The following is a 144,179-nucleotide window of genomic DNA, read 5'->3' as shown; positions in this document are numbered from 1 at the left end:
TTAAAAGTAACCCTAACCCTAACACTCACCCTAACCTTAAACTTAGCCCTAACCTTAACCATCACCCAAACCCTAACCCTCAACCTCACCCTCAACCTCACCATCACCGTCACCCTACCCCTCACCCTCACACTCACTCTAACCCTAACCATAACCCTAAACCTAACCCTAAACCTAACCGTCAAGCTCACCATCACCTTCACCATCACCCTCAACCTAACCCTCACCCTCACCCTCAGCCTAACCCTAACCCTAACCCTAACCCTCACCCTAATCTTTTTTTTCATATTTAATTTAATTTTATTTGTGAACATACTGTACAGAGGGGTTACAATTACATGGGCAGGATAAGGCGTACATTTCGTACCAAGCATTGCAGCCTCCTCCTTTGGTTTACCCTTCTTACCAAACACCTAAGCCTAATCCTAAAACTAACCCTCATCTTCACCCTCACCCTAAACCTAAACCCTAACCCTAACCATAACCCTAACCCTCACATTCACCTTAACCCTCACCGTCACCCTAAAACTCAGCCAAATCCTAACTCTCACCCTTACCCTACCCCTAATCCTAACCCTAAAACACACCCAAAACATAATCCTAACCCTAACACTCACCATCACCCTCACCCTCACACTAACCCTCACCCTCACCCTCACCCTCAGCCTAAACCTAACCCTAACCCCAATCCTAACCCTAACCCTCACCCTCACCCTAACACTAACCCTAAACCTAACCCTCACCCTCACCGTCACCTTAAAACTAACTTTCAACCTCACCCTCACCCAAACCCTCACACTCACCCTAAGCAGTACTCTCACCCTAAGTCTCACCCTAACCCTAACCAAAACCCTCATCCTAACCCTAACCCTCACCTTAAACCTCACCCTAACCTAACCCAAAGCCCCACTATAACCCTCACACTAACCCTAATGCTAACCCTAACCCTAACCCTCACCATAAACTTCACCCTAACCCTTAAACTCACCAAAACCCTGACCCTAACCCTAATCCTAATATGCACTCTAACACTAACCCTCACACAAAACCTAACACTCAATTTCACCCGAATCATCAACTGAAGCCTTACAATCACCCTAACCCTAACACTAACCCTAATCCTATGCCTATCCCTCAACCTAACCTTATCCCTAACCCTAAACCTAACCATCACCCTCACCCTAAAGTTCACCCTCAACCTAAATAACAACTTAAACCTAACCATCACCCTAAGCCTAACCCTAACACTCACCCTAACTCTAACACTCATGGTAAACATCACCCTAACCCTAACACTAACCATAACCCTCACCCTCATCTTCACCCTAACCCTCACCCTCACCCTTTCCTAACACTAACCCTAACCATAACCATCACACTAACCCTAACCCTGACCCTAACCCTAAACCTAAACCTCACCCTAACACTAACCATAACCCTAACGCTCACCATCACCCTCACCCTCACCCTCAACCTCACTCTCACACGAAAAATCAACATGACCCTAACCTTCACACTAACCCCTATCCTAACCCTCACACTAACCCTAACCCTCACCCACACTCTAAACCTCACCCCAAACCTAACACTAACCCTCACCCTCAACGTCACCCTCAACCTAACACTAAACCTAACCCTAACCCTCACCCTAAACCTAACACTAACCCTCACCCTAAACCTAACCCTAATCCTAAACCTCAACCTACACCTAACCATAACCCTCACCGTAAACCTAATCCTTTCCCTAACCGTAACCCCAACACTCACCCTAACGCTAACCCTAACACTAACCCTCACCCTCACCCTCAACCTAACCCTAACCCTTAGCCTAACCCTAACCCTAATCCTAACCCTCACCCTCACAATCACCCTCACCCTCAACCTCACCCTGATCCTAACACTCACTCTCACCCTAACCCTAACCCTAAAGCTAAACCTCACCCTCACACTCACCCGAACCCTAACCCTAACCCTAACAATAACAATAACCCTAACCCTAACCCTTATCCTAACAATAACACTCACCCTAAACCTAACCCTAACACCCACCCTAACCCTAACCCTCCCCATAAACCTCACTCTAACCCTAATGCTAACCCTAAACTTCAGCCTCACCCTAACCTTTATCCTCACACTAACACTAACCCTATACATAACCCTGACCCTCACACTAACCCTAACCCTCACCTTAACCATAACACTAACCCTCCTCCTAACACTCACCCTAACCCTAACCCTAACGCTAACGCTCACTCTACCCATAATATTAACCCTAACACTCAAACTCACCCTAATCCTCACCGTCACCCTAAAACTCACCCGAACCCTAACCATCACCCACACCCTAACACTCATCCTCACCGAACCCGAACCCGAACCCGAACCCTAACCCTCAGCCTCAATCTAAATATCGCCCTAACCCTAACCCTCACCCTAATCCCCACGCTAACCCTCACCCTAACCCTAAACCTCAACCTTAACCTCACCCTCAGCTTACCCCTCACCCTAACCCTATCCCTCAACCTCACCCTAACCCTCACCCTAAGCCCAACCCTAACTCTAACCCTAATCCTAAACCAAACCTCACCCTCATCCTCACCCTAACCCTAAAACTAACCCTCACCCTCACCCTCAACCTAACCCTAAACCTAAACCTAACCCTCACCCTAACTCTAACCCTTACCGTAAACCTCACCCAACCCGTAAACCTAACACTCAGCCTAAACCTCATCCTAACCATCATATTAACCTAACCCTCACCCTAACCCTAACCTAACAGTTCAGGCTCACCCTCACCCTCAACCTCACCGTCATCCTAACCCTAAACCCTAAACCTAATCCTAACCCTAACCCTCACCCTCAACCTAACCCTCAACCTAACCTTTAACCTCACACTAACTCTAACCCTAACCCTAACCCTAACCCTCACACTAACCCTAACTTTCAGCCTAACACAAACCCTACCCCTCAACCTAACCCTAACCCTCACCCTAACACTCACCCTGACCCTAACGCCAACCCTCACCCTTACCCTAACCCTCACACTTTCCCTTACCCCAACCTAAACCTAACCCTAACCCACACCCTCACCCGAACCCTCACCCGAAAACTCAGACTCACCCTCAACCTCACCGTAAAACTCACCCTCACCCTAATCCTCAGCCTAAGCCTAACCCTCACCCTAACCCTAAACCTTACCCTAACCCTAACCCTAATTCTAACCCTAACCCTACCACTAACCCTCATCCTAAACATCGCCCTAATCCTAACGCTAACCCTAACCCTCATTTCACACTAACCCTAACCCTAACCCTAACCCTCACCTTAACCCTAAACCTTACCCTAAACCTAACACTAACCCTCACCCTAACCCTCAACCCAACCGTCACCCTATCCCTAACCCTAAACCTAACCCTAACCCACACCCTAACCCTCACCCTCACCCAAACCCTCATCCTCACCCAAAACCTCACCCTCAACATAAACCTCACCCTAACCTTTATACTCATTCTAACCCTAACTCTAACCCTAACCCTAACCCTCACCCTAACCCTAACCCTAACCCTCACCTTAAACCTAACCCTAACCCTCACCCATACCCTAACCCTCACCGTCACCTTAACCCTCACAATAAACCTAACACTAACCCACACCCTAACCCTCCCCCTCACCCGAACCCTCATCCTCACCCTCACCCTCACTCTCACCCTAACCCTCAGCCTCACCCTAAACATCACCCTAATCCTAACCCTCAAACTAACCCTCACCCCCAGCCTAATTGTCACCCTAACCCTAACCCTCACACTCACCCTAAACCTCACCCTAAATCTAAACATAATCCTAACCCTAAACTTCACCCTTACCCTCACCATCACCCTCACCCTAAGCCTAACCGTAACTCTAACACTAACACTAAACTTTACTCTCACCCTAACCCTAACAATAACCCTAAACCTAACCCTAACCCTAATCCTAACACTAACCCTCAACCTATTCTAAACCTAAGCCTAAAAGTCACCCTAACCCTAATCCTAACCCTATCACTCACCATCACCCTCACCCTCACCCTAACCCTCACCCTCACCCTCACCCTCACCCTCAGCCTAAAACTAACCCTAACCCTAATCCTAAACCTAACTCTCAACCTCACCCTAACCCTAACCCTAAACCTAACCCACAAGTCACTCTCACCCTCACCGTCACCTTAACACTCACCTTCAACCTCACCCTCACCCTAAAACTCACCCTCAACCTAAGCAGTACACTCACCCTAACCCTCACCCTAAACCTAACCATAACACTCATCTTAACACTAACCCTCACCTTAAACCTCACCCTAACCATAACCATTAACCTCACCCTCACCCTAAGCCACACCCTAACCTGCAACCTTACACTAACCCTAACTCTAACCCTAACCCTACCCCTCACCCTAACCCTTAGCCTAAACCTAATCCTAACCCTAAACCTCACCCTCACCCTAACCCTAACCCTCACCCTCACCCTACACCTAACCCTCAACCTCAACCTAACCCTGACCCTCACCCTCACCCTAACCCACACTCTCACCCTAAACCTCACCCTAACTCTAACCGTAACCCACAAACTAACCGTCACCCTCACCCAAAACCTCTCGCTCACCCGAAACCTCAATCTCACTCCAACCCTCAGCCTCACCCTAAACATAACCCTAACACTAACCCTCACTCTAACCCTAACCCTAACCCTCACCCTAAACCTAACCCTCAACCTAAAGCTCACCCTCACCCTAAACTTCACCAAAACCCTAACCCTAACCCTTACCTAACTGAAACCCTCCCCGTCCCCCTCCCCCTCCCCCTCCCCCTAACCCTCACCCTAACCCTAACCCTAACCCTCACCCTCACCCTCACCCTCACAGTAAACCTAACCCAAACCCTAACCCTAACCCTAACCCTAATGCTAAACTAACCCTCACCCTAACCCTGACCCTAACCCTCATCCTAACCCTAACCCTTACCCTTACCCTAAACCTAACCCTGAGACTCACCCTAACCCTCACCCTAAACCTAAACCTAATCCTAACCCTAAACTTCACCCTCACCCTCACTGGCACCCTCCGCCTAACCCTAACAATAATCCTAACCCTAACCCTAATCCTAACCCTAATCCTAACCCTAACCCTCAATCTAAAACTAAACCTAACGCTAAAATTCACTCTAACCCTAATCCTAACCCTAACACTCACCATAACCCACACCCTCACCCTAACCCTCATGCTCACCCTCACCATCACCCTCAGCCTAAACCTAATGCTAACCCTAATCCTAACCCTAACCCTCAATCTCACCCTAACCCTAACCCTAAACCTAAACCTCACTGTTACCGTCACCCACACCGTCACTTTAACACTTACCCTCAACCTCACCCTCATCCTAAGCCGTACTCTCACCCTAACCCTCACCCTAACCCTAACCATAACCCTCATCCTAAATCTAATCCTCACCCTAACCCTCACCCTAACCCTAAACATAACACTTACCCTCACCCTCACCCTAACCCCCAGCCTAACCTTCAACCTCAAACTAACCCTAACTCTAACCCTAACTCTAACCCTGACACTAACACTAACCCTCAACCTAACCCTAAACCTACCCCTCAACCTAACCCTCAGCCTAAACCTAACCCTAACCCTAAACCTCACCCTCACCCTAACTCTAACCCTCAACCTCACCCTAACCCTAACCCTTACCCTCAACCTAACCCTAACCCTCACCCTCATCCTAACCCTCACTTTCACACTAACCCTCACCCTAACCCTAACCCTAACGCACAAACTAACCGTCACCCTCACCCAAACTCTCACCCTCAACCGAACACTCAATCTCACCCCAACCCACAGCCTCACCCTAAACATCACCCTAACCCTAACCCTAACTCTAACCCTAACCCTAACCCTCAACCTAAACCTCAACCTCAACCTAATCCTCACCCTAAACTTAACCCTATACCTTACCTAAACGAAACCCTCACCCTCACCCTCACTATCACCCTAACCCTCACCCTAATCCTAACCCTAACCCTCACCCTCACCCTCACAGTTACCCTAACAATAACCCTAACCCTCACCCTGACCGTAACGCTAACCTAACCCTCACCCTAACCCTCTCCCTAACGCTAATGCTAACCCTAACCCTTACCCACCCCCTAACCCTCACCATAACCCTTTCCCTCAACCTAACCCTAACCCAAACCCTAACCCTCACAGTCACCCTAACCCTCACCGTCACCCTAACCCTCATCCTAACCCTAAACCTCAGCCACACCCAATCGCTCAACATCACCCGAACCCTAACACTCACCCTAAACCCCACCCATACTCTAAACCTCAGTCTAAACCTAACCCTCATCAAAACCGTAACGCTAACCCTCACCCTAACACTAACCCTCACACAAACCCTCACCCTCAACCTATTCCTCACCCTAAAAATATCCCTAACCCTTACCTAACCAAAACACTTACTCTCACCCTCACCCCAAACCTCACCCTCATACTAGCACTCACATTCAACCTCACCCTCACCCTCAGGCTAACCCTAAACCTAACCCTAAACCTAAACCTAAACCTCAAACTCACCCTCACCGTAACTCTAACCCTCACCCTATCCCTGACCCTCACCCTAACTCCAACCCTATCCCTAACCATCAACCTAATACTAACCCTCACCCTTACCCTAACCCTAACCCTCACCCTCACCCTAACCCTATCCCTAATGCTATCCCTAACCCTCACCCTCACCCTAACCCTAACACTAACAATAAACCTCACTCTAATCCTCACCCTAACCCTAAACCTAAACCTAACCCTCACCCTAACGCTCACCCTAACACTCAACTTAACCCTAACACTCACCCTAAACCTAACCCTTACCCTAAACCTTACCCTCACCTTAACACTAACCCTAACACTAACCCTAACCCTGACCCTTACCCTAAGCCTAACCTGAACTCTAACCCTCACCTAACTCTAACGCTATCTCTAAACCTCATACTCACCCTAAACCTCATCCTAACACCTACACTCACCATAACCATTACCCTAACCCTAATCCTAATCCTCAACGCAACCCTAACCCTCACCCTCACCCTAACAATCACCGTAACCTTAACGCTGACCCTAACCCTAACCCTCACCCACACCTTAAAACTCACCCTCACCTAAACCCTCACACTCACCCTAACCTTACCCTAAACCCAACCTAACCCTAACCCTCACCCTAAACCTTACTCTAACCCTCACCCTCAAACTAACCCTAACGCTCACCTAAAACCTTACCCTAACCATCACCCTAACCCTAAGGCTAACCCTAACCCTCACTCTCACCCTAAGCCTCACCCTAACCCTTATCCTCAAACTAAACTTAACCCTAACCCTAAACTGCACATTAACGCTAAAACTCACCCTAACCCTAAATCTACACCTCAACCTAACCCTCACCCTAACCCTCACACTAACCCTCACTCTAAACCTAACCCTAACCCTCACCTTCACCCTAACCCTCACCTACACCCTCACCCTCACCCTCAACATAACCCTAAACCTAACCCTAAACCTAAATCTCACCCTAACCCTATACCTCACCCTCACCCTGAACCTGACCCTCAGCCTAACCCTAATCCTAACCCTAACTCTCTCACTCACACTCACCCTAACTCTATCCCTAACCCTAAAGCAGATTTTCACACTAACCCCAACCATATCCCTAACCCTCAAACTTACCCCAACCCTCACCCTTAGCCTAACCCTAACCCTCACCCTAACCCTAATGCTATCCCTAACCCTCACCCTCACCCTAACCCTCACTCTAACCCTTACCCTCACCCTAACCCTCACCATAACCCTAACCCTAACACTAACACTAAACCTAACCCTAAACCTCACCCTCAACCTAACCGTCACCCTAAAACTTACCCTTACCCTAACGCTAATCCTAACCCTAACTCTAACCCTCAACTTCACCCTAAGTGTAACCTGAACCCTAAACCTCACCCTAACTCTAACGCTTTCCCTAAACCTCACCCTCACCCTCAACCTTATTCTAAACCTTGCCCTCACCATAACATTACCCCTAACCCTCACCCTAATCCTCACCACAAACCTAACCCTCAACCTCACCCTAACCTTCACTGTCACCTTAACCTTCAACCTAACCCTAACTGTCACACACACCACCCTAAAATTCCCCCTCAGCTTCAAGCTCACCCTCACCATAAGCTTACCCTAAACCTCACCCTAAACCTAACCCTCACCCTAAACCTAACTCTAACCCTCATCCTCATACTAACCCTAACCCTCACCTTAAACCTCTCCTTAACCCTCACCCTAAACCTAACGCTAACCCTAACTGTAGTGACCGTCTACTCGACCAGCGAGGAAAAACGACCACCACACCAGGAGTCTTCTCAGATCACGCTTTATTGGAGAGCCTTTTAGTTGTAGGAGAGCTTGCGCGCGAGAGAGCCTGCACCCGAAACACAGCCACTTATATAGGGGAATCGGAACGCGGGTCTTTCTATTGTTGGTCGCCTGCCTTTCACCGTCACCAGGTGTCATGGGATTGGCTGGGGACTCTACCTGGCTCGTGCACGTGCACAGCCCAGGCGTCCCGCCAAGCACCTTCTGGGGTGGTTACCTCATACCTGCAAGGGAGTGGGCGGAGTCTCGCCTCGGCTCCCTACAGTTCCCCCTTCTTTGTTTTATGGCAACAGGTAAGAGTAGAGGTTGGGCCTCTGTCTAAAACATTAGGACCTTGCACTGGCCTTCGCCTGAGGTGCGCGCCTTCCCCAGTGATGACCAGGCCCGTCCGATGCCTTTTTTGCAGAGGTGGAATCTTGAGCATCAACCCACTTGCAACCCAGCATGCTCTTCTTGAGGAGATGAGAACCATCTCCTCAAGTGCAGTGCACTTGCCTTGCACCCTGTCCCAAATTGCAAATTGCATACCTGTCCCGGTGCAATGGGATCCCCTGATCCCTCGGGGTGCTAAGGCTATGCAGAATGGTAAGGCTTAACTGCCTCTTCGGGCCGACAGCCAAATCTGGGGTGAGGATCCACTCTCCAAACCGGCTAATGCTTGCAAGATAACAACCTTGTCCCTTCTGGTTTGGGCTCGAAGGCGACAGACCAACCATAGGCAGACCACGCATCCTCCCAAGCAGCAGGCTAAAAACATTCCGACTCCCACCCGCTCTTTGGAAAAGGACACCGCAGAGGCAATCCAGTCAGTAAATTGTAACAGCCCACAGCATCATCGGTTTAGCTATCACAGGGATTGCTATTAGCACTGTTGCTAACAGCAGGAAGATCAGCTGTATCAGGAGACGAGTGGATGGCATCTTCAAGATGGGGTTCTTCTGCAGTCTCCACCGGCCTGGTCAGTCTCGTTGGCACCCAGTGAGGTACTTCTTGACTCTGTGGAAAAACACAAACAGCTCCCCTGGATCTCGTTATTACCGGATCCGGTCCATACCATTTATTATTAATAACATCCTTCCACATAACCATGTCTTTAGTATCCATGGAGTCTCTTGTCATATGCCGATCTGCGGCAGACTGATCGTTGTCATTTAGAATTAAAAAATTAAGGGTAAAGAGCACAAGAGAAAGTCTTTCCCTGGGGGACGCGGACTCAGCAATTCCCCCTTTTTGCTTTTGAAGCATTTCTTTTATGCTTCGATTAGCTCTTTCCACTATACCTTGTCCTTGAGGATTGTAGGGCAATCCGGTGGTGTGGGCAACCTGCATTTGTGCGCAAAAGGCGCGAAAACCATGGGAAGTATAAGCAGGGCCATTATCCGTCTTGAGTCTAAGGGGCTTTCCCCAAGCTGCCCAAGCTTCTAAGCAGTGTATTCTGACGTGAGACACCTTTTCTCCTGCCAGAGGTGTGGCATGAATGACACCAGAAAAGGTGTCCACAGACACATGTAAATATTTCAACTTACCAAATTCCGTCAGATGAGTAACATCCATTTGCCATAGGGCGTTTGGTCTCAACCCCCTGGGGTTTAGCCCCACATGGGGAGGATGAAGAAAGGTAACACAAGATTTACAGGCTTTAACAATATCTCATGCCACATGCCTGGACAAATTATATCTTTTCCTAAGAGTATTAGCAGGTATATGATACAATCTATGAAAGTCTTTTGCCAATTCTACAGGATCAGCAGCAACCAGAGCCATAGCCCGAGTTGCCTGGTCAACCAAATCATTACACTTTGCCATCGGGCCCGGCAACATAGAGTGGGCACGAATATGTCCAATATAAAAAGGATGTTTTCTGTTTAAGATAAGGGATTGAATCTGTAACAAAACATTAGAAATTGTACTGGCCTGCTTAACTGAAGCAGCAACTTCAAGAGAAGCAACGGCATTTACAACATATAATGAATCAGAAAATAAATTAAAAGGTTGATCAAATCTTTTAAAAACTTCAAGCACAATTAAACATTCAACAGCCTGTGGGCCATTCGGCCGAAAATTAAAGACTACCGGCTGTTTGTGTCCTTGAACAAAAAAGGCACCTTGTCCAGATTTTGATCCATCCGTAAAGATGGTCAGAGCATCAGCCAAGGGCTCCTTTGAAGTGACAACAGGAAAATACACTAAATTTTTGTTAACTATGGCAAGCAGAGGATGCTTAGGATAATGATTATCAATTACATTTGGAAATGAGCAAACAAGAATTGCCCACATATCCATTGTGGCTGCTAAAATTTCAACTTGTTCACGGGTGTATGGAATAATTAATTTATCTGGAATTTTTGCAAAGTGCATTAAACAACACTTTATACCCAAAATTGCCTCTTATTTAATTTTTTTATTTTTTTTATTTTTTTTTATTTTTATTTTTATTTTTTTTTCCTCAGATCAAAATTGCCTGTTTAGCCACTAATTCAGGAAAATATTGAACAGTTTTTGCTCCCACAGAATCATAGCATTAATAGTTAGCCTTTGAAGCAAGGCAGTGGTATAATTGGCCGTCACTCCATAAGTCCTGACTGCCTCAACTAAATCTTTTAACTGGGAGTAGGAAACCGGCTCAAAATTTCTTTCAGCAGTAATGGGATTCTCAAAGACTGGGAAAGCGGCTGCTAATCGCGACCAGGTTTTTTCTTTTATAAAGTGACTCTTCCCTGCCGGCGGGCACGGCGGGGGGGGGGGGGCCGACGGGTGAGGGGCAGCTCCGTTTCCTCTCCCTGGCTGGTGCGGTACTCCCACCCCTAGGGGGCGCCACCCTCCATATATGTCTGCCACGTGCTCCGCCGCAGCCTCTTCTAAGTCTTCACTATCAGCTGGATCGAGCTGTTCTCCCTCCTCCTCTAACATTTCTTCCTCTGAGTCACTCACAAGATTACTATATTCTTGGTCCCGCCCTTCCACATGTAGGGCTGAGAACCGGTTTGCTTTTAAAGAAGGGCACGGGGGTCTCCTTGAGACCCCCTCCTCTCTGAAACCCTTCTCCTTTTGTGAGGGCTACAGCCCCTCTTTCTTTAATTCTTTAGGATCCTTTTGTCTTTTTTCCCTTTTTCTTTTAGGCCTATTATCCTCCCCCTTACTGTATACTGACTCTGATAGACTATCCTGATGCTGCGTTAGTACTTTGCGTCCTTCCTGGATTAAATCAAACCCTCCCTCCTCGAGGCAAGTGCGCACCATCAAAAAGACAAGCCACAAGGGAAGAAGCAATGCAAGCAACCAATAAATATCTAAATCTACAGTGAACAGCATACCGGGGGATATTTACCGACGTCTCCTCTCCGCTTGTTGAGTTCTGGCTCCAATTCGGCCTCTCGCGCAGGTCCCGTCCCAGGTTCGTTCCCGGGTTTTGGCACCAGTTGTAGTGACCCTCTACTCGACCAGCGAGGAAAAACGACCACCACACCAGGAGTCCTCTCAGATCACTCTTTATTGGAGAGCCTTTTAGTTGTAGGAGAGCTTGCGCGCGAGAGAGCGTGCACCCGAAACACAGCCACTTATATAGGAGAATCGGAACGCGGGTCTTTCTATTGTTGGTTGCCTGCCTTTCACCGTCACCAGGTGTCATGGGATTGGCTGGGGACTCTACCTGGCTCGTGCACGTGCACAGCCCAAGCGTCCCGCAAAGCACCGTCTGGGGTGGTTACCTCAAAGCTGCAAGGGAGTGGGCGGAGTCTCGCCTCGGTTCCCTACACCTAACCCTCACTCTCAACCTAAACCTCACCTTAACCCTTATCCTAACACTAACCCGAAAACTAACCCAAACTCTCACATTAACCTTAACACTCACGCTAACCCTAACCTTACCCCTCAGCCTACCCCTCACCCTAACCCTAACCCTAACCCTCACCTTGACCCTAACCCTCACCCTAAAACATACCCTCACCATAACCCTAACCCTTAACCCAACCCTCAGCCCAACCCTCAGCCAAACCCTCTTCCTAACCCTAAACCTAACACTCAAACTAAACCTAACCGTAACCGTAAACTTAACCCTCACCCTAAACCTAACCCTCAGCCTAACCCTAACCTTAACCCTAATCTGAACCCTAACTCTCACCATCAACCTAACTCTAACACTAACACTAACCCTGACCCTCACCCTAAACCCAACCCTCAGCCTAACCCTAATCCTCACCCTCACCCTAACCCTAGCACTAACCTTAAACCTCACCCTTACTCTAACGCTAACCCTAACCCTCACCCTCACCATAAACCTTAACCCTAACCCTTACCTTCCCACGAACCCTAAACCTAGCCGTCAGCCTAAACCTCATCCTAAAACTAACCCTAACCCTAATCCTCACCCTAACCTTAACCATAACCATAACCCTATCCCTCAACCTCACCCTAAGCCTCACCCTCACCCTCAACCTAAACCTCAGCCTAACCCTAAACCTAACACTTATTCAAACCCTAACCCGCACCCGCACCCTAATTCTAATCCTAAGCCTAACCAAAATTCTCACCCTAACCCTAAACCTAACCCTGTGCCTAATCCTCACCCTAACCCTAACCCTATCCTAAACCTAACCCTCACCCTCACCCTAACACTTACCCTCACCCTAACCCTAAGCCTAACCCTCATCTTAACCCTAACCCTAACCCTAACCCTCACCCTAACTTTAACCCTAACCCTAACCATCACCCAAACCCTAACCTTCACCCTCACCCTCAACCTCACCATCACCCTCATCCTAAAACTCACGCTCACCCCCAACCTAACCCTAACCATAACCCTAATCCTCACCCTCACCCTCACCCTCAACCTATTCCTTACCCTCATGCTACCCCTAAGCCTAACCTGAACCCTAACCCTCACCCTAACTCTAACCATATCCGTAAACCTCACCCTCATCCTAAACCTCATCGTAACCCGTACTGTCACCGTAAACCTAAACATAACCCTAAACCTAATCCTAACCAAATCCCTAACACTCACCCTCACCCTAACCCTCACCATCACCTTAAAACTCTCTCTAACCCTAACCGCCACCCACACCCTAAAACTCACCCTAAGCCGAACCCTCACATTCACCCTAACCCTACCCTAAACCTCACCCTAACCCTAAACCTCACCCTAAACCTAACTCTAACCCTCACCCTCATACTAACTCTTGCCCTCACCTTAACCATCACCCTAACCCTAAAGCTCACCCTAATCCTCACTCTCACCCTATCCCTCACCCTAACCCTAACCCTAATGCTCACCCTAATGCTCACCCTCACCCTAACACTCACCCTCACCCTAAACATCACCCTAACCCTAACCCTCACCCTAACCCTAACCTTAATCCACACATAACCCTAACCTTCACATTAAATCTCACCCTCACCCTAATCCTCACCATAAACCTAACCCAAGCCTTTACTAACATAAAACCCTCACCCTCGCCCTGACCATCAACCTAACCCTCACCCTCACCCAAGCCCTCACCCTAAAACTAACCCTAACCCTAACACTCACCCTAAACCTCAACCCCAACTTCAGCCTAACCCTAACCCTAAACCTAATCCTAAACATAACCCTAACCCTCACACTCACCCTCACCCTAACCCTAATCCCAATACTAACACTAAAGCTAACACTAGCCCTCACCCCATCCGTAACACTAATCCTAACCATAACCCTCACCCTAAACCTAATGCTAACCCTAAACCTAAACCTCACCCTAACGCTCACCCTAACCCTTACCCTCACCCTCAACCTCAAACTAACACTAATCCTAACCCTAACCCTAACCCTCACCCTAACCCTCACCCTAACCCTAACACTACGCCTCAGCTTAAACTTCACCCGAAACCTAACCGTAACCCTAATCCTCACAGTATAGCTAAACCTAACACTCACCCTCCCCCAAAACCTCCCCCTCACCGTATCCCTAATGCTAACAAATAACCCTCAACCTCAACCTAAACCTCACCCTAACCGTTACCCTCATCTTAACCCTATCCCTCACCTTCACCCTAAGCTTAACCCTAACCCTAACACTAATCCTCACACTAACCCTAACCCTCACCCTAAACCTAACCATACATCTCACCCTAACGCTAACTTTAACCTAACCCTAAATCACAACCTAACCCTAACCCTAAACCTAACCTTAACCCTTACCCTCCCCTGAACCCTAATCCTAACCCTCAGCCTAAACCTCATCCTAACCCTAACCCTAACCCTAACCCTCAACCTAACCTTAACCCTAACCCTAAACCTCACACTAACCCTAACCCTAACCCTAAACCTAACTGTAAACATCACTCTAACCGTAACTTTAACCTAACCCTATCCCTAACCCTCACCCTAACCCTTACCCTAACCCTAAACCTCAAATTCACCCTAACCCTCACCGTCACCCTAAACCTCACTCTAACCCTAAACCTCAGCCACACCATAATCCTCACCGTAACCCTAACCCTAACCCTAATCCTAACCCTTACCCTCACCCTAACCCTAACCCTAACCCTAAATCTAAACCTCACCCTAAGCCTAAACCTAACCCTTTCCCTCACCCTAACCCTTACCCGCACTGTCACTCTAACCCTCACCCTAACCATAACCCTCATCCCATACCTAACCCTAACCCTAACCCTCACCCTAACACTAAGCCTAACCGTAACCCTAACCCTCACCCTAATCATTACCTTAACCCTAATGCTAACCTTACCCCTCACCCTCACCCTAAATCTCACTCTAATCCTTACCCTCACCCTCACTCTAACCCTAACCCTAAAACTAAACCTCAACCTAACCCTCAAATTAACCCAAAACATAACCTAACCCTCACCCTAACGCTCACCCTAACCCTCACCCTAACCCTAACACTCACCGTCACCCTAACCCTCAACCGAAAACTTTCTCTCACCCTAATCCTAACCCTAACCCGAAGCCTAACCCTCACAATAACCCTATCCCTCACACTAACCCTAACCCTAAACCTCAGCCAAACCCTTTTCCTAACCTTAACCCTAATCCTCAACCTAACCCTAAAACTAAACCTTATTCTCACCCTAACCCTAAACCTCACCTTCACCCTCACCCTCAGCCTAACCCTAACCCTAACCCTAATCCTAACCTTAACCTTCACACTCACCTTAACCGTAACCCTAACCCTGATGCTATTCCTAACCCTCACCCTCAGCCTAACCCTAAACCTAAACCTAACCCTCACCCTAAAGGTCACCCTATCCCTCAACCTAAACCTAACGCTAACGCTAAATCTCACTTTCACCCTAATCCTCACACTAACCCTTTTCCTCACAGCAACCCTAACCCAAACCCACACATTAACGCTTACCCTCACCCTAACAGTAATCCTAACCTTCACCCTACCCCTCACCCTAACCCTAAACCTAACCCTCACCTACACCCTCACACTCACCTACACCTTCACCCTCACCCTTAGCCTAACCCTAACCCAAACCCTAAACCTGACCCTCACCCTAAACCTAAACCTCACCCTCACCCACACCCTCACCCTAAGCCTAACCCTAACCCAAACCTAATCCTAACCCTAAACCTCACACTCCCCCTCACCCTATTTCTTACCCTAATCCTAACGCAGACTTTCACCCTAACACGAACCCTATCCCTAACCCTCAACCTAACCCTAACCCTCACACTACCCCTAATCCTAAACCTAACCTTAACCCTAACCCTAACCCTAATTCTAACCCTCAGCCTCAACCTAACCCTAACGTGAACCCCAACCCTCACCCTAACACTAACGCTGTCCCTAAACCGCACCCTCACCCTAGACCTCATACTAACCCTGACCCTCACCATAAACCTAACCCTAACCATAACCATAATCCTATCTCAACCCTAACCCTCAACCTCACCCTCACCCTCACCATCACCTTAACCCTATCCCTAAACCTAACTGTCACCCACACCCTAAAACTCACCCTCAACCGAACCCTCACCATCACCATAACCTTACCCTAAACCTCACCCTAATCCTAACCCTCATCCTAAACCTAAATCTAATGCTCACCCTCATACTAAACCTAACCCTCACCTTAACCATCACCCTAACCCTCACCCTAACCGTAAAGCTAACCCTAACAATCAATCTCACCCTAACCCTCACCCTAAACCTTATCCTCACACTAACCCTAACCCTAACCCTAACCCTCACATTAACCCTAACCCTCACCCTAACCCTAACCCTACCCCTCACCCTAGCACTCACCCTAACCATAACCTTAACCCTCACCTTCACCCTAACCCTCACCCTAACACTCATCCTCACCGTAAACATCACCCTAAACCTAACCCTCACCCTAACCCTAACCCTAATCCTCACCCTAACCCTAACCCTCACCTTAAATCTCACTCTCAACCTGATCCTCACCCTAACACTAACCCTAAGCCTTTCCTAACCACAAACCTCATCCTCACCCTAACCCTCACAGTAACCCTCAACCTCAACCTAGCCCTCACCCTAAAACTAACCCTAAACCTAACCCTCACCCTCAACCTCACCCCCACCCTCAACCTACCCCTACCCTTAACCCTAAACCTCACCCTAACCCTAACCCTAATGCTAACCCTAAACCATAAACTCACCCTAACCCTCACACTTACCCATACCCTCAACCTCAACCTCAACCTAATCGTAACACTAACCCTAACCCTAAACCTAACCCTCACCATAACCCTCACCCTAACACTCAGGCTAACCCTAACCCTCACTCTCACCCTAACCCTCACCCTCACTCTTACCCTCATCCTAACCCTAACCTTCACACTAACCCTCACACTAAACCTAACCCTCACCCTAATCCTAAACTTAACCCTAGACCTCAACCACACCCTAGTCCTCACCCTAAACCTAAACCTAAAACTAACCATAACCCTAAAACTAAACCTAACTCTCACCCTCACCCTCGCCCTCACCATCACCCTCACACTAACCCTCACACTCACCCTCACCCTAACCCTAACCATAACCCTAACCCTCACCCTAAACCTAACTCTGACCCTCACCCTCACCCTCACCCTCACCATGAGCCTAACCCAGAACCTAAGCCTAGTCCAAAACTTAACCCTCACCCTAACCCTCAACCTAAATCTATACCTCACCCTAACACTAACCCTAAACCTAGCCCTCAACCTAACCATTAACCTCACCTTCACTCTAACCCTCACCCTGATGCTAACCCTCACCCTAACCCTAACCCTTAGCCTCACCCTCACCCTCACCCTAACCCTAACCCTCACCCTAACCCTAAACCTAAACCTAACCCTACACCTCAACATAACCCTCAACCACACCCTAACCCTAACGGTAACCGTAACCCTCACCCTAAACCTAATATTATCCTTAACCTCACCCTCACCATAAATCTCACTCTAACCCTTATCCTCACCCTAACACTAACCCTAACTCTAAAACTAATCCTCAACCTAACCCTCACCTTAACCCTAAACCTAACCCTAACCCTCACCCTATGCTCACCCTAACCCTAACATTCACCATCACCCTAACCCTCAACCTAAATCTTTCCCTCACCCTAATCCTAACCATAACCCTAAGACTAACCCTCACACTAACCCTATCCCTCACCCTAACCCTAACCCTAACCTCAGCCAAACCCTCTTCCTAAACCTCACTCTAACCCTCACCCTAACCCTAACCATAAACCTAATTCTCACAATAACCATAAACCTCACCCTCACCCTCACCCTCACCCTTAGCCTAACCCTAACCCTAACACAAATCCTAACCCGAACCCTCACACTCACCCTCACCCTAACTGTAATCCTGACCCTCACCCTAACCCCAACCTTATATCTAACCCTCAACCTAACGCTAACCCTCACCCTAAACCTTACCGTAACCCTCACCCTAACCCTAACCCTAATGCTATCCCTAACCCTCACCCTCACCCTTACCCTCATTCTAACTCTTACCCTCACCCTAACCCTCAGCCTAACCCTAAACCTCAACCTAACCCTAACCCTAGCGCTCACCCTATCCCTCAACCTAACCCTAATGCTAACCCTAACCGTCACTCTCACCGTAATCCTCACACTAACACTTAACCTCACAGTAACCCTAACCCTAAACCAAACGCGCACATTAAGGATAACCCTCACCTTAAGCCTAACCCCACCCTTCACCCTACCCCTCACCCTAACCCTAACCCTAACCCTAACCTGCACTGTCTCCCTAACCCTCCCCTACACCCTCACCCTCACCGTCATCATAACCCTAACATTAACCCTAAACCTGACCCTCACCCTAACCATAAACCTCACCATCACACACACCCTCACCCTCAGCCTAAACCTAACCCTAACCCTAATCCTAACCCTAACCCTCACACTCCCGCTCAACCTAACTCTACCCCTAACCCTAACGCTGACTTTCACCCTAACACCAACCCTATCCCTAACCCTCATCCTAACCCTAACCCTCAACCTAAACCTAACCCTAAATCTCACCCTAACCCTAAACCTAACCCTAAGGCTAACCCTAACCCTCACCATCACCCTACCCCTCATCTAACCCTTACCCTCACCGTAACCCTCCCCCTAACCTCACACTAACACTAACACTAAACCTCACCCTAACCCTCACCCTAACCCTAAACCTAAAATTAACACTATACTTAACGCCCACCCTAACCCTCAACCTAACCCTCACCCTCACCCTCACCCTAAACCTCACCCTAAAACTTACCCTAACCCGAATCCTAACCCTAACCCTACCTCTATCCTTCACCCTCAACCTAACCCTAACCTGAACCCTAACCCTCACGCAAACTCTAAAGCGGTCCCTAAACCTCACTCTGACCCTAAACCTCATTATAACCCTTAACCTCACCATAACCCTAATGCTATCCCTAATCCTACCCCAACCCTAAACTTTACCCTCACCCTAACCGTCACCGTCACCTTTACCCTCACCCTAACCCTAACCGTCACCCAACCCTAAAACTCACCCTTACCCAAACCGTCACCCTCACCATAACCTTACCCTATACCTCACCCTAAACCTAACCCTCACCCTAAACCTAATTGTAACACTCACCCTCATACTAACCTTAACCCTCACCTTAACCCTCACCCTAACCCTGACCCTAACCCTAATGCTAACCCTAACCCTAAATCGCACCCTAACCCTCACCCTAACCCTTATCCTCACACTAACCCTAACCCTAAACCTAACCCTCACATTAAACCTAACCCTCACCCTAACCCTAACACTACTCCTCACACTCACCCTCACCCTAACCCTAACCATAAAACTAACCCACACACTAATCCTAACTATCACCCTCACCCTCACCATGACCCTCACCCTAACCCTCACCCTCACCCTCACCCTAACCATAACCATAACCCTAACCCTCACCCTAAACCTAACTCTGACCCTCACCCTCAACCTCACCCTAAGCCTAACCCTACACCTAAGCCTAAGCCTGAACATAACCCTCAACCTCACCCTCACCCAAACCTAAAACTCAGCCAAACCCTAAGCCTAACCCTAGCTCTCACCTAACCCTTGCCCTCACTGTCAATCTAAACCTAATCCTCAACCTAAACCTAACACCCACCCTAACCCTACCCCTCACCCTCACTTTCACCCTAACCCTAACCCTACCACTCACCCTAACACTCACCCTAACCTTAATCCTCACCCTAATCCTAAACTTAACCCTAGACCTCAGCCTCACCCTAGCCCTCACACTAACCCTAAGCCTAAAACAAAACATAACCCTAACCTTAAACCTAACTCTCAACCTCACCCTCATCCTCACCATCACCCTCACCCTAACCTTCACCCTCACCCTCACCCTAACCCTAACCATAACCCTAACCCTCACCCTAAACCTGACTCTGACCCTCAACCTCACCCTCATCCTAAGCCTAACCCTAAACCTAAGCCTAATCCTAAACCTAACCCTCACCCTCAACCTCACCCTAAACCTAAACCTCACCCTACACCTCAACATAACCCTCACCCTCAACCTAATTTAACGGTAACCCTAACCCTCACCCTAAGCCTATCCCTAACCCTCACCCTCACCTTAACCCTAACCCTAACCCTAACCCTCACCCTAACCCTATCCCTAACCGTAACACTAAACATCACCATAACCCTAACCCTAACACTAATGCTATCGTTAACCCTGACCCTCACCCTAAATCTCACTCTAACACTTACCCTCACCCGAACCCTAACCCTAACCATAAACTAATCCTCACCCTAACCCTCACCCTAATCCTAAACCTCTCTCTAATGCTCAGCTTAATCCTAACACTCACCGTCACCCTAATCCTCACCCTAAACCTTTCCTTCACCCTAATTCTAACCCTAACCCTAACACTCACACTAACCCTATCCCTCACCCTAACCCTAACCCTCAGCCAAACCCTCTTCCTAACCCTAACCCTAACCCTAACTCTAACCCTCACCCACACCCTAAGCCTAAACTGAACCCTAACCCTTACCCTCACACTCACTCTAACTCTAACGCTATCCCTAAACCTCACCATCACGCTAAACCCCATCCTAACCCTTACCCTGACCATAACCTTATCCATAACCCTAACCTAATCCTGACCGCAAACCTAACCCTCAACCTCACCCTAACCCTCACCGTCACCTTAATCCTCACCCTTATTCTAACAGTCACCCACACCCTAAAATTCACCCTCACCCGAACCCTCACACTCACCCGAAACTTACCCTAGTCCTCAACCTAACCCTTCCCCTCACCGTCACTCTAACCCTCACATTAACCCTAATTCTCAACCTAACCCTAACCCTCACCCTCAGCCATACCCTCACCCTAACCCTATAACTAACCCTCACCCTAACCCTCACCCTCACCCTAACCCTAAACCTCACCATACCCCTCATCCTAACCCTAACCCTAACCCTCACCCAAACCCTAACCTTCACCTTCACCCTAAACCTCACGTACACTCTCGCCCTCACCCTCAGCCTAACCCTAAAACTAACCCTAAATCTAACCCTCACCCTAACTCTAAACTTCACCCTCACCCTCATCCTAACCCTAACCCTAACCCTAACCCTCACCCTAACTCTCACACTAACCCTAAACCTAACCCTACCCCTCAGCCTAACCCTCACCCTAAACGTAACCCTAACCCTAATCCTCACCCTATCCCTAACCCTAACCCTAAACCTCACCCTAACCTTCACCCTCACCCTAACAATAATGCTAACCCTAACCCTCAACCTTACCCTAACCCTCGCCTTATCCCTTACCCTGACCATAACCCTATACCTCACCCTCACCCTAACCCTCATGCTAAACCTTACGCTCACCCTAATCCTCACCTAACCCTAACCTTAACCCTCACCCTAACCCCCACCCTAACCTTCACCCTAACCCTCAGGCTAACCCTAACCCTCGTTCTCACCCTAACCCTCACCCTAACCCTTATACTCACACTAACACTAATCCTAACCCTAACCCTAACCCTCACCTTAACCCTAAGTGTAAACCTCACCCTAAACCTAACCCTAACCCTAATCCTCACACTAACCATAACCCTAACACTATCCCCATCCTTCTCCCTAAACCTCACCCTAATTCAAACCCTATCCCTAACCCTCATGCTAATGCTACCCCTAACCAGAACCCACACCCTTACCCTAACACTCACAGACACCCTAACTCTCACCCTTAACATCATCCTCACCCGAACCCTCACCCTCACCCTAAACCTCACCCTCACCCTAACTTTAAAAATAATCCAAACCCTCACACTAACCCTAACCCTCACCTTCACCCTCACCCTCACACTCACCCTCAACCTAACCCTAACCCTAACACTAACAATAACCCTAACCCTCACCCTCACATTCACCCTTACCCTAACCCTAACACTAACACTAACCATAACCCTAAATCTAACCCTAACCCTCAACCTAACGCTCACCCTAACCCTCACCCTAATCCTAACACTCACTGTCACACTAACATTCACCCTAAAAATTTCCCTCACCCTAATCCTAACCCTAACCCTAAGCCTAACCCTCACACTAAACCTATCCCTCACCCTAAACCTAACCCTAACCCTTAGCCAAAGCTCTTCCTAACCCTAAATCTAAACCTAACTCTAACCCTCACCCTCACCCTTAGCCTAACCTGAATCATAACCCTTACCCTCACCCTCACCCTAACTCTAACGCTATCCCTAAACCTCACCCTCACACTAAACCTCATACTTACCCTTACCCTCACCATAACCCTAACACTAACCCTAACCCTAATCCTCACCACAAGCCTAAGCCTCACCCTCACCCTAACCCTCACTGTCACAATAACCCTCACCCTTACCCTAACTGTCACTCACACCCTAAAACTCACGCTCACCTGAACCCTTACCCTCACCCTAAACTTACCCTAAACCCCAGCCTAACCCTAACCCTCACACTAAACCTAAATCTAAAGCTCACCCTCATACTAACACTAACCCTCAACTTAACCCTCACCCTAAACCTCACACTAAACTTAACGCTAAACCTAACCCTCACACTCACCCTAACCCTCATCCTAAAACTTACCCTCAACATAACCGTAACCCTAACCTTTGCCCTCACTCTAAACCTAACCTTAACCAAACCCCTAATCCTAACCCTAACCCTAACCCTCAACATAACCCTCATCCTCATCCCCACGCTAAACTTAACCGTAAACTTAACCCTCCCTCTAACTCTATCCTAAACCCTAATGCTATCCCTAAATCTCACCCTCACCCTATCCCTCACTCTAACCCTCACCTCACCCTAACCCTAACCCTTAAACTAAACCTCATCCTAACCCTCACCCTAACCCTAAATCTAACCCGAACAATGACCCTAATGCTCACCCTAAACCTCACCCTAACCCTAACCCTCACAGTGACCCTAACACTGACCCTAAACCTTTCCCTCACCTAATCCTAACCCTAACCCTAATCCCAACCCTCACTCTAACCCTAACTGTAACCCTAAACCTAACCCTCACACTAACCCTAAACCTCACCCTCACTCTCACCCTCACTATCAGCCTAACCCTAACCCTAACCCTAATCCTAACCCTAACCCTCACAGACACCCTCACCCAAACTCTAACCCTAACCCTAACTCTGACCCTCACCCTAAATACAACCCTATCCCTAACCCTCAACCTAACACTAAACCTCATCCTTAATCTAACCCTAAACCTCACCCTAACTCTAACCCTAACCCTAATGCTATCCCTAACCCTCACCCTCACCCTAACGCTAACACTAACACTAAACCTCACCCTAACCCACACCCTAACCCTAAACCTAAACCTAACCCTCACCCTAATGCTCACCCTAACCCTCAACTTAACCCTAAACTTCACCCTAAAACTAACCTCAGTCTAAAACTTACCCACACCCTGACACTAACCCAACCCTCACCCTCACCCTAAGCCTAACCTGAACTCTAACCCTCACCCTAACTCTAACACTATCCCGAAACCTAACCCTCACCCTAAACCTCATCCTAACCCATACTCTCACCATAACCCTAACCCTCCCCCTAACCTTAAACCTAACCCTAACCCTCACCTTCACCCTAACCCTCACCATCACCCTAACACTCACCCCAACCCTAACCCTCACCTAAACGCTCACCCTCACCCTAACACTCACCCTCACCCTAAACATCACCCTAACCCTAACCCTCACCCTAAACCTAACCTTAATCCTCACATAAACCTAACCCTCACCTTAAACCTCACCCTCATCCTAATCCTCAGCCTAATCCTAACCCAAAGCCTTTCCTAACTGAAACCCTCACCCTCACCCTAACCCTCACCCTAACCCTCACCCTCAACCTAGCCCTCACCGTAAAACTCACCCTAAATCTAACCCTCAACCTCAACCTCAAGCCCACCTTCAGCCTAACCCTAACCATAAACCTAATCCTAAACCTAACCCGAAACCTCACCTCAATCTCACCCTCACACTAAACCTAACCCTAACCCTAACCCTAATGCTAACACTAGCCCTCACCCCCACCCTAACCCTAATCCTAACCCTAACCCTCACCCTAAATCTAATGATAACCCTGAACCTAAACCTCACACTAACGCTCACCCTAACCCTTACACTCACCCTCAACCTCTCCCTAACACTAACACTCACTCTAACCCTAACCCTAACTCTACCCTTCAACCTAACCTTCACACTAAATCTAAGACAAACCCTAATCCTCACCCTATAGCTAAACCTAACCCTAAGCTTCACCCTAACCCTCCCCTTCACCGTAACCCTAAGGCTAACATTTAACCCTCAACCTCACACTAAACCTCGCCCTAACCCTTACTCTCACCTTAACCCTATCCCTCACCTTCACCCTAAGCTTAACCCTAACCCTAACCCTAATCCTCACACTAACCCTAACCCTCACCCTAACTGCCTCGGACAGAGTTCTGTCGGGACGACGGAGGATACCTAGGGGAGGAACCTGGAATAGGACGGGGAGATGGCAAACAGACAACTCACACACATTAGGAGTGGATGCTGAGTGCTGAGTGCTGAGTGCGATTTAATGCAGAGGATAACAAACTTTTATAGCAAAAGTCTCCATAAGAAAGGGCAAAAGGTTACATAATCTTGCTGCAGGGCTTCATTCTTGGGCAGTCACCAGCTGGTCGCCTGAAAGGGCAAAAGGTTACACAACCTTGCTGCAGGGCTTCGTCCTTGGGTGGTCACCAACTGGTCGCCTGATAGGCACTTGTTTCCAGCTTTACCTCTATTTTTAAGAAATACAATGGGTTTCGATGATTGTCACCAATTAACCACTACTTTTTTCTATAGAGGCCTTAACTGTCTCATTAAGATCTTTCCTGTTCCTTCTTTAATAGTAAGCACCAAGGAGACTTAGATTTAGCAAGTCTCTTAGTAAATGAGGAAGTTCTTTCTCCTAAGTAGTTATCTCAGCAATTGCCATACATTCTTTCTGTTCTAGCCGCACCTACAACTTTTTGTAAATTTCTTACAATTCCTTCTGCTGGAGTGACTTTGTGAAACCCCCAATACTTTTATATTTACTTATAACTTGTCTACTAGCCTCCATAAGAGGGGTTTCAGGGTAGCACTTAACTCTGGTGAGTTAGTCATATTTTTAAGACACTCATCAGATATTGGAGTCGTCAACACTCTTAAGAAAGAGCTTTGAATAAGGGAACGTTGACAATGAGTAAGTACAGTGAGCAGTAGAAACAGTAAAAGATTAATAGGCACTCTTATGAGGAAAAGATAGACAGAAACACATCTTTTCCCAGGGGTTTTTCCGGCCTTTTCCCAGGAGTAGGCCTCTTAGAAGCCCTATTCTCCGAGGTAGACTTCGGTGAAGTCCCAAAACTTGGAGATAGGTTTCTGTAAAGCCCCATTCTCTGAGGTAGACTTCGGTGAAGTCCCAAAACTCAGAGATAGGTCTCGAGGCCCCTATCATGGTCTGATAGATGGTTTCCCATGCTAAGCAGACTTTACTGGGGTCGGCGTGGCATTTGCCCCTTTTTTTTTTTTTTTTGCTGAGTGCTGAGTGCTGAGTGCGATTTAATGCAGAGGATAACAAACTTTTATAGCAAAAAGTCTCCATAAGAAAGGGCAAAAGGTTACATGATCTTGCTGCAGGGCTTCATTCTTGGGCGGTCACCAGCTGGTTGCCTGAAAGGGCAAAAGGTTACACAACCTTGCTGCAGGGCTTCGTCCTTGGGTGGTCACCAACTGGTCGCCTGATAGGCACTTGTTTCCAGCTTTACCTCTATTTTTAAGAAATACAATGGGTTTCGATGATTGTCACCAATTAACCACTACTTTTTTCTATAGAGGCCTTAACTGTCTCATTAAGATCTTTCCTGTTCCTTCTTTAATAGTAAGCACCAAGGAGACTTAGATTTAGCAAGTCTAACCGTACATGTCACCATAATGCTAACTTTAACCTAACCCGAAACCTAACCCACACCCTAACCCTAACACTAACCCTCACCCTAATCCTCACCCTAAACCTAAGCCTAACCTTAACCCTCACATTACCCTCAACCTTACCCTTACCCTCCCCCGAACCCTAACCCTAACCCTCAGCCTCACCCTCATCCTAACCCTAACCCTAACCATAACCCTCACCCTAACCTTTACCTTAACCCTAACCCTAATCCTCACACTAACGCTAACCCTCACCCTAAACATAACCGTAAACGTCACCCTTACCCTAACTTTAACCTAAACCTAAGCCTAACTGTCACCCTAACCCTAACACTAACCCTAAACCTCAAACTCACCCTAATCCTCACCGTCACCCTAACCCTCACTCTAACTCTAACCCTCACCCACACCCTAAGACTCACCCTAGCCCTAAACCGAACACTCAACCTAACTGTCACCCTCAACCTAAACATCACCTTAACCCTAACACTCACCCTAACATTAACCATAATCCTCACCCTCATCCTAACCTTAACACTAACCCTAACCCTAAACCTAGCCATCACCGTAACCCTCACCCTAACACTCAGGCTAACCCTAACCCTCACTCTCACCATAACCCTCACCCTCACTCTTACCCTCACCCTAAACCTAAACTTAACCCTAACCCTCACACTAAACCTAACCCTCACCCTAATCCTAAACTTAACCCTAGACCTCAACCTCACCCTAGTCCTCACCCTAAACCTAAACCTAAAACTAACCATAACCCTAAAACTAAACCTAACCCTCACGTTCACCCTCGCCCTCACCATCACCCTCACCCTCACCCTCATCCTAACCCTAACCCTAACCCTCACCCTCAACATCACCCTAACCCTAACCCTTACCCTCACCCTCACTCTCACCCTAACCATAACCCTAAATGTAACACTCACCCTAACCCTAACATTTACCCTAATCTTAACCCTAACCTTCAAAATAACTCTCACCCTAACCCTAACCCTAAACCTAACCCTCATCCTCACCCACACCCTCACCCAAACCCTAATCCTAACCCTCAAAATAACCCTCTCCCTAACACTAACCCTAAACCTAACCTTCACCTTCACCCTCACTCTCACCCTAACCCTAACCCTCACCCTAACCCAAACCCTCACCCTAACCCAAACCCTCACCCTAACCCTAAACCTCACCCTCAGCCTAACCCTAAATCTATACCTCACTCTAAACCTAACCCTAACCCTAACCCTTACCCTCACCCTAACCCTAACCCTAAACCTAACCCTAATCCTTACCTAACTGTAAACCTCACCCTCACCCTCAGACTCACACTAACCCACACCCTCACCGTAGCCCTCACCCTAAACCTAAACCTCACCCTAACCCTAACCCTAAACCTCACCCTCACCCTAACCCTAAACGTAAACCTAACCCTAACCTTCACATTAACTCTCACCCTAACACTCACCCTAAACCTAACCCTCACACTAACCCTCACATTCAACCTATTCCTCACCCTAACATTAACCCTAACTCTTACCTAACCGAAACCCTCACGTTCACCCTCATTCTCAACCTAACACTCACACTCACGCTAGCCATCACCTTAACCCTAACCCTAACCCTAATCTTCACGCTCACCCTCACTGTCACCCTCAGCCTTACCAAAACCCTAACCCAATTCGTAATCCTTAACCTCATACTCACCCTCACACTCACCCTAAACCTCACACTCACCATAGCCCTCACCCTGAATCTAAACCTCACCCTAACCCTAAACTTAACCCTAACCCTCACCCTCACCCTCACACTCAGCCTAAGACTTAACCAAACCCTAAGCCTAACCCTAACCCTTACACTCACCCTAACCCTAATCCTAACAATAAACCTCACCCTCACCCTCAACCTAACCCTCACCCTCAACCTCAACCTCACCCTAACCCTCACCATCACCTTAAATTTCACCCCAACCCTAAACCTCACCCTAACCCTAAACCTAACCCTAACACTCAACCTCACCCTAACCGTAACTCTAAACCTCACTCTAAACCTAACCATAACCTTAACACTCACCCTAACCCAAAAATTAACCCTCACCCTAACCCTAACTATTAGCCTAACCCTAACCCTAACCCTCACCTTAACCCTAAATCTAACACTCAACCTAAACCTAATGCTTACCCTAACACTAAACCTAAAGTTTACCCTCACCCTTACTTAACTCTAACCCTTACCCTCAACCTCACCCTCACCCTAAACTTAACCCTAACTCTCACACTCACCCTAACCCTAATCCTAACCCTAACCCACACCCTCACTGTCACCTCACCCTAACACTCACCGTCAACCTCACCATCCCCCTAATCCTCAAACTAACCCTAATCCTCACCTCACCCTCACCCTAACCCTAACCCTAAAACTAACCCTCATCCTCACCCTAAACCTAAACCTCAAGGTCAACTTCACCCTCACCCTCACCCTCATCCTAAACCTCACCCTCAACTTCAACCTCAGCTTAAACCTCACCCTCACCGTAAACATCACCCAAACCCTAACCCTCACCCTAAACCTAACCCTAACCTTAACCCTCACCCTAACCCTAACGATAAACCTTACCCTCATGCTCAACCTAAAACTCACCATAAGCTTTATCCTCATACTAACCCTAACTCTAACCCTAATACTAACCATCACACTAACCCTAACACTCTCCCTAACCCTAATCCTACCCCTCAAACTAACCCTCATCGTAAACATAAACCTAACCCTAACTCTATCCCTAACACTAACCCTAATCCTCACCCTCACCCTAACACTCACCGTCACCCTAACCCTCACCATAAACGTAACACTAAACCACAGCCTAACCCTCACCCTCACCCTCAGCCGAACAGTCACGCTCACTGCAACCTTCAGCCTCACCCTAAACATCACCCTAACCATAACCATCAATCTAACCCTAACCCTAACCCTAATACTGAAACTAATTCTCACCATCAACCTAATCCTCACCCTAACCATAACCCTAACCCTTACCTAACTGAAAGAATCACCCTCACCCTCACACTCAACCTAACACTCACCATCATCGTAGCCCTCACCCTAAACCTAAACGTCACACTAACCCTCACCCTCACCTTCACCGTAAAGCTAACCCTAACCCTAACCCTCACTCTAATCCTCAACCTAACCCAAACCTTAACCATAATCATAACCCTCACCCTAACTCTAACCCTTATCCTAACCCTAATCCTAACCCTAAATCTCACCCTAACCCTAACTCTAATTCAAACCCTCACCCTCACCCTAACCCTCACCTTAACACTAACCCTAACACTAAACCTCAACCTAAACTTAAAACTAACCCTAAGCCTCACCCTCACACTAACCCTCACACTAACCGTTATCCTCACACTAACCCTAACCCAAAACCTCACCCTCACCCTCACCATCACACTAACCCTAACCCTTACCCTCACCCTCACCATCACCCTAAACCTAACCCTAAACCTAAACATCACCATAACCCTAATACTTACCCTAACCCTAACCCTAACCCTCACAATAACCCTCACCCTAACACTAACACTAAACCTAACCCTCACCCTCACCCTCACCCTCACCCTAACCCGAACCCTCACCCTAACCCAAACCCTCACCCTAACCCTAACCCTACCCCTCACCCTAAACCTCACCCTCAGCCTAACCCTAAACCTATACCTCACTCTAAACCTAAACCTAACCCTAACCATTACCCTCACCCTAACCCTAACCCTAAACCTAACCCTAATCCTTACCTAACTGAAAACCTCACCCTCACCCTCAGACTCACCCTAACCCACACACTCACCGTAGCCCTCACCCAAAACCTAAACTCACCCTAACCCTAACCCTAAACCTCCCACACTCCCTCACCCTAAACCTAACCCTAACCCTAACCTAACCGTCACCTTTACCCTCACTCTCACCCTAACCCTACCCTAAACCTAACCCTCACATTAATCCTCACCCTATCGATAACCCTAACCCTCACCCACACCCTAATCCTCAACCTAACACTTACCCTCAACCTGACCCTATACCCTAACCCTTTACCCTAACCCTCACACTAACCCTAACCCTCACACTAACACTAACCCTAGCTCTCACCATAACCCTCAACTTCACCATAACCCTAAAACTAACCCTAACCCTAACCCTCACACTAATCCTCACATTCAACCTAATCCTCACCCTAACAATAACCCTAACTCTTACCTAACCAAAACCCTCGCCTTCACCCTCATTCTCACTGTAACACTCACAGTCACGCTAGCCCTCACTTTAACCGTAACCCTAACCCTAACCCTAATCTTCACCCTCACCCTCACCGTCACCCTCAGCCTAACCCTAACACTTACCCTAATCCTCAACCTAACCCTCAACCTCACCCTCACCCTAACCCTAACCCTAAACCTAAACTTCACCCTCACTCTCACTGTCATCCTCAGCTTTACCATAACCCTAACCCAAATCATAACCCTTACCCTCACCGTCACCCTCACACTCACCCTAAACCACACCCTCACCATAGCATTCACCCTAAACCTAAACCTAACCCTAAATGTAACCCTAAACCTCACTCTTACCCTAACCCTAAACCTAACCCTAACAATAACCCAAATCCTAACCCTAATCCTAACCCTAACCCTCACCCTAACCCTAACGGTAACCATCACACTCACTCTAACCCTATCCCTTAACCTAACAATAACGCTCACCATCATCCTCACCCTAACCCTCACCCTAACCCTAACCCTAACCCTACCCCTCACCCTAAACTTCACCCTAAACCTAACCCACTCCCACACCCTAAACCTCATGCTAACCTGAAACTTTACCCTCACCCTAGCCCTCACCCTCACCTGAAACATCACCCTCACCCTCACCCTAATCCTAACCTTAATCCTAACCCTCAACCTAACTGTAACCCTCACCGTCAACCTAAAACTCACCCTAAACCTAAACCTAACCCACAACCTAACCCTCACCCGAATCCAAACCCCAACCCTCACCTGAACCCTCACCCTCAACCTAACACTCAGCCTCACACTAAACATCACCCTAACTCTAACCCTCACTCTAAATCTAACCCTAACCATAACCCAAACCCTAACCTAACCGAAAACCTCACCCTCACCCTCACACTCACCCCAACCCTCACCCTAACCGCAACCCTGTCCCTAAACCTAAACCTCAACATAACCCTAACCCTAACCCTCACCCTAACCCTAACCCTAACCCTCACCCTAAACCTCACCCTAACCCTAACTGTAACCGTAACCCTAACCCTCACCCTCACCCAAACCCTAACACTAACCCTCACCCTCACCCTCGCCCTCATACTCATCCTATCCGTTACCCTAACCGTAACCCTAACCCTAACCCTCACCTTCACCGTAACCCTAACCCTAACCCCAATATTCACCGTCACTGTAACCTTCACCGTCACCCTAACCCTAACACTCACCGTCACCCTAAACATCACCCTATCCCTAACCCTCACCCTAACCCTAACCTTTACCCTAATGCTAACAATAGCCCTCACCCTCACCCAAACCCTAACCCTAACACAAATCCTCACCGTAACCTAACCCTAACCCTAACCCTAAACCTCACCCTAAAACTCACAATAACCCTAACCCTAACTATATTAATATGCCTAACCCTCACCCTACACCTAACCCCAACACTAATCCTCACCCTATCCCTAACCCTAACTCTAACCGTCACCCTAACTTCACCCTCACAGTAACCCTGATGCTACAAATAAACCTCAACCTCACCCTAAACCTTGCCCTTACCCTTACCCTCACCTTAAACCTACAGTCACCCTCACCCTAGTCCTCACCCTAACCCTTACCCTCACACTAACCCTAACCCTCACCCTAACCCTAAACCTAACTCTCAACCTAACCCTCACCCTAACCCTAACCCTTTCCCTAACGCTAACCATAACATTAACCCTCACTCTCATACTAAACAACACTCTAACACTACCCCTCACCCTAACCCTAACCCTAACCCTCACCCTAACCTTACCCCTCAACCTAACCATCACCATCCCCTAATCCTCACCCTAAATCTAACCCTAACCCTTACCTAAACGAAAACCTCACCCTCACCTTCACCCTCAACTTAACCCTCACTATAACCTTTAACCTCACCCTAAACCTAACTCTAAACTTCAACCTAAACCTAACCCTCAACATAACCCTAAACCTACCCCTCACCCTAACTCTCACCCTAACCCTCACCGTCACCCTAACCCTCAGACTTACCCGAAAGCTAAACCTTACCCTAACCCTAAACCTCACCCTAAACATCACCCTAACCCTAACCTTCAACCTCACCCTCACCCTCACAATAAACATCACCCTAACACTACCCCTCAGCCTAACCCTAACACTCTACCTAACCCTAAACCTCACCCTGACCATCACCCTAACCCTTAGCCGAACCCTAATCCTCAACCGAAAACTAACCCTCACCCTAACCCTAACCCTCACACTAACCCTAACCCGAAACCAACCCTCACCCTCACCCTCACAATACCCCTAACCCTAACCCTAATCTTAACACTAACCCTCACCCTCACCCTCACCTTAACCCTAACCCTAAGCCTAAACCACAGCTTCACTCTCACACTTACCCTCACACTCAACCTAAACCTCACCCAACCCCTACCCCTAGCATTCTCCCTAACACTCATCCTAACCCTAACCCCAACCCTAACCCTACCCCTAACCCTCACCCTCACAGTATCCATAAACCTAACGTTAGCCTTCACCCTAACCCTAATCCTCACCCACACCCTAACACTCAACCTCATCTGAACCCTCACCCTCACCCAAAACCTCATCCTCACCCTAACCCTCACCCTAAACATCACCCAAACCCTAACCCTAACAATAACCCTAACCCTAAACCTTACCCTCACCCTCACCCTAACCCTCACAGTCACCCTAACACTCACCCTAACCCTAACCCTCAACCACACCCTATACTTAACTGGAACCTGAACCCGAAACCTCACGTGAACACTCACCCTCACCCTAAACCTCACCTCACAATAAACATCAACCTCACCCTAACTCTCACCCTAACACTAACCCTAAACCTCACCCTAACCCTTAACCTCAACCTAACCCTAACCCTCACCCTGACCCTCACCCTTCCCCTAACCCTAACCCTCACCCTAAAACTACCCTAACACTAAAGCTCACCTTAAACCTAACCCTCACACTAAACCTAACCCTAACACACAACCTCACCCTCAACCTCACCCTTACCCTAATCCTAACCCTAACCCTAATTCTAATGATAAACCTAAACCTCAACATCACACTAACACTAACCCTGACCCGAAATCGAATCCTAACCCTAACCCGAACCCGAACCCGTACCCTCACCCTAATACTCACCCTCACACTAACCCTAAACCTAACCCTCACCCTCACCCTCTCCCTCACCCTAACACTCACCCTAACCCTAACCCCCCACCATAAACCTAAACTTAACCCTCAACCTCACCCTAACCCTAACTCTAACCATAACCCTCACACTAACACTCACACAAATCCTAACCCTCTCTCTCACCCTAATCTTCACCCTAATATTTACCCTCAACTAACCTTAACACTAAACCTCACACTAAACCTAACCCTTTCCCTAACTCTAACCCTAAACCAAACCCTAATCCTAAACCTAACCCTCACACTTATCCTCACCCTAAGCCTCACCCTCACAGTGAACCTCACCCTAAACATAACCCTCAAACTAAACATCACCCTTACCCTAACCCTCAACCTAAACCTAAAACTAACACTCACCCAAAATCATAACCCTCATCCTAGCCCTAACCCTCACCCTCATCTTCACACTAGCCCTCATCCTAACCCTAATCCTAACAATAACCCTAAAGCTAACCCTAAGACTCACCCTAACCCTAAACAAAACTGTAAACCTCACCCTCTTCCTCACCCTCACCCTAACCTTCAACCTCAACCTACCCCTCACCCTAACCCTCACACTAAGCCTAACTCTCAACCTAAACCTAACCCTAACCCTCATACCTAAACCTAATAACCCTCACCCTCACCCAAACCCTCTACCTCAGAATAACCCTAAATTTAAACCTAATCCTAAACCTAACCCTAACCCTAACCCTAACCCTAAATTTAACCCTCACCCTCACCCTCAGCTTAACTCTAAACCTCATCGTCACATTAATCCTCACCCTAACCCTAACCCTTAACCTCATCCTAACCCTAACCCTAACCCTAACCCTAACGCTAACCCTCACTCTCAACCTAACCCTAACTCTAACAATAACCCTAACCCTCACCATATCCCTAACCCTCACCCTCACCCAAACCCTAACCATAACCATAACCCTCAACCTCAACCTCACCCTCAACCTTACCCTCAACCTAACCGTCACCCTAACCCTCACCCTCACCCTAAACATCACCCAAAACCTAATCCTCACCCTAACCCAAGCCCTATCCCTAACCCTAACTCTCACCCTAACCCTCACCCTAACCCCAACGATAGACCTAACACTCACACTCAAACTAACCCTCACCCTAACACTTATCCTAACACTAAACCTAACTCTAAACCTAACCCATAACCTCACACTAACCCTAACCCTCACCCTAACCCTAAAACTAGCGTTCACACTAACCCTCACGCTAACTCTAACCCAAAACCTTTACCTAACGGTAACCCTAATATTAGCCCTCAACCTTATACTAAACATCAAACTAACGCTAACTCTCACCCAAAACCTAAAGCTAACCCTCACCCTAACACTACCCCTCAACCTAACCCTCACCCTCCCCTAATCCTAACCCTAACTCTAACCATAACCCTTACCTATATGAAGCCCTCAATCTCACCCTCAACCTAACCATCACCCTCAACCCAGCCCTTACCCTAATCCTAACCCTACCCTTAACCCTCACCCTAAACCTAACCCTAACACTCACCCTCACCCCAAACCTCACCGTCACCCTAACACTCAACCTAATCCAAACTCTCACCCACACCCTAACCCTCACACTCACCCGAAGCATAAAACTTACCCTAACCCTAAACATCACCCTAACCCTAACCCTCACCCAAAACCTCACCTTCACTCTAACACTCACCCTCACCCTAAACTTCACCCTCAAAATAAACATCACCCTAACCCTACCCCTCAGCCTAACCCTAACCCTCTACCTAAACCTAACCCTCACCCTGACCCTCACCCTATCCCTAACCCTAACCCTACCTCTCACACTCACCCTAACCCTTACCCTAACCCTAACCCTCAACCTAAACCTAACCTAACCCTTACCCTCACCATAACCCTAAAACTAAACCTAACACTAACGCGAACCCCAACCCTCACCTTCACCCTAATCCTCACACTAACCCTTACCCTCAACATAACCCTAACCCTAACCCAACCCTAATCCTCACCGTAAACCTAACCCTCGCCCAAACCTAACTCTCACCATCACCCAAACCCTCATCCTCACCCTAACAATCACACTAACTGTAACCCTAAATCTTATCATAAACTTAACCCTCACCCTCACCGTCATCCTAAGCCTAAACCTAACCCTCAGCCTCACCCTAAACCTAACCCTCACTCTAACGCTCACCCTATCCCTATCGCTAAACCAACAGCTCACCCTCACCCTAACCCTCACCCTATCCCTTATCTTCACCCTAAGCCTCACCCTAACACTAACACTAACCCTCATATTAACCCTAATCCTCACTCTATACCTCACCCTAACCCTAACCTAACCCAAAACTTAACCCTCACCCTCACCCTCAGCCCAACACTCACCCTCACCATAAACATCACCCTAACCCTAACCCTCATCCTAAACCGAACCCGAACCATTACCCTAAAACTAACCTTAACGTCACCCTATCACTAAAACTAACCCTAAACCTCACCCTCACGCTAACCCTCACCATAACCCTTATCCTCACACTAAACCTAACCATAACCCTAACCCTAACCATCACACTAACACTAATCCTCACCCTATTCTTAACCCTAACCCTAACCCTCACCCTATCCCTCACCCTCACCCTAACTATAATGCTAACCCTTACTCTCAAACTCACCCTAACCCTCACCCTAAACCTTACCCTCAACTTCACTCTAAATCTCACCCTAACACTCACACTCACTCTAACCCACAAACTAACCCTAACCCTAAGCCTAATGTTCACCCTAACCCTCACCCTCACCATAACCCTAAACCTAACCCTAACCCTTACCCTAACCGTAACCCTCACCCTCACCCTAACCATCACAATAACCATTACCCTCACACTAACCCTAGCCATAACCCTAACCCTAACCCTAACCCTCACCCTAACTCTCACCCTCACACTAAACATCACCCTAAACCTAAACCTCACACTAAACCTAACCCTAACCTTCACCCTAAACCTAACCCTCACCGTAACCCTAACATTCACACTAACACTAACCTTAAACCTCACCCTCAACCTTACCCTAACTCTAACCCTCATCCTAACACTCACCCTCACCCTCACATTCACCCTCACCCTAAGCCTAACCCTAACCCTCATCCTAACACTCACCCTCACTCTCACCCTCACCATAACCCTAACACTAACCCTAACCCAGACCCTCACCCTAATCCTCAACCTAATCCTAACCCTAAAGCTTACCTATCCAAAAACTTCACCCTCACCCTCTCCCTCACCCTAACCCTTACCCTCACCCTATCCCACACCTAACAATAAACCTCAAACTAACCCTAACACTAAACCTCACCCTCAACCTAATCCTAACCCTAAACTTAACCCTAACACTCATCCTAACCCTAACCCTAAACCTAATTCTAACCCTAAACCTAACCCTCACTCTAACCCTTACAGTCAGCCTAACCCTAACCTTATCCCTCACACTAAACCTAAGGCTCACCCTAACCCTAACATACCCCTCAGCCTAACCCTCACCCTAAACCCAACCCTAAACCAAATCCTCATCCTATCCTTAACCTCAACCCAAACCCTCACAGTAACCTTCAACCTCATCCTAACCCTCACTCATATCCTTACTCTCACCCGAACCCTAAAGCTCACCCTCAGCCTAACCATCATCCTAACAATTACCCACACCCTAACACTCACCTTAAACCGAACCATAAATCTAACCTTCAACATAACCCTCAACCTAACCCCAAACTTCACCGTCACCCTAATATTCACCCTAAACTTTACCCTGCCCTAGCACTTACCCTAACCCTCACACTAATCCTAACACTAAATCTCAGCCTAACCCTTATCCTAACACTAAACCTAACCTTAACACTCAACCTAAACCTAAACCTAACCCTAACCCTAACACTAACCCTCATCCTAACCCTAACCCTTACCCTCACCATCCACATCACCCTCAGCCTAACACTAATCCTAACCCTAATCCTAACACATACCCTCACCCTCACCCTAACTCTAAACCTAAACCTAACCCTAACACTCACCATCACCCTCACCCTAAACCTGACCATATCCCTAACCCTCACCCTAACCCCAAGCCTGACCCTATACCTCACCCTAACCCTAACCCTAACCCTCACCCTAACACTCACCGTAACCCTGACCCTATCCCTAAAACTAACCCTCACCATCATACTCACACTAAACCTCAGCCTAATCCTTAGGTTCACCAGAACCCTAACCCTAATCCTAACCCTAATCCTCACCATAACCCTAACCCTCATGCACACCCTAACCCTCAATCGAACCTGTACCCGAACCCTCACCCTAACACTCACCCTAACTCTAACCTTAACCCTAATCTGAAAACTAACCCTCACCTTCAAACTCACCCTAACTCTAACCCTAACCCTAAACCTAACCCTCACTCTCACCCTCACCTTAATCCTCACACTCACCCTAAAACTCACCCTACCCTAACCCTACCCCTCTCCATTACTCTCAACCTAACCCTAAACCTAACCCTAATCTTCACCCTCACCCTGACCCTCAAACTCAGCCTAACTTAACCCTAACAATATTCCTATTCCTAACACTTACCCTCACATTCAACCTAAAACTCACCCTAACCCTAACACTCACCCACACCCTAAACTTACCCAAACCTCACCCTAACTTTACCCTTACTCTCACCCTAAATGTAACCTCAGCTTAACCCTCACTCTCAGCCTAATCCTCACCCTAACCCTAACCCTTACCTAAATGAAAAACTCATCCTCACCCTCACCCTAACACTAACCCTAACAATAACCCTAACTCTAACCCTAACCCTAACCCTAAAACTCACCCTAAAACTAACCCTAAACCTCACCCTCACCCTTACCCTCATCTAACCCTCACACTAATCATAACCTTAACACTCAGCCTAAACCTCATCCTAACCCTAACCCTAAACCTCACCCTAACCCTAACTCTCACCTTCACTTTCACCCTCACCCTCATACTAACCCTAATTCTAACCCTAACCCTCACTCTCACCCTAACCCTCACCCTAAAAGTTACCCACATCTTAAACCTCACCCTAACCCTAACCCTAAACCTAACCCTCACCCTAACCCTCACCTAACCCTAACCATAACCCTAAACCTAACACTCACACTAACCCTAACCCTCACACTCTCCCTAAACCTCACCCTAAACATTACCTTCTATCTAACCCAAACCCTAACCCTAAACCTAACACTCACACTAACCTTAACCCTAACCCTCAGCCTAACGCTTTTCCTAACCCCAAACCTAACCCTAACCCTCACACTCACCCTAAACCTAACCCAAACCCTCACGGTAACCCTAACCATCAACCTCATCCCAACCCTCATCCTAACACTTACCCTCAACCTAACCCTATTGCTAACCCTCACCCTAACCCTAAACCTCAACCTAAACCTAAACCTGACCCTGACTCTCATCCTAGGCCTAACCCTAAACCAAACCCTTACCCTAACCCTAACCCTCACCCTAAACCTAAACCTCACCATAACAGTAACCGTCACACTAACCCTAACACTAACCCTCACCATCAACCTTACCCTAACAATATCCCTCATCCTAACTCTAACGGTAAAACTAATGCTAACCCAAAGCCTCACCCTAAACCTATCCCGACACCTCACCCTAACGCTCACCCTAACCCTAAGACTCAACCAAACCCTAACACTCACACTCACCCTCACCCTCACCCTCACCCGAACACTCACCCTTAACCTAACCCTCACCCTCACAATAAACATGACCCTAACCCTAATAATCACCCTAGCACTAACCCTAACCCTCAAACAAAACATAAGCCTAACACACATCCTCACGCTCTACCTCACCCTTACCCTAACCCTAACACTCACCCTAACCCTAACTCTAAACCTAAGGTTAACAATAAAACTCAACCTCAGGCTAACCCTCACCCTAACCCTTACCCTCAACCTAAACCTAACCCTAACCCTCATAGTAAACAAAACCCTCAATTTAACCCTAACCCTAAACCTCACAGTAAACCTAACCCTCACCGTAAACCTAACCCTACCACTCAGCCTAACCCTCAACCTAAACCTAACCCTAACCCTAATCCTCACCCTATCCATAAACTTAACCCTAACCCTAACCCTCACCCACACCCTAAACCTAATGCTCACCCTAACCCTTACCCTCACCCTCACCCTAATATTAACCCTAACCCTCACCCTAACACTTACCCACACCCTAATCCTCACCCTAACCCTAACCCTAAACCTAAACCTCACCCTAAGCCTAACCATAACCGTAAACCTAACCCTCATCCTAACCCTCATCCTAACCCTCACCCTAACCCTCACCCTAACACTAACACTAACCCTAAACTTTACCCTCAATCTAACCCAAACCCTAACCCTAAATGTAACACTCATACTAACCCTAAGCCTAACCCTCAGCCTAATCCTTATCCTAACCCTAAAACTAACCCTAACCCTAACCCTCACACTCACCCTAACCCTAACCATAACCCTAAACCTCACCCTAACCCTCACCCTAACCGTCAGCATAACCCTCGTCCTATCCCTAACCCTAACCCTAACTCTCACCCTCACCCTAAGCCTAAAACTTAACCTCACCCTAACCCTAACCCTAACCCTCACCCTAAACCTAACCCTCACCCTCACCCTAACCCTCATCTAAAAACTTACCCTCAACCTAACCCTATCCCTTACACTAAACCTAACCCTAACTCTCACCCGAACACTCACCCTCACCCTAACCCTCACCCTCACACTAAATATCACCCTAACCCCTCAACCTAACACTAACCCCAACCCTCACCCTAACCCTAACCTCACCGTAATCCTAACCCTCACACTAAACCTAACCCTAAACCTCACACTCACCCTAACCCTAACCCTAACACTAATCCACACCCTCACCTTATCCTCACTCTAACCCTAACCATAACCCATACCTAAACGAAAACCTCACCCTCACCCTCTCCCTCACCCTAACCCTCACGCTCACCCTAGTCCTCAACCTAACTCTAACCCTCACCCTAACCCTAATCCTAACCCTCATGGTCACCCTCACCCTAACAGGAAACCTAACACTAACCCTCATCCTAAAACTAACCATAACCCTAATTCTAACCCTAAAACTTACACTCACCCTAACCCTAACCTTAACCCTTATGGTCACCCTAACCCTAACCCTAATCCTCACACTAAACCTAACACTCAATCTACCCTATACCTACCCCTCACCCTAATCCTCACCCTAACACTAAACCTCACACTAAACCTAACCCTCACCCTAACCCTAACCCTCAAACTAACCCTAAACATAACACTCATCCTCACCCTCACCCTAACAATACCCCGAACCTTAACCCTAATCCTAACACTGACTCTCAACCTCACCCTCACCCTCAGGCTAACCCCAACCATAAGCCTAACCCTCACCCTCACTCTCACCCTAACCCTCACACTCACCCTAAATGGCACCCTAACCCTAACCCTGCCCCTCTCCCTAACCCTCACCCTCACCCTCACCTTAACCATAACACCAATCCTAACCCACACCCTCAACCTAATCCTCAACCTAACCCTAACCCTGAACCTTACCTAACCAAAACCTCACCCTCACCCTCAACCTCACCCTTATCCTCACCCTATCCCACACTTAACACTAAACCTCAAACTAACCCTAACCCTAAACCTCACCCTCACCCTAATCCTAACCTTAAACTTAACCCTAACACTCATCCTAACCCTACCCTAAACCTAATGCTAACCCTAAACCTCACACTCACCCTAACCCTCACTCTAACCCTTAATGTCACCCTAACCCTTACTTTAACCCTCACACTAAGCCTAAGCCTCACCCTAACCCTAAACCTACCCCTCACCTTAACACTCACCCTAAACCTAAACCTAACCCAAATCCTCATCCTATCCTTAACCTTAACCCAAACCCTCACCCTAAACCTCACCCTCATCCTAACCTCATCCTTACCCTCACCCGAACCCTAAAGCTCACCCTCAACCTAAACATTACCCTAACACTTACCCACACCCTAACACTCACCTTAACCCGAACCATATACCTAACCTTCAACCTAAACCTCAACCTAACCCTAACCTCACCGTCACCCTAATATTCATCCTAAACTTTACCCTCACCCTAACACTTACCCTAACCCTAAACCTAACCCTCACACTAACCCTAACCCTAAACCTCAGCCAAACCCTTGTCCTAACCCTAAACCTAACCCTAACACTCAACCTAAACCTAAACCTAACCCTAACCCTAACACTAACCCTCATCCTAACCCTAACCCTTACCCTCACCCTCCACATCACCATCAGCCTAACCCTAATCCTAACACTCACCCTCAACCTCACCCTAACTCTAAACCTAAACCTAACCCTAACACTCACCATCACCCTCACCCTAAATCTAACTGTATCCCTAACCCTCACCCTAACACCAAGCCTCACCCTATACCTCACCCTCACCCTAACCCTAACCCTAAAACTCACCGTAACCTTCACATTATCCCTAAAACTATCCCTCACCATCATCCTCACACTAAACCTCAGCCTAATCCTTAAGTTCACCAGAACCTTGACCTTAAACCAAACCCTAATCCTCACCATAACCCTAACCCTCATGCACACCCAAATCCTCACCCTCACCCTCACCCGAAACCTCACCCTAACACCCACCCTAACTCTAACCTTAACCCTAATCCTAAAACTAACCCTCACCTTAAAACTCACCCTAACTCTAACCCTAACCCTAAAGCTAACCCTCACTCTCACCCTCACCTTAATCCTCACACTCACCCTAAAACTAAACCTAACCCTAACCCTACCGCTCTCCATAACTCTCAACCTAACCCTAACCTTAACCCTAACCTTCACCCTCACCCTGAACTCCACCTCAGCCTAACCTTTATTCTAATCCTATTCCTATTCCTAACACTTACCCTCACATTCAACCTAAAACTCACCCTAACCCTAACCCTCACCCACACCCTAATCCTCAACCTCACACTAAACATCACCCTAACCCTAACCCTCACCCAAACCCTATCCCCAACCCTCACCCTAACCCTAACCTCACCGTAATCCTAACCCTCACACTATCCCTAACCCTAACCCTCACACTCACCCTAACCCTAACCCTAACACTAATCCACACCCTCACCTTATCCTCACTCTAACCCTAACCATAACCCTTACCTAAACGAAAACCTCACCCTCACCCTCTCCCTCACCCTAACCCTCACGCTCACCCTAGCCCTCAACCTAATGCTAACCCTCACCCTAACCCTAATCCTAACCCTCATGGTCACCCTCACCCTAACAGAAAACCTAACCCTAACCCTCATCCTAAAACTAACCATTACCCTAATTCTAACCCTAAAACTTACACTCACCTTAACCCTCACCCTAACCCTTACCGTCACCCTAACCCTAACCCTAATCCTCACACTAAACCTAACACTCAACCTACCCTATACCTACCCCTCAGCCTAACCCTCACCCTAAACCTAACCCTAAACATAATCCTCACCCTATCCCTAAACTTAACCCTAACCCTCGCACTCACCCTAAACCTACCCCTGACCCTAAACCTCACCCTAATCCTCACGCTAACCCTAAACCTCACATTAAACCTAACCCTAACCCTCAAACTAACCCTAACCCTAACATTCACTCTAACCCTCACCCTCACAATACCCCTTACCTTAACCCTAATCCTAACATTGACCCTCACACTCACTCTCAGGCTAACCCTAACCATAAGCCTCACCCTCACCCTCACTCTAACCCTAACCCTCACACTCACCCTAAACCGCACCCTACCCCTACCCCTCTCCCTAGCCTTCACCCTAACCCAAAACCTAACCCTAACACCAACCCTAACCCTACCCCTAACCCTCACCCTCACACTAACCCTAAACCTAAAGTTAACCCTCACCCTAACCCTAATCCTCACCCACACCTTAAACCTCAACCTCACCTGAACCCTCACCCTCACCCGAAATCTCATCCTCACCCTAATCCTCAACCTAAACATCACCCAAAAAGTAACCATCACCCTAACCCTAACCCTAATCCTAACCCTCACCCTAACCCTCACCCTAACCGTTATCCTCACCCTACCCCTAACCCTAACACTAACCATAACTGTCACACTAGCCGTAAATCTTACACTATCCCTAACCCAAAATATAACCTTCACCCTCACCCTAAACTTCACCCTCACCCTAAATATTACCCTAACTCTAAACCTCACCCTAACCCTATAGGTGAACCTAAACCTCACCCTCCCCTAACCCTCACACTAACCCTGATCCTCACACTAACCCTAACCCTCACCATCACTTTCACCCTCACCGTCAGCCTAACAATAACACTAAACCTAATCCTATCCCTAACCTTAAATCTCACCCTAAACCTAACCCTATCCATCACCCTCAACCTCACCCTCACCCCCACCCTCAACCTAACACTCACCCTAACACCCTCACACTAACCCACAACCTCACCTTAAAAATCACCCTAACACTAACCCTCACCCTAACCTTAACCCTAACCATCACCCTCAACCTCAACCTCACCCCCACCCTCAACCTAACCCTCACCCTCACCCTCACCCACACACTATCCCACAAACTCACCTTAAACATCACCCTAACACTAACCCTCACCCTAACCCTAACCCTAAGCCTCATCCTCACACTAACCCTAACCCTAACCCTAATCTTCACTCTAACCCTATCACGACACCTCAACCTAACTCTCACCCGAATCCTAACACTAACCCTAACCCTAACCCTAAACCTAACCCTCACCCTCACCGTAACCCTCACCATCACCCTAACGCTCACCCTAACCCTAAGCCTCAACCACACCCTAACCTTCACACTCACCCGAAACCTCACCCTCACGTGAACACTCACCCTCAACCTAAACCTCACCCTCACAATAAACATCAACCTAACCCTAACTGTCACCCTAACCCTAACCCTAACCCTCACCCTAACCCTAACCCTCAACCTAACCCTAACCCTCACCCTGACCCTCACCCTACGCCTAAACCTAACCCTCACCGTAAACCTACCCTAACACTAAACCTCAACTTAAATCGAACCCTCACCCTAACACTAACCCCCACACTAAACCTAACCCTAACACTCACACTCACTCTCAACCTCACCTTTCCCCTAACCCTAACTCTAACCCTAATCTTAATGCTAAAGCTAAACCTCCAGATCACTCTAATCCTAACGCTGACCCTCACCCTAACCCTAACCCTCACCCGAACCCGAACCCGAAACCGAACCCAAATCCTAACCCGAACCCTCACACTAACACTAAACCTAACCCTCACCCTCACCCTCTCCCTCACCCTAACCCTCACCCTAAACCTAACCCCCCACCATAACCCTAACCCTAACCCTCAACCTCACCCTAACCCTAACTCTAACCCTAACCCTAACCTTAAAACTAACACTAACACTCAAGCAAATCCTAACCCTCTCTCTCATCCTAAACTTCACCCTAATATTTACCCTCACCCAAACCTTAATCCTAATCCTCACACTAAACCTAACCCTCACCCTAATTCTAACCCTAAACCTAACCCTAATCCTAAAACTAACCCTCACACTCACCCTCACCCTAAGCCTAACCCTCACCCTCAACATCACCCTAACACTCACCCTCAAACTAAACATCACACTAACCCTAACCCTCACCCTAAACCTAACCCTAACCCTCATCCAAATCCCTAACCCTCATGCTACCCATAACCCTAAACCTCATCTTCACCCTAGCCCTCATCCTAACCCTAATCCTAACAATAACCCTAACCCTAACCCAAAAACTCGCCCTAACCCTAATCAAAACGCTAACACTCACCCTCTTCCTCACCCTCACCCTAACCTTCACCCTCACCCTAACACTCACTCTAACCCTCAGCCTCAACCTAACCCTAACCCTCACCCCTAAACCTAACCCTAACCCTCACCCTCAAACTCACTCTCACCCTAACCCTCACCCTCACCATAAACATCACCCAAACCCTAACCCTCACCTTAACCCAAACCGTAACCCTAACCCTAACCATCACCCTAATCCTCACGCTAACCCCAACGATAAACCTAACACTCACACGCAACCTAACCCTCACCCTAACACTTATCCTCACACTAACCCTAACTCTAACCCTAACCCTTACCCTCAAACTAACCCTAACCCTCACCCTAACCCTAATCTAACCCTTTCCATAACGCGAAACCAAATAGTAATCCTCACCCTCTTACTAAACATCAAACTAACCCTAACCCTCACCCTAAACCTAACGCTAACCGTCACCCAAACCCTATCCCTCAACCTAACCCTCACCCTCCACTAATCCTCACCCTCACTCTAACCCTAACCCTTACCTAAACGAAGCCTCACCCTCAACCTCACCCTCAAACTAACCCTCACACTCACCCTAGCCCTCACCCTAATCCTAACCCTACCCCTCACCCTACCCCTCACCGTAACCCTAATCCTCACCCTAAACCTAACCCTAACCCTCACCGTCACCCCAAACCTCATCGTCACCCTAACACTCAACCTAATCCAAACCCTCACCCACACCCGAACCATCACATTCATCCGAAGCCTAAAACTTACCCTAACCCTATACCTCACACTAAACATCACCCTAACCCTAACCCTCACCCGAACCCTCACACTCACCCTAACTCTCACCCTCACCCTAACCTTCACGCTCACAATAACCATCACCCAAACCCTACCCCTGAGCCTAATCCTAACCCTCTACCTAAACCTAACCCTCACCCCGACCCTCACCCTAACCCTAAAACTTACCCTCACCCTTACCCTAACCCTTACCCTAACCCTAACCTTCACCCTAAACCTAACCCTATCACTTACCAACACCATAACCCTAAACCTAACCCTAACCCTAACGCTAACCCTAACCCTAATCCTCACCATAAACATAACCCTCGCCCACACCCTAACACTCACCATCAACCGAACCCTCATCCTCACCCTAACACTCACAGGAAAGCTAACCCTAACCCTTATCATAAACTGAACCCTCACCTTCACCCTCACCCTAAGCCTAACCCTAACCCTAACCCTAAACCTCACCCTCAGCCTAAACCTAACCCTCACCCTAACGCTCACCCTATCGCTAACGCTAAACCTACACCTCACACTAACCCTCACCCTAACACTAACACTAACCCTCACATTAACCCTAATCCTCACACTATACCTCACCCTAACCCTAACCCTAACAGAAAACCTAACCCTCACACTCACCCTCACCCCAACACTCACCCTCACCATAAACATCACACTAACCTTAACCCTCATCCTAAACCAAACCCTGACCCTAACCCTAAACCTAACCCTAAACCTCACCCTAATGTCACCCTATCACTATCTCTGACCCTACACCTCATCCTCACCCTAACCCTCACAATAACCCTTATCCTCACACTAACCCTAACCATAACCATAAACCTAACCCTCACACTAAACCTAACCCTCACCCAAACCCTAACCCTACCCTTCAGCCTAACCCTCACCCTAAACCTAACCCTAACCCAAATCCTCATCCTATCCTTAACCTTAACCCAAACCCTCACCCTATCTCTCACCTTCACCCTAATCCTCACCCTTATCCTTACCCTCAGCTGAACCCTAACCCTCACCCTCAACCTAACCCTCACCCTAACACTTACCCACACGCTAACACTCACCCTAAAACGAACCATAACCCTAAACTTCACACTAAACCTCAACCTCAACCTAACCCTAAACTTCACCGTCTCACTAATATTCACCCTAAACTTTACCCTCACCCTAACACTTACCCTAACCCTAAACCTAACCCTCACACTAACCCTAACCCTAATCCTCAGCCTAACCCTTATCCTAAACCTAAACCTAACCCTAACACTCAATCTAAACTTAAACCTAACCCTAACCCTAACACTAACCCTCATCCTAACCCTAAACCTCACCCTCACCGTCCACATCACCCTCAGCCTAAACTTAATCGTAACCCTAATCCTAACACTCACCTTCACCCTCACCCTAACTCTAACCCTAAACCTAACCCTAACAGTCACAATCACCCTCACCCTAACCCTAACCGTATCCTTAACCCTAACACTTACCCTAACCCTAACACTTACCGTAACCCTCACCCTACCCCTAACACTAACCCGACCCCTCATCCTCACACTAAACCTCAATCTAGTCCTTAAGCTCACCAGAACCCCAACCCTAATCCTAACCCTAATCCTCACCATAGCCATAACCCTCATGCACACCCTAACCCTCACCTGAACCCTCACCCTCACCCTCACCCTAACACTCACCCTAACCCTAACCTTCAACCTAACCCTAACTCTCCCCCTCACACACACCATCAGCCTAAACCTCACCATAAACCTAACCTTAACCCACACCCTATAACCCTCACCCTCAACCTCACCCTCGCCCTAACATTTATCCTCCCCCTTTCCTATTAACCCTAATCCTAATGCTCACACTAACCCTAGCCCTCACCCTAAAACTAACCCTCAACCTAACAGTAACCCTCACTCTTACCCTCACACTAACCCTAACCCTAACTCTAACCCTCGCCATCAAACTCACCCTAAGCCTAACACTAACCCTCACCCCAAATCTCACACTCACCCTACCCCTACCCCTCTCCCTAACCCTCACCCTAACCCTACGCTAACATTCACCCTAACACTTATCCTCACCCTAACACTAACCCTAACCTTCAAACTCACCCTGACCCTCACCCTCAAACTAACCCTAACCCTAACCCTATTCCGAATCCTAATCCTCACCCTCACCCTCACCCTAACACTAACCTTAACACTGACCATTACCCTCACAATAGGGATAACCCTTACCCTAATCCTAACCATAACCATAACGTTAACCGTCACCCTGACCCTCACCTGCAACCCAACACTAACGCTAACCCTATTCCTAATCCTAACCCTCACCCTCACCCTCACCCTAAAATTATCCCTAACCCTAACCCTCAACCTCACCCTCACCCTAACCATCACCCTCACCCTAAACATCAACCTAACCATAACACTCACCCTATCCGTAACCCTAACGCTCGCCCTAAACCTAACCTCAGTGTAACCATCACCCTCAACCTAATCCTCACCCTAAACATAACCCTAAACCTCACCCTCAACCTCCCCTTCCCCCTCAGCTTTACCCTAACCCTAATCCCAATCCTAACCCTAACACTCAACCCCACCCTCACCCTAATCCTAACCCTAACCCTAACGCTAACCCTCACCCACACCCTCCCACTCACCCTAACGCTAACCCTAACAATAATCCTAACCCTGACCCTTAAATAAATATTAAAACTCAAACAAACCGTAATCCTACCCCTAAACATCTCCCTCACCCTCACCCTCATTCTAACCCTCACCCTCACCATCACAATTACCATCACACTAACCCTCACACTAACCCTAACACTCACCATAACCCTAACCCTCTCCTTCACTTTCACCCTCACCCTCAGCCTAACCCTAACCCTAACTGTAATCCTAACCCTAATCCTCACCCTCAAACTAATCCTCACCCTAACACTTATCCTCACACTAACCCTAACTCTAACCCTAACCCTTACCCTCACAAAAACCTTAACCCTCACCCTAACCCTAAACTTACCCGTCACCCTAACCCTAACCCTAACCCTAAACCTTTCCCACACGCTAACCCTAACAGCAACACTGACCCTCATACTAAACATCACTCTAATGCTAACACCCTAATCATAACCCTAACCCTCACCCAAAACCTACCCCTCAACCTAACCCTCACCTTCCCCTAACCCTCACACTAAGCCTAACCCTCAACTTATCCCTAATCCTCACCCTCAATTTCACCCTCACCCTCAGCCTAAACCTAACCCTAAACCTAATCCTAAACCTAACCCTCACCCTCAACCTAACCCTCACACGCACCCTCAGCCTAACCCTCAGCCTCACACTCACCCTCACACTAACCCTCAACCTCACCTTAAACATCACCCTAACCCTAACCCTAACCCTAAACCTAACGCTAACACTAACCCTCACCCTCACCCTAACCCTCAACCTAACCCTTATACTCACACTAACCCTAAGCCTAACCCTAATCCTAACCCTAACCCTATCCCGACACCTCAACCTAACTCTCACCCTAACCCTAACCCTAACACTAACCCTCACTGTCATCCTAACCCTCACCCTCACCCTAACCCTCACCGTCACCCTAACTCTCACTGTAACCCTAATTCTCAACCACAACCTAACTTTCACCCTCACCCTCACCTTCACCTTCACCCGAACACTCACCCTCACCCTAACCCTCACCCTCACAATAAACATCACGCAACAATATCCCTACACCTCACCGTAACTCTCACCCTAACCCTAACCCTAAGCCCAACCCTAAATCTCACCATAACCCTAACCTTAAATCTAAACCTCATTCTCACCCTAACCCTCACCCTCACCTCACCCTCACCCTAACCCTAACCCTAAACCTAACCCTCACCCTAACCCACATTCTAACCCTCACCCTCACCCTAACTCTAATGCAAAACCTACCTCTCACCCTCAACCTAACCCTCACCCTAAACCTCACCAGAACCCTTAACCTCACCATAACCCTAACCCTAAATCTAAACCTAATCCTCAACTTAACCCTAACCCTCGCCCACACCCAAATCCTCATCATCACCCGAAACCTCATCCTCACCCTACCACTCACACTAACCCTAAACCTAATCCTAATCCTAAACCTATCCCTCACCTTCACCCTCACCCTCAACCTAACCCTAACCCTAAACCTAAACCTAACAATCATCCTCACCCTCAACCTAACACTCACCCTCACCATAAACATCACCCTAACCCTAACCCTCACCCTCACCCTAATACGTATCCTCACCCTAACACTAACCCTAACCTTCACCCTCACCTTGACCCTCACCCTCAACCTAACCCTAACCCTAACCCTATTCCTAATCCTAACCTTCACCCTCACCCTAACCTTAAATCTACCCTAAGCCTAACCCTCACGCTCACCCTCACACTAATCCTAACCCTAACCCTAACACTAACCCTCACCCTTAACCTCCCCTTCCCCCTCAACCTTACCCTAACCCTAATCCTAACCCTAACACTCAACCCCACCCTCACCCTAACCCTAACCGTAACCCTAATGCTAACCCTTGTCCACACCCTCTTCGTAACCATAACTGTAACCCTAACAATAACCTTAACTCTAACCCTAACCCTAACCCTAAAACTCACCCTAAACCTAATCCTAACCCTAACCCTCACCCTCACGCTCACCCTTGTTCTAAACCTCACCCACACATGACCTAACACTCACACTAAACCTAACCCTCACCCTAAGCCTAACCCTAACCCTAAACCTTACACTCACTTTCACCCTCTCCCTCAGCCTAACCCTAACCCTAACCCTACTCCTAACCCTAACCATCCCCTTCCCCCCAAAACTAACCCTAACCCTCACCCTAACCCTAACCCTAACCCTCACCCTCAACCTCACCATCACCCTCACACTAACCCTCAACCACACCCTAAACATGACCCTAAACCTAACTCTCACCCTAAACCTAACCCTAACCGAAACCCTAAACCTAACCCTCAACCTAACCCTAACGCTAACCCTAACCCTCACCCTCACCCTTACCTTCACCATAACCCATATCCTCACACTAACTCTAACCCTAACCCTATCCCTAACCCTCAACCTAACACTAAACCGCACCCTAACCCTATCCTGACACCTCACCCTAACTCTCACCCTAACCCAAACCCTAAACCCAACCCTCACCCTAACCCTAACCCTGCACCTAACCCTCACACTCACCCTAACACTAAACCTCACCCTCAAACTCCCCTTCCCCCTCAGCCTTACCCTAACCCTAACCCCAATCCTAACCCTAACCCTCTGCACCACCCTCACCCTAACCCTCACCATCACCCTAACAATAAGCCTAACCCTAACCCTAACCCTAACCCTAAAACTCAACCTAACCCTCATCCTAACCCTAAACATCACCCTCAACCTCACACTCATTCTAACCCTCACCCTCACCCTGACCCTCATCATTACACTAAACCTAACACTAACCCTAACCCTCACACTAACCCTAATTCTCACCCTCAATTTCACCATCACCATCAGCCTAAACCTAACCATAAACCTAATCCTAACCCTAAAACTAACCATCAACCTAATCCTCAACCTAACACTTATCCTCACACTAATCATAACTCTAACCCTAACCCTTACACTCACACTAACCTTTACGCTCACCCTAACCCTAAACCTACCCGTCACCCTAAACCTCACCCTAATCCTAACCCTAACCTTATCCCTAACGCTAACCCTAACAGTAACCCTCATCCTCATACTAAACATCATTCTAACGCTAACACTCACCCTAAACATAACCCTAACCCTCACCCTAACCCTTCCCCTCAACCCAACCCTCACCCTCCCCTAACCCTCATACTAACCCTAACCCTCACCCTAACCCTAACCATAACCCTAATCCTAAACCTAACCCTAAACCTCATCCTAACCCTAAACCTAACCCTCACTCTCAACCTCACCCTCACCCGCACCCTCAACCTAAGCCTCACTCTCACACTCACACTCACACTAACCCTCAACCTCACTTTAAAAATCACCCTAACCCTCACCCTCACCCTAAACCTCACACCCTTTATCCTCACACTAACCCTAACCCTAACCCTAACAATCACCCTAACCCTACCCCAACACCTCAACCTAACTCTCACCCTAATCCTAAACCTAACCCTAACCCTCACCCTAACCTTACCCCTAAACCTAACCCTCACCCTCCCCTAACCCTCACTGTCACCCTAACACTCACTCTAAAGTTAAGTGACAACCACACCCTAAACTTCAGCATCACCGAAAGCCTCACCCTCACCCGAACACTCACCCTCACCCTAACACTCACCCTCACAATAAACATCAGCCTAACCCTAAGTCTCACACTAACACTAACTCTAACCCTCAACCTAACCCTAACCCTCAGCCTAACCCTAAGCCTCACCCTGACCCTCACCCTACCCCTAAATCTAACCCTCAACCTAACCCTTATCCTAACCCTAAACCTCACCCTAAACCTAACCCTCACCATAACACTAACCTTCAGAATAAACCTAACCCTAACACTCACCCTAACCCTCAACCTCACCCTCAATCTAAACCTATCTCTCATCTTAACCCTCACACTAACACTCAGGCTAATCCTAACAGTCACTCTCACTCTAACCCTCACCCTAATATTTACACTCACCCTAACTTTAACCCTAACACCTCAGGCTTACCCTAAACCTCACCCTCAAACTAAACACCACCCTAACCCTAACCCTCACCCTAAACCTAACCCTAACCCTCACCCAAAACCCTAATCCTCATCCTATCCCTAACCCTAACCCTCATCTTCACCCTAGCCCTCATCCTAAACCTAATGCTAACAATCACCCTAACCCTGAGCCTAAAACTCACCCTAACTTTAATCCTAACGCTAACCCTCAACCTCTTCCTCACCCTCACCCTAAACTTCAACCTCAACCTCACCCTCACCCTAACACACACCCTAAACCTAACAATCAACCTAAACATAAACCTAACTCTCACCCCTAAACCTAACCATAACCCTCACCCTCACCCAAACCCTCAAGCTCAACCTAACCCTAACTACTAACCCTAATCCTAAACCTAACCCTAAAACTCACCCTCACCCTAACCCTAACCTTAACCCTCAACCCCACCCTCAGCCTAACGCTAAACCTTATCCTCACCCTAACCCTCACCCTAACACTTACCCTCATCCTTTCCCTAACCCTAACCCTCACCCTCACCCTAACAATAACCCTAATAACCCTAACCATCACCCTAACCTAACCCTCACCCTCAACCAAACACTAACCCTCACCCAAAACCCTAATCCTCATCCTATCCCTAACCCTAACCCTCATCTTCACCCTAGCCCTCATCCTAAACCTAATCCTAACAATCACCCTAACCCTGAGCCTAAAACTCACCCTAAATTTAATCCTAACGCTAACCCTCAACCTCTTCCTCACCCTCACCCTAAACTTCAACCTCAACCTCACCCTCACCCTAACACACACCCTATCCCTAACAATCAACCTAAACATAAACCTAACTTTCACCCCTAAACCTAACCATAACCCTCACCCTCACACAAACCCTCAAGCTCAACCTAACCCTAACAACTAACCCTAATCCTAATCCTAACCCTAAAACTCACCCTCACCCTAACCCTAACCTTAACCCTCAACCCCACCCTCAGCCTAACGCTAAAACTTATCCTCACCCTCACCCTCACCCTCAACCTAACCCTCAATCTCACCCTCACCCTAACTCTCATCCTAACCCTCACACTAACACTCACGCTAATCCTAACACTCACTACAACTCTAAATCTCACCCTAATATTTACCCTCACACTAACCCTGACACTAAACCTAACCCTCACCCTAACTCTAACCCTTAACTTCACCCTAATCCTACACCTAACCCTAACACTCACCCTCATCCTAAGCCTAACCCTCACCTTCACCCTCACCCTAACACTCACCCTCAAATTAAACATCACCCTAACCCTTACCGTCACCCTAAACCTAACCCTAACCCTCACCCAAAACCCTAATCCTCATCCTATCCCTAACCCTAAACCTCATCTTCACCCTAGACCTCATCCTAACCCTAATCCTAACAATAAACCTAACCGTAACCCTAAAACTCACCATAACCCAAATCCTAACGCTAGCCCTCACCCTCTTCCTCACCCTCACCATAAATTTCAACCTCAACCTCACCCTCACACTAACAATCACACTAACCCTAAAACTCAACCTAAACCTAACCCTAACCCTCACACCTAAACCTAACCCTAAACCTCACCCTCAACCAAACCCTCAACCTCAGCCTAACCCTAACCCTAACCCTAATCCAAAACCTAACCCTAAAACAAAGCCTCACCCCCACCCTCAGCTTTAACCCTAAACCTTATCCTCACCTTAACCTTCACCCTAACCCTCACCCTCATCCTTTCCCTAACCCTAACCCTCACCCTCACCCTAACCCTAACCCTAACATTAACCCTAACCATCACCCTAACATTAACCCTCACCCTCACCCAAACCCTAACACTAATCGTAACCCTCACCCTCACCCTCAACATATCCCTCAACCTCACCCTCACCCTAACCCTCACCCTCACCCTAAACATCACCCTAACCCTAACACTCACCCTAACCCAAACCCTAACCCTATCTCTAACCCGCACCCTAACACTCACCCTAATATTTATGCTTACACTAACCCTAACTCTAACCCTAACCCTTACCCTCACACTAACCCTAACCCTCACCCTAACCCTAAACCTACATCTCACCCTAACCCTCACCCTAACTCTAACCCTTTTTCCCTAACGCTAACCCTAACATTAACTCTCATCCACATACTAAACATCATCCTAACTCTAACCCTAACCCAAACCCTAACCCTAACCCTAACCCTAACATCACCCTAACCCTACAACTCTACCTAAACCTCACCCTCCCCTAATCTTCACCATAACTCTAACCCTAACCCTTACCTAAATGAAACCCTCACCCTCAACTTCACCCTCAACCTAACCCTCACCATAACCCTTACCGTACCCTAAACATAACAGTAACCCTCACCCTAAACCTAACCCTCAACCTAAACCTAAATCTACCCCTCACCCTAACCCTCACCCTAACACTAACACTCACCCTAAACCTAACCCTAAACCTGAACGTCACCCTAACCCTCACCGTCAACCTAACAATCAACGTAACCCAAAAGCTCACCCACACCCTAACCCTCAGACTCACCCAAAACCTAAATATTACCTTAAAAATAAACCTCACCCTAAACATCACCATAACCCTAACCCTCACCGCACCTGAACCCTCACAATAAACATCACCCTAAACCTACCCCTCAGCCTAACCCTAACCCTCTACCTAAAACTAAGCCTCACCCTGACCCTCACCCTAACTCTTAACGTAACCCTAACCCTAACCCTCACACTAACCCTAACCCTAACCCTAACCCTCACCCTCACAATACCCCTAACACTACTCCTAACACTGACCCTCACCCTCACATTCACCCTCAACTTAACCCTAACCCTCACCCTAACCCTCATGCTAAACCTAACGCTAACCCTAACCCTCAACTTCACCGTAAACCTCACCCTAACCCTTTTCTTCACCATAACCCTAACCGTAACCCTAATCCTCACACTAACCCTAACCCTCGCCCACACCCTAACCCTCAAGATCAGACGAATCCTCATCCTCACCCGAACACTCACACTAACTCTAACCCTAACCCTTATCCTAAACATAACCCTCATCCTCAGACTCACCCTAAGCCTAACCCTAACCCTAACCCTAAACCTAACCCTCATCCTCATCCTAACCCTTACCCTAACCCTATCCCTAACCCTAACCCTAACGCTAACTCTGACCTGAACACTCACGGTCACCCTAACCATCACACTAAACATCACCCTATCCCTAACCCTCACCCTAACCCTTACCCTAATCCTAACCCTCACCCTAACCCTAACCCTCACCGAAACACTAACTCTTATATTAACCCTAACCCTAAGCCTCACCATCACCCTCACCCTCAGCCTAACCCTAACCCTCATCCTAACACTAACCTTCACCCTCACCCTCAACCTCAACCTAACACTAACCCTAACCCTAACCCTAACCCTAACCCACACCCTCAACCTAATATTCACCCTAAACCTAGCCCTAAACCTTATCTAAGCAAAAACTTCACCCTCACCCTTACACTCACCCTAAATTTCACCCTGACCCTAGCACTCACCCTAACACTAACCCTCACCCTAATCCTAACCCTAACCCTCACCCTAACTCTAACCATAAACCTAACCCCAACACTCATCGTAACCCTAACCATAAACCTAATTCTAACCCTAAACCTCACACTCACCCTAACCGACACCCTAACACTTACCGTCACCCTAACCCTAAATCTAACCCTCACACGAAACCTAAGCCTCACCCTTAACCTAAACCTACCCTCAGCCTAACCCTCACCCAAAACCTAACCCTAATCCAAATCCTCACCCTATCCTTAACCTTAACAAAAACCCTCACCCTATCCCTCACTCTCACCCTAACCCTCACCCCTACCCTTCACCTCAGCGGAACCCTAACACTCACCCTCACCCTAACACTTACCCACAACCTAACACTCACCCTAAATCTAACCATAAACCTAAACTTCACCCTAAACCTCATTCTAACTCTAAGCCTCACCCTCACCCTAACCCTCACCCTAACCTTTACCCTCACCCTAACACTTACCCTAACCCTAACCCTAACCCTCACACTAACCCTAACTCTAACCCTCAGCCTACCCCTTATCATAAACTTAAACCTAACCCTAAACCTCACTCTAACCCTAACCCTAATGCTAACCCTAAGTCTCACAATAAACCTAAACCCTAAACCTCAGTCTAAACCTCATCCTAACCCTAACCAGAACCCTAACCCTAACCCTAAACCTAACCCTCATCCTAACACTAAACCTCACCCTCAACTTCCCCATCACCCTCAGCATAACCTTAATCGTAACCCTAATCCTAAAGCTCACCCTCACCCTCACACTAACTCTAAACCTAAACCTAACGCTAACACTCACCCTCACCCTCACCCTAACCCTAAACGTATCCCTAAACCTCACCCTGATTGTAACCCTCATGCGATACCTCACCCTCACCTTCACCCTAACCCTAACCCTCAGCCTCACCTCACCTTCACTCTAAACCTCACACTCACCCTTAAACTCACCCAAACCCTAACCCTACCCCTCTCCCTAACCCTCACCCTAACCCTAACCCTCACCCTAACCCTAACAGTTCCCCTAAACCTCACCCTCACACTAACCCTAAACCTAACGTGAACCCTCACCCTAACCCTAATCCTCACCCAGACCCTAACACTCACCCTCATCTGAACCCTCACACTCACCTGAAACCTCATACTCACCATAACCCTCACCCTCACCCTAAATATCACCCAAAAGCTAACCCTCACCCAAAACCTAACCATAACCCTAAACCTCACCCTCACCCAAACCCTCACCCTAACCCTAACCCTAAGCCTAACCCTCAACCTAACCCTAACACTTCCCCTAAGCCTCACCCTCACACTCACCCTAAACCTAACGCTAACCCTCACACCAATCCAAATCCTCACCCACACCCTAACACTCACCCTCACTCGAACACTAACCCTCACCCGTACCCTAATCCTCACCCTAACCCTAACCCTTATGTAAACATAATCCTCACCCTCAAACTCACACTATCCCTAACCCTCACCCTAAACCTAACCCTCAACCTCACCCTCACCCTAATCCGAACCCTAACACTAACCATAACCTTCAAACTCACTGTAACCCTTACCCTAACCCTTACCCTCATCCTCACCCTAACCCTCACCCTAACCCTCACCCCAACCCTAACCCTAACCCTCACACTAAGCCTAACACTCACCCTAACCCTAATCCTCACCCTCACCATCACTCTAACCTTTACCCTAAAACTTGCACTTTTCCTAACCCTAACCGTAACCCTAACCCTAAACCAAACCCTCACACTAAGCCTAACCCTCACCCTAACCCCAACCCTACTCCAGAGCCTAAACCTCACCCTAACCCTAACCCTAATCCTGACCCTATCCCTAACCTTAACTCTAACCCTCACACTAAACCTAACCCTCACCCTAACCCTAACCCTACCCCTCAGCCTAACCCTCAACCTAACACTAACCCTAAACCTAATCTTCACCGTATCCATAACCTTAACCCTAAGACTCGCACTCACCATAGCCCTCACCTTAACTAAACTCTATCCCTATCCCTCACCCTGAATCTCACACTCAACTTAACCCTCACCCTAACCCTTACCTAATCCTAACCCCAACCCTTACCCTAACCCTAAAACTCACACTACACTAACCCTCACACTAACCCTAAACCTAATCCACAGCCTAACCCTCATCCTAACCCTAACCCTAACCCTAACCCTCACCCTCAACCTAACCCTAACCCTCACCCTCACCCTAACCCTAACCCTCACCCTCACCTTCACACTCACCCTTAGCGAAACCCGAAACCTAACCCTAATCCTAAACCTAACCCTCACCCACAGCCTCACCCTAACTCTAACATTAACCCTAACCCTAAACTTCACACTCCCCCTGACCCTCACCCGAAACCTCATCATCACCCTAACGCTCACACTCACCCTAACCCTAACCCTAACCCTAACCCTCACCCTAACCCTAACCCTCACCCTCACCATCACACTCACCCTAACCTTCACCCTCACCCTCACCCTAACCCTAAACCTAAAGTAACCCTCACACTAACCCTAACCATAACCTTCCACCTCACTCGAAACTTCACCCTCACCAAAAACATCACCCTAACCCACACCCTCAGCCTAATACTCATTCTAACCTAACGCTAACCCTTACTTAAACTAAACCCTCATCCTCACCCTAAACCTCACCCTCACCCTAGACCTTACCCTAACCCTAACCCTAATCGTAACTCTCACCCTCACCCTAACCCTAACCCTAACCCTCACCCTAACCCTAAGCTTCACCCTCACCCTCAACCTAATCCTAACCTTAACACTAACCCTAACCCTCACCCTCACCCTACCCCTCACTCTAACCCTAACCCTAACACTAACCCTCACCCTAATCCTAACCCTCATCCTAAACCTAAACTTCACCATCACCCTCACCCGAAAGCTAACCCTAACACTAACCTAAATCCTCACCCTCACCCTAACCCTCTCCTACCTTTATCCTCACCGTATCCCTAACCGTAACCCTAATGCTAACTCTCACACGAACCCTAACCTTCACCCTAACCCTAACCCTAACCGAAACCCTCAGCCTAGCCTCACTCTAACCCTAACCCTTACCCTCACTGTAACCCTAACCATAAACCTAACCCTCACACTAACCCTAACACTCACCCAACCCCTAACCCACATCCTCACACAAACCTTCACCCTATCAATAACCCTACTCCACAGCCTAAACCTCACCCTAACCCTAACCCTAATCCTTACCTTTCCCTAACCCTAACACTAACCCTCACACTAAAACTCAGCCTAAACCTCAACCTAACCCTCACCCTCACCCTAAACTTCAGCAATCCCTTACCGTCACCATAACCCTATAACTCACTCTCACCCTAACCCTCACCCTAACCCTTACACTCACCCTAACCCTCACCCTAACCCAAACCCTAACACTAACCGTAAATTTGAACATAACCCTCACCCTAACCTTATCCTTATCACACTCTAACCCTAACCCTAACCCTCATGCTAACCCTCACACAAACCATAACCTTAAAGTGAAGACTCTCCCTGAAACTAAACCTCACCTTAACCCTAACGCTAACCCTAACCCTAACCCTCACCCTATCCCTAACCCTAACCTTAACCCTCACCCTAACTCTAACTCTAACCCTCACCCTCACCATAACTCTAACCCTATCCCTCAGCCTAACCCTCACCCTAATGCTCACCCTCACCCTAAACATCACCTTAACCCGAACCCTCCGACTAACCCTAACCCTAACCCTCTCCCTAACCCTCAACCTTACACTTATCCTCACCCTACACCTAACCCTATCCCTTACCTAAACGAAACCCTCACCCTCACCCTTATCCTCACCCTAACCTTCACCCTAACACTAATCCTCACCCTATCCCTAACCCAAACCAGAATCCTCACCCTAACCCTCACCCTCACCCAAACCATAATGCTAACCGAAACCCTCAACCTCACCCTAACCTTCACCCAGCCCTTAGCTTCAACATAATCGTATCCCTCACCCTAACCCTAACCTTCACCCTAACTCTCATGCTCACCCTAATAGTAACCCTAATTCTAACCCTCACCCTAACCCTAAACCTAACCCTAACCCTCACCCTAAGCCTAACCGTCAACCACACCATAATCCTAAACCTCAACTTAACGCTGACCCTCACCCTCAAACTAAACATCACTCTAACCCGAACAATCACCCTAACCCTAACCCTCACCCTCAGGGTAACCCTAACCCTCACCCTCACTCTAAGACTAAACATAACCCCAACCCTAATTCGAATCTTAAACCTCACCCTCAGCCTCAACCTAAACCTAAACCTAACCCGAACCGTCATCCTCACTGTCACCCTCACCCTCACCCTAACCCTAACCATAACCCTCCTCCTAATCCTAAAACTTACCCTAATCCTAATCCTAACCCTCACCCTAATCCTAATCCTAACCCTAAGCCTCACCCTAAACCTCACCCTCACCCTAACCCTCACCCTAACACTTATCCTAACCCTAACCCTAATCTTAACCCTAACCCTCACACTAACCCTAACCGTCACCATATCCTTAACATTACCACTCACCCTACCCTCACCCTAACCCTAACTCTAACCCTCAACCTATACCAAACCCTAACACTCACCCTCACCCTAACCCTCACCCACACCCTAACCCTCAACCTCACCCGAAACCTAACCCTCACCCTAACACTCACCCTCACCCTAAACGTCATCCTAAACCTAACCCTCACCCTAACTCTAACACTAACCTCCACTTTAACCCTAAGCCTCACATTAACACTCACCCTCAACCTAATCTACATCCTAACAATAACCCTAAACCTTCCTTAACCGAAACCCTCACCCTCAAACTCACCCTAATCCTAACCCTCACACTAGCACTGACCCTAAACCTAAACCTAACCCTCACCCTCACCCTCACCCTCACCCTAAGCCTAACCCTATACCTAACCCTAATCCTAAACCTAACCCTCACCCTCACCCTAACCCTAACCATAACCCTAATTCTAACCCTCACCCTCACCTTCACCCTAACCCTAATCCTAACCCTAACAATTACCCTAAACCTAACCCTAACACTAATCCTAACCCTAACCCACACCCTAATCCTAATCCTAACCCTAAAATTCACCATAATCCTAATCCTAATCCTAACACTCACCCTTAACTTCACCTTCACCATAACTGTCACCCTCCCCCTCCCCCTACCCCTAAACCTCACACTAACCCTAAGCCTCACCATAACCCTGACCCTAACCCTGACCCTAACCCTAACAGTCACCATCACCCTCAACCTCACCCTAAACCTAAAGCTCACTCTAATTCTAAACATAACCTTAACCCTCACCCTAAACCTCACCCTCACCCTAACCATCACCCAAATCTTTATCCTCACAATTACCCTAACCCTAATCCTAAACCTAAGCCTCACACTAAACCCAACCCTCACCCTCACACTCACCATCACCCTCACACTCACTAAACTTAACTCTTACCCACACCCTATAAGCCCCACGCTCCCCCGACCCCTCACCCTCATGTGAACCCTCACCCTATCCCTAACCCTCACTCTAAACCTAACCCTAAGCCTAACCCTAACCCTTACCTAACTGAAACCCTCACCATCACCCTCACACTCACTGTAACTTGCACCCTCACCGTAGCCCTCACCCTAAACCTAAACCTCACACTAACCCTAAAACTAACCCTCACCCTAACCCTAAGCCTAACCCTAACCCTCACCCTTAACCTCACCCTAACCCTAAGCCTAAGCCTAACCCTAACCCTTACCTAACCCTCACCCTCACCCTAACCCTAACACTTACCCTAAACCTCAACCTCACCCTAACCCTTACCCTCAACGTCACCGTAACATCAACCCTAACCCTAACCCTCACTCTAATCCTAACCCTAACCCTAAACCTAAACTTCATCCTCAACCTAACCCTCACCCTAACCCTTACCCTCACCATAACGCTAACCCTAACACTAACCCTCAAACTAACCCTCACCATCACCCTCACCCTAACCCTCAACATCACACAAACCCTCACTCTAACCCTCACTCTAACCCTAACCCTCAAACACACCCTAACTCTCACCCTCACCTGAACCCTCACCCTCACCCTAACCCTCACACTTACACTAACCCTAACCCTAATCCTAAACCTAAACCTCACCCTCATCCTCACCATAACAGTAACCCTAACACTAACTCTCACCCTCACCTTAACCCTCACCATAAACATAAACCTAACCTTCAACCTCACCTTCACCCTAACCCTATCACTAACCCTAACACTCACCCTAACCCTAAACCTTACCCCAACCCTAACCCACACCTTAAAACTAACGGGAAACCTAACCCTCTCCCTCACGTTCACCCTCACTTTAACCCTCACCCTAACCCTTATCTTCACACTAACCCAAACCCTAACACTAATCCTAACCCTCACAGTAACCCTAAACCTCAGCCTAACCGTAATCTTAACCTCACCCTAACTCTCAACCTAATTCTTACCTTCACACTAACGCTAACCCTAACCCTAAACCTCCCCTCAATCTAACCATCACCATCGCTGTAAACCTCACCCTAAGCCTAACCCTCACTCACAAGCTAACCCTAATCGTCATCCTCACCCTGAACATCACCCTAACTATAACCCTCACCCTAAACCTAAGCCTAATCCTCATCTGAAACCTAACACTCACCCTCACACTAACCCTAAGCCTAACCCTAACAATACCCTAATCCTAAACCTATCCCTCACCCTCACTCTCAACCTAAGCCTAACGTTAACCCTAACCCTAATCTTAACACTAACCCTCACCCTAACCCTGAACCTAACCATAAAACTCAACCTCACCCTCATCCTAAACCTTATCCTAAACCAAAACCTAACCCTAACCCACACCCACACCCTAAACCTCACCCAAACCCTTATCCTCACATTAAGTCTAATCCTAACCCTCACACTTACTCTCAACCTAATATTAACCCTAAATTTTACCCTCACTCTATAGCTAATTCTTACCGTAACCCTAACCCTCACACTAACCCGCACCCTAAGCCTTACCCTAACAGTAACCCTAACCCTAACCCTCAACCTCAGCCTCACCCTACCCCTCACCCTAACCCTAAACCTCACCCTAACCCTAAACTTAACCCTCAGCCTAAACCTAACCCTCACCCTCACCCTAATCTGCACCCTAACCCTAACACTTACCTGACAGAAACCCTCACCCTCACCCTCAACATCACCCTAACCCTAACCCTCACCCTAACCCTGACCTCACCCTAACCCTAACCCTAATCCTAACCCTAACAGTAAACCTAACCCTCACAATAATCCTAACACTACACTTCAGCCTAAACCTCACCCTAAACCTAACCATAAGCCTAATCCTCAACCTATCCCTAACCCTAAGCCGAAACCTCACCCTAACCTTACCCTCACCATAAACCTAATGCTAAACCTAACCCTCACCTTAACCCGAAACCTCACCCTCACCCTAACCCTCAATCTAAGCCTTACCCTTACCCTAACCCTAACCCTAACCCTCACCCTAATCCTAACCCCAACCCTAACCCTAAACTTCAACCTCACCCTAAACCTCACCCTAACCCTTACCCTCACCCTAACGCTAACCCTAACACAAACCCTCACCCTAACCCTCTCCATCACCCTAACCCTCACCCTAAGTATAAACCTCATCGACACCCTAATTCTAACACTCACGCGAACCCTCACTGTCAACCTAATCCTCACCCTCACCCTAAACATCACCATAACCCTCTTCCTCACCTTCACCCTAACCCTCACCCTAACCCATAACCTCATCCTAATCCTCACCCTAACACTAACCCTAACCCTTACCTAACCGAAACCCTCTTCCTCAGCCTCACCATAACTCTAAACCTAACCCTAACTCCCATCCTCACCCTCACCCTAACCCTAACCCTATCCCTAACCCTCACCCTAAGCCTAATCCTCACCCAAAACCCTAACCCTAACACTCACCCTCACCCTAACCCTTAACCTAAACCTAACACTCAACCTAACCCTTATTCTAAACCTAACACTAACCCTAACCCTCACCCTGACCCTAAAGCTCACCCTAACCCTTACCTTCACCATATCCCTAACTCTAACCCTAACCTAACCCTCACACTAACCCAAACCCTAACCCTAACCCTAACCCTAACCCTCACCATAACTCTAAACCTATCCCTAAACCTAACCCTCACCCTAACCATTATCCTCACACTAACCCAAACCCTAACACTAACTTAACCCTCACAGTAACCCTAACCCTCAGCCTAACCCTAAACCTAACCTCACCCTAACCCTCACCCTAACCCTTACCCTTACCCTCACCCTAACGCTAACCCTAACCCTAAACATCCCCTCTCCCTAACCCTCACCATCGCCCTAACTCTCACCATAAGCCTAACCCTCAGCCACAACCTAATCCAAATGCTCACCCTCAACCTGAACATCACCCTAAACCTAACCCTCACCCTAAACCTAAGCCTAATCCTCACCCTAAACCTAACCCTCACCCTCACCCTCACACTAATCCTAACCCTAACCCTAACCCTAATCGTAAACCTATCCCTCACCCTCACTCTCACCCTAAGCCTAACATTAACCCTAACTCTAATCCTATACCTAACACTCACCCTCACACTCACCATAAGCCTAACCCTAACCCTAACCCTAAACCTAAACCTAACAATAACCTGCACCCTCACCCTCACGCTAACCCTAAACCTAACAATAACCCTCACCCCAAACCTCACCATAACCCTAACCCTAACCCTCACCGTAAACCTAACGCTAACCCTAAACCTCACACTCACACTAACCCTCACCCTAACCCTTATTCTCATACTAACCCTAACCCTAACCCTCACCCTCACCCTCACCCTAACCCTAACACTAAACTTACCCCTCACCCTAAACCACACCCTAAACCTAACCCTCTCCGACACCCTAAATCTCACCCTAACCTAAACCCAAACCCTCACCCTAGCCCTCTCCATCACCCTCAACCTCACCCTAACCCTAAACCTCACCCTAACTCTAACCCTAACACTCCCTAAGCCTAACCCTCACATTAACCCTCACCCTCAACCTAATCCTCACCCTAACAATAACCCTAACCCTTACCTAAGCTAAATCCTCACCCTCACCCTCACCTCAACTCTAAACCGCACCCTCAAACTAGCCCTCACCCTAACCCTAAACCTAACCCTCACACTCACCCTCACCCTCAGCTTTACCATAAACCTAAATCTAATCCTAACACTAACCTTCACCCTCACCCTCACCCTTACCCTAAACCTAACCCTAAAGCTAACCCTCACCCTCACCCTAACCCTCACCGTAACCCTAACACTATCCCTAACCCTCACCCTCACCCTCACCCTAACCCTAAACCCAAGCCTTACCGTCAAACTAACCCTAACCCTCAAACTCACACTCACTGTCAGCCTAAACCTCACCGAAAACCTAACCCTAACCCACACCCTAACCCTCACACTCACCATAACCCTCCCCTTCACCATAGCCGTCACCCTAAACCTAAACCTCACCCTAACCCTAACCCTAACCGTAACCCTCACCTAAACTTCACCCTAACCCTAACCATAACCGTAACCCTAACCCTCACACTAATCCTCACCCTCACCATAACCCTAAAGCTAACCCTAAAAGTAACCCTCAACATAAACCTCAACCTAACCCTTACCCTCAACATGAAACTAAGCCTAACCCTAACCCTAACACTCACTTTAACACTTACCCTAACCCTAACCCCCCCCCAACTCTAACCCCAACTCTCATCCTCACCCAAATCCTCACACTAACCCTCACCCTCAACCTCAATGTCACCCTAAACCTTACCCTCAACCTAGTCATCACCCTAAAACTAACCCTAACCCTAATCATAATTTTCAATCTCACCCTCACCTGACCCTAACCCTAACCCTAATCCTAACCCTAAACCTCACCCTTACCCTCACCATAATTGTAATCCTAAACCTAACCCTCACACTAAACCTAACCCCCATTCTTATGCTAACCCTAAACCTAACCCTAACAATAACCCTTAACCTAACCCTAACCCTAATCCTAACACTAACCCTCACCATAACCCTAAACCTAACCCTAAACCTCACCCTAATCCTAGTCCTAACCCTAATCCTCACTGTCACTGTCATCCTCACCCTAAACCTGACCCTCAACCTCACCCTAACCCTAACACTCACACTAAACCTAACCCTCACCCTAACCCTCACCCTCACCCTCACCCTCATCCTAAACCTTACCCTAAACCCAATCCTAACTCTAAACCACAACCTCACCCTAAACCTCACCCGAACCCTTATCCTCACACTAAGTCTAATCCTAACCCTCACCGTCACCCTCAACCTAAACCTAACCCTAAACTTAATCCTCAATCTAACCCTAATTCTTACCCTAACCCTAACCCTCACACTAACACTCACCCTAACCCTGATCCTAACAATAACCCTAACCCTAACACTCAACCTCAGCCTCACCCTCACCCTACCCCTCACCCTAACCCTAAACCTCACCCTAACCCTAAACTTAACCCTCAGCCTAAACCTAACCCTCACCCTCACCCTAATCTGCACCCTAACCCTAACACTTACCTAACCGAAACCCTCACCCTCACCTCAACATCACCCTAAACCTAACCCTCACCCTAACCCTGACCTCACCCTAACCCTAACCCTAATCCTAACCCTAACAGTAAACCTAAACCTCACACTAACCCTAACACTACCCTTCAGCCTAAACCTCACCCTAAACCTAACCATAACCCTAATCCTCACCCTATCTCTAACCCTAAGCCGAAACCTCACCTTAACCTTACCCTCACCCTAACCCTAATGCTAAACCTAACCCTCACCTTAAACCTAAACCTCACCCTCATCCTAACCCTCAATCTAAGCCTTACCCTTACCCTAACCCTAACTCTAACCCTGACCATAATCCTAAACGTAACCCTAACCCTAAACTTCACCCTCACCCTAACCCTCACACTAACTCGTACCCTCACCCTAACGCTAACCCTAACACTAACCCTCACCCTAAAACTCACCATCACCCTAACCCTCACCCTAAGCCTAAACCTCACCCATACCCTAACCCTAAGCCTCACGTAAAACCTCACCGTCACCCTAATCCTCACCCTCACCCTAAACATCACCCTAACCCTAAGCCTCACCCTAACCCTCACCCTAGCTCTCAACCTCACACTAATCCTCACCCTAACACTAACCCTAACTCTTACCTAACCGAAACCCTCTTCCTCACCCTTACCCTAACCCTCACACTCACCCTAGCCCTGACCATAACCCTAACCCTAACCCTAATCCTCACCCTCACCCTAACGTTCACCCTCACCCTCAGCCTAAACCTAACCCTTAACCTAACCCCAACCCTCACCCTCACCTTCACCCTCACCCTCAGCCTAAACCTAACCCTTAACCTAACCCCAACCCTCACCCTCACCCTCACTCTCACCCTCAGTGTAACTCTAACCCTAACATTACCTCTCACCCTCACCGTAACCCTATCCCTAACCCTCACCGTAACCCTATCCCTCACCCAAACCCTAACCCTAAACCTCACCCTCACCCTATCCCAAACCCTAATCCTAACCCTCACCCTAATCCTTACCCTAAACCTAACACTAACCCTAACCCTCACCCTCACCCGAAAGCTCACCTTAACCCTTACCTTCACCATATCCGTAACCCTAAACCTAACCCTAAACCAAACCATAACCCTAAACCTAACCCTCACCCAAACGCTCCCCCTAACCCTCACCCTCCCCCTAACCCTCAACATCACCCTAATCCTCACCCTAACACTAACACTCAGCCACACCCTAAACCTCACCCTCACCTGAACCCTCACCCTCACCCTAACCCTCACCCTTAACCTAACCATAACCCTAATCCTAAACCTAACCCTCACCCTCATCTTCACTGTAACATTAACGCTAATACTAACCCTCAACCTCACCCTAACCCTCACCCTCACCCTAAACCTAACCCTCAGCTACACCCTAACTCTCACCCTTAGCTCAACCCTCACGCTCAACCAAACCCTCACCGTTACCCTAACTCTAACCCTAATCCTAAACCTAACCCTGACCCTCATCCTCACCCTAACACTAAAACTAACACTAACCCTCACCCTCACCCTAAGCCTCAACCTAAACCTAAACCTAACCCTTACCCTCGCCCTCACCATAACCCTTATCCTCACACTAACCCAAACCCTACAACTAACCCTAACCCTCACACTAACCCTAACCCTCAGCCTAACCCTAAACCTAACCTCACCCTAACCCTCACCATAACCCTTACCCTCTCCCTAACGCTAACCCTAACCATAAACCTTCCCTCACCCTAACACTCACCATCTCCCTAACACTCACCCTAAGCCTAAACCTCACCCACAACCTAACCCAAAATTCACCCTCACCCTGAACATCACCCTCACCCTAACCCTCACCCTAAACCTAAGCCTGACCTCACCCTAAACCTAACCCTCACCCTCACCATCAGCCAACCCTAAACCTAATCCTAAACCTAACCCTCACCCTCACTCTCACCCTAAGCGTAACCCTACACCTAAACCTAATCCTAAACCTAAGCCTCACCCTCACACTCACCCTAAGCCTAACCCTAACCATAACCCTAAACCTAAACCTAACCCTCACCCTCACCATCAACCTAAACGGAACCATAACCCTAACCTTCACCTTCACCCTCACCCTTACCCTAACCCTAACAATAACCCTCACCTTAACCCTCACCCTAACCCTTATTCTCATACTAACCCTAACCTGAACCCTCACCCTCACCCTCAACCTAACTCTAACCCTAACCCTACCCCTCACCCTAAACCTCACAAGAACCCTAACCCTATCCCACACCCTAAACCTCACCCTAACATGAAACCTAACTCTCACCCTAGCCCTCAGCCTCACCCTAAACATCATAAACACCCTAACCCTCACCATAATGCTAACCCTAACCCTAACCCTAAACCTAACCCTAACCCTAACCCTAACCCTAAACCTCAACTTAACCCTAACCCTAACCCTAACCCTAACCCTAAACCTCAACTTAACCCTAACCCTAACCCTAATCCTCACCCTCACCCTAACCCTAACCCTCATCCTAACCCTCACCCTCACCCTAACCCTAAAGCTAACACTAAACGTCACCCTGACCCTAACCCTCAACCTAACCCTAAACCTCAACATGACCCTACCACTAACCCTAACCCTAACCCTCACTCTAACCCTTACCCTAACCCTAACCCTCACCCTAACTCTAATCTCAACTCTCACTCTAGCCCTAACCCTCACATTAAACATCAACCTCATCCTCAATATCACCCTAAACTTTACCCTCAAACTAGTGATCACCCTAAACCTAACCCTAACCCTAATCCTAATTTTCAACCTCACCCTCACCTGACCCTAACCCTAACCCTATCCTAACCCTAAACCTCACCCTCACCCTCACCCTAATGGTAACCCTAACCCTAACCTTCACGCTAAACCTAACCCTCAATCTTATGCTAACCCTAACCCTAACCCTAACCCTAACAATAACCCTAAACCTAACCCTAACCCTAATCCTAACACTAACCCTCACCCTAACCCAAAACCTAACCCTAACTAACCATAATCCTAACCCTAACCCTCACTCTCACCGTCACCCTCACCGTAAACCTGACCCTCATCCTCACTATATCCCTACCCTCACACAAACCCTAACCCTCAACCTAACCCTAAACTTAACCCTCAATCTAACCCTAAATCTTACCCTAACCCTAACCCTCACACTAACCCTCACCCTAACCCTTATCCTAACACTAACCCTAACACTAACCCTCAACCTCACACTCACCCTACCCCTCACTCTAACCCTAAACCTCACCCTAACCCTAAACATAACCCTCAGCCAAAACCTAACCCTCACCCTCACCCTAATCTGCACCCTAAACCTAACACTTCCCTAACCGAAACCCTCACCCTCACCCTCAACATCACTCTAACCGAAACCTTCACCGTTACCCTCAACATCACCCTAATGCTAATCCTCACCCTAACCCTGACCTCACCCTAACCCTAACGCTAATCCTAACCCTAACAGTAAACATAACCCTCACACTAACCCTAACACTACTCCTCAGCCTAAACCTCACCCTAAACCTAACCATAAACTTAATCCTCACCCTATCCCTAACTCTAACTCGAAACCTCACCCTAACCTTACTGTCACCCTAACCCTAAGGCTTAACCTAACCCTCACCTTAACCCTAAACCTCACCCTCACCCTAACCCTCAATCTAAACCTTACCCTTACCCTAATCCTTACCTTAACCCTCACCCTAATCCTAACCCTAACCCGAAACTTCACCCTCAACCTAACCTTCACCCTAATCCTTACCCTCACCCTAAGGCTAACCCTAACACTAACCTTCACCCTAACCCTCACCATCACCCTAACCCTCACCCTAAGCCTAAACCTCACCCACACCCTAACCCTAAACCTCATGTGAACCCTCACCGTCACCCTAATCTTCACCCTCACCATAAACATCATCCTAACCCGAAACTTCACCCTAACACTAACCCTCACCCTAACCCTCAACCTCACCCTAATCCTCACCCTAACACTAACCCTAACCCTTACCTAAATGAAAACCTCTTCCTCACCCTCACCCTAAACGTCACCCTCACCCTAGCCCTGACCATAACCCTATCCCTAACCCTAACACTCATCCTCACCCTCACCCTCAGCCTAAACCTAACCCTTAACCTAACCCTAACCCTCACCCTCACCCTAACTCTCACCCTAACCCTAAGCCTAACCCTCACACTAACCCTCACCCTCAACCTCAATATCACCCTAAAACTTACCCTCACCCTAGTCATCACCCTAAACCTAACCCTAACTCTAATCATAATTTTCAACCTCACCCTCACCTGACCTTAACCCTAACCCTAATCCTAACACTAAACCTCACCCTCACCATCACCCTAACCTTAACCCTAACCCTAACCCTCACGCTAAACCTAACCCTCACTCTTAGGCTAACCCTAACCCTAACCCTAACCCTAAACCTAACAATAAACATAAACCTAACGCTCACCCTAATCGTAACACTAACCCTCACCCTAACCCTCAACCTCACCCTAATCCTCACCCTAACTCTAACCCTAACCCTTACCGAACCGAAACCCTCTTCCTCACCCTCACCCTAACCCTCATCCTCATCATAGCCCTGACCATAACCCTAAATCTAACCCTAACGATCACACTCATCCTCAACCTCACCCTCAGCCTAAACCGAACCCTTAACCTAATCCTAACCCTCACCCTCACCATCACTCTCACCCTCACTGTAACTCTAACCCTAACCCTAACTCTCATCCTCACCCTCACCCTATCCCTAACACTACCCCTAACCCTCACCCTAACCCTAACCCTAACCCTTACCCAATCTCTAACCCTAACCCTCTCCCTCACCCTAAAACTAACCCTAACCCTTACCTTCACCATATCTCTAATACTAACCCTAACCCTAATCCTCACACTAACCCAAACCGTAACCATAACCCTAACAGTCAGGCACACCCTAAACCTCACCCTCATCTGAACCCTCACCCTCAACCTAACCCTCAAACTTACCCTAAACTTAACACTAATCCTAAACATAACCCTCACATTTATCCTCACCCTAACACTAACGCTAATACTAACCCTCACCCTCACCCTAACCCTAACTCTCAGCTACACCCTAACTCTTAACCTCACCTGTACCCTCACCCTCACCCTAACCCTCACCTTTACCCTAACCCTAAACGTAATCCTAAACTTAACCCTGACCCTCATCCTCACCCTAACCCTAACACTAACCCTATCCCTAAACCTAACCCTCACCCTAACCCTCACCTTAAACCTAACTGTAACCCTAACCCTCTCCCTCACCCTAAACCTCACCCTAACCCTTATCCTCACACTAACCCAAACCCTAACATCAACCCTAAGCCTCAAAGTAACCCTAACCCTCAGCCTAACTCTAAACATAACCTCACATTAACCCTTACCCTAACCCTTATCCTCACCCTAACGCTAACCCTAACCCTAAACCTCCCCTCACACTAACCCTCACCATCACCCTAAACCTCACCCTAAGCCTAAACCTCACCCACAACCTAAACCTAATCCTCACCCTCACTCTAAACATCGCCCTAACCCTAACCCTCACCCTAAACCTAAGCCTAATCCTCACCTTAAACCTAATCCTCACCCTCTCCCTAAGCCTAACCCTAACCCTAAACCTAATCCTAAACCTAACCCTCACTCTCACTCTAACCCTAAGTCTAACCCTACCCCAAACCTAATCCTAAACCTAACCCTCACCCTCACACTCACCCTAAGCCTAACCCTAACCCTAATCCTAAATCTTACCCTCACCCTCACCCTCACCCTAAACCTAACCCTAACACTAACCTTCACCGTCACCCTCACCCTAACCGTAACCCTAACAATAACCCTCACCAAAACCCTCACCGTAACCCTAAACCAAACCCTCACCATAAACCTAAAGCTAACCCTAAAAATCACTCTGACCCTAACCCTCACCCTAACCCTTATTCTCATACTAACCCTAACCCTAAACTTCACCCTGACCCTCACCCTAAACCTAACCCTAACCCTATCCCTCACCCTAAATCTCACCCTAAACCTAATCCTCTCCCACACCCTAAACCTCACCCTAACCTGAAGCTTAACCTCACCCTAGCCCTCACCCTCACCCTAAACAACACCCTAATCCTAACCCTCACCCTAACTCTAACCCTAACACTACCTAATCCTAACCCTCACATTTACCCTCACCCTGAACCTAATCCTCACCCTAACAATAACCCTAAGCCTTACCTAAGCAAAACCCTCACCCTCACCCTCACCCCCACTCTAAACCTCACCCTCACACTAGCCCTCACCCTAACCCTCACACTAACCCTAACCTTCACACTAACCCTAACTGTACCTCTCACCCTAACCCTCATCCTCACCCTCAGCCTATCCCTCACCCTAACCCTAATCCCAACCCTAACTCTCAACCTCACCCTCACCCTAACCATAACCCTAACCCTAATCTTCACACTCACCCTCACCATAATCCTAAGCCTTACCATAACCCTAACCCAAATCGTTACCCTTACCCTCACCCTCACCTTCACACTCACCCTACACCTCACCCTCACCGTAGCCCTCACCCTAAACCTAAAACTCCCCCTAACCCTAACCCTAAACCTCACTCTTACACTAACCCTAACCCTAACTCTAACAATAACCTAACCCTAACCCTAATCCTAACCCTAACCCTCACCCTAAACCTAACCCTAACCCTAAAACTCACCCTAAAACTAATCCTAACCCTAACCCTCACCCTCACTGTCACAGTCACCCTAACCCTGACCCTCAACCTCACCCTCACCCTAACCCTCACACTAAACCTAACCCTCACTTTAACTCTAACCCTAACCCTCACACTCACACTCACACGCAGCCTAACCCTTAACCAAACCCTAATCCTAATCCTAAACCTCACCCTCACCATAACCCTAACCCTAAGAATAATGCTCAACATCACCCTCACCCTCACACTTACCATAATCCTCACCCTCAACCTCACCCTCACTCTAACCCTCACCATCACCCTAAACTTCACCCTAACCCTATCCCTCATCCTAACCCCAAACTTAACCCTAAACCTAACCCTCACACTAACCCTCACCCTAACCCTAACCCTAATCCTCAACCTAACCCTAACCCTCACCCTCACCCTCAGCCTGAGCTAAATCCTAACCCTAACCCTAATCCTAAACCTAATCCTCACACCCTCACTCACAGTAACACTAACCATAACCCTAATGCTAACCATCACCCAAACCTCAAACTAACAATAACCCTAAACCTATCAATAACTGAAACACTAACCCTACCCCTAATCCTAACCCTAACCCTCACACTAATCCTAAACCTAACCCTATAACTCACCCTAACCCTAACCGTAACCCTCACCCTAACACTAACCCTCACCCTAAGCCTAACCCTAACCCTCACCCTAAACTTCACCCTAACCCTAACCCTCACCCTAACCCTCACCCTAACCCTAAACCTACCCTCAACCTAACCCTCATCCTAACCGTAACCCTAGCCCTCACCGTAGCCCTATCCCTCACCCTCACCCTCATCTTCACCCTCAGCCTAACCCAAACCCTAAACCTAATCTTAAACCTAAACCTCACCCCCTCTCTCACCCTAATCCTAACCATAACCCTAATGCTAAACCTCACAGTCACACTTAACTTAAACCTAACCCTAACCCTAATAATAACTGTAACGTCAACCCTAACCCTAATCCTAACCCTAACCCTCACCCTCAGCCTCAACAAAACTCTAACCATCACCCAAATCGCAACCTAACAATAACCCTAAACCTAACAATAACTGAAACACTAACCCTAACCCTAATCCTAAACTTAAACCTCACCCTCACTCTACCCAAAAACCTAAACCTTATCCCAATCCTCAACCTAACCCTATTGCTAACCCTCACCCTAACCCTAACCCTAATCCTCAACCTAACCCTAACCCTCACCCTCACCCTCAGCCTGAGCTAAACCCTAACCCTAACCCTAATCCTAAACCTAATCCTCACACCCTCACTCACAGTAACACTAACCATAACCCTAATGCTAACCATCACCCAAACCTCAAACTAACAATAACCCTAAACCTATCAATAACTGAAACACTAACCCTACCCCTAATCCTAACCCTAACCCTCACACTAATCCTAAACCTAACCCTATAACTCACCCTAACCCTAACCGTAACCCTCACCCTAACACTAACCCTCACCCTAAGCCTAACCCTAACCCTCACCCTAAACTTCACCCTAACCCTAACCCTCACCCTAACCCTCACCCTAACCCTAAACCTACCCTCAACCTAACCCTCATCCTAACTGTAACCCTAGCCCTCACCGTAGCCCTATCCCTCACCCTCACCCTCATCCTCACCCTCAGCCTAACCCAAACCCTAAACCTAATCTTAAACCTAAACCTCACCCCCTCTCTCACCCTAATCCTAACCATAACCCTAATGCTAAACCTCACAGTCACACTTAACTTAAACCTAACCCTAACCCTAATAATAACTGTAACGTCAACCCTAACCCTAATCCTAACCCTAACCCTCACCCTCAGCCTCAACAAAACTCTAACCATCACCCAAATCGCAACCTAACAATAACCCTAAACCTAACAATAACTGAAACACTAACCCTAACCCTAATCCTAAACTTAAACCTCACCCTCACTCTACCCAAAAACCTAAACCTTATCCCAATCCTCAACCTAACCCTATTGCTAACCCTAAACCTCACCCTCACCCTAAAGCTCATTCTAACTCTAAAGCTCACTATAACACTAAAGCAAACCCTAACCCTAATCCTCACCCTAACCCTAAGCCTCAATGACACCCTAACACTCAACCTCACCCGAACCCGAACCCTCATGTTCACACTCACTCTAACACTAACCCTAAACCTAACCCTACACCTAACCCTCACCCTCAACCTCACCATCACCCTAACCCTAACCCTAACCCTCACCTTCACTCTCACCCTAAATATCACCATAAACCTAACCCTAATCCTCATCCTAACCCTAAGGCTAAACCTAACACTCTCCCTCACCCTAACCTTCATCCTCACACTAACCTTAAGCCTATACCTAACCCTAACCCTCACACTAAACCTAACCCTCACCCTAACCCTAACCTTACCCCTCACCCTAAACATCACGCTAACACTAACCCTAAAGCTAACCCTAACCCTAATTCTAACCCTAACCCTAACCCTCACCCTCACCCTAACACTCACCATCACCCTAAAACTCGCCCGAAACCTAACCCTCACCCAGACACAAACCCTCAACCCCACCCTCACCCTCATCCTCACCCGAACCGTCACCCGAACCCTAACCCTCACCCTCAACCTAAATATCACCCTAAACCTAACCCTCACCCTAACTCCAACCCTAACCCTCACCCTAACACTAACCCTCACCCTCAATCTAACCATCATCCTCACCCTAATCCTCACCCTAACACTATCCCTTACCAAACTGAAACCCTCAACCTGACCCTCACCCTCACACTAACCCTAACCCTAATGCTAACCCTAAAACTGACCCTCACTCTAACCATCACCGTAACCCTTACCCTTACCCTAACCCTAACCCTCACCATCACCTTACCCTCACCCTAACCCGTATCTTCGCACTAACATTAACCCTATACATAACCCTAACCCTCACACTATCCCTAACCCTCAAACTAACTCTAACCCTAGCCTCACCCTAAACCTCACCCTAACCCTAACCTTAACCCTAACCCTCACCCTAATCATAAACTGAGCACTAACCCTACCCCTCACCCTTACCCTCACCCTAACCCTAACCCTAACGCTAACCCTCACCCTAATCATAAACTGAACCCTAACCCTCACCCACACCATAACCCTCATCCTCACCCTCACCCTCACCCTCACCCTCTCTCTCACCCTAAACCTAACCCTAACCCTAACCCACACGCTAACCCTCACCCTTACCCGAACCCTCATCCTCACCCAAAACCTCACCCTCAACATAAACATCACCCTATCCTTTATACTCATACTAACCCTAATTCTAACCCTAACCCTAACCCTCACACTAACCCTAACCTTTCCCTAACCCTAATCCTACCCCTCACCCTAAACCTCACCCTAAACCTAACCCTAAACCTAACCCTCACCCTCACCCGAACCCTCATCCTCACCCAAACCCTCACCCTCACCTTAACCCTAAGCCTCACCCTAAACATCACCCTAACCCTAACCCTCAAACTAACCCTCACACCCACCCTAATCTTCACCCTAACCCTAAACCTACTCCTTGCCTAACCGAAAATCTAACCCTCACACTCAACGTAAACCTTACCCTCACCATGGCCCTCAACCTAAATCTAAAGCTCACCCTAACCCTAACTCTAAACCTCACCCTCACCCTCACACTAAACCTAAACTTTACTCTCACCCTAACCCTAAAAATAACCCTAAACCTAACCCTAACCCTAATCCTAACCCTAACCCTCAACCTTATCCTAAACCTAACCCTAAAAGTTACCCTAACCCTAATCCTAACCCTATCACTCACCATCACCCTCTCCCTCACCCTAAACCTCACTTTCACCCTCACCCTCACCCTCAGCCTAAACCTAACCCTAACCCTAACCCTAACCCTAACCCTCAACCTCACCCTAATCCTATACCTAAACCTAACCCTCACCATCACCGTCACCCACACCGTCACCTTAACACTCACCTTCAACCTCACCCTCACCCTAAACCTCACCCTCACTTTAAGCAATACTCTCAACATAACCCTCACCCTAAACCTAACCATAACCCTCATCCTAACCCTAACCCTCAACCTAAACCCCACCCTAACCATAACCATAACACTTAACCTCAGCCTAAGGCCCACCCGAACCTGAAAACTCAAACTAACCATAACTATAACCCTAAACCTAACCCTCACAATAACCCAAACCCTCAACTTAACCCTAACAGTACCCCTCACCCTAACCCTAAGCCTAAACCTAAACCTAACCCTAAACCTCACCCTCACCCTAACCATTACCCTCACCCTCACCCGAACCCTAACTCACCCTCAACCTAACCTTAACCCTAATCCACAAACTAACCGTCACACTCAGCCGAACCCTCACCCGAACTCGAACTCTCAATCTAACTTCAACCCTCAGCCTCACCCTAAACAGCACCCTAAACCTAACCCTCCCTCAAACCCTAACCCTAACCCTCACCCTAACCCTAACACTCAACCTAAACCTCACCCTCACCCTAATCTTCACCCTAACCCTAACCCTAAAGCTTACCTAACCAAAACCTTCACCCTCACCCTCACCCTCAGTCTCAACCTAACCCTCAACATAATCCTAACCCTAACCCTCACCCTCACCCTCACCCTGACAGTAACCATATCCCTAACCCTAAACCTCACCATAACCCTCACCCTAACCCTAACATTAAACTAACTCTAACCTAACCCTAACCTTCACACTAACCCTAACCCTCAGCCTAACCCTAAGCCTTACCCTTACCCTAACCCTAACCCTCACACTCACCCTAACCCTCACCCTAAACCTAAACCTAATCCTAACTCTAAACTTCACCCTCACCCTCACTCTCACCCTCCCCCTAACCCTTAACCTAACCTAATCCTAACCCTAACCCTCACCCTCACCCTAACCCTAAACCTAACCCTAACCCTAAACTTTACTCTCAACCTAAACATAACAATAACCCTAACCCTAACCCTAACTCTAATTCTAAACCCAACCCTCAAACTAACGCTAAACCTAATTCTAAAATTCAAGCTAACCCTAATCCTAACCCTAATACTCACCACCACCCACAACCTCACCCTAAGCCTCACCCTCACCCTCACCCTCACCCTCAACCTAAACCTAACCCTAACCCTAATCCTAACCCTAACCCTCAACCTCACCCTAACCCTAACCCTAAACCTAAACCACACCGTCATTGTCACCCTCACCATCACCTTAACACTCACCCTCAACCTCACCCTCACCCTAAGCAGTACTCTCACCCTAACCCTCACCCTAACCCTAACCATAACCCTCATCCTAAACCTAACCCTCTCCCTAATCCTCACCCTAACCCTAACCATAACACTTACCCTCACCCTAACCGTAACCCCCACCCTAACCTTCAACCTCAAACTAACCCTAACTCTAAATCTAACCCTAACCCTCACACAAACACGAACCCTCAACCTAAACCTAACCCTACCCCTCAGCCTAAACCTAAACCTAACCCTAAACCTCACCCTCACCCTAACCCTAACCCACACCCTCAGCCTAACCCTTACCCTCACCCTCACCCTAACCCTCACTTTCACCCTAACCCTCACCCTAACCCTAACCCTAACCCACAAACTAACTGGAAGCCTCAACCGAGCTCTCTCCATCACCCTAACGCTCAATCTCACCCCAACCCTCAGAATCACCCTAAACATCACCGTAACCATAACCCTCACTCTAACCCTAATCCTAACCCTTACCCTAACCCTAACCCTCAACCTCACACTAATCCTCACCCTAACCCTAACCCTAACCCTTACTTAAACGAAACCCTCACCCTCACTATCACCCTAAACCTCACCCTAAACCTAACCCTAACCCTCACCCTCACCCTCACCCTCACCCTCACAGTAATCCTAACCCTAACCCTAACCCTCACCCTATCCCTCACCCTAACCATAACGCTAACCTAACCCTCACCCTAACCCTCTCCCTAACCCTAATGCTAACCCTAACCTTTACTCTCCCCCTAACCCTCACAGTAACACTTACCCTCAACCTAACCCTAACCCGAACCCTAACCCTCACCATCACCCTAACCCTCATCCTTACCCTAAACCTCAGCCATACCCGATCACTCAACATCACCCAAACACGAACACTCACCCTAAACCTCACCCATACTCTAAACCTCAATCTAACCCTAACACTCACCAAAACCGTAACGCTAACACTAACCCTCACACAAACCCTCACCCTCAACCTAATCCTCACTCTAAAAATATCCCTAACAATTACCTAACCTAAACACTTACCCTCACCCTCACCCTCACCCAAAACCTCACCCTCATCCTAGCAATCACACTAACCCTAAATCTAACCCTAACCCTAAACCTCACCCACACTCTCCCCCTCCCCCTCAGCCTAACCCTAACCCTGACCCTAACTCTCACGCTAACCCTCACCCTCACCCCAACGCTAACCCTAAACCTTACCCTAACACTAAAGGTAACCCTAAACCTAAACATAATCCTATCCCTAACCTTCACGCTATACCTAAACCTAATGCTAAAACTCACCCTAACACCAATTCTAAACCTAACCCTCACCCTAAACCTAACACTCAACCTAACACTAACCCTAACACTCACCCTAACCCTAAACCTCACCCTAACCATAACGGTAACCCTAACCCTCACCCTCAACATAACCCTCATCCTAACCCTTATCCTCACACTAACCCTAATCCTAACCGTAACCCTCACACTAACCCTAACCCTCACCCGAACCCTAACCCTACCCCTCAAATAAACCCTTACCCTAACTCTGACCCAAATACTAACCCTCACCATAACCCAAACCTAACATTAAACCTCACACCCACCCTCCCCCGAACCCTCACCCTAACCTGAAACCTCACCCTAAACATCACCCTAAAGCTAACACTCACCCTAACCCTAACCCTAACCCTCACCCTAGCCCTAACCCTCAACCTAATGCTCACCCTAATCTTCACCCTAATCTTCACCATAACCCTAACCCTAACTCTTACATAACCGAAACCCTCACCCTCAACCTCACCCTCACCCTAACCCTCATCCTCACCCTACCCCTCACCCTAACCTTAACTCTCACCCTAAACATAACACTTACTCTCACCTTAACTATAACCCTAACCCTAACCCTCACTCTCACCCACAACCTAAACCTAAACCTAACCCTAACCCTAAAGCTCACACTAACCCTAATCCTCAACCTTTACCTAACTCTAAGCTTAACCTTCACCCTAAACCTCACCCTTAACCTAACCCTAATGATAACCCTAACCCGCACCCTTTCTCTAACCATCACCCTTATCCTTACCCTCACCCTAATCCCAACCCTCATCCTCACCCTAACCCTCACCCTAACCCTTACCCTCACCCTAACAACCACCCAAAACCTAACCCTAAACCTAACCCTAACCCTCACCCTAACCCTCATCCTAACCCTAACCCTAACCCTAACCCTAAACCTCACCCTATCCCTAACCCTCAAACTCACCCTAAACCTCACCGTAACCATTACCGTCACGCTAACCCTAACACTAACCCTAAGCTTAACACTCACACTAAACCAAACCTCACCCTCAGCCTAACCCTCATCCAAACCCCAACCCTAAACCTAAACCTAAATTGCACCCTAACCCTAAACCTCACCCTAAGCCTCAGCTTCAGCCTAACCTTATCCCTAACCCTAATCCTAACCCTAACCCACAACCTCAGATTCACCCTAACTCTAACCATAACATTAATCTTAAACCTCACCTTCACCCTCACACTAACCCTAACCCAAACTCTCACCCTAACCCTCAGCCTAACCCTAACGCTAACCCTAACCCTCACCCTCACCCTAAACCTCAGCATAACAGTTAAACTAACTAAAATCCTGACCCTAACCTTAAATTTAATATGTACCCTAACGCGAACCCTCACCCAAAACCTAACACTCAATGTGACCGAATCATCAACCGAACCCTTACACTCACGCTAACCCTAACCCTAACACTAATCCTATACCTATCCCTCACCTAACTTTAACCCTAACCCTAACCCTAACCATCACCCTCACCCTAACATTCAGCCTCACCCTAAATATCACCCTAAACCTAACCCTCAACGTATCCTAACCCTAAAAATCACCCTAACCCACACTCTAACCCTCAAACTTACTCTCACCCTAACCCTCATCCTCACCCTCAACCTAACCCTAAACCTAACTCTAATTCTCACCCTAACCCTAACCCTTAACCTAACCCTAAACCTCCCCCTCACCCTAACCCTCACGCTTACCCTAACCCTAACCGTAATGCTCAACCTAAACCTAACCCTAACGCTAAACCTCAACCTAAACCTAAACCTAACCTTCACCATAATCCTAACCCTAACCCTAATCCTCACCCTCACCCAAACCCTAACCCTCACCCTAACACTCACTCTCACCCTAAACATCACCCTCACCTTAACCTTCACCCTAAACCTAACCCTAACACACACCCTAATCCTCACCATAACCCTAACCCTAACCCTAACCCTCAACCTAATTGTAACCATATCCCTAACGCTAACCCTAACCCTCACCCTCACCCTAAACCTCATCCTAACACTTATCCTCACACTAAACCTAACTATAACCCTAACCCTAACGCTCACAATCACCCGAACCCTCACCCTCACCCTAAACCAACCCCTCACCCTAAACCTCACCCTCACCCTCACCCTAACCCTAACCCTCACCCGAAACCTAACCTTAACTCGCACACTCACCCTAACGCTCACAGTCCCACTAAACCTCACCCTAATCCTAACTCTCACCCACACCCTAACCCTCACTCTCAACTGAACCCTAACACTCACCCTAACAATAAACCTCATTCTCACCCTAAAAAACACCCTAACCCTCACAATAAGCCCTAACCTGACCCACCCCCTAACCCTAACCATCAACCTAACCCTCACCCTCAACCTAATCTTCACCCTAATCCTAAACCTAACCCTTACCTAACCGAAAACCTCACCCTCACCCTCTCCGTAACCCTCACCCTCAGCCTAGCATTCATCATTACCTAGCCCTCACCCAAACCCTAACCCTAACCCTCAACCTCACCCTCACCCTAACCCTCACCCTCACCTTAAACAGTTTCCTAACCCTAACCCTTACCCTAACCATAAACCTAAACCTCACTCCAAACCTAACCCTCACCCTAACCCTAAGGATAACCCTACCCAAACCCTCACCCTAACAATCACCCTAACCTTTAACCATACACTAAACTTAACTCTATTCCTAAACTTAACCCTAACACTAAACCTAACCCTCATCCTAACCCAAACCCTAACCCTCACCCTAATCCTCACCCTAACCCTAAACCTTACCCTGACCCTCACCCTAACCCTAACCCTAATCCTCAACCTCACCCTAACCCTTATCTACACCCTAACCCTCACCATAAACCTAAACATCACCCTAACCCTAACCCGAACCCTATCCCTCAGCCTCACCCTAAACATCACCCTAACCCTAACCTTCACTCTAACAATAACCCTAACCCTCACCCTAACCCTTACCCTAAACCTAACCCTCGCCCTCACCCTAATCCTCACCCTCACCCTAACACTAACCCTTACCTAACTGAAAGCCTCATCCTCACCCTCACTCTCACCCTAACACTCACCCTAACCCTAACCCTAAACCTCAGACTCACTCTCAGCCTAACCCTAACACTAACCCTCACCCTAACCCTCACCCTAAACCTAACCATAAACCTAACACTCACCCTAAACTTCACCCTAACACTCACCCTAACCCTAACCCTGACCCTCACCCTAAAGCTCATCCTAACCGTTATCCTCAACCTAACCCTAATGCTAACACTCACACTAACCCTAACACTCACCATAACCGTAACCCTACCCGTCACCCTAACCCTCACCATAACCCTAACCTTAACCCTGACCCTAAACCTAACCCTAAACCTCACAGTCACCCTAACCCTCGCCATCACCCTAAAGCTCACACTAACCCTAACCCTCACCCACAGCCTAACCCTCAATTTCACCCTCATCCTAACTCTCACCATAAAACTCACCCTCACCCTAAACCTCACCCTCACCATAAATCTCAACCTAACCCTAACCCTCACCAAAATCCTAACCCTAACACTCACCCTTACCCTAACCCTCACACTAACCCTCACCCTCAACCTAATCCTCACCCTAACAACAACCCTAACCCTTAACTAAACGAAACCCTCAACCTCACCCTTAACATAAACCACACACTCTCCCTCACCCTAAACCTAAACCTAACCCTAACCCTAAACCTCACCCTCAACCTCTGACTCCCCGGCAGCCTAACCCTAACCCTAACACTAATCCTAAACCAAACCCTCTCCCCCACCCTCACCCTAAACCTAACCCTAACCTTAACGCTAACACTCACCCTCACCCTCACCCTCACCCTAACCCTAAACCTACCAATAACCCTAATCCTAACCCTAATCCTAAATCTAACCCTGACCCTAACCCTAACTCTCACTCTAACACTAACACTAACACTCACCCTAAACCTCATCCTCACCCTAAACCTCACCCTAACCCTAGGGCTAACCCTAACCCTCATCCTAAACATAACCCTCACCCTATCCCTTATCCTCACACTAACCCTAACCCTAACCCTAAACTTAACCCTCACACTAACCCTCACCCTCACAATCACCCTAACCCTAACCCTAACCCTCACACGAACTCTCACCCTAACCCTAAACCTAATACTAACCTTCACCCTAAACTTAACAATAAGCCTAATCCTCAACCTCAACCTCAAACTCACCCTAACTCTCACCCTCACCCTAAACATCACCGAAACCCTAACTCTCACCCTAAACCTAACCCTAACACTCACCCTCACCCTAACCCTCAAACTAAACCAAAACCTCATCCTAATCGTCATCATAAAACTAACCTTAACCCTTATCTAACAGAAACCCTCAAACTCACTCTCACGCTCACCATAAATCTCACCCTCACCCAAGCCCTCACCCTAACCTGAACCCTCACCGTAACCCTAACACGAACCGTCACTCTCACCCTAACCCCAACCGTAACCCTAACCCACACCCTAACACTCACCCTAACCCTAAACCTCACCCTAAACCTAAGCCTCACCCTAACGCTAACCCTAACCCTCAGCATAACCCTAACCCTAAAACTATCCCTCAAAATCACCCTACCACTCACCCTCACCTTCACCCTCATCATAACACTCAACTTAACACTTATCCTCACAATAACCCTAAAACTAACCCTAACTCTAACATTCACCCTCACACTCACCCTAACTCTAACACTAACCCTAATCGTAACAATAACCCTCACCCTCACCCTAACTCTAACACTAACCATAACCCTCACCCTCAACCTCACCCTAACTCTAACCCTAAACTTAAGCCTATTTCTAATCCTCACCCTCACCCTATATCTAACCCTAACCCTAAACCTATACCTCAACCTCACCCTCACTCTAACCATAACCTTAACCATAACCCTCAACCTAACACTCACCCTCACCCTAATCCTCTCCCTAACCCTAACCCTTACCTAAACGAATCCCTCACCCTCACCCTCACTCTCACCCTAACCCTTACCCTAAACCTAACCCTAACCCTCACCCTCACCCTCAGCCTAACCGTAACCCTAAACCTAACCCTAACCCTCACCCTAACCCTCATAATAACCCTAAATCTAACCCAAACCCTAACTCTCAATGTAACCCTCACCCTAAACCTAACGCTAATCCTAACCCTTACCCTCACCCTAATTCTCAACCTAACCCTTACCCTCATCTTAACCCTCATGCTGACCCTTACACTAACCCTAATTCTCACGCTAAATCTAACCCTAAACCTCACAGTCACCCTATCCCTCACGGACACCCTAACACTCACCCTAAACTTAACCCTCACCCACACCCTAACGCTCAACCTCACCCGAACCCTAACGCTCACCCTAAAACTCACACTCTCCCTTAACCTCACCCTAAGCCTAACCCTCACCAAACCGGTAACCCTAACACTCACCCTAACCCGAACCCTCACACTAACCCTCACACTCAACCTAATCCTCACCCTGACAATAAACATAACCCTTACCTAATAGAAACCCTCAACCTCACCCTCACCCTTAACCTCACTTTAGCCCTCAGCCTAACCCTAACACTAATCCTAAACCTACCCCTCACCCCCACCCTCACACTAACCCTAACGCTAACCCTACCCTCACCCTCACCCTAACCCTAACCTTAACCCATACAATAACCCTAACCCTAACCCTAAAACTCACACTAAACCACACCCTCACCCTAAACACCACCCTAACAACAACGCTCACCCTGAACCTCACCCTAACCCTCAACCTCAACCTAACCCTCAACCTAAACCTCACCCTCACCTAATCCTCATCATAACCCTAACCCTAAACCTTAACTAACCGAAACACTCACATTCACACTCACCCTCACCCTAACCAACACCCTCACTCTAGCCTTCATCCTAACCTTATCTCTCACCCTAACTCTAACACTAACCCTCACCCTCACCCTAATTCTAAACCTAACCCTAACCCTCACACTAACCCTCACTGTAACCCTAACCCCAAACATAACACTCACCCTAAGCCTCATCCTAACCCTAACCCTCACCTTAACCCTTATACTAACAGTAACCCTAACCCTAACCCTAACCCTCAACCTCTCCCTAAACCTCACCTTAACCCTTATACTCACAGTAAACTTAACCCTAACCCTAACCCTAACATTCACCCGTATCCTCACCCTAACCCTAACCCTAACCCTAATGCTAACACTTAACCTCACCCACACTCTCACCCTAACTCTAATCCTAACCCTCACCCTCACCCTAATTCTAACCCTAACCCTAATCCAAATTCTAACCCTCAGTCTCACCCTCACATTAACTCTAACCCTAACCCTAATCCTTACCCTCACTGTCACACTAAACCTAAACCTCACCTTAACCCGCACCCTAACCCTAACCCTCACCTCAACCCTAACGCCAACCATAAACCTCACCCTCACCTTAAATCTCACCCTAACCCTTAAAATTACCCTAAACCTAACCCTAAACCTAAACCTAATCCTCGCCCTAACCCTAACTCTCACCCCAAACACAAAACTCAACCTTACCCAAAACCTCACCCTCACCCTTACACTCACCCTAACCCTAATCCTAAACCTAATCCTAAACCTAACCCACACCCTAACCATCACCCTCACACTAACCATCACCATCACCCTAAATATCACCCTAAACCTAACCCTGAACTAACCCTAACACTCAACCTAACACTAACCCTCACCATAACCCTCACCGTAACCGGAACGCTAAATCTAACCCTAATACTCACCATCATCCTAACACTCAGCCGAAACCTAACCCTCACCCACACTCTAACCCTCACCCTCACACGAACACTCACACTCACCCGAACCCTCAACCTCACCCTAACCCTAACACTAACACTTACCCTAACCCTAAACCTAACCCTAAACCTAACCTTAACACTCACCCTCACCCTAACCCTAACCCTAATTTGAACACTGAACCTCACCCTCACTCTCACCCTAACTCTAATCTTAACCCTAACCCTCACCCTCACCCTAACTCTAACCATAACCCTAATCAAAATTCTAACCCTTCTCTCACCCTCACCCTAACTCTAAACCTAACACTCACCCTAACTTTCACCCTCACCCTCACCCTAACCCTAACTGTCACCCTAACCTACACCCTAACCTTAACCCTCACCCTAACCCTAACACCAACCATAACCCTCAACTTCACAATAAACCTCACCCTATCCCTTAAACTCACAATAACCCTAACCCTAACCCTAACCATAATCCTCACCCTAACACTAACTCTCACCCACAACCTAAAACTCAATCTCAACTTAAAAATCACCATAACCCTAACACTCACCCTAACCCTAACCCTCAACGTAAACCTCACCCTAACCCTAATGCTAACCCTAACCCTAACCCTCACCATCCCCCTAACACTCAGCCGAAACCTAACCCTCACCCACATTCTAACCCTCACCCTCACATGAAAACTCACACTCACCCGAACCCTCAACCTCACCTTAACCCTAACCCTAACACTGACCCAAACTCTAAACCTAACCCTAACCTTAACACTCACCCTAACCCTAACCCTAACCCTCACACTCAACTCAACTTAACACTCAACTTAACTTAACACTTAACCGTAACCTATTCCTCACCCACACCCTGACCTTCACCCTCTCACGAACACTCACACTCACCCAAACCCTCACCTTCACCCTAACCCTCATCCTCACCCTAAACATCACCCTAACCTTAACACTCACCCTAACCCCAACCCTAACAATAACCCTAACCCTGACCCTCAACCTAACCCTGACCCTCACCTTAATTCTCTACCTAACCTTAAGCCTAACACTTACCTTATCAAAACCCTCACCCTCACCCTCACACTAACCCTCACCCTCACCCTAGCCCTTACCCTAACCCTCACCCTATACCTAACCCTAACCCTAACCCTGAACCTAAACCTAACCCTAACGCTCAACCTCAACCTAAACTTCACCCTAACCCTAACACTCACCCTAACACTCACCCTAATCCTAATGCAAACCCCAACCCTAACGCTAACCCTAACCTTCACCATCATCCTAACCCTCACCCTAACCCTTATCCTCACACTAACCCTAATCCTAAACCTAACCCTAATCCTCACACTAACCCTAAACCTCACCCTAACCCTAACCCTACCCCTCACACTAACCCTAACCCTAACACTCAACCTAATCCTAACCCTCACCCTAACCCTCACCCTAACCCTAAACCTAATCCAAAACCTCAACCGAACCCGAACCCTCACCTTAACCCTCAACCTCACCCTAAACATCACCTTAACACTAACCCTCGCCGTAATACGAACCCTCAACCTCACCCTTAACCTAACCCTCAACCTAATACTCACCCTCACACTAATCCTCACCATAACACAAACCCTAAACTTTACCTAACCGAAACACTCAGCCTCATCCTCACGTTCATCCTAGCCCTCACCTTAACCTTAACCCTAACCCTAACCCTAACACTAACTCTCACCCTCACTCTAAACATAATCCTAACCCTAACGCTCAAACTAACCCTCACCATAACCATAAATCTAACCCTAACCCTCACCCTAACCCTCACCCTAACCCTAACCCTCAACCTAAACCTAAACCTAACCCTCATCCTCAACCAAACCCTCACCCAAACCCTAAACTTCACCCTAACCCTAATGCTAACCATTAACCTAACGGTAAACCTAACCATCAACCTCAACATAACCCTCACCCTAACCCTTGTCCTCACACTAACCTAAACCTAACCCTAACCCTAACCCTCACAATAAACCCTAACCCTCAACCTAACCCTAAACTTAACCGTCAAACTAACCCTCACTCTAAACCTAAACCTCAAGCTAACCCTCACTCTTACCCTAATCCTCACCATAACTATAACCCTAACCCTTACCTAACTGAAACCCTCATCCTCACCCTAGCCCTCACCTTCACCCTAGCCCTCACCTTAACTTTAACTGTCACCCTAAACTTAACCCTCACCCCAACCCTAACACTAACCCTCACCCTCACCCTAATCCTCACCATAACCTTAAACCTAACACTTACCTAACTGAAATCCTCACACTCACCCTCACCCTAAACCTCACCCTCATTCTAGCCCTCACCCTAAACTTAACCCTCAGCCTAAACTTAACCCTCAGCCTAACCCTATCACTAACCCTCACCCTCTTCCTAACCCTAACCCTAACCCAAACCATCACCCTAATCCTAACACTACCCCTCAGCCTAATCCTAACCCTAACCCTAACCCTCACCCTAATCCTAACCCTAACACTCACCCTAACCCTCACCCTCACCCTAACTCTCCACCTAACACTTATCCTCACAATAAACCTAAACCTAACCCTCACACTAACCCTAATCCTCACCCTATCCCAAACCCTAACCCTAACCCTCACCCTAACCCTCACACTCACCCTAACCTTAATGCTAACTCTAACACACAAACTCACCCTAACCCTCACCCTGACCATTACCATCACCCTAACCCTAAACCTAAGCCTCCCCCATCCCTAACTCTAAACCTCACCCTCACCCTAAACCTAACGCTAACCCAAAACCTCAACCACACCAAAAACCTCACCCTAATACTTACCCTCACCATAACCCTAACCCTATCCCTAATCCTCACCCTAAACCTAACCGTCACCCACACCCTAAAATTCATCCTCACCCGAATCCTTACCCTCACCCTACCAATCAACTTACTCTAAACCTAATCCTAAACCTAACCCTCAACATCAAACTCACCCGCCCCCAAACCCTAACCCTAAGCCTAACCCTCACCCTCATCCTCACTGTAACACTCAACTCACCCTAAACATCACTCTAAACCTAACCCTAACACTCACCCTCACACTAAACAGTACCCTAACCCTAACTCTCACCCTCAACCTAAACCTAATCCTCTCCCTAAACCTAACCCTAACCCTCACCATCACCCTAAACTTCACCCTAAATTTTAACCTCACACTAACCCTAACTCTAACCCAAACTATCACACTAACCCTAACCCTCACCCTAAACCTAAATCTACCCCTCACCCTAAGCCTCACCCTAACCCTAACTCTAAACCTAACCCTCACCCTAAACCTCATCCTAATCCTCACCCTCAAACTAGCCATCAACCTAACCCTAACCCTCAACCTAACCCTAACCCTAACCCTCACCCTCATCTTCAACCTAACCCTAACCCTAACAGTAAACCTCATCCTAACCCTGACCCTAACCCTAACACTAAGCCACACCCTAAACCTCACCCTCACCCTCACACTCACCCTCACACGAAAACTCACCCGAACCCTAACACTCAGCCTTACCCTAAACTTCAACCTAACCCTCACACTCACCCTAACTCTAAATCTAAACCTAACCCTAAACCTCACCCTCCCGCTCTGCCTCCGCCTCAGCCTAACCATAACCCAAATCCTAACCTACCCAAATCCTAAACCTACCCCTCACCCCCACCATCACCCTAAACCTAACCCTAACCCTAACGCAAACCCTCACCCTAACCCTAACAATAACCCTACTCTAAATCTAACCTTAATCCTAACCCTAACACTTACCCTAACCATAAGCCTAAACCTAAAACTCACTGTAACCCTAATCCTAACCCTAACCCTCGCCCTAACACTAACCCTCACTCTAACCCTCACCCTAAACCTCACCTTAAACCTAACCCTAACCCTAACCATCAACTTAAACATAACCCTAACGCTCACCCTCAACCTAAACTCACCGTAACCCTAACACTCACCCTATCCTTCACCCTAACCCTAACGCTAACCGCAACCCTAACGCTAACCCTAACATTCACCCTCAACCTAACCCTCACCCTAACCCTTATCCTCACACTAACCCTAATCCTAAACCTAACCCTAACCCTAAACCTAATCCTAACCCTCACCCTAACCCTAACCCTAACCCTAAACCTAATCCTCACCTGAACCCTCACCCTCACCCTCACCTTAAACTTCAACCTCATGCTAAACATCAACCTAACACTAACCCTCACCCTAAACCTAACCCTCACCCTCACCCGTAACCTAAACCTCAACCTAACCCTCACCCTCACCCTAATCCTCACCATAACCATAACCCTAAACCTTACCTAACAGAAACACTCACCCTCACACTCACCTTAAACCTCATGCTCACCCTATCCTACACCGTAAACTTAACCCTCAACCTAACCCTAACCCTAACCCTCACCCTCACCCTAAACGTAACCCTAACCCTAACCCTCACACTAACCCTCACCCTAACCCTAACCCTAACCCTATCCCTAAGCCTCACACTATCCCTCACCCTAAAACTCACAGATATCCTAGCCCTCACTCTAACCCCAAAAATAACCCTAAACCTCACCCTCAGCCTCACCCGCACCCTCTCCCTCAGCCTAACCCTAACCCTAATCCTAATCCTAACACAAACTCTCAACCTCACCCTCACACTAACCATAACCCTAAACCTAACCCTAACCCTCATCCTTACCAACACCCTCACCCCAAAACTAACACTAAACCTCACCCTAACCCTCACCCACACCCTAACCCTAAAATTAACCCTCACCCTCACCCTCACCCTTAAACTCACCCTAACTCTAACCCTCAACCTAACCCTCAACCTAAACCTAACACTTACCCTAACCCTATACCTAACCCTGACACTCACCCTAAACCAAACACTAACCCTCATCCTAACACTGAACCTTACCCTAACCCTAACCCTAAACTTAAACATCACCCTAACCCTAACCCTAACCTTCACCCTCACAGTCAGCCTATCCCTAACCCTTACCCTAACCCTCACCCTAAACCTAAACCTTACACTAACACTAACCTTAACCCTTACCCTCACCCTAACAATAACCCTAATCCTAACACTCACCCTAATGCTCACGGTCAACCTAACCCTCACCCTAACCCTAACCCTCACACTGACCCTAACCCAACCCTCACCCTCACCCTAACCCTAACCCTAACCCTAATCCTAAACCTCACCATAAACCTAACACTCACCCTCACACTCACTCTCACCCTAACCCTCACCCTCAACCTAGCCCTCACCATAACCCTAATCCTAACCCTAACCCTAAAGCTCACCCTCACCCTCACCCTCACCCTCAGCCTAAACCTAACCCTAATCCTAAACCTAACCCTAACTCTACCCCTCACCCTAACTCTCACCCTAACCATAACTCTAAACCTAACCCTCACCCTAACCCTCACCCTCACCCTAGCCCTCAACCTAAACCTAACCCTCAAACTAACCCTTATCCTAACCCACACAATAGCCTTCAACCTAACCCTAAACATCACCGTAACCATCACCCTAACCCTAACCCTAAGCCACACCATAAACCTCACGCGAACCCGAACCCGAACCCTCACCCAAACCCTCATCTGATCCCTAACACTCAGCCTCACAATAAACCTCAACCTAACCATAACCCTCACTCTAACCCTAACCCTAACCCTCACCCTAACCCTAACACTCAACCTAACCCTCACCCTCAACCTAGCCCTCAACGTAAATCTAAACCTAACCCTGACCCTAAACCTCACCCTCACCCTCTGCCTGCCCCTCAGCCTAACCATAACCCTAATTCTAAACCTAACCATTACCCCCACCATGACCCTAAACCTAACCCTAAACCTAACGCCAACCCTTACCCTCACCCTCACCCAAACCCTAACCCTAACAATAACCCTAACTCTATATCTAACCTTAATACTAACCCTAACCCTTACCCTAAACATAACCCTAACCCTAAAACTCACCATAACCCTAATCTTAAAACGAACCCTCACCCTAACACTAACACTCACCCCAACTCTCAACGTAACCCTAACCGTAATCCTAAAGATCAACCTACACCTAACCCTAAAGCTCACCCTCAACCTAAACCTCACCCTAACCCTAACACTCAGCCTAATACTCACCCTAACCCTAATGCTAACCCTAAACTTCACCCTCAACCTAACCCTCACTGTAACTCTTATCCTCACACTAACCCTAATCCTAAATCTAACCCTAACCCTAACCCTCACCCTAACCCTCATCCTATCCCTGATGCTAACCTTCACCCTCACCATAACCCTAACCTTAACCCTGACCCTCACCCTAACCCTTACCCTCACCTTCACCAGAACATACACCCTCATCCTCACCCTCACCCTCACCCTAAATTTCACCCTAACCCTAACTCTAAACCTAATATTAACCCTCACCCTAACCCTAACCCTTACCCTCAACCTAACCCTCAACCGAAACCTGACCCTAAACCTCACCCTCAACCTAACCTTCACCCTAACCCTAACCCTCAACCTAACCCTAATGCTAACAGTAAACCTAACGCTAAACGTAACCATCACCCTCAACCTAACCCTCAACCTAACCCTTATCCTCACACTAACCCTAAACCTAACCCTAACCTAACCCTCACACTAATCCTAACTCTCACCCTAACCCTAACCCTACCCCTCACACTAATCCTCACGCTAACCCTAACCCTCAAGCTAACCCTCACTCTCACCCTAATCCTCACCATAACCCTAACCCTAATCCTTACCTAAACAAAACCCTCACCCTCACCCTAACCCTCACCCTCACCCAAAACCTAACACTCAACCTCAACCTAGCCCTCAACCTAGCCCTCGCCCTAACCCTAACAGTCACCCTAACCCTAACTCTAACCCTCACCCACACCCTAACCCTATCCCTCACCCTAACTCTAACCCTCAACCTAACCCTAACCCTCATCCTAGTCCTCACCATAACCCTAAATCTAATCCTTACCTAACAGGAACCCTCACCGTCACCCTCAAACTCACCCTAACACTAACCCTCACCCTCACCCTCACCCTCACCCTCAGCCTAAATATAACCCTAAGACTAATCCAAATCCTAAAACTCACCCTCACCCTCAACCTAACTCTAAACCTAACATTAAACAAAACCCTCGCCCTAAATGTAAACCTATCCCTCACCCTCACCCTAACCCTTACCCTCACCCTAACCTTAACCCAAACCCTCAGCCTAACCCTCATCCTAACCCTAAGCCTAACCCTAACCCTCAGCCTAACCTTAATCCTAACCCTAACCCTAACCCTCACCCAAACACTAAACATCACCCTCCCCCTCAACCTCACCATCACCCTCACCCCAACCCTCCCCCTCACCCTCACCCTAAACGTAACCCTCACCCTCACCCTCACCATCACCCTCAACTTAACCCTCACCCTCAAATCACCCTAATCCTAACCCTAACCCTAAACCTCTCCTGAAACCATACTCTGACCATCAACTTCACCCTCACCCTAAGACTAAACCTACACCTTAGGGTAATCCTAAACCTAACCATCACCCTCACCCTCACCCTAAACCTAAACCTCACCCTAAGCCTAACCATAACCCTAACACTCACCTTCACACTAACCCTCATCATCACCCTAACACTCACCCTAACCCTTACCCTCAACCTAACCCTAACCCTAACCTTCACACTAATCCTAAACCTCACCCTAACCTTAATCGTAACGCTCACACTAATCCTCACCATAAGCCTAACACTAACAATCACCCTAAACTTAACGCTAACCCTCACAGTCACCCTAAACCTCACCGTCACCCTAAACCTCACCCTAAACCTAACCCTCTCCTACAGCCTAACGCTGAATATCACCCTCACCCTAACCCTCACCCTAAACCTCACTCTCACCCTAAACCTCAACCTAAACCTAACCCTCACCAAAACCCTAAGCCTAACACTCAACCTAACCCTAACCTTCACCCTCAACCTAATACTCACCCTAATATTATCCCTAACCCTTACCTAACCGAAACTCTCACCCCCACCCTAAACCTTAATCTCACCCTCACACTCACCCTAACCCTAACCCTAACCCTAAACCTCACCCTCAACGTCACCCACCACCTCAGCCTAACCCTAAACCTAACACCAATCCTAAACCTACCCCTCAACCCAACCCTCACCCTAAACATAACCATAACCTTAACGCTAACCCTCACCCTCACCCTCACCCTAACCCTAAGCCTAACCCTAACAGTAACCCTAAACCTAACCCGAACCTTAAGCCTTACCCTAACCCTCACCCTAACCCTAACCCTCAGCTTAAAGCTAAAACTAACCCCCACTCTAAACCTCACCCTAACGCTAATGGTAATCCTAAACCTCACCCTCAACCTAAACTTCACCCTAACCCTTATCCTCACACTAACCCTGACGGTAACGGTAACTCTGACCCTCACACTAACCCTAACCCTCAAACTAACTCTAACCATAACCCACACACTAACCCTCACCCTAAACCTAAACCTAATCCTAACCCTCATCCTAACCCTAACCCTAACTCTAACACTCACCCTCACACTCACCCATACCCTAACCCCCACCCTCACCCTAAACATCACCCAAACCCCAACCCTCACCCTAAACCTAAATCTGACCCTCACCCTAACCCTTAAGCTCACCCTGACACTAACCCTTTCCCTCACCCTAACACTAACCCTAACCCTCACACTCACCCTAAACCTCATCCTAACACTTATCCTCACACTAAACCTAACCCTAACTCTCAAACTAACCCTAACCCCCAACCTAACCCTAAACCTACCCCTCAACTTAAGCCTCACCCTAAACCTAACCATAACTCTAACCCTCACCGTAAAACTAAGCCTAACCCCAAACCTCACCCTCACCCCAGCCCTCACCGTCACCCTAACAATCACCCGAACCCGAAGCCAAACGAACACCCTAACCCTAACCCTATCCTGAACCTCACCCTCACCCTCAGCCTAGCCCTAACCTACCCCTAACCCTCACCCTAACCCTAACCCTAACCCACGCCCTCACCCTCATCCTCACCCTAACACTAACCCTATCCCTTAAACTCACACTAACCCTAACCCTAACGCTAATTCTAAACCTAACCCTCACTCCAGCCTAACCATCAACCTAAAGCAAACCCTCACCCTAATCCTTAACTTAACACTAACTCACATTAAACCTAACCCTCACCCTAACCCTAACCCTCCCCCTCAGCCTAAACCTCATCCTAACACTAACCCTAAACCTAATCCTCACCCTAACCCTAACGCTAACACTAACCCTCACCCTAACCCTCACCTTAACCCTTACCCAAACCCTAATAATCACCCTATCACTCATCCTAACCCTAACCCTAACCCTAACCCTCAACATCACCCTAACCCTCAAACTAACCCTCACCCTAACCCTAACCCTAGAGGGAGGGTTACCTCACCCTAATCCTAACCCTCATCCTCACTCTCACACTACGCCTAACCCTAACCTTAAACCTAATCCTAAATCTAAACCCAACACTCACCCTAACACTCACCCTAACACCCTCACAATAACACTAATGCTAACCTTCACACTAACCCTCACCCTCACCCTACCCCTCACCGTCACCCTAACTCTCACCGTAACCCTAACCCTCAGGCACACGCTAAACCTCACCCGAACCCGAACCCTAAACCTCACCCTAAGCCTCACCCTAATCCTAACTATAACCCTTAACTTCAACCTTACTCTATCCCTCACTCTAACCCTTATCCTCACACTAACCCTAACCCTCACACGGACCCTAACTCTCACCCTTACCCAACCCTACCCCTCACCCTAACCCTCACCCTAACACTAACCCTAAAACTCACACTAACCCTACCCTTCACCCTAACCTTAAACCTGACCCTAAACCTCACCCTAACCCTAACGACAACCCTAACCCTCGCCCTAAACCTAACCCTCACCCTAACCCTTATCCTCACACTAACCCTAACCACACACTAACCCTAACACTCACCCTAAACCTAACCCTTACCCTCAACCTCAACATAAACATAACCATAACCTTAAACCTCACACTAAACGCCACCCTCACCCTCACCCTAACCGTTATCCTCACACTAACACTAAGCCACAACTTAACCCTAACCCTCACCATAACCCTAACCCTAACCCTAAACCTAACCCTCACCCTCACACTAACCCTAACTCTCACCCTATCCCAAACGCTAAACCTATCCCGCACCCTCACCCTAAACCTCACCCTAACCCTTACCCTCACCATAACCCTAAACCTAATCCTAATCCTCACACTAACCCTAGCAATAACCCTCACCCTAACACTCACCATAAACCCACCGCTCACCCCAAACCTATCCCTCATTGTCACCTTAAACCTCACCCTAACCCTAACCTTAACGCACACCCTAACCCTAAACATAGTCCTAACCATAACCCTCAGCCTCACCCTAAACCTCACCCTAACCCTTATTTTCACACTAACCCTAAACCTTACCCTAAACCTCACATTAACCCTAACCCTCACCCTAACCCTAACCCTACCCCTCAACCTAACCCTAAACCTAACCCTAACACTCACCCTAAAGCAAACCCTCAAAATAACCCTCAACCTCAACCTAATCCTAACCCTAACACTAACCCTAACACTTACCTAGCTGAAAACCTCACCCTCACACTTAACCTCAACCTAAACCTCACCCTCATCCTAGCCCTCACCCTAAACCTTACCCTCACCCTAATCCTAACCCTGACACTCACCCTCACCCTCTCACTAACCCTAACCCTAACACTCAAGCTAACCCTACCCTAACCCTAATGCTACACCTAACCCTCACCCTCAAATAACCATCACCCTAACCCTTGCCCTCACCCTAACCCTTAACCAAACCCTAGCACCCATACTAAACCTAAACTCACCCTAAACCTAAAACTACACCTCAGCCTTAACCTCACTCTAATCCTAACCCTAAAGCTAATCCTCCCCCTATCCCTAACCCTAATACTAACACTCACACAAACCCTCACCTTATCCCTTACCCAAAACCTGATCCTCAACCTATCACTAATCCTAACCTTAACCCTAACACTCAACCTCTCCCAAACCCTAAACCTCACCCTAACCCTTATCCTAAACCTCAACCTAAACCTAACCCTTACCGTAACCCTCACCCTAACCCTAATGCTAACCCTAACCCTCACCCTAAACTTCACCCTAACCCTTATCCTCACACTAACACTAACCCTAACCCTCACACTAACCCTAATGCAGACCCTAACCCTAACCCTACCCCTCAAACTAACCCACACACTAACCCTAAGCCTAACCCTCACCCTAAACCTAACCCTAACCCTCAACCTCACCTTCAACCTCACCGTTACCCTAACACTCAACCGAAACTGAACGCTCACCCACACCCTAACCCTCACCCTAAACCGAACCCTTATTCTCACCCGAAACCTCAGCCTCACCCTAACCCTAACTGTAACCCTAACCATAACCCTAACCCTAACCCTAACCCTAACCCTCAAACTAACCCTCAAACTCACCCTAATCCTCCACCTAAACCAAACCCTAACCCTTACCAAACTGAAACCCTCACCTTCACCCTCACCCTCACCTTCAACCTAACCCTCACCATTACCCTAGCTTTCACCCTAACCCTAACCCTCACCCTCACCCTAACCCTAACCCTCACCCTGACCCACACCGTAACATTAACCCTAACCCTAACACCCTAACACTCACCCTAAGCCTAACACTAACCCTAATGTTACACCTAAACCTCACTCTCACCCTAACCATCATCCTAACCCTCACCCTCACCCTAAAACTTACCCTGACCCTAACAATCACACTAAGCCTAACCCTCACCCTAATCCTAACCCTACACCAAAACCTAACCCACACACTAACCCTAAACCTAAACCTTAACCTAAGCCTAAACCTAACCCTCCCCTTCACCTTAACCCTCGCCGTCACCCTAACACTCAACCGACCCTGAACGCTCATCCACACCCTAACCCTCACCCTCACCCTCAACCTTATCCTCACCCTCACCCTAAACCTAACACTCACCCTCACCCCCAACATTATACCAACCCTAACCCTAACCCTAATGCTAACCCTAATATTAACCCTAATCTTCACCCTCACCCTAAACATCACCCTAACACTTACCCTCTCCCTAAACCTTACCCTATCCCTAACCCTCACACTACACCTAAGCCTCACCCTTACCGTCACATTCACCCTAAGACTAATCCCAACCCTAATCCTAAATCTAATCCTCACCGTCACCCTAACACTAACCCTAACCCTAACCCTCACCCTCACCCTAACCCTAACCCTAAACTTCACCCTAACCCTCACCCCAACCCTAACACTAACCCTAACACTCACCATCACACTACCCATCACCCTAACCCTTACCATCACACTAAACCTAACCCTATCGCTAACCGTAACCCTCACACTATCCCTAACGCTCACCCTAAACCTAACATTACCCCTCACCCTAACACTCACCCTAACACTCACACTAACCCTCACCCTAAACCTAACACTAAACCTCACCCTCGCCTGAACCCTAAAACTCACGTTAAAATTCACCTTCACCATAAAGATCACCTTAACCCTAACAATCAGACTAAATCTAACACTAAACCTCACCCTAACTCTAACCCTAACCATAACCCTCACCCTCACTCTAACCCTCACCATAACCCTCACCCTAACACTAATGCTATCCCTACCCGTCACCCTAAACCGCATCCTAACCATTACCATCACCATATCCCTAACAGTAACCATAACCCTAATCCTCAACCTAACCCTAACCCTCACCCTCACCCTAAAACTCACCCTCACCATAACCCTAACCGTAACCCTAATCCTAAACCTAACCCTCATGTTCACCCTCACCCTAACCCTAACCCTAAACCTCACCCTAACCCTCACTCTCACCCTAACGCTCACCCACACCCTAAATATCACCCTAAACCTAACCCTCACCCTAACCCAAACCATAACCCTCATCCTAACTCTAAACCTGACCCTATCCCTTACCCTAACCCTAAGCCTTAACCGTAACCTTAACCTTCACCCTACCCCTCACCTAAACACTTACCCAAACCCTAATACTCAACATATCACTAATCCTAACCCAAATCTTAACCCTAACCTTCACCCTCACCCTAACCCTCTCCCTAACCCTTACCCTCACACTAATGCTAACCCTCACGCTAACCCTCACCATAATCCTAACCCTCACCCTCACCCTAAGCCTAACCTTAACCCTAACCCTAATCCTAAATCTAGCCCTCACTGTCACCCTAACCTTAAACCTAAGCCTAAGCCTCACCTGCACCCTAACCCTCACCCTAACCCTAAACCTAAACCTCACCCTAACCCTAACCTTAACTCTCATCCCAACCCTATCCCTAACCTTCACCCTAAACCTAACCCTCAAACTAACGCTCACCCTCACATTAATCCTCAACCTAACCCTAACCCTAAACCTTACCTAAGTGAAAACCTCACCCTTACCCTCACCCTCATCTAACCCTCACCCTCACCCAAGCCCTCACCCTAATCCTAACCCTCACCCTAACACTAAACCTAACCCTCACCCTCACCATCACCCTCACCGTCACCCTAAACCTAACCCTAAACCTAAACCTAACCCTCACCCTCACCTTACCCTCACAGTTATACTAAACATCACCCTAAACCTTACCCTCACCCTAACTCTTACACTGACCCTAACACTCACATTAACCTAACCCTCACCCTAACCCTAAACCTACCCCTCAGCCTAAACCTCACCCTAATCCTAACCCTACACCTCACCCTACCCCTCACCTTAACCCTTACCCAAACCCTAATACTCAACCTATCACTAACCCTAACCCTAATCTTAACCCTAATCCTCACCCTCACCCTAACCCTCATCCTAACCCTTACACTCACTCTAATGCTAACCCTAAACCTAACACCCAGCCTAATCCTAACCCTCACCCTAAGAGTAACCTTAACCCTAACCCTAATCCTAAATCTAACCCTCATATTCACCCTAACACTAACCCTAACCCTAACCCTCACCCTCAACATAACTCTAAACCTAACCCTCACCCTGACACTCACCCTAACCCTAATACTAACCCTAACCCTCACCCTCACCCTAACCCTCACCCTAACCCTTACCCTCACCCTGATGCTAATCCTAACCCTAACCCTCACCCTAATCCTAACCCTCCCATTACCCTAAGCCTAACCCTAACACCAATCCTAAATCTAACCCTCACCGACACACTAACTCTAACCCTAAAACTAACCCTCACCCTCAATCTAACGCTAACCCTAACCCTCACCCTAAACCTCACCCTAACCCTCACCCTAACCCTAACGCTAACCCTAACCCTTACCATCACACTAACCCTCACCCTAACCCTTATATCACACTGAACCTAAACCTATTCCTAACCCTAACCCTCACACTAACACTAATGCTCACCCTAACCCTAACCATACCCCTCACCCTAACCCTTACCCTAACACTCACACTAGCCCTCACCCTAAACCTAAACCTGAACCTCACCAGAACCCGAACCCTAAACTACACCCTAAACTCACCCTCACCATAAACATCACGCTAACACTAACACTCACCCTTACTCTAACCCTAAGCCTCACCCTAAATATAACCCTAACCAGAACCCTCACACTCACTCTCACCCTCAACCTAAACCTCACCCTCACCCTTACACTCACCCTCACCCTAAACATCACCCTAACCCTAACCCTCACTGTAACCCTAACCCTAAACCTAATCCTAACCCTAACACTCACCCTAACCCTCAACTTAACCCGAACGATAACTCTAAACGTCTCCCTCACCCAAACCCACACCCTAACCTTTATCCTCACACTAACCCTAACACTCACACTAACCCTAAACCTCACCCTATCCCTAACCCTAACCCTATGCCACACCTTAAACCTCACCCTTACCCTAAAACTAATGATAACCCTAACCCTCACCTTCATCCTAAACCTCACCATAACACTTACCCTCATCCTAACCCTAAGACTCAACCTCAAAATAAACCTCACCCTAACCCTTACCCTCACGTTAACCAGCACTCTAAGCCTAACCCTAACCCTCACCCTTACCCTCACCCTAACCCTAACCCTAACCCTCATCCTCACCCTAACCCTAAACTCACCCTCACCCTCATCCTCAACCTCAGCCTAAGCCTAAGTCTAACCCTAACCATAATCCTAAACCTAACCCTCGCCCTCAGGCTCACCCTAACCATAACCCTAACCAACACCCTCACCCTCACCCTAAGCCTAACTCTATCCCTAACACTCACCCTAAATCTAACCATAAGTCTAACCCTAAATCTAACCCTCAACCTCACCCTAAGCCTAACCTGAACCCTAATCCTCATCCTAACCCTAACCCTAACTCTAACACTATCCCTAACCCTCACCCTCCACATAAACCTCATCCTAACCCTTACCCTCACCATAACTATAACACTAAACCTAAACCTAATCATCACCCTAACATTAACCCTCACCCACACCCTAACACTCACCCTCACACTCACCCTAACACACAGCCAAACCCTAACCCTAACCCTAATCCTAAACCTAATCCTCACGCTGACACTCACCCTAAACCTAACCCTAAACCTAACCCTAACACTCACCCTCTCCCTAAACCTCACCCTCGCCCTAAACATCACCCTAAACCTAACGCTCACCATAACCTTAACCGTAACCTTCGCCCTAACCCTAAGACTCAGCCTAACCCTAAACATCACCCTAGCCCTAACCCTCAACCTAACACTAACCCTAAACCTCACCAAAAATCAAACACTCAAACTATGCCTCACCCTCAGCCTAATCCTCAACCTAACCCTAACCCTAACCCTTACCTAACTAAAACCCTAACCCTCAACCTCATCATCACTCTGAGCGTAACTCTCACCCTCACCCTAGCTCTCACCGTAAACCTAACCCTCACCCTCACCATCACCGTAACCCTAAACCTAAACCTCACCCTAACTCTAGCCCTAACCCTAATGCTTACCCTCACCCTCACTCTAACCCTAACCCTCACCCAAACCCTTACCCTCACCTAACACTTACCCTCAACCTAACCCTCACCCTAAACCTCACCTTAACCATTACACAAGCACTAGTACTTACCATATCACTAATCCTAACCCTAGAACTAACTCTAATCCTAACCCTCACCCTAAACCTTACCCTCACCATAATGCTAACCCTCACCCTAGCTCTCACTGTAAACCTAACCCTCACCCTCACCATCACCGTAACCCTAACCCTAAACCTAAACCTCACCCTAACCCTAGCCCTAACCCTAATGCTTACCCTCACCCTCACCCTAACCTTAACACTCACCCAAACCCTTACCCTCACCCTAACACTTACCCTCACCCTAACCCTCACCCTAAACCTCACCTTAACCATTACACAAGCACTAATACTTACCATATCACTAATCCTAACCCTAGAACTAACTCTAATCCTAACTCCCACCCTAAACCTTACTCTCACCATAATGCTAACCCTAAGCCTAACCCGCACCTTAATCCTAACCCTCACCCTCACCTGCACCGTCACCCTAAGCCTAACCATAACATAAATCGAAACCTCACCCTCACCATAACCCTAACCCTAACCCTCACCCAAAAATTAACCCCAACTCTAACGCTAACCCTAACCCACACCCTCACCCTAACCATAACGCTAACCCTAACCCTCACCCTCACACTAACCCTCAACCTCACCCTCACCATAACTCTAACCGAACCCTAATACTAACCCTCACCCTCACCCTCATCATCACCCTAACACTAAACATTATACAAACCCTCACCCTCAACCTCACCCCAAACCTAACCCTCACCTTGACACTCAGCGTAAACCTAATGCTAACCCTAACCCTCACCCTCACACTAAACCTCACCCTAACCCTTATCCTCCCACTAACCCTAACCCTCACACTAACCCTAACCCTCATTCTAACCCTAACCCTAAGCCTCACCCTAACTCTAAACCTAAACCTTATACTAATCCTCACCCTCCACCTAACCCTAAACCTCACCCTCACCCTAGCTCTCACCCTAACACTGACCCTAAACCTAACCCTAAACCTAAACCTTATCCTAATCCTCACCCTAACCCTAAACTTCACCCTCACCCTCACCCTCACCCTGAGTGTAACGCTAAACCTAACCCTAATCCTAACACTCACTGTCACCCTCACCCTAAACGTAACCTTACCCAAACTCTAAAACTCACACTCACCCTCACCATAACACTAACACTAAACCTCACCCTAAGTCTAACCCTGACCCTAACCCTAACCCTCACCCTCACCCTAATCCTAACCATAACACTAACCCTAACCCTAAACCTTACCTTACCCACATCCTAACCCTTACCCTCACACTAAAGCTAACCCTAACCCTAACCTTTACCCTCACCCTAACCCTCATTGTCACCCTAACCCTCACCCTAAGCCTAACCCTCAACCAAACCCTAACCCTCACCCTAAGCCTAACCCTAACCCTATCCCTAATCCTAAACCTAACACTCACCCTAACCCCAAACCTCACCCTAACCCTAACCCTCACCCTAACCCTAACCCTCACCGTCACAATAACACTCACCCGAACGCGAACCCTCACCCAGACCCTAACCCTCACCCTCCCCCAAACCCTCACCATCACCCTAAACATCACCCTACCCCTAACGCTCACCATAAACCTAAACCTAACCCTCACCCTTAACCTAATCCTCACCGTCATCCTAAAACTCACACGAATCCGAACCCTCACCCACACCCTTACCCTCACCCTCATCCTAACCCTCAAAATAAACCTCAACCTAACCCTAACCCTAACCCTAACCCTTACCTAACTGAAAACCTAACCCTCACCCTCACCCTCAATCTAACCCTCAACCTCACCATAGCCCTCACCCTGACCCTAAAACTCACCCTAACCCCAAACCTCACCCTCACACTCAACCTCACCCTTACCCTAAACCTAACCCTAATGCTAAAGCTAATCCTCACCCTCACCCTAATCATCACCCTAAACTTTACCCTCACCCTAAACATTACCCTAACCCTAACAATCACTGTAAACCTAACCCTAAACCTAAACCTACCCCTCAGCCTAAACCTCAACCTAACCCTAATCCTAACCCTAATCCTCAACCTATCCCTAACCCTAACACTAACCCTCACCCTAACACTCACCTTAACACTTACCCAAACCCTAACCCTCACCCTATCCCTAACCCTAACTTTATCCCTCACCCTAACCCTCACGCTCACCCTAACACTATTGATAACCCTAACCCTCACCCTCACCATAACCCTTACCTCATCCTAACCCTAAGCCTCACCCTCAACCTGAACCTCACCCTAACCCTTAACCTCATCCTAACACTAACCCTAACCCTCACCCTAACCCTAACCTCACCCTCAGCCTCAGGCTCAGCCTCAGCCTAAGCATAACCCTAATCCTAACCATAATCCTAAACCTAACCCTCACCCTCAGCCTCACCCTAACTCTAACCCTCACTCTAAACTTACCAACAACCTCACCCTCACCCTAAAACTAAACCTATCCCTAACACTCACCCTAAATCTAACCCTCAGCCTAATACTAACTGTAACCCTCAGCCTAACCCTAAGCCTAACACGAATCCTAAACCTCACCCTAACCCTCATCCTAACTTTAACGCAATCCCTAACCCTCACCCTCACCCTAAAACTCATCCTAGCCCTTACCCTCACCATAACCCTAACACTAAACCTAACTCTAATCCTCACCCTAACCCTAACCCGAACCCACACCCTAACACTCACACTCACCCTCACCCTGACCCTAACACTCACCCAAACCCTAACCCTAACCCTAATCCTAAGCCTAACCCTCAAGCTCACCCTCATCCTAAACCTAACCCTAACCCTCACCCTCACCCTAACCCTCACCCTCACCCTAAAGATCACCCTAACCCTAACCCTAACCATAACCCTAACCGAAACTCTCACTGTAGCCCTAACCCTCACCCTAACCCTCAACCTAACACTAATGCTAACCCTAACCCAACCCTCACCCTAAACCTCACCCTATCACTTATCCTCACACTAACCCTAACACTAACCCTAACCCTCACACATTCCCTAACCCTCATCCTAACCCTAACCCTACCCCTCAACCTAAACCTCACCCTAAACCTAACAGTAACCATAACCATCACCTTAACCCTAACCATAACCCTAACCGACACCTTCACCCTAACCCTCACCGTCACCCTAACACTCACCCGAACCGGAACCCTCACCCACAAACTAACCCTCACCCTCTCCTGAACCTCACCCTCATCCGAAACCACACAGTCACCCTAACCCTCACCCTCACCCCAAACTTCACCCTAACCCTACCCCTCAACTTAACCCTAACCATCAAAGTAAGACTTACCCTCACCCTAATCCTCACCCTAACCCTAACCCTTACCTAACTGCAACCCTCACCCTCAACCTCATCATCACCCTCATTCTAATTCTCACCCTCACCCTAGCCCTCACTGTAAACCTAACCAATACCATAACCCTAACGCTAACCCTCAACCTCACCCTCACCCACACCATCACCCTCATTCTAATTCTCACCCTCACCCTAGCCCTCACTGTAAACCTAACCAATACCATAACTCTAACGCTAACCCTAACCCACACCATCACCCTAACAATAACGCTAACCCTAACCCTCACACTAACATTACCCCTCACATTAACTCTCACACTAACCCTCACCCTAACACTAACCCTCACAATCACCCTCACACTAACTCTAACCCTAACCCTAATCCTCAGATTAACCCTCACTCTCAACCTCACCCTAACCCTAAGAATAACCCTAAAACTCACCCTAAAACTCACCCTCACCCAAACATTAATGCTAACCCAAACCGGAAACCTCACACTCACCCTTACCTTCACCATAATGCTAACCCTATCCCTAAACCTCACCATAATCCAAAACCTCATCCTCACCCTAAGCATAACCTTAACCCTAACCCTAATCCTAACTCTACCCCTCACCATCACCTTAACCCTAACCCTAACACTAACCCTCACCCTCAACCTAATCCTAAACCTAACCCTCAACCTGACCCTCACCCTAACCCTAACGCTAACCCTAATACTCACCCTCACACTAGCCTTATCCTAACCCTTATCCTCACAATAACCCTAACCCTAACCCTAAACCTACACCTAACCCTAACCCTCACAGTAACCCTAAACCTCACCCTAACCCTAACCCTACCCCTCACCTTAATCCTCACCCTAATCCTAACTCTAACCCTCACCCTAATCCTCAATCTATCCCTAACATTTACCTAACCGAAAATCTCACTCTCACCCGCACCCTAGCTCTCACCCTAACACTAACCCTAACCCTAACAATCACCCTCAACCTCATCCTCACCATCAGTCTAAACCTAAACCACACCCTAATCCTAAACCCAACCCTCACCGTCACCCTCACCTAACCGTAACCCTAACCCAAACCCTAAACCTCATCCTCACCCTCAACCTCACCCTAACACTAACCCTAACCCTAACCCTCACCCTAACCCTAAACCTGACCCTAACCCTAACCCTCACACTCACCCTAATCCTAAACCTAACACTAACCCTAACGCTCACCCTCACCTTACCCTCATCCTAACCCTTACCCTCACACGAACTCTAAACCCAACCCTAAACTTCACCCTAACACTTACTCTCGTCGTCTCCATAACCCTCATCCTAAGCCTAACCCTCACAAACATACTAATCCTCACCCTAACTCTAACTTTAACCATCACCCAAACCCTAACCGTAACTCTCACCCTAACCCTGACTCTAACCCTCACCCTTACCGTAAGCCTAATCCGAATCCTAACCATCACCATAACCCTCACCCTAACTCTATCGCTATCCCTAACCCTCACCCTAAGCCTCATCCTAACCTTTACCCTCACCATAACCCAAACACTAAACCTAATCCTCACCCTATCTCTAAACCTCACCCATCACCTAACACTCACTCTCATCCTCACCCTCACCCTAACACTCACCCTAACTCTAACCCTAACCCTAATCCTAAAGCTAATCCTCACGCTCACCCTCAACCTAACCATAACCCTAAACCTAAACCTAACCCTCACCCTAAACCTCACCCTCACCCTAAACATCACCCTAATCCTAACCTCACCCTAACCCTAACCCTCACCCTAACCCTAACGCTAACCCTAAACCTTACCCTCACCCTAAACCTCACCCTAACACTTGTCCTCACATTAACCCTAACCCTAACCCTAATACTAACCCTACCCCTCAAACTAAGCCTCACCTTAAAACTAACACCAACCCTAACCCTCACTGTAACCCTAAACCAAACCTTAAACCTCAAACTCAACCTAAACCTCACCATCACCCTAACACTCACCATAACCCGAACCCTCACACACACGCTAACCCTCACCCTCTCCCGAACCCTCACCCTCACCAGAAACCTCATATTCACCCTAACCCTGACCATCACTATAACATCACCCTAACCCTAACCCTTACCCTAACACTAACCCTCACCTGAACCCTAATCCTAAATCTCAGCTTCACCCTCAACCTAATCCTCATCCTAACCCTAACCCTTACCCTTACCTAATTGAAACCCTCACACTCAACCTCACCATCACCCTCAGGCTTACTCTCACCCTCACCCTAGCCCTGACCCAAAACCTAACCCTCACACTAACCCTAACCCTACCCCTCACCCTCACCATCACCCTAACTCTCACCCTCACCCTAAGCCTCACAGTAACCCTTACCCTCACCCGAACCCCTTCCTTAACCCTTACGCTCACATTAATTCTAAACCTAACCCTAATCCTCACCCTAATCCTAACCCTCAACATAACCCTCACCCTCACCCTCACCCTAACCCTAATCCTAAAAATAACCCTCACCATTACCCTAACCCTAACCCTAACCCTAGCCTTCACCCTCACCCTCACACTAACCCTAAACCTAACTTTCACCCTAACCCTCACCCTAACCCTAATGCTAACCCTAAACCTCACCATCACACTAACCCTCACCCTAACACCTTTCATCACACTAATCCTACCTCTATCCCTAACCCTAAACTTCACACTAAACCTAATGCTCACCATAACCATAACCCTACCCCTCAGACTAACCCTCACTAACACTCACAAAAACCTTCACCCTCACCCTAAACATCACCCTAATTCTAAACCGCACCCTATCCCTGACTGTAACCCTCACCCTAACCTTATCCGTAAGCCTTACCCTAACCCTAACACTCACCCTAACCCTCACCATAACCCTAATGCTAATCCTAACCCTCACCCTCACCCTAAACCTCACCCTAACACTTATCCTCACACTAACCCTAACCCTAACCCTAACACTCAAACTAATCCTCACGCTAAACCCAACACTATCCCTAACTCTCACTGTAACCCTAACCCTAACCTTAACACTAACCCTCACCCTAACTCTCACCGTCAACCTAACACTCACCCGATCCCGAACCCTCCCACACACCCTAACCCTCACCCTCTCCAGAACCCTCACCCTCACCCGATACCTAACCTTCACCCTAACCCTCACACTCACCCTAAGCCTAAACCTAAACCTTACCCTCTCTCTAAACCTTAAACTAACCCTTACCCTCACACTAATGCTAACCCTAACCCTAACCCTCACCCTAATCCTAACCCTAACCCTCACCATCACCCTCACCCTAAGACTAACCATAACACTAATCCTACATCTAACCCTCACCATCACCCTAAACGTAACCCTAAACCTAACCCTCACCCTCACCCTAAACCTAACACTAACCCTCACTCTAACCCTCACCCTAACCCTAACGCTAACCCTAACCCTCACCATCACACTAACCCTCACCTTAACACTTATCATCACACTAACCCTACCCCTATCCCTAACCCTAAACCTCACACTAAACCTAATGCTCATCCTAACCCTCACCCTAACACTCACCCTAGCCCTCATCCTTACCCTAAACATCACCCTAAACCTAACCCTCACCCTAACCTTAACCGGAACCCTCACCCTAACCCTAACCCTCACCCTAACACTCACGCTAACCCTAAACCTCACCCTCACCCTAAACCTCACCCTAACACTTAGCCTCACAGTAACCCTAACCCTAACCCTAACCCTACCCCTCAAACTAAGCCTTACTCTAAACCTAACAGTAACCCTGAACCTCACTGTAACCCTAAACCTAACCTTAACCCTCACACTCATCCTAACCCTCACCATCACCCTAACACTCACTCGAACCCGAACCCTCACCCACACCTAAATATCACCCTCTCCCGAACCCTCACCCTCACCCGAAACCTCACCTTCACCCTAACCCTGACCCTAACCCTAAACATCACCCTAACCCTAACCCTTACCCTAATACTAACCCTCACTCAAACACTATCCCTGCAACTAAGCCTCACCCTCAACCTAATCCTCATCCTAACCCTAACCCTAACTCTTACCTTACTGAAACCCTCACTCTCAACATCACCATCACCCTCAGCCTAACTCTCACCCTCACCCTAGCCTTGATCCTAAACCTAACCCTCACCCTAATACTAATCCTAACCCTCAACCTAAGCCTCAGCCTAATCCTTTCCCTCACCTTAACCCTTACCCTAATCCTTACCCTCACACTAATGCTAAACCTAATCCTAACCCTTAACCTTACCCTCATTCTAAGCCTAACCCTAACCCTAATCCTAAATCTATCCCTCACGATCACCTAATCCTAACCCTAACTCTCACCGTCACACTAAACTAAACCCTAACCCACACCCTAACCCTCACCCTAACCCTAACGCTAACCCTAACTCTCACCATCACACTAACCCTCAACCTAACACTTATCATCACACTAACACTACCCCTATCCCTAACCCTAACCCTCACACTAAACCTAATGCTCAACCGAATCCTAACACTACCCCTCAGCTTACCCCTCACCCTAACACTCACCCTAACATTCACACTAAACCTTACCCTCACCCGAAACCTAAACCTCACCCAAAACCTCACCCGCACCATAAACATCACCCTAACCTTAACACTCACCCTAATTCTAACCTTAAACCTCACCTTAACCCTAACCCTAACCGTAACCCTCACCCTCACTCTCACCCTCACCCTAAACCTCACCCTCACCCTAACCCTAACGCTAACCCTAACCCTCACCCTCACCCGACATCTCATGGTAACACTTATCCTCACACTAACCCTAATCCTAAACCTAAACCTAAACCTAACCCTACCCTTCAAACTAAGCCTCATCCTAAACCAAACACTAACCCTAACCCTCACTGTAACCCTAACCCTAACCTTAACCCTCCACCTGACCTAAACCTCACCGTCATCCAAACAATCACCGGAACCCGAACCCTCACCCAAAACCTAACCCTCACCCTCTCCCGACACCTCACCCTCACACGAAATGTCACCTTCACCATAACAATTACCCTCACCCTAAACATCACCTTAACCCTAACCATTACCCTAATCCTAACCCTCACCCCAACCCTAACTCTAAAACTAAGCCTCACCCTGATCCTAATCCTCATCCTAACCCTAACCCTAACCCTTACCTTATTGAAACCCACACCCTCAACCTCACCATCACCCTCAACCTAACTCTCACCCTCACCCTAGCCCTGACCCTTAACCTAACCCTCACCCTCACCCTAAACCTAACCCTCACTCTCACCCTAACCCTAACTCTCAACCTCACCCTAAGCCTTACCCTAACCCTTTCCCTCACCCTAAACGTCACCCTAACCCTTACCCTCACACTAATGCTAATCCTAACCCTAACCATCAACCTAATCGTAACCCTCACCCTCACGCTCACCCTCACCCTAACCCTAACTCTAATCCTAAATCTAACCCTCACCATCACCCTAAACATAACCCTCACCCTAACACTCACCCTCACCCTAACCCTAAACCTCACCCTAACCCTAACGCTAAACCTAACCCTAACACTTACACTAAACCTAATGCTAACCTGAACCCTAACCCTACCCCTCAGCCTAGCCCTCACCCTAACACTCACCCTAACCATCACCCTAAAACTAAGCCTAAAACTCACACTCACCCAAAACCTAAACCTCAACCTAAACCTCACCCTCACCATAAACATCACCCTAACCCTAATACTCAACCTAACTCTAAACCAAAACCTCACCCTAACGCTAACCCTAACTGTAACCCTCACCCTAACTCTCACCCTCACCCTAAACCTCACCCTCACTATAACCCTCACCCTTACACTCACCCTCACCCTAAAAATCACCCTAAGCCTAATCATCACTCTAACCCTACCCCTAACCCTCACCCTAACACTAACAATAACCGTAACACTCACCCTCACTCTCATCCTCACCCTAAACCTCACCCTCAACATCACCCTCACCCTTACACTCACCCACACCCTAAACATCACCCTAACCCTAACCCTCACTCTAACCCTAAACCTAAACCTGACCCTAACCCTTATCCTCACACTAACCCTAACACTCACACTAACCCTATCCCTCAACCTATCCCTAAGCCTAACCCTATCCCTCACCCTAACTCTCACCCTCACACTAACACTAATGCTAACCCTAACCCTAACCCTCACCCTAACCCTTACGCTTATCCTAACCCTAAGCCTCACCCTAAACCTAAACCTCATCCTAACCCTTACCCTCAGCCTAACCCCCAGGCTAACCCTCACCCTAACCCTAAACCTTACCCTTACCCACACCCTAAACCTAACACTAACCTAACCCTCACCCTAACCCTAACCTCACCCTCACCCTCAGCCTCAGCCTCAGCCTAAGCTTAACCCTAAACCTAATCCTAATCCTAACCCTAACTGTCACCCTCAGCCTCAATGTAACTCTAACCCTAACCCTTAACCTAACCCACACCTTCACCCTCACCATAACCTGAACCCTACACCTAACCCTCACCCTAACTCTAACGCTATCCCTCACCCTTACCCTCACCCTAAACCTCAGCCTAACCCTTACCCTCACCATAACCCAAACCCTAAACCTAAACCTAATCCTCACCCTAACCCTAACCCTCACCCATCTTCTAACACTCACTCTCACCCTCACCCTCACCCTAAAACTCACCCTAACTCTAACCCTAACCCTAATCCTAAACCTAACCCTCACACTCACCCTCACCCTAACCCTAACCCTAAATCTAACACTAAACCTCATCCTCACCCTAACCCTCAACCTCACGCTAAAAATCACCCTAATCCCAACCCTCACCCTAACCCTAACCGTAACCCTCACCTAACCCTATCCATAACACTCACTGTAATCCGAAACCTCACCTAGGCCCTCACCCTAACCCTAACGCTCAACCAAACCCTCACCCTCACCCTAAACCTCACCCTAACACTTATCCTCACGCTAACTCTAACCTCAACCCTAACCCTACCCCTCAAACTAAGCCTCACCCTTAACCCAACAGTAACCTTAACCCTCACTGTAACCTAACCCTAACCTCACCCTAAACCTCACCGTCACCCTAACACTCACCCGAACCCGAACCCTCACACACACCCTAACACTCACCCTCTCCCGAACCCTCACACTCACCCGATACCACACCTTTACCCTAACCCTGACCATCACCCTAAACATCACCCTAACCCTAACCCTTACACTAACCCTAACCCTCACCCGAACCCTAACCCTCAAACTAAGCCTCACCCTCAACCTAATCCTCATCCTAACCCTAACTCTAACCCTAATCCTAACCCTCACCCGAAACCTAACACTCAAACTAAGCCTGAATCTCAACCTAATCCTCATCCTAATCCTAACCCTAATCCTTACTTAATTGAAACCCTCACCCTAAACCTAACCATCACTCTCAGGCTAACTCTCACCCTCACCCTAGCCCTGACCCTAAAACTAACCCTCACACTAACCCTAACCATAACCCTCACTCTCATTCTCACCCTAACCGTCACCCTCACCCTAAGCCTCACCCTAACCCTTACCCTCACCCTAAACCTTACTCTAACCCTCACCCACACACTAAAGCTCACCATCACCCTCACCCTCACCCTCAACCTAAACCTCACCCTCACCCTAACCCTAAATTTAACCCTAATTATCACCCTAACCCTAACTTTCACCCTCAACCTCATCCTCACCCTAAGCCTAGCCCTAAACCTAACCCTAATCCTAAACCTAACCCTCAACCTCACCCTCACCCTAAACCAAACCCTAAATCTCAACGTCAACCTAACCCTTAACCTAACCCTCAACGTAACCCTCACCCTAACCCTAACACTCACCCTAAACCTAACACTCACCCTAAACCTAACCCTTAACCTCACACTCAACCTAACCCTAACGCAAACCCTCACCCTCACCCTAACCCTCACCCTAACTCTAAGGCTAACCCTAAACCTCACCTTAGCCCTAACACTCACCCTAACCCTTATCCTAACACTAACCCTAAACCTAACCCTAACCCACACAGTAACCCTAAGCCTCACCCTAGCCCTGACCCTACCCATTACCCTAAACCTCACCCCAAACCTAAACCTAACCCTAAACCACACCCTAACCCTAACCTAACCCTCACCCTCACCCTAACACTCACCGTCACCATAAACCTCAGCCTAAATCAAACCCTCACGCACAACCTATCCCTCACCCTCACCCTCACCCTCACCGTTACTCTAACCCTCATCCTTACCCTAAACATCACCATAACTCTAACCCTCACCCTCACACTAACCATAACCCTCACCCTCACCCTAACCCTAACCCTGAAACTCACCCTGACCCTCACCCTCACAATCACGCTAACCCTATCCCTCACTCTCAGCCTAACCCTCAGCCTAACCCTTACACTTACCCTAAACCTAACTCTAACGTTAACCCTAACCCTAATGCAAAGCCTAAACCTCACCCTCAGCCTCACCCTCATCCTAACCCTTACACTCACCCTGTCTCTCACCCTAAACTTAATTCTTAACCTAACCCTTAGACTAAACCTCACCATCACCTTCACCCTAACCGTAACTCTAAACCTAACCCTAATCCTCACACTAACCCTAAACCTAAACATAACCCTTAACCTCACATTAACCCTCCCCCTAATCCTAACCCTAACACTAACCCTCACCCTAAACTTATCCCTAAATCTAACCCTGACCTTAACCCTAATCCTCACACTAACCCTAAACCTAAACATAAACATAAACCTCAACTTAACTATCAACCTAATCCTAACCGTAAAACTAACACTAACCCATACCCACACCCTAAACCTCCCGCTCACCCTCACGCTAACCCTAATCCTCACCCTCATCCTCACCCTAATCCTAACCCTAACACTAATCCTCACCCTAAACCTAACCCTCACCCTCACCCTCACCCTCATCCTTAGCCTAAACCTAACCCTAACCCTAATCCAAAACCTAACCCTCACCCTAAAACTAAACATAAACCTAACCCTAACCCTCACACTCACCCTCAACATCACCCTAACCCTAATCATCACCCTCACCCTACCCTAACCCTAAACCTCAGCCTCACCCTCACCCTAACCCTAACCCTAATCCTCACACAAACCCTCACCCGAACCCTAACTCTAACCCTCCATATAAACCTCACCCTCACCCTAAACCTAATTGTAACCCTAAAACTCACCCTAACCCTAACCCTAACCCTAATGCTATCCCAAATCCTCACCCTCACCCTAACCCTCACTCTAACCCTTAACTTCACCCTAACCCTAACCCTAACCCTAACCCTAACAATAGCCCTCACCCTAACCCTTACCCTGACTGTCACTCTAAACCTCATCGTAACCCTAACCCTCACATTAAGCCTAAACTTAACCCTCACCCTCACCCTAAACCTAAGCCTTATCCTAACACTCACCCTAAAAATAACCCTAAACCTAACCCTCAATATAACCCTCAAACTCACCCTCACCCTCACCCTCACCCTAAACCTAACTGTAACCATAACCCTCACCCTAAACCTACCACGAACACTAATGCTATCCCTTACTCTCACCCTCAACCTAACCCTCACTCTAACTCTTACCCTCAACCTAACCCTAACCCTAAAACTAAACCTCATCCTAACCCTCACCCTTAACCTAACCCTTACCTTAACCCTCACCCTAACCCTAACCCTCAACCTAACCCTAAACCTTTCCCTCACCCTAATCCTAAACCTTACCCTAAGCCTCAGCCAAACCGTCTTCCTAAACTTAACCATAACCCTCAACCTAACCCTAACCCTAACCCTAAACCTAACCCTCACCTAACCCTAAACCTCACCCTCACCCTTACCCTCACCCCCAGCCTAACATTAACCCTAACCCTATTCCAAACACAAACCCTCACACTCACCCTCACACTAATTCTAACCCTAACCCTAACCCTGACCCTGACCCTAACCCCAAACCTAGCCCTAACCCTCAAACTAACCCTAACCCTCACACTAACCCTAACCCTAACCCTCACCCTCACCCTAACCCTAACCCTAATGCTATCCCTAAACCTCACCCTCACCCTAAACCTCACTCTAAACCTTACCCTCACCCTAACCATCACCCTAACCCTAACCCTAACACTAACACTAAACCTCACCCTAACCCTAAACCTAAAGATAACCCTCACCCTAATGCTCACCCTAAACTGCAACCTAACCCTAACCCTCACCCTCACCCTAAACCTCACCCTAAACCTTATCTGCACCCTAAGCCTAACCCTAACCCTAACTCTAACCCTCATCATCACCCTAAGCCTAACCTGAACCCAAACCCTTACCCTAACCTCACCCTAATTCTAACGCTCTCCCTAAACCTCATCCTCACCCTAAACCTCATCCTAACCCTTACCCTCATCATAACCCTAACCCTAACCTTAATTCTCACCGCAAACCTAACCCTCACCCTCATCCTAAACCTCACTGTCACATTAGCCCTCACCCTAACCCTAACCGTCAACCATACCCTAAAACTCACCCACAACTGAAACCTTACCCCCACCCTTAACTTTCCCTAAACCTCACCCTAAACCTAACCCTCACCATAAACCTAACTCTAATCCTCACCCTCATACTAAACCTAACCCTCACCTTAACCCTCACCCTTACTCTCACCCTAACTCTAATGCTAACCCAAACCCTCACTCTCACCCTAACCCTAAACCTAATCATTGTTCTCACACTATGCCTAACCCTAACCCTAACACTCACATTAACCCTAACCCTCACCGTAAACCTAACCCTAACCCTCAACCTAGCCTTCACCATAACCCTAACCCTAACCCTCACCCTAACCCTAACTCTAACCCTCAACTTCACCCTAAACTTCACTGTCACCCTAACCCTCATCCTAACCCTAAACCTCTTCCACACCCTCAACCTCACCTTCACCCTCACAATCACCTTAACCCTCACCCTCACAATAAACATCACCCTAACCCTAACCGTTACCCTAACCCTAACCCTAACCTCACCTTAACCCTAACCCTCACCTTAAATCTCACCCTCACCCTCATCCTCACCCTAACCATAACCCTAAGACTTTCCTCACCGAGACCCTCACGCTCACCCTAACCCTCACTCTCACCCTAGCCCTCACCCTAAAACTAATCCTAACTCTAACCCTCACCCTCAACATCACCCCACCCTCAACCTAAACTTAACCTAACCCTCACACTAACCCTAACACTAATGCTAACCCTACACCTCAAGCTCACACTAACCCTCACCCTAACACTCACCCTCACCCTCAGCCTCAACCTCAAACTCAACACTATCCCTAACCCTAACCCTAATTCAAACCTTAACCCTCACCCTCAACCTAACTCTAAACCTAACCCTAACCATAACCCTCACGCTAACCCTAAACCTGTCCCTAAACCTCACCCTTGCCCTAACCCTAATCCTAAAATTAACCCTCACCCTCAACCTACACCTTACTCTCACCCTATCCCTAAGCCTAACCCTCAGCGTAACCCTCATCCTAACCCTAAACCTAACCCTAAACCTCACCCTAACCTTAACCCTAACCAAAACCCTAACCCTCACCCTCACCCTCAACCTCACCATCACGCTCCCCCAACCCTCAACCTCACCCTCACCCTAAATCTAACTATAACCCTAACCCTCACCTTAAACCTAACCCTAATCCTAATGCTCACCCTAACCCTCGACCTAAACCTAAACCTCACCCTCACCCTAACCCTCACCCTAAACCTTACCCTCACCCTAACAATAACCCTAAACCTAACCCTAACTCTCACCCTCACCCTAAGCATAACCTGAACCCTAACCTCACCCTCACCCTACCTCTAATGCTATCCCTAAACCTCACCCTCACCCTAAACCTCACCCTAACCCTTTAGCTCATCATGACCTTAACCCTAACCCTAACCCTAATCCTCACTATAACCCTAACCCTCACCCTCATCCTAACCCTTACTGTCAGCTTAACCCTCAATCTAAACCTAACTGCCACCAACACCCTAAAACTCACTCTCATCCGAACACTCACACTCACCCTAGCCCTAACGTAAACCTCACGCTAACCCTACACCTCACCCTAAGCCTAACTCTAACCCTCACCCTCATACTAACCCTAACCCTAAACTTAACAGTCACCCTAACTCTCACCCTAAATTTAACGCTAACCCTAACCCTCAGTCTCACCCTAACCCTAACCCTAATTCTTATCCTCACACTATCCCTAAACCTAACCCTCAACTTCACCCTAACCCTCACTGTTACCCGAACCCTCACCCTAACTGTAAACCTCATCTACAACCTCAACCTCACCTTCCCCCTCACCCTCACCCTACACCTCACCCTCACCCTAAACATCACCCTAACACTAAGGCTCACCATAACCCTAACTCTAACCTCACCTAAACCCCTACCATCACCTTAAACCTCGTCTTCACTCTAATATTCACCCTAACCCTCACCCTCACCCAAGCCCTCACCCTAAAACTAAACCCAACCCTAACCCTCACCCTCAACCTCACCCCACCCTCAACCTAACCGTAACCCTAACGCTCACACTCACCCTAACCCTAACCCTAATGCTAACCCTAAACCTCAACCTCACCCTAACCCTCACCCTAACCCTTACCCACACCCTCAATCTCACCCTAAATTTAACACTAACCCTAACCCTAAGCCTTACCCTAACCCTCATTCTAACCCTAACACTAACCATCACCCTAATCCTCACCCTAAAACTAAGCCTAACCCTAACCCTCAACCCCACCTTAACCCTCACACTAATCATCATCCTCCCCTGTACCCTAACCCTAACAATCAGCCTAACCCTCATCCTAAACCTAACCCTAAACTTAATCCTCAATCTAACCTTAACCCTAACCCTAATCCTAACCCTCACCCTAACCCTAACCTCACCCTCAGCATCAACCTCAACCTCAATCTAACCCTAACCCTAACCCTAATTCAAACCCTCACCCTCACCCTCACCCTAACTCTAAACCTAACCCTAAGCAAAACTCTCACTCTAACCCTAACCCTGTCCCTAAACCTCACCCTAAACCTAAACTTAATCCTAAACCTAACCCTCACCCTAAACCTAACCTTACCCTCACGCTATCCCTAAGCCTAACCCTCAGCCTAACCCTCATCCGAACCCTAACACTAACCATAAAACTCACCCTAACCTTAAACCTAACCCTCACCCAAAACCTAACCTTCATCCTCACCCTCAACCTCAACATCACCCTGACCCTAACCATAACCCTAAATCTCACGTTAAACCTAACTCTGACCCTCACCCTCACCATCACCCCAAGCCTAACCCTATACCTAAGCCTAATCGTAAACCTAAATCTCACCCTCACCCTCACCCTAAACCTAAAGCTCACCCTAACCCTAACCATAACCCTAGCCCTCACCCTAACCCTTACCCTCACCATCATCTTATCCCTAACCCTCAACCTAACACTAACCCTAAACCTAACCCTCACCCTCACCCTCAACCTAACCCTAACCCTAACCCTAACACTCACCCTAACCCTAAACCTAAACCTAATGCTATCCCTAACCCTCACCCTCACCCTAAACTTCATTCTAACCCTTACGTTCACCCTAACCCTCACCCTAACCCTAACCCTAACACGAACACTAATCCTCACCCTCATCCTCGCCCTAAACCTAAACCTAAACCTAACCCTCACCATAACGCTCACTCTAACCCTCGACCTAAACCTAACCGTCACCCTCACGCTAACCCTCACCCTAAACCTTACCCTCACCCTAACAATAACAGTAAACCTAACTCTAACCCTCACCCTCACCCTAAGCCTAATGTGAACCCAAACCCTCACCCTTACCCTCACCCTAACTCTAACGCTATCCCTAAAACTCACCCTCACTCATCCTAACCCTTACCCTCAACCTAACCCTTACCCTAATCATAACCCTAACCCTAACCATAACACTAACCCTCACCAACACCCTAACCCTTACCATCACCTTAACCCTCACTCTAAACCAAATCGCCACCCACACCCTAAAATTCACCCTCACCTGAACCCTCACCCTCACCATAGCCCTACCATAAACCTCACCCTAACCCTAAACATCACCCTAAACCTAACTCTATCCATCAACCTCATACTAACCCTAACCCTCACCTTAACCCTCACCTTAACCCTCACCCTAACCCTAAGGCTAACCCTTAGTCTCACCCTAAACCTAACCCTTACCCTAATCCTCACTCTATCCCTAACCCCCCTAACCCTTACCCTAACCCTCAACTTAAACTTTACCCTCACCTTAACACTAACCCTAACATTAACTCTAACCCTCATCCTCACCCTTAGCCTAACCTGAATTCTAACCCTCACCCTAATTCTAATAGTATCTCTAAACCTCACCCTCAACTTAAACCTCATCCTAACCCATACCCTCACCATAACCAAAACCCTAACCCTAATCCTATTCCTCACCACAACCCTAACCCTTACCCTCACCCTAACCCTCACCGTCACCTTAACCCTCACCCTAACCCTAACCGTCATCTACACTCTAAAACTCACCCTCACCTAAACCCTCACACTCACCCTAACCTTACCCTAAACCTCACCTAACCCTACCCCTTACCCTAAACCTAACTCTAACCCTCACCATCATACTAACCCTAACGCTCACCAAACCCTCACCCCAACCCTCACCCTATCCCTAGGGCTAACATAACGCTCACTCTCACCCTAACCCTCACCCTAAACCTTATCCTAACTCTAACCCTAACACTATGCCTAACCCTCACATGAACCCTAACCCTCACCCTAACGGGAAGCCTACCCCTCACCCTACAGCTCTCCATAAACCTAACCCTAAATCTCACCCTAACCCTAACCCTAACCCTCACCTTCATCCTAACCCTCACCTACATCCTCACCCTCACCCTCAGCCTAACCCCAACCCTAACCCTAAACCTAACCCTCACCCTAACCCTAAACCTCACCCTCACACTCACCCTCAACCTCAGCCAAAACCTAAACCTAACCCTAATCCTAACCCTAACCCTCACACTCACCCTCACCATAACTCTAACCCTAACCCTAACACTGACCCTCACCCTAACCCCTACTCTGTCCCTAACCCTCAACCTAACATTAACCCTCACCCTTACCCTAACCCTCACCCTAACCCTAAACCTAACCCCAATGCAATCCCTAAACCTCTCCCTCACACTAACCCTCACTCTAAACCTTACCCTCACCCTAAGCCTCACCCTAACCCTAAACCTACAACTAACTCTCACCCTAACACTCACCCTAACCCTCAACCTAACCCTAAACCTCACCCTCAACCTAACCCTCACCCTAAACTTTACCCTTACACTAACACTTACCTTAATCCTAACTCTAACCCTCACCCTCACCCTAAGCCTAACCTGAACCCTAAACCTCACCCTAACCCTCAACCTAACTCTAATGCTATCCCTAAAACTCACCCTCACCCTAAAGCTATTCCTAACCCTTACCCTCACCGTAAGACTAACCGTAACCCTAACCCTAATCCTCACCGAACCCTAACCCTCACACTATCCCTAACCCTCACCTTCACCTTAACCCTCACCCAAACCTTAACCATCACCCACAAACTAAATCTCACCCTCAGCCGAACCGTCACACTCACCCTAACCTTAACCTAAAACTCATCCTAACCTTAACTCTCACCGCAATTCTAACTCTACCCTTCACACACATACTAAACCTAACCCTCACCTTAACGCTCACCCTAAACATCACCCTAACCCTAACGCTAACATTAACCCTCACTCTCACCCTAAGCCTCACCTTAACGCTTATCCTCACACTAACCCAAACCCTAACCCTAAACCAAACATTAACGCTAACCCTCACCCTAACCCTAAACCTACACCTCACCCTAACCCTAAACCTATCCTTCACTCTAACCCTAACCCTAACCCTCATTTTCACCCTAACCCTCACCTACACCTTCACCCTTACCCTCAGCCTAACCCTAAACGTAACCCTAAACCTAATCCTCACCCTAACCCTAAACCTCACCCTCACACTCACCCTCACCCTCAGCCTAAACCTAAACCTAACCCTAATCCTAACCCTAACTCTCACACTCACCTTCAACCTAACTCTATGCCTAACCCTAAAGCAGACTTTCATACTAACCCCAACCCTATCCCTAACCCTCAACCTAACCCTAACCCTCACCCTAAGCCTAACCCTAAAACTCACCCTCACCCTAACCCTAACCCTAATGCTATCCGTAACCCTTACCTTCACCCTTACCCTCACCCTAAACCTCACACTAACACTAACACTAAAACTAACCCTAACCCTCTCCCTAACCCTAACCCTCACCCTAAAACTTACCCTCACCCTAACATTAATCCTAACCCTAACTCTAATCCTCAACTTCACCCTAAGCGAAACCGGAACCCTAACCTTCACCCTAACCGTCACCCTAACTCTAACGCTGTCCCTAAACCTCACCCTCACCCTCAACCTCATTCTAACCCTTGCCCTCACCATAACCCTAACCCTAAGCCTAACCCTACTCCTCACCACAACCCTAACACTCACCCTCACCCTAACCCTCACTGTCACCTTAAACCTCAACCGAACCCTAACTGTCACCCAAACCCTAAAACTCACCCTCACCCTCAAGCTCACCCTCACCATAATCTTATTCTAAACCTCACCCTAAACCTAACCCTCACCCTAAACCTAACTCTAACCCTCATCCTCATACTAACCCTAACCCTAACCTTAACCCACACCCTAACCCTCACTCTAACCCTAACCCTAATCCTCACCCTAACCCTAAACCTCACCTTAAACCTCACCTTCACCATAATCCTCACCCTAACCCTAACCCTAAGCCTTTCCTAAACGAAACCCTCACCCTCACCCCAACCCTCACCCTAATCTTCTCCCTCAGTCTCACCCTAAGCCGAAACCTACCTCTAAGCCTAATCCTAGCTATCCTAATCCAATCCTATCCAATGTTATCCTTAACCCTCTCCCTCACACTAACCCTCACTCTAAACCTTACCGTCACCCTAACCCTCACCCTAACCCTCAAACTTACCCTAACCCTCAACCTCAACCTAACCCTAAACCTAATCCTCACCCTCACCCTAAACCTCACCCTCACCCCCACCCTAACCCTAACCATAACCATAACCCTCACCCTCACCCTCACCCTATCCCTTGCCCTCATGCTAACCCTAAGCCTAACCTGAACCCTAACCCTCACCCTAACTCTAACCATATCCGTAAACCTCACCCTCACCTGAACCTCATCATAACCCTTACTGTCACCATAAACCTAAAACTAACCCTAAACCAAATCCTCACCAAAACCCTAACCCTCACCCTCACCCTAACCCTCACCATCACCTTAAACCTCTCTCTAATCCTAACCTACACACACACACTAAACCTCACCCTAATCCGAACCCTCACCCTAAAACTAACTCTAACCCTCACCCTCATACTAAACCTAGCCCTCACCTTAACCCTCACCCTAACCCTCACCCTAACCCTAAAGCTCACCTTAACCCTCAGTCTCACCCTAGCCCTCACCCTAACCCTAACCCTAATCTTCACCCTAACCCTCACCCTCACCTTCACCCTCACACTCAGCCTCACTCTCACCCTAACACTCACCCTCACCGTAAACAACACCCTAACCCTAACCCTCCCCCTAACCCTAACCTTAATCCTCACATAACCCTAACCCTCACCTTAAAGCTCACCCTCACCCTAATCCTCACCCTAAACCTAACCTTAAGCATTTCCAAACCGAAACCCTGACACTGACCCTGACCCTCACCCTAACACTCACCCTCACCCTAGCTCTCACCCTAAAACTAACTCTAACCCTAACGCTCACCCTCAACCTCACCCCCAACTTCAGTCTAACCCTAACCCTAATCCTAATCCTAAAACTAACCCTAACCCTCACTCTCACCCTCACCCTCACCCTAAGCCTAACACTAATGCTAACACTAGCCCTCACCCCAACCCTAAACCTAATCCTAACCCTAAACCTCACCCTAAACCTAATGCTAACCCTAAACCTAAACCTCACACTAACGATCACCCTAACCCATACCCTCACCCTCAACTTCAAACTAACACTAATCCTAACCCTAACCCTCACCCTTACCTTTACCTGAATCCTAACCCTAGCCATCAGCCTAAACTTCACCCTCAGCCTCAACCTAAATCACAGCCTAACCCTAAACCTAACACTTATTCAAACCCTAACCCTCACCCTCACCCTAATTCTAATTCTAACCCTAACCAAAACTTTCACCCTAACCCTAAACCTAACCCTATGCCTAATCCTCACCCTAACCCTAAACTTAATCCTAAACCTATACCTCACCCTCACCCTAACCCTTACCCTCACACTAACCCTAAGCCTAACCCTCAGCCTAACCCTCATCTTAACGCTAAGCCTAACCCTATCGCTCACCCTAACAACCCTAACCCTAACCCTCACACAAACCCTAACCCTCACCCTCAACCTCAAAATCACCCTTGCCCTAAACCTCACCCTCACTCCACCCTAACCCTAACCACAACCCTAACCCTCACCCTAACACTCACCCTCACCCTAAACCTAAAGCTCACCCTAACCCTCAGTCTCACCCTATCCCTCACACTAACCCTAAGCCTCATCCTCACCCTAACCCTCATGCTCACCTTCACCCTTACCCTAACACTCACCCTCACCGTAAACATCACCCTAACCCTAACCCTCACCCTCACCCTAAGCCTAACCTGAACCCTAACCCTCACCCTCACCCTAACCCTAACTGTAACGCTATCCCTAAACCTCACCCTCACCGTAAACCTCATCCTAACCCTTACCCTCACCATAACCCTAAACCTAACCCTAACCCTAATCTTCACCACAACCATAAGCCTCACCCTCACCCTAACCCTCACCGTCAACTTAACCCTGACCCTTACCCTAACCGTCACCCACACCCTAAAATTCTCGCTCACCAGAACCCTCACCTCACCCTAAACTTAACCTAAACCTCATCCTAAACATAACCCTCACCCTAAACCTAAGTCTAATGCTCACCCTCATACTAACACTAACACTCAACTTAACCCTCACCCTAACCCTCACCCTAACCTTAACGCTAACCCTAACCCTCACACTCACCCTAACTCTCACTCTAACCCTTACACTCAACCTAACCCTAACCCTAACCCTAACCCTCACACTTAACCTAACCCTCACCCTACCACTATTCCTAATCCTAACCCTAAACCTCAATATAAACCTCACCCTCACCCTCACCCTAACCCTAACCCTAAACCTAATCCTCCCCCTAACTCTAACCTAAACCCTAATGCTATCCCTAAACCTCACCCTCATCCTAACCCTCACTCTAACCATTACCCTCACCCTAACTCTAACCCTTACCCTCAGCCAAACCCTCTTCCTAACCCTAACTCTAACCTCTACATAACCTTAACCCTAAACCTAATTCTCACAATAACCCTAAACCTCACCCTCACACTCACCCTCACCTTCAGCCTAACCCTAACCCTAAGCCAAATCCTAAACCGAACCCTCACACTCACCCTGACCTTAACTCTAACCCTAAACCTAATCCTGACCCTCACCCTAGCCCCAACCCTATCCCTAACCCTCAACCTAACTCTAACCCTCACCCTAAACCTTGCCCTAACCCTCACCCTAACCCTAATCCTAACCCTAATGCTATCCCTAACCTTCACGCTCACCATTACCCTCATTCTAACACTTACCCTCACCCTAACCCTAAACCTAAACCTAACGCTCACTCTAACGCTCACCCTATCTCTCAACCTAACCCTAAAGCTAACCCTAACCCTCACTCTCACCCTAATCTAACACTAACCCTTATCCTCACAGTAACCCTAACCATAACCCTAACCCGCACATTAAGGCTAACCCTCACACTAACCCTAACCCTACCCTTCACCCTACTCGTCACCCTAACCCTAACCCTAACACTCACCATCACCTTAAGCCTCACCTACACCCTCAACCTCAACTTCAGCGTAACCCTAAACCTAACCCTAAACCTGACCCTCACCCTAACCCTAAACTTCAACCTCACCCACACCCTTACCCTCATCCTAAACCTAATCCTAACCCTAATCCTAACCCTAAACATCACACTCCCCCTAAACCTAACCCTAACGCTGAATTTCACCCTAACACCAACCCTATTCCTAATCCTCATCCTAACCCTGTCCCTCACCCTAACCCTAACCCTAAACCTCACCCTAATCCTAAACCTAACCCTAATGCTAACCCTAACCCTAACCCTCACCCGAACCCTCACACTAACACTAACACTAAACCTCACCCTAACGCTCATCCTAACCCTAAACCTAAACCTAACACTCTCCTTCACGCCCACACTAACCCTCAACCTAACCCTAACCCTCACCCTCACCCTAACCCTCACCCTAAACCTTACCCTAACCCTAATCCTAAACCTAACCCTAACACTAACCCTCACCCTCAACTTAACCCTAACCTGAACCCTAACCCTCAACCTAACACTCACCCTAACCCTAAAGCTGTCCCTAAACCTCACTCTCACCATAAACCTCATTCTAACCCTTACCCTCACCATAACACTAACCCTAACCCTAACCCTAATCCAACAGCAACCCTAACTCTCACCCTCACCCTAACCCTCACTGTCACCTTAACCCTCACCTTAACCCTAACCATCACCCACACCCTAAAACTCACCTCACCCAACCCTCACGCTCACCATAACCTTACCCTAAACCTCACCCTAAACCTAACCCTCGACCTAAACCTAACTCTAACACTCATCCTCATACTAACCTTAAGCCTCACCTTAACCCTCACCCTAAGACTCACCCTAAGCCTAACGCTAACCCTAACACTCAATCTAACCCTAACCCTTATCCTCACACTAACCCTAACCCTAACCCTAACCCTAAACCTCACATTAAACCTAACCCTCACCCTAACCCTAACCCTACTCCTCACCCTAGCCCTCACCTTAACCATAACCCTAATCCTCACCCTAACCCTAACCCTAACCCTCACCTTCACTCTAACCCTCACTGTTACCCTACCCTCACCCTAACCCTAACCATCACTCTCACCCTAAACCTCACCGTAACCCTCACCATCAACCTCACCCCCACCCTCAACCTAAGCCTAACCCTAACCCTCAACCTAACCCTAACCCTAATGCTAACCCTAAACCTCAAACTCACCCTAACCCTCACCCTAACCCTTACCCTCAACCTCAACCTAAACCTAACCCTAACATTAACCCTAACCCTAACCCTCCCCTAAGACTCACCCTAACCCTAACCCTAACCCTACCCCTCAGCCTAAACCTCCCCCTAACCCTAACCCTTACTCTAATCCTTACCCTATACCTAAACCTAACGCTAACCCTCACCCTAACACTCACCCTCACCATAAATCTAATGCGAACATTAACTCTCAACCTCACCCTAAACTTCGCCCTAACCCTTACCCTCACCTTAAACCTATCCCTCACCCCCACCCTAACCCTTACCCTATGCCTAAACATCAGCCTCAGACTCAAGCTCAACCTCAGCCAAACCTTAACCCAAAGCCTAATTCAAACCCTAATCCTCTACCTCACCATAACTCTAAACCTAACCCTAACCAAAACCATCACGCTAACACTAACTCTATCCCTAACACTCACCCTAACCCTAAACCTAATCCTAAACCTAACACTCACCCTGACCCTAACCCTTACCCTCACCCTAAACCTAAGCCTAACCCTAAGCCTAACCCTCATACTAACCCTAACCTTAAACCTAATCCCAAACCTAACCTTAATCCTAACCCTAACCCTAACCCTCAATAAAACCCTAACCTCACCCTCACCCTCAGCCTCACCTTTACCCTCACCCTAACCCTACACATACCCTCACACTCACCCTCACCATAACCCTAATCATAACCCTAACCCACACTCTAATACTAACCATCACCCTCACCCTCACCATGACCCTCAACCTCACCCTCACCCTCATCCAAACCTAAAACTCAGCCTAACCCTAAGCCTAACCCTAGCACTCACCTAAACCTTACCCTCACTGTCACCCTAAAGCTAACCCTCAACCCAAACCTAAACCTCACCCTAACCCTAACCCTAACCAAAGCCCTCACACTAAACCTACCCCTCAACCAAACATTCACCCTAACCCTAATCCTCACCCTAATCCTAACCTTAAGCCTAGACCTAAGCCTCACCCTACCCTCACACTAACTTTAAACCTAAAACTAACCATAGCCCTAACCCTAAATACCTAATTCTCACCCTCACACTCATCCTCACCGTGATGGTGATCCTCACCCTCACCCTCACCCTCAACCTCACCTTAACCCTAAGCATAACCCTAACCCTCACCCTAAACCTGACTCTGACCCTCACCCTCACCCTCATCCTAAGCATAACCCTAATCTTAAGCCTAATCCTAAACCTAACCTTCACCCTCAACCTCACCCTCAACCTAAACCTCACTCTAACCCTAACCCTAACCCTCACCCTAACGCTTACCCTCACCATCACTCTAACCCTCACATTAACCCTAACACTCACCCTAAGCCTAACCCTCACCCTCACCCTCAACCTAACCTTAAAACTAACCCTCACTTTAACCCTAACCCTAACCCTAACCCTACACCTCAACATATCCCTCACCCTCAACCTAATCCTAAAGATAACCCTAACCCTCACCCTAAGCCTAAACCTAACCCTCACCCTCACCCTAAACCCAACCCTAACCCTAACCCTAACTGTAACTCTCAATATAACCCTCAACCTCACCCTCACCCTAAACCTAACCGTAACTATAACCCTCACCATAACCTTGTCCCTAACCCTAATGCTATCCTTAACACTCACCCTAACCCTAAATCTCACTCTAACTCTTACCCTCACCCTAACCCTAAGCCTAACCCTAAAACTAAACCTCACCCTAACACTCAACCTAACACTAAACCTAACACTAACCCTCTCCCTAACGCTCACCCTAACCCTCATCCTAACCCTAACACTCACTATCACACTAACCCTCACCCTAAACCTTTCCCTCACCCTAATCCTAACCCTAACCCAAAGCCTAACCCTCACACTAACCCTATCCCACATGCTAACCCTAACCCTAACCCTCAGCCAAACCCTCTTTCTAACCCTAAACCTCACCCTAACTCTAGGCCTCACCCACACCCTAAGCCTAAACTGAACCCTAACCCTCACCCTCACCCTCACCCTAACTCTAACGCTATCCCTAAACCTCACCCTAACCCTAAACCTCATCCTAACCCTTAATCTCACCATAACCCTATTCATAACCCTAACCCTAATCCTCACCGCAAACCTAATCCTCACCTCACGCTAACACTCACCGTCACCTTAACCTTCACCCTTAACCTAAAAGTCACCCACACCCTAAAACTAACCCTCACCCAAACCCTCACCCTCACCCTAAACTTACCCTAGCCCTCACCCTAACCCTTACCCTCACCGTCACTCTAACCCTCACATTAACCCTAATTCTCACCCTTACCCTTACCCTCACCCTAAACCTAACCCTAAAGCTATCCCTAACCTTCACCCTCACCCTAACACTCACTCTAACCCTTACCCACACCCTAACCCTAACCCTCAACCTAAACCTAAACCTCACCCTAACCCTAACCCTCACCCGAAACCTAAGCCTAACGCTCACCCTCATACTAAACCTAACCCTCAACTTAACACTCACCCTAAACCTCACCCTAACTTTAATGCTAACCCTAACCCTCACACTCACCCTAAACCCTCACCCTAACCCTTACCCTCACCCTAACACTAACCCTCACCCTAACCCTCACACTAATCCTAACCCTCACCCTCACCCTAAACTTAACCATAACCCTAACCCTAACACTAACCCTAACCCTCAACATAACCTTCACCCTCACCGTCATCCTAACCCTAACTGTAAACCTAACCCTCCCCCTAACACTAACATAAACCCTAATGCTATCCCTGAACCTCACCCTCACCCTAACCCTCACTCTAACCCTTAACCTCACCCTAACCCGAAACCTAACCCTAACAATCACCCTAAACATCACCCTAACCCTAACCCTCACAGTCACCCTAACACTGACCCTAAAACTTTCCCTTCCCCTAATCCTAACCCTAACCCTAATCCTAACCCTTACTCTAACCCTAACACTCACCCTAACCCTAAACGTAACTCTCAGCAAAACCCTCTTCCTAACCCTAACCCTAACCCTCAACCTAACCTTAACCCTATCACTCACGCTAAAGCTAAGTCTAACGCTCACCCTCATAGTAACACTAACCCTCAACTTAAACCTCAACCTAACCTTAACGCTAACCCTAACCCTCACACTCACCCTAACTCTCATCCAAACACTTACACTCACCCTAACCCTAACCCTCACACTAAACCTAACCCTCACCCTAACACTATCCCTGACCCTAACACTCAACATAACCCTCACCCTCACCCTCACCCTAACCCTAACCGTAAACCTAACCCTCCCCCAACTCTAACCTAAATCCTAATGCTATCCCTAAACCTCACCCTCACCCTAACCCTCACTCTAACCCTTACCCTCACCCTAACTCTATCCCTAAAACTTAAACTAAACCTCATCCTAACCCTCACCCTCACCCTAAGCATAACCTGAATCCTAACCCTCACCCTAACTCTAACGCTATCCCTAAACCTCACGCTCACCCTAAAGCTATTCTCAACCCTTACACTCACCATAACCCTAACCCTAACCCTAACCCTAATCCTCACCGCAATCCTAACCCTCACACTCACACTAAACATCACCGTCACCTTAACCCTCACCCTAACTCTAACCATCACCCAAACCCTAAAACTCACCCTCACCCGAACCCTCACACTCACCCTAACCTTAGCCTAAACCTCATCCTAATCCTAACCTAACCCTAATTCTAACTCTAACCCTCACCCACATACCAACACTAACTCTCACTTTAACCCTCATCTTAACCATCACCCTAACCCTAACGCTAACCCTAACACTCACTCTCACCCTAAGCCTCACCTAACCCTTATCCTCACACTAAACCTAACCCTAACACTAACCCGCACATTAACTCTAAACCTCACCCTAAAACTTACCCTAAACTTCACCTTCACCCTAACCCTCACCTACACCCTCACCCTCACCTTCAGCCTAACCCTAAACCTAACCCTAAACCTAACCCTAAACCTCACCCTCACCCTCACACTCTCCCTCAGCCTAACCCTAACGCTAACCCTAATCCTAACCCTAACCCTCACACTCACGCTCACCCTAACTCTAACCCTAACCCTAAAGCTGACTTTCACACTAACCCCAGCCCTATTCCTAACCCTCAACCTAAACCTAACCCTCACCCTAACAATAACCCTAACCCTCACCCTAAACATAACCGTAACCCTAATGCTATCCCTAACCCTCAAACTCAGTCTAACGCTTACCCTCACCCTAACCCAAACCTTAACCCTAAACCAAACACTAACACTAAACCTCACCCTAACCCTCACCCTAACCCTAAAAGTAAACCTAACACTCACCCTAACGCCCACCCTAACCCTCAACCTAACCCTAACCCTCACCCTCACCCTAACCCTCACCCTAAACCTAACCCTCACCCTAACCCTAACCCTAAACCTAACTCTAACCCTCACCCTAACCCTCACGCAAAATGTAACGCAGTCCCTAAACCTCACCCTCAACCTCAACCTCAACCTCATTCTATCCCATACCCTCACAGTAACCCTAACCCTAACCGTAACTCTAATCCTCACCACAACCCTAAACCTCACCCTCACCCTAACCCTCACCGTCACCTTAACCCTCACCCTAACAATAACCATCACCCACACCCTAAAACTCACCCTCACCTGAACCCTCATTGTCACCATAACCTTACCCAAAACTTCACCCTAAACCTAACCCTCACCCTAAACCTAACTCTAACCCACATCCTCATACTAACCCTAAAACTCACCGTAACTCTCACCCTAAACATTACCCTAAACCTAACGCTAACCCTAACCCTAATCCTCACCCTTACCCTCACCCTAACCCTCACACTAAACCTTACCCTCACCATAACCCTAAACCTAACCCCAACCCTCAGCCAAACCCTCTTCCTAACCCTTACCCAAACACACAAATAACCCGAAAAATAACCCTAAACCTAACCCTCAACCTAAACCAAACCCTCACCCTAAACCTCAGCCTAATCCTAACCCTAACCCTAATCTGAACCCTAACCCTCACCATCACGCTAACTCTAACTCTAACACCAACCCTGACACTCATCCTAACCCCAACCCTCACCCTAAACCTAAACCTCAAACTCACCCTAACCCTCACACTCACCTTAAACCTCACCCTTACTCTAACGGTAACCCTAACTCTCACCCTCACCCTAAACCTCACCCTAACCTTTACCCTCTCCATAACCCTAAACCTAACCCTAATCCTCACACTAAGCTTCACCCTAACACTCACCCTAAAAGTAACCCTAACTCTCACCTTCATCCTAAACCTCACCGTCACCCTAAACCTCAACCTAAACCTAACCCTCACCTACACCGTAACCTTCACCCTAAACCTCACCCTCACCCTCAACCTCACCCTCAACCTAAACATCACACTAACCCGAACCCTGATTCTAACCCTAAACCTAATCCTCACCCTAACCATAACCCTCACCTTAAAACTCACCCTCACCCTAATCCTCACCCTACCCCTAACACTAAACCTTTCCTAACTGAAACCCTCACGCTAACCCTCACGCTCACCCTAGCCATCACCCTAATCCTAGCCCTAACCCTAACCCTAACCCTCAACCTCAACCTAACCCTAACCCTAACCCTAACCGAAACCCTAAGGCTAACACTAGCACTCAACCTCACCCTAATCCTAACCCTAACCCTCACCCTCACACTCAACTTCAGCCTCAGCTGAAACCTATGCCTAAACCTAATCCAAACCCTAAACCTCACACTCACCCTCAACCTAACTCTGAACCTAAATATAACCAAAACCCTCACCCTAACCCTATCCCTAACCCTCACCCTAACCCTAACACTAATCCTAATCCTAACCCTCATCTTCACCCTAACCCTTATCTTAACCTTACTCTAACCCTCACCCTAACCCTTACACTCCCCCAAACCCTAACCCTAACCCTCACACTAACCCTCATCCTAACCCTCACCCTAACCTTAACCCTCAACCTAACTTAACCCTAACCCTAATCCTCACACTAACCCTAACCCTCACCCTAAACCTAACCGTACATGTCACCCTAACCCTAAGTTTAACCTAAACCTAACCCTAACACTCATCCTGACCCTAACCCTAACCCTAAACCTCAACCTCACCCTAAACCTCACCGTCACTCTAACCCTCACTCTAACCCTAACCCTCACCCACACCCTAACCCTAACCCTAACACTCAGGCTAACCCTAACCCTCACTCTCACCCTAACCCTCACTATAACCCTAACCGTAACCGTAGCCCTCACACTAAACCTAACCCTCACCCTAACAATAACGCTAACCCTACCCCTCACCCTAACCCTTACCCTCACCGTCACTCTAACCCTCACCCTAACCATAAACCTCACCCTAACACTAACACTAACCCTCACCCTCACCCTCATCCTAACCCTAACCCTAAACCTAATCATCACCCTAACCCTAACCCTAACCCTAATGCTATCCTTAACCCTCACCGTCACCCTAAAACTCACTCTAACCCTTACCTTCACCCTAAGCCTAACCATGACCCAAAATCTAAACCTCAACCTAACCCTCACCTTAACTGTAACCTAACCCTAACCCTCACCCTAACGCCCACCTTAACCCTCACCCTAAACCTAAAGCTTTCGCTCACCCTAATCCTAACCCTAAGCCTAAGCCTAACCCTTACACTAACCCTAACCCTCACCCTAACCCTTAGCCTAACCAACAACTTAACCCTAACCCTAACCCTATACCTAATTCTCACCCTAACCCTAAACCTCACCCTCAACCTCAACCTCACTCTCAGCCTAACCCTAACCATAAACCTAATCGTAACCCTAACCCTCACACTCAACCTCACCCTAAGTCTAACCCTAACCCTAAGCCTGACCCTAACGCTAACCCCAACCCTATCTCTAACCATCAACCTAACACTAACCCTCACCCTATACCTTACCCTAACCCTCAACCTAAACCTAATCCTAACCCTAATGCTATCCCTAACTCTCACTCTCACTCTAACCCTCACTCTAAATCTTACCCTCACCCTAATCCTTACCCGAACCCTAAACCTAAACCCAACCCTCAACAAAACGCTCACCTTATCCCTCAACTTAACCCTAATGCTAACCCTAACCCTCACTCTCACTCTAATCCTCAAACTAACCGTTATACTCACAGTAATCCTAACCCTAAACCTAACCCTCACATTAATGCTAAAACTCACCCTAACCCTAACTTTACCCCTCACCCTACACCTCCCTAACCCTAACCCTAACCTTCATGCTAACCCTAACCCTAACCCTGCCCTTCAGCCTAAACCTCACCCTCAACCTCAGTCTAACCCTAACCCTAACCCTAAACCTGACCCTCACCCTAACCCTAAACCTCACCCTAACCCACAGCCTCACCATCAGCCTAAACCTAACCCTAACCCTAATCCTAACCCTAACCCTCACACTCCCCCTAACCCTAACTGTAACCCTAACCCTAAAGCTGACTTTCATCCTAACACCAATCCTATCCCTAACCCTCAAACTAACCCTAACCCTCACCCTAACCCTAACCCTAAATCTCATCCTAACCCTAAACCTAACCCTAATGCTTAACCCTAACCCTCACCCTTACCCTAACCCTCACTCTAACCCTTACCCTCACCCCAACCCTCATCCTAACCCTAAGCCTAACACTAACACTAAACCTCACCCTAACCCTCAACCTAACCCTAAACCTAAAATTTACACTGTCCTTAAGGCCCACCCTAACCCTCAAACTAACCCTAACCCGTACCCTCTCCCTAACCCTCACCCTAAACCTTAACTTAACCCTAACCCTAACCCTAACCCTAACTCTAACCCTCTCCCTAAACCTAACCCTTACCTGAACCCTAACCCTCACCCTAACTCTCACCTTAACTCTAACGCTGATCCCTAAACCTCACCCTCACCCTAAACCTCATTTTATCCCTTAACCTCACCATAACCCTGACCCTAACACTAACGCCAATCCTACCGCAACCCTAACCCTCACCCTCACCTTCACTCTAACCCTCACCATCACCTTAACCCTTAACCTAACCCTAACCGTCACCCACAACCTAAAACTCACCCTCACCCGAACCCTCACCCTCACCATAATCTTACACTAAACCTCACCCTAAACCTAACCCTCACCCTAAACCTAACTCTAACACTCACCCTCATACTAACCCTAAACCTCAAATTAACCCTCAACCTAACGCTCACCCTAAAACTAACGCTAAAACTAACCCTCAATCTCACCCTAACCCTCACCCTAACTCTTATCCTCACACTAACCTTAACCCTAACCCTAACCCTCACATTAACCCTAACCCTCACCCTAAACCTAACCATAGCTCTCACCCTCACCCTAACCCTAACCCTCACCTTCACCCTAACCCTCACCGTCACCCTACCCTCAACCTAATCCTAACCCTCAACTATACCCTCACCTTCACCATCACCCTCACCCTCACCCTAAGCCTTTCCTAACAGAAACCCTCACCCTCACCCTAAACCTAACCATAAAACTCACCCTAACCCTAACCCTAATCCTAATGCTATCCCTAATCTTCACCCAAACCCTAACCATCCCCGTTAACTTTACCCTCACCCTCACCCTAACGCTACCCCAACCCATCAGCCTAATGCTCATCCTAACCCTAACCCTATCCATAAGCCTCACCCTACCCCTAACACTAATCCTAAACCTAACCTTCACCCTCACACTCACGATAAACCTAACACTCACCCATAACATAACCCTAACCCTAGCCCTCACCCTAACACTTACCCTCACCCTCACCCTCACCCTAACCCTCAACCTAAACCTAAACCTCACCCTAAGCCATACCCTCACCCTAACTCTAATTCTAACCCTTACTCTAACTCTCACCCTGACCCTAAACCTATCCCTAACCCTCATCCTAACCCTAAACCTCACACTAACCCTAACCCTAACTCTCACCCTCACCCTCACCCTAACCCTAAACCTCACCCTAACCTTCACCCAAACCCTAACACTAACCCTAACCCTCACCCTCACCCTAAAGCTCACCCTAACCCTTACCCTCAACATATCCATAACCCTAACCCTACCCGTAATCCTCACACTAACCCTAACCCTCACCCTCACCCTAACGCTCACCCTAACCCTAATCCTCACCCTCACCCTAACCCTTACTGTCACGTGAACCCTCACCATAACCCTAACCGTCACCCAGAACCTAACCCTCACCTACACCCGAACCCTCACCCGAACCCTCAAACTAAACCTAACCCTATCCCTCACCCTCAACCAACCCTAACCGTCACCGTAATACTAATTCTAACCCTCACCCCCACACTAACCCTAACTCTAACCCTAACCATCACCATAACCCTCACCCTAATCCTAACGCTAACCCAAACCCTCATTATCACCCTGACCCTCAACCTAACCCTTATCCACACACTATCCCTAACCCAAACGCTAAGCCTCACACTAACCCTAACCCTCACACTAAACCTAACCCTGCCCCTCAACCTAAACCTCACCCTAACCCTCACGTTAACCCTAACCCTAACCCTCACCCTCACCATAACCCTCACCCTAACCCTCACCCTCACCCTAACACTCACCCTAACCCTAACCCTCACACTAACCCTAACCCTAACCATCACCGAGAACTTCACCCTAATCCTCACCATAACCCTAACCGTAACCCTTTCTTAACCAAAACCCTCACCCTCACCCTAACCCTAACCCTACCCTTCACACTGACCCTCGCCCTCACGCTAAACCTATCCCTTACCCTAACCCTCATCCGCACCCTCACCCTCACTCTCTGCCTAACCCTAACCCTAACCCTAATTCTAAACCTAACTCTCACACTCACAGTCAACATAAGCCTAACCCTAAACTCACCCTAAACCTAACCCTATCCCTAATGCTAAACCTATACCTCACACTCACCCTAACCACAACCATAACGCTAACCCTCAACCTAACCCTAACCCTAACCCTAATGCTAACCCTAAACCTCACCCTCACACTAACCCTCACCCTAAAACTTAACCTCTACCTCACCCTCACCGTCATCCTAACCCTGTCCCAAACCATAACCCTCACCCTAACTCTCACACTAACCCTAACCCTAACCCTACCCCTTAGCATAACACTCACCCTAAACGTAACCATAACCCTAATCCTCACCCTATCCCTAACCCCAACCCTAAACCTCACCTTAACCTTCACCCTCACCTTAATAAAACTGCTAACCTAACCCTCAACCTTACCCTAACCCTCGCCCTAACCCTTACCCTGACCGTAACCCTATACCTCACCTTCACCCTAACCCTCATGCTAAACCTTACGCTCACCCTAATCCTCACCCTATCCTCAACTCTAACCCTAACCATAACCCTCACCCTAACCCCCACTCTAACCTTCACCCTAACCCTCACGCTAACCCTAACCCTCACTCTCAAACTAACCCTCAACCTAACCCTTATTCTCACCCTAACCCTAATCCTAACCCTAACCCTCACACTAAGCCTAACCCTCACCCTAACCCTAACCCTACCTATCACCCTAATCCTCAACTTAACCCTAACTTTAAACCTCTCCCTAACCCTAACCCTAACCCTAATCATCACACTAACCATAACCCTAACCCTATCCCCATCCTTCTCCCTAAACCTCACCTTAATTCGAACCCTATCCCTAACCCTCATGCTAATGCTACCCTTAACTCGAACCCTCACCCTTACCCTAACCCTCACAGACACCCTAACTCTCACCCTTACCATCATCCTCACCCGAACCCTCATCCTCACCCTCACCCTAACTCTAAAAATAAGCCAAACCCTCACACTAACCCTAACCCTCCCCTTCACCCTCACCCTCACACTCACACTCAACCTAACCCTAACCCTAACACTAACAATAACCCTCACCATAACCATAACCATAACTCTAACCTAAACCTCACACTAACCCTCACACTTACACTCACGATAATCCTAACCCTCACTCTCACCCTAACCCTCACCCTAATACTTACCTTCACCCTAACCCTAAACCTAACCCTCACACTAAACCTAACCCTCACCTCAAATCTAACCCTAAATCTAACCCTAATCCTAAACCTAATGATTACACTTACCCTCACCCTAAACCTAACCCAAAACCTCACCTTGACCCTAACCCTCACCCTCAAACTAAACATCACACTAACCCTAACCCTCACCCTAACCCTCACCTAAACCTAACCCTCATCCTAACCCTAACCCTAACCCTAAACCTCAACTTCACCCTAGCTCTCATCCTAACTGTAATCCTAACAATAAACCTAAACCTAAACCTAAAGCTCACCCTAACCCTAACGCTAACACTCACCCTCACCCTAACCTTAACCTTAACCCTAACCCTCACCCTCACCCTAAGCCTTACCCTAAGCCTCACCCTCACCCTAACCCTGACCCTAACCCTTAACCTCATCCTAACGGTGACGCTAACCTTCACCCTCACCCTAACCCTAACCGTAATAATAACCCTAACCCTCACAGTAAACCTAATCCTCATCCTAACCTTAACCCTCACCCTCACCCTAACCCTGACCCTAACTGTAACCCTCACCCTCACCCTCACCCTCACCCTCACCCTCAAATTAACCCTCACCCTCATCCTCACCCTAACCCTCACCCTCACCCTAAACATCACCCTAGCTCTAACCCTCACCCTCACCCTCACCCTAACCCTAACCCTCACCCTATACTTACCCTAACCCCAACGATAATCCTAACTCTCACCCTCAAACTAAACCTCACCCTAACACTCAACCTATCCCTAACCCTCACCCACACCCTAACCCTCACTCAAATCCTAACCCCAACCCTCACCCTAACCCTAACACTCACACTAACCCTCAACCTCAACCTAATCCTCACCCTAAAAATAACGCTAACCCTTACATAACAGAAACCCTCACCCTCACCTTCACCCTAACCCTCACACTCACCCTAAACCTAAACCTCAACCTAACCCTCTCCCTATCCCTAACGCTAATGCTCACCCTCACCCTCACCCTAATCCTTAAACTAACCCTATCCCTACACCTCACAATAACTCTCACCCTAACCCTAACCATAACCCTAACCCTCACCCTAACCCTAAACCTAAAACTAACCCTCAAGCACACCCTAACCTTCAACTCACCCGAACCCTCACTCTCACCCTAACACTCATCCTCACCCTAACCCTCACTCTCACAATAAATATCACCCTAGCCCTAAACCTCAGCCTAACCCTAACCCTCAACATAACCGTAACCCTCACCCTGACCCTCACCTTAAACCTAACACTAAACTTAATCCTAAACCTAACCCTTACCCTAAAGCTAACCCTCACCCAAAACCTAACACTCACCCTAACCCTAACCTAAATCTTAACACTAACCCTCACCCTCACCCTAACCCTAACCCTAACCCTAACACTCACCGTAACCGTAACGCTAACCCTAAACCTCATCTTCACTTTAAACCTCACCCTAAACCTTACCCTCACCATAACCCTAACCTTAACCCTTATCCTAATCCTCACCCTAATCCTAACCCTCGCCTACACCCTAACCCTCACCATCACCCGAACCCTGATCCTCACCCTAACACTCACACTATACATAACAATAAAGCTAATCCTAAACCTAACCCTCAACCTCACCCTCACACTAACCCTAACCCTAAACCTAACCCTCACAATCAACCTCACCCTAACCCTCACCCTAAACCTAAGCCTAACCCTCACCCTACACCTTATCCTCACCCTAACCCCCACCCTCACCCTTATCCTCACACTAACCCTAATGCTCACCCTATCCCTAACCCTAACCCTATCGCTCACCTTAACCCTAACCCTCACCCTAACTCTAATTCTAATCCTAACTCTCACCCTCACCCTAACCCTCACCCTATCCCTTACACTCACCCTAACCCTCACCCTCACCCTAACCCTCACCCTTACCCTTACCCTCACACTAACCCTAACCATAAACCTAACCATAACCCTAACATGCAAACTAAACCTAACCCTAACCCTAAAGCTCACCCTAAACCTCACCCTCACGCTCAGCCTAATCCTAAACCTAACCCTAATCTTAACACTAACCCTTAACCTCACCCTAACCCTATCACTAACCGTAACCCTAACAATCACCCTAAACCTCATCCTACCCCTAACGCTAACCCTAACCCTCACCTTCACCCTAAAATTCACCCTAACCCTTACCCTCACCATAACCCTAACCCTAAATCTTACCCTAATCCTCACCCTAACCCCAACCCTCGCCTACACCCAACCCTCACCATGACCCGAAACCTCATCCTCACCCTAACACTCACACTAACCATAACCATAAGGCTAATCCTAAACCTAAGACTCATCCTCACCCTCACACTAACCCTAACCCTAAACCTAACCCTCACCCTCACCCTCACAATAAAACTCATCCTTACCATAAACATCACCGAAACCCTAACCCTCATCCTAAACCTAACCGTAACCCTAACCCTAAACGTAACCCTCACCCTAACATTCACCCTATCCCTAACGCTAACCCTACACCTCACCCTCACCCTAACCCTCACCCTAACCCTTATCCTCACACTAACCCTAAAGCTCACCATATCCCTAAACTTCACCCTCAACCTAAACCTCACCCTAACCCTTACCCTCAACCTAACCCCCAAACTAAAGCTAATCCTAAGCCTAACATTCACCCTAACCCTCACCTTCACCCTCACCCTCACCCTACCTCTAACGCTCACCTTAAACCTAACCCTCACCCTCAACCTAACCCTCAACCTTACCCTTACCCTCACACTAACCATATCCCTAACACTAACCCTATCTCCCACCAGAACACTTACCCTTACCCTAACCCTCACACTCACACTAAACATCACCCTAACCCTAACACTCACCCTAACCCTAACCATAACCTTCACCTTAACCCTAACCCTAATTGTAACCCTAAACCTCAAACTAATCCTAACCCTAACCCTCACCCTCACACTCACCCTAACCCTTACCCTCACGCTCTCCCTAATCCTAACCCTAACCCTAACCTTTACCCACACCCTCACCCTAATCATCACCCTAACCCTAACCCTAACCCTTACTTAACTGAAAAACTCACCCTCAACCTCACCCTCACCCTAACCCTCACCGTCAACCTAGCCCTCACCTTAACACTTACCCTCACCCTCACACTAACCCTAACCCTAAACCTAACCCTAACACTCATCCTAACCCCAACCCTCAGCATAATGCTAACCCTAAACCTGAAACCCTAACCCTCACCATAACCGTTACCATCACCCTAACCCTAACCCTAACCCTAACACTAAACCTAACCCTCAAACTAACCCTATCGCTACCCCTCAGCCTAACCCTCAGCGTAAACCTAACCCTAACCCTAACCCTAATCCTCACCCTATCCTTAACCTTAACCCAAACACTCACCCTAACCCTCACCCTAACCCTCAACCTAACCCTTACCCTAACCCTAACCCTAACAATCACCCTCACCCTAACCCTCACCCTCACCCTAACCCTCACCCTAACACTTACCCACATCCTAAACCTCACTCTACCCCTACCCCTATCCCTCTCCCTAACCCTCACCCTCACCCTAACCCTAACCCTAATCCTAACCCACCCCTAAACTTCACCCAAACCCGAACCCTCAACTCACCCGAACCCTCATCCTAACCCTAACCCTTACCCTCACCCTAAACCTCACCCAAACCCTAACACACACCCTAACCCTAACACTAAACCCTAAACATCATCCACACCCTAACCCTCACCATAACCCCTATCC

This window comes from Dipodomys merriami, unplaced genomic scaffold (genome assembly GCF_024711535.1).
Source record: "Dipodomys merriami isolate MVZ:Mamm:240054 unplaced genomic scaffold, mDipMer1.0.p SCAF_107, whole genome shotgun sequence".
Classification (NCBI taxonomy): domain Eukaryota; kingdom Metazoa; phylum Chordata; class Mammalia; order Rodentia; family Heteromyidae; genus Dipodomys; species Dipodomys merriami.
This window is presented reverse-complemented; position numbering follows the sequence as displayed.